General features: G+C 44.1%; 1 protein-coding gene and 1 non-coding gene across 2 annotated transcripts; both read left to right on the top strand.

Moving 5' to 3' along the window:
- Window positions 1-19,805: 19,805 nt before the first annotated feature.
- On the top strand, window positions 19,806-103,086 carry LOC103182113 (ankyrin repeat domain-containing protein 50). Its single transcript, XM_007898970.2, has 4 exons — window positions 19,806-21,046; window positions 55,926-56,155; window positions 93,081-96,661; window positions 102,672-103,086. Exons 1-3 carry the CDS (start codon window positions 20,589-20,591, stop codon window positions 96,656-96,658), a joined length of 4,266 nt encoding a protein of 1,421 aa, XP_007897161.1. The 5' UTR covers window positions 19,806-20,588; the 3' UTR covers window positions 96,659-96,661; window positions 102,672-103,086.
- Window positions 102,172-102,243, top strand: trnaa-cgc. The gene has a single exon. It is a non-coding gene; the product is annotated as a tRNA-Ala (tRNA).
- Window positions 103,087-144,179: the final 41,093 nt, after the last annotated feature.

Genomic DNA, 144,179 nt, shown 5'->3' on the forward strand with positions numbered 1-144,179 from the left:
ACCAAGGTGCTACCCCTTCCTCAGTGAGCACAGCATCAGACACATTTGTGGGTTTAGCACAAGGTTTAGAGCTGTCCCCACAACCTTGCACTTATCAAGACGGACAGGGATCAAGCTGCATGAGTCTGCCATTGAGGCTAACCACTTGACTTATCTCGGTCTCTCCGGATATTATTTTGATGGATTAACTCACAATCCAAACTCAGACTGTGCCAATGTTATCACTTCCCTACACATAACAACAGGTGCTTCCATTTGGATTCAAAGTGCCAATTTTGATGACCACAAAATATACACACACCATGCTTTACGGTATTCTGTGAAGCACTTTGAGACGTCTCGAAGACTTGATAAAGCGCTATATCAAACGCAAGGATTATTATTATATTATGATTATTATACAATCTAAAGCCCACTTCTAAGATGCAGTTAATATCCCATGGCGTCCACTTCACTTGGCCGGCTCGGGCCTTCTATGTATCCTTCAACCTCTTCACTTTACTATCGGTGGCATGTCTTCAGTCACCACACTCCAAACCTTTGGTACTCCTTGCCTCAATCTCTCCACGTTGCCCATTTTCAGCTCGCACCTTAAGATTTTCCTTTTCGATCGTGATTAAGGACACCTCCCTTTTCTTCTGGGATCAGCATCAAACTATGCCATTGTTAAGTGTTCTGAGATACTGCCCGAGTGAAGAATGTTATATGAATCCAAGTTGTTGTTGTATATCCTCTTTGACCGCTTCAAACTCAGAAATATTCTGTGTGACCTACAGCCTGCCTTCAATGGACTTATTGAAGATCTGATGTGTTATGAAAAATAATTCTATTCCCAGGCTTATTAACAGCTGCTTTTATATATCTTGGCATTGAAACATAATATTACTGCAGACATCAATACTTTATTATATTCCAACAACAGATGATTACAACACATCGGATCCAGTGAAATGCACAGATAATCGTAATCGAGTTCCTGTGGCAAGTTTCCATTTTTCTGCCTTCCTCAAGTATGAGAGAGTCTGCGACTTTTAATGGACCTGGAATTGAAAAACATTGATCCTGGAACATCAGGCAATATTAGACTTTGATCAAGTAGGGAAACAGTGCTAAGATAAGGCACTACTGTAATGATATCAGAAGCATCGTGATGAAGGCAGTGTTGCTCTTTCCCTGCCATTGGTTGGGATTTGAGAGCCAGCTGAGTTAATGCATTCCAGCTTCATTGAGCTAATAGACCCATTTGTCTTTTATGCATCATAAGGTTCTCTGAAATAGCTGCAGCTCTCTTAATGAATAAATACACCGCTATTCTGAGCTGGCAACTTCCCACGTTGGAAAGATGCCCAATGCATGATGGGCCTGAATCAGGAAAAATATTATGACATCTGGTCTCTCTTCCTAATCTGCTGGATGGCACATCAGAACACTCGCTATATTGTTTTAGTCACATGCGCCAGGGATGCAATTAATCCCACCCAAATTGGGTTCCCCACCAAGCAAAGGTACCAAATACCGCACTAATGGGCAGAAAACCAGTGGACCCCTGTACTGCTCTGATTCCCAGAATTGTCTATTTGTTCAGATGGCCATTAATGATCCTGTGACAATATTCAAAAAGAGAAGGGAGTTTTACCTGGTGTCCTGGCCAACAACCCTCGAGGTATAAATTAATCATTTTCTTCAGAGATGTTTGTGGGGCCTTGCAGTGTGCAAACGGACTGCTATGTGTGCCTACAAATAAACGATCAATTCACTTGCGAAGCAATTACTCATGAAGGGCTTTGAGACGTTTTCAATGTTACAGAGGCAATAAGAAATGCAACAATTATTATAACCAATTACTAGGATTGTAAATCATTTTATAAGGCTTCCACCCCTATCCTTATCCTTTATCACTGTCCTTCATGATTCGTCATTCATTTCTCATATTGAATGTACCTGACTATGTCAGAGACAGACACAGACCACACACCCCCCTCCCCACCTCGATGTGATTCTCAACAGCAACATGCTTGTAGTCAAATGTTTTTTTTTAGTTATCTAATTTGTACAGATGCCAGCAAGATTATGTTATATATTGCAATGCTCTTGACTCCTTTCTGCGTTATCAGGAATCACTCACATTGTGGATCAAGTTCACTTTAGGTCTGTTGCTCCAGACCAAATATGCTGTTGCTGACTGTTTACACAGCACCTTTGTCCCCGAAGCAGGAAGCTTGTTGGATTACATCAGATTACTGTCTAGCACATGCCTTGTGCTGTACATGGAAGCAAAGTAAAATAAAATCCCAGCACTGACTCCAATCAGATTGGAGTCAAGTTGTTTGTTATCTGCAGCTGCTTTAAAAGCTTTGCGTTATCCAATCATCCATTTACAGCATTTAACAAACTAAAAGCCCAAGGCAACGGTGGCTGTTGCATTGCAACTGTGTTATAACGACCATTCAGCACTCTGCAGCTCATATCTTTTCCTGCACTAGGCTCCTCAAGTCTATCATTCCCATCCTCCCTGGCTCCACTGGTTCCCCATCCTCCAGAGGATTGAGTTCAAGTCTCTGTCCTCACATTCAAAGTCCTCCATTGTCTTGCCCCACCCTACTTCTTTGACCTTCTATATCCCTATCAACACGCCCACTCCTTCCGCTTGGCCTGCTTCACGTCCCCTGCCCTGCCCGTCCCACCATCGGTGGTCAGCCTTCAGTCTTTTTTTGCTCGCATTCACCAGGAATCCCTTTGCTTCACCTCTTCATTCACTTTCTTCAAGGTCTGTCTCAAGACCTTTCTCCTTGACTGTCCCTTTGATCAACTTGACCCCTCCCCACAACCCACTTGGCCCCCACCCCTCAGGAACCCAATCCCCAGCTCGCGTGCAAACCCTCGACAATCCTGACGTGAAGGGCTCTTCAGTATAAAAATGCAATTTATTGTTGTTGTTATTTTGACTTCTCCTATCAAAGCTTCTCAAAGATACTATCACACCAATACAAGCTCAAACCTTGCTTATGTGACATAACTCTAGGGATGTGATGGGATGGCAGGGCTCAGAATTTGATTATCTTGAAATTTTTTGTTACAACGTGTTTCGTGTATGTCAGAAGGACTTTCCAAAGTGCTTCACAAGGTATTCTGTTTATATAATAATAATAATCCTTGCATTTGATATAGCGCCTTATGTCTTCAAGACACCATATATACTGTAAAGTGAATTAACTGTACATGTTGTGGGTGAAACGCGGCAGCCAATTGCGCACAGCAGTGCCTCACAAACAGCCATGGATTAAATGACCAATTTTTTTTTAAGGGATTATTACCCCCTGACAAGCAATCTACCAATCGACTAACAACTGGGATTGTATTTACTGCTGGTTGAACCGAGGCATGTGGAATAAGGAAACTTGCCCAAAGTTTTGCCCTACCCGGGAATCGAACCCTGGTCCTCTCGTTTGCGAGGCGAGTGCTCTAACCACTGAGATACAGGATTCCACTTTGTTGGCAAACTCTGGAGCGAACACCTTCAATCCACAGATTACAATTAGTCTTTATTTCTCTATTGTTGCTGATCTGTTGGATGAAGATTTTATATGTTTCTTTTTATTTCTTAGCTTTCAAAAGTGTAGGCGTAAAAATTCTGATATTCGACCATATCATTCAAAATTGTGCTTAATTTCACTGGATACTTAAGAGTGTGTCAGCATGGTGCAGTTGGTAGCACTCGCTCTCCTCTGAGTCAGAAGATTGTGGGTTCATGCCCCACATTGGGACTTGGATCTTACATAGTCTTAGATAACAATACAGTGCTGTGGGTGTGCTCCAGTGTCAGTGTTATCCTTCGAATGAGACATTAAACCAAGGCCCCATCTATCTGTTCAGGTAGACTTAAAGAGATCCCAAGGCACGATTCGAAAAGAGAAGGCAGTTTAGTCCGGTGTGCAAGCCAAAAATCCCAAATAAAATAAAGGAATCCCACATAAAATTGGTCATTCACTTCATGGCTGTTTGTCGAACATTGTTGTGCAAAAATTGGCTGCCGTGTTCGCCAACAAAACACGGTCGGTATAATTTACAGTGCAGTTCTTTGAGATGTCCTCCTGACATCCTGAAAGGCACTATACCAAATGTAAGGATTATTATTATTATAATTACTGACTGGTCTGTGTATTGGGGGAGGTATCGTCCCCATCCCCCCCTCCCTGATAATAGTTGGGTTTGAAGCTCTCACCAGTCATCAATGGAGTTCTGGCAGTGGATCATGACATTTGAATGTTGATTCCTGGATGTTGGGTTAGCTACGATTTATTTTGTTGAGTTCATCAAATTATTTTGTTTCGCCCACAAAATATACAGTCACTGCACTTTACAGTGTATTCTGTGAAGCGCTTTGAGACGTCTCGAAGACGTGATGAGGCGCTATACCATATCCAAGGATTATTATTATTATCATTATGATTATTATTAATCCGGTGTCCCAAGAGCTTCAATTCAAATACTGTGCTCCACAGCCAGCTATTGATGGTCGATATTGATTTCAAATTCAACCGCTGAGCCAAAGCTAAACGTTTGCTCTCGCGCCAAGTCTATTCACTAGCCTCAAATGCAAGTTTTTGTAATATAATTGTTGCCGGTGAGAATAATCATCTCACAACTCAGGTGTCAGCCGGGTTCAGTTGGTCACGCGCTCTCCACTGAGAAAGAAGGTTGTGGGTTAAAGCTCCTCGTCAGGACTTTGAACTCACAAAGTCCAGGCTGACACTTCGGTTCAGTGCTGGGGGTGTCTGTCTTGCATTGTTTGAGGTGCGCCCCTTTGGGTAGCGTGTTAAACCAAGGTCCTATTTGCCTGTTCAGGTGGAAGGTGAAGATCCCTTTGCACTATTCAAAAAGAGAAGGGAGTTTCTTCCGATGTTTTAGTCAACAATCTCCAGACAAAATTAATCATTCACATTATAATCCTACTGTTGGTAGGACATTACCGCACTCTGGGACTCTGCCCTGCATGAGGGGCACTATATAAATGTAATTGTTGCCATTGTCTGAAACTTAGCTACTGCGTTTGCCGAAAAAAATACACAGCCACTGCACTTTACAGTACAATCCTGTGAAGCGCTTTGAGACATCCTCCTGAAAGGCACAATCTGAAAGGCAAGGTTTTATTATAATTACTTTTAGTAATTGCTTTTAATAATAACTTTCACTCTATAGTTTTGTGTTTATCAAAATGAGGGTTGATAGTGCTGAGGAATGGTACAATTACAATATTTCCAACATTGCTAAGGTGAAGAATAACATTGCTAAGGTTAATCAGCAATGTGTCTCAACCTCACTCGCAGTAGAGTACTGACTCTCTGAAAAGAATATCAATTTATGTTTAGTTTAGGCAAGTAGAACTCATTGTGTAAACAGAAAGCATCAATGTATTTAAGGGAAAATTAATAATAATCCTTGCATTTGATAGAGCGCCTTATCATAATAATAATAATAATAATAATCCTTGCATTTGATATAGTGTTTTTCACGTCGGGAGGACGTCCCAAAGCGCTTCACAGAACACACTGTAAAGTGAATATATTTGTGGGCGAACGCAGCAGACAATTGCGCACAGCAATGTCCCACAAACAGTCGTAGATTGAAAATGACCAATTTATTATTGTTTTTGGTTTTGGAGGGATTATTATTAGGCTCTGTGTGGAGTAAGGAAACTTGCCCAAGGTTTCGCCCTCTGCCTGGAATTGAACTCAGGTCTCTCGCTTGCAAAGCGAGTGCTCTAACCACTGAGCTACAGGACTCATGTCTTGGGGATGTCTCAAAGTGCTTCATAGAATATACTATCAAGTGAATTGGCTGCATATTTTGTGGGCGAAACGTGGCAGCCAATTGCATACATTTGTGTTCCACAAACAGCCGTAGATTGAGTGACCAAATTATTATTATTATGTATTTTTTTAAGGGATTATTACCATCGGAAAAGCGATCGTCAATCGGCTACCAACCAGGTTCCTACTTACTGCTAGATAAACAGAGGCATGTGGAGTAAGGAAGCTTGGCCAACATTCTCCCTGCCGGGAATCAAACCCAGGTTCTCTCGCTTGTGAGGCGAGTGCTCTAAGCAATCATGTCTCAGAGCTGGATGTAAAGCTCTGTAGTAGGTCCTCCCGCTTGCGAGGCAGGTGTTCTAACCACTGAGCTACAGAACGTGCTGCATGAAGGAGAAGGGAATAGAGGGGTATGGGAGAGGAGAAAAGGTGAGGTGGAAGCTCTCGTGGAGTGTAAACATTGTCATGGGCCAGATGGATCGAGTGGCTGTTTCTACGCTTTAATGTTCTATGTAATTCTATGTAAAATGCTGTGCTGTGGATCTATACCCAATATGAACTGGTTTAAGATTGCTGAACTTATCTCACAGAGGATCTTTACAGCCAGGAGAATAAAGACTTACATCCATCAGCCTGATGTGGATTCAAACCCTGGTCTCAGGAGCATGCTAAACCACAACTTTTTATAGCCCCTTGTTTTATTTCCTATTTAATGCTTCACTGAATCAGAGTTTACTAAGCCAGGGGTAAAATAAATAGCAACTCCATCTGTAAAGAAATTAATCTTTAAATTACCGTTTATTTCACTTGAAGCTTCCCTAGTTTGTAATTAGGATTGAAATAACATTAGTGATTTTCAGTCCACTGCTACTTATATGCTTAACAATCTGCTAAGGAATGATTCCACCATACAATCCCTCCCCCAGCACCTGCACCCATGTCTTTTTCAGTTACTTCCCAGATTGAGGTACTAAGAATAGTCCTTGCATTTGTTATAGCATCTTTCAAGTCAAGAGGATGGCTCAAAGCACTTCACAGGATTTACTGTGAAGTGTAGTGACTGTGTATTTGCAGATAAACACAACAGCCAATTTGCGCAGAGCAAATTGAAGTGAATTTTATCTGGGAGAGTTATTGAGAGTAAATCCAATTTGCAGACAACAACAACAACAACAATAACTTGCATCTATATAGCGCCCCTCTCACAACACCTGCTTACAACAACAAGATTACATTTGTATAGCGCCTTTCACGTCGGGAGGATGTGCTTGATGCTGCATAGCCCCTTCGTAAATGGGGCATAATTTAGATATATTCTGCATAGTGCTTTTGGGTTCACCTACCAATGCACAGTCACTTCACTTAACAATATATCCTGTGAAGCGCTTTGGGACGTCTTTCCAACCTGAAAGGCGCAGTACCAAATGCAAGGATTATTATTATTATTGTTCCTGTATCTTGATTTTGTTTGAGATCAGTAAAATGCATGCATTCTGCTTAGTGGTTTACCTTTGGCAATTAAAGAGACATTGGTAAAACTAGGTTTATTGTGCATTGGTGTGTAAACGTTTAGCTTTATGTCCACAGTACTAATTTGCCGTATTCAAACATCCATGTTTCACTACATTGCACATCTATTGATGAAACTGTACATGAAAAGGCGATGCACCATCATGAGGTTGTGGACCACTAGCAGAGGCCAGGCCTAGAGCCCACTTAATTGTAGTATTGCGGGTTCACTCCCTGCATTAGGAGAAGGATTCCCCCAGAATATCCGTTTGCTCATGCACACAATCCTCGTTGCTCGATAGAAATTGATTCTTTTCTGCCTGAACTATCCAGCTTCCTGATTTGCCCTGAGCGCAGCCAATTAGCGAACTTTGACCCTCCGTGAAAGCCAGAAACGTGAGACTCGCTCTTTTCACTTCCTCTTTTTTTCTTACGTGGTTCCCTACACTTTCATTGGACAAACCAGGGATTTCTGGGCTCTGGTTTCTGCCAACAAGAACAGGATCTATGGCTGAATTTGTTCCTTTCTAGCCCAGGCTACTGGGGCAATGTCTTGCTCCTCCAACTGAGCACCTCTGATTGTGATCAGGTTATTCAGCACAGATCAGGGATTGTATCTGAATTTTACTGATCAACTGAACTCAAGCTCTCTACTGAATAGCCGGTTATCTTGGCCTTTCCTTTAACATGTGCTGCTGAGGAACAATCTTTCATTATTATCAATTTTTTGGGGGGTCAGCTGGCTGACTGACATGCCGAAACCCATCATGGTTAAGAGTAACCAAACCAAACTGAGAATTCCATGCATCCCACTGGAATACGCCCTCTCTCCCTCCCTGGAGTGGACACATCCTGCTTACCTAACTCCGGAAAGTAATATCATCAACTTATCTAACATTTTTGAAATGTCTCCGCTTCCTGTTTTTGTTCAGGGTAGGTAGTAAAATGGATCATAAATAGAAACCTCACATTTCCCAATTTGTTTGAGTAACTCTATATGGACTGCTTTGGACCTTTTATCATCGGTAGGTTAAAATAATTCTAACATAAGAACAGGCAATACGTAATGCATGCAGAAGGCCATCAATATTAAATGCCATTGTTTAAGCTCATAGACATTCACGTCAAATACCATGAAATTACAATCGGCAACAAACTGACTTTAATGCCTTTTTTGAGCGAAGAAGTTCACAGTCATTTTCACAAATCTTGAGAAAATCTGGAATTTCGAAATGAGCTATTGCTTTTATCTGTGTTTTCATTTCAAGTGGTTACTGAAGAAATAAACCCAGAGAATGTCATCTGAAAGGATTGTTGACTGGGAGTAATATACTTGTGATGGCTTTGCCAAATCCGAAAGTACTTCATTACGTTTTCTGAAATATAACTAAACATTCACTGTAAATTGCATAAAAAACAGTAGGTTTTACATCCCACATTTTTTCTTTTTATAGCTTCGAACATCGTTGGTTATGTTCTCCATTATCCCATCCTTTCTTCAGATAACTCACTCTTTCTAAGATTTGTACTTGATTTTTTTAAAAGCTATCTTGAAGCTGTCACATGATATAGTGAACCTAGACTTCTAAAAGGTTTTTGACGAAGTACTGTATCAGATCAAATTTACATTACTGGGTTTCAAGGATAAGACATTTAGATTGATTCAGAATTGGTTGAAGGGAAGGAGATAGAGTTTACGTGTTAGGAAAAATAAGTCAGAATGGCATGAAATACTAAAAGTGATGTCTGTACTGGGATCCCCTGTACTGGGATCCCCCTTGTAACAACAACAACTTACATTATATAGTCCTCCTCACACAGTGTACCGCCCCAGAGCGCTTGACAGTGGCAGAGCACGACACCGAGCTGGGGGAAGGGGGAGGTGACCAGAGGCACGGTCAAATAGGAAGGTCTTCACACACGACCTGAAGATGGAGAAGGAAGGGATAAGGTGGATGGATAGAGGAAGAGTGTTCTAGAGTTTCGGGGAGTAGTGGCTGACAGCGCAGCCACCAATGGTGGAATGGAGTGCACAAGGGACCTTCAGGAGGCTGGAACCATTCAAGTGGAGACAGCAGGTTGTGGGTTGGGGGGTTAGGCAGGTCAGAGGGGTATGGTGGGGGTTGCCAGGTCATGAAGGGATTTGAAATCAAGTGTGAGGATCTTGAAATTGATCCATTCAGCGATAGGGAGCCAGTGGAACCTGACTAGAGCTGGTGTGAATGGGGTACGGAGTATAGTACGGGTGAGAATGCAGGCGGAGGAGTTTTGGATCAGGTGGATCCTGTGCACAGAGGAACTGGGGAGACCGGCAAAGAGGGCATTTGAGAAATCGAGTCGGGAAGTGACAAACTCACCTGGTAATATGTTAATCACCTGAACTCATAGTCAAAGTATAAGGTAATTAATATTTGCAGATTGTACTGTTGGGATCAGAAGGATGGCCTGAGTGGAATTAATCTTCACTCACTTGCGAAGAAGGTGCAGCCAGAATAGACAAGCTATTCTGAATAGCCAAAGTACAGAGTTAGGAAATTGAGAACAGAGGAATCAAAGTCGTTCATTTTCTGGGCTTAACAGCTCATTTAATTACTGAGGCAGAAATATATACAGTTTTGCATCAATTTGATAAACAGGGTTAAAATAAGCAAGTTTATAATAGGCGATATTATGCTTTTATGCTCACGTATAGTATGCCGCCGTGGTGACAATATCAAGATTTGTAGGCGGAAGACAAAATTCTCTTAGTTTGAGAACGCTGATGACAGTGAGCTTTGAATCTTTTTCAGGTGTGTTATTATATCGTTGATGTCTGTTCTTCTTTCTTCTTCTGACTTTACTTGAGTCTCAGAATCTCGAGCGGGAGTTCTACCCTCCTGGATGAGAGAAAGATGCACACTCTCTCTCTCCCTGAACCATTAAAGTGTAGCTCAGCTATACTTCTTTAAATCATGGTTATGTACTTCAAGCCAATCAATCCATGTCAGCACCTTTTCACCCACCTGCTTATTTTAATCATGTGGGCCTTGGCTGACTTTGATTAAGTTACAGGTCAATACAGTTGCAGTTAATTTACAACACAACAGAATTTGCAATAACAAATTCATCTATTCTTTCTTAGCCAACTTGACTCTTCACAATACACTCACTACACATCATATCGACATCTTCTCATACCATTTTGTGCAGTATTACAGCAGCTCCCCCCTTGTCGCTTGTTACGCTTAGATAGAAGTTCTAATTAAAGTGAGCCATTAAAGTTAAAATTCACATTTTAAAACAATATTTTTTAATCAATTTTGTAGTTCTTCAAGTCACCTCAGGACCTGCTAATAAGTAAGCACTCTGCAAGTTTAAGAACTCTGGAACCTGCTCTGTGTCAGGGGCTCTAGATAAATGCAAATTGTTGTTGGTATTGTTCAGTATAAGCATCCTCTGCATAATCAAAACAATATGTTTATTATTTTTAATATTTTATTATTAATTATTATTTTACAATCAAAATTGTAATTCTGGAGTTGAGCTCGATATTAAGAAGCATAAACAGACCTAACTTAACTAAAGCAAGATTTCTAATGATTCACTTCTGATTCAATCACAGCAACAAATTGCAAAATTACAAAGTTACATTTGCATAGCGCCTCTCACGTCGGGAAGACATCCCAACACTGAGTTAAAAGGAACTATGGAATTAGAGAAGGCAGCAAAGATCTTACAAAGAGAAGTAGATAAGGCATTCATAGTACTCACTTTCAAAGGCCTCCATGGCCTCGCCCTCCCCTGCCTCTGTGACCTCCTAAACCCCTACCAACCTGCCCACTCACTCCGCTTAGCGGGCTCCGGCCTGCTTCACGTCCCCCGCCTCGCCCGCCCCACCATTAGCCATTCTGCCCCCAGTCCCTCTGCCTCGCCCCCCTCACTTGCCTCCTTCATGACCCATCTCAAAACCCTCCTTCCCCAGCTCGGGTCCGAAGCACTGATTATCCAACACCTTGGGACATCCTCCCAACATGAAAGGCTCTACACGGATATAATTTTGTTTGTTGTAGTTGTTGTCATATTGGTTGATGACGGGCAAATGAAGCTGAATACAGATATGCGCCAGGTAACGCAAATAGGAAGTCAAATAGAAAGCATGTGCACTTCATGGATGAGATTGAACTTGTCAAAGGGAAACTGCAGGAGATCTAGGGGTGTTTGTTGACTCCTGTCAAAACAGTGTCAGGCAGCAATAAACAAGGCAAACAGGATACTGAGCTATATTGCCAAATCAATTAAGTTGAGAGTAGCTGAAGCCAGGACATTGTAACGAGAGGATTGTGAGGTTCTGCTCATTTGATCCCATCTTCATCTGAATTTTTCTTGTGATTAAACCTGCCTGTTCAGGTGGATGAACATTAAAGATCCCATGAAAAGAAAAGGAAGTTTCTCCTGATTTACTGGCTGACGTTCTCCTGGATACAATTGGTTACTCACTTAATGGCTGTCTGTGGTTTATTGTTTTATGCAATTAACCTGTTGCATTCACCTTTCATCTACAGTATATAGATGTCACTGCACTTCACAGTCAAAATTCCTGTGAAGTGTTTTGGGTCGTTTTGATACAATACAATGCAAGATGACATTTGTATAGCGCCTTTCACATCAGGAGGATGTCCCAAGGCTCTGGACAGTCAGGGATTTGGACCCGAACTGGGAGTTGGGATCAGGGAGAGTGGAGGGCAAGGAGGGCATGAGGGTGGCCGAAGACTCAGTCGAAGAGGAGAGTTTTGAGATGCGCCTTGAAGGAGGCAAGGGAGGGTGCGAGGTGGAGGGAATGTGGGATGGAGTTCAATAGGGTGGGGGCAGAAAGGCTGAAGGCCCGACCGCCGATGGTGTGGCGGGCCGGGCGGAGGAGCTGGAGCAGGCTACGGCCTGCTGAGTGGAGGGAGGCGGACAGGTTGATATCATGACATGCTAAGATGTTGTTTCAAACGCAAGGTTCAGTTTCATTACAAGGATTATGAAAAGCATGTTCAAATCATCTGGGACCACATTCTTAACAATGTTGCGTTCACTTTCATCCTTGAATTCAACATTATCTTTCTGATAATTGGAAAAAATGAATTAGTGATGTAAGAATGGCAAGAGGCACTATTGGAGGCACAAACATCTTAGTTGCTCATTTACAACGTAGATAAATTATTTTAGAGGATTATATAGAAAGACAACAGCATACCATAGAATCATAGAATACTACAGCGCAGAAGGAGGCCATTCGACCCATCGTGTCTGTGCTGTCTCTTTCGAAGAGCTACCCATTCAGTCCCACTCCCCCCCGCTCTTTTCCCATACACTCGCAAATTTTTCCTCTTCAAGTACCTATCCAATTCCCTTTTGAAAGTTGTTATTGAATCTGTTTCTACCACCCTTTCAGACCATAACAACTCTCTATGTAAAAAAAAATCTCATTACCTCCCCTCTGGATCTTTTGCCAATTATCTTGAATCCATGTGCCTTGGTTACTGACCCACGTGCCAGTGGAAATCGTTTTTCCCTATCTACTCTATCAAAACCTCTCATAATTTTGAACACCTCTATTAAATCTTCCCTTAACCTTCCCTGCTTTAAGGAGAACAAACCCAGCTTCTCTAGTCTCTCCATATAAGTTAAGTCCCTTATCCATGGTACCATTCTGGTAAATCTCCTCTGCACCTCTCCAAGGCTTGATATCTTTCCTAAAATGTGGTGTCCAGAATTGGAAACAATCCTCCAGCTGAAACCTAACTAGTGACTTATAAAGTTGCTTTACGTCAATGCTTTCATATTGTCATTGGTCATCAAGTGTTTGAGGCATTCTAACTTTGCACATTCAATAGTTTGTCAGTACGCTTACATGATGGACAATTCAACCAATTGCTTTTCAGACTGTAATTTTAAAACTCTCCCATTGATATATCATTCCCATGTGAATTTACTGGATTGACACACTGCTTTGTCAATAGCTCAGGTTGTTCTACAAAACCTATTATTGTAACCTTCTCCATCTTTGGTTGTCACTGTTTATGTTTGGTTGTCAGTCACAGTTGATGGACCTAACTGTGAGGAAGCTTTACAATCACATCATATCTAAACCACTCAGGAGTGATGGTTGTCACTGTGGAAAAAAAAGGCAAAAAGTTATATCAGAATCTACCCTTGCAGCAAAAGCCTTAATGTGACTCAATTTCTTTAAACAAAAACAGTTGTTGGATTAGTGAGGAATATCAATGCTGAGAAAATGATAAGCTTTTTTCACTGACATTTGATACCCAGTGTCAGAGCCAAACGTGATACGGTTTATTTCTGTCAACTTGATACAGATGCAAATAAACATCCTTCACACAAGGGACCTTTGTTCCTTGTCAGTCTGAACGTGATATTCAGAAGAGGAGTTGCTTTGAATGAAATGTTAAACCGAGGTCCTGTCTGCCTGTCCCATGGCATTATTCAAAAAGAGAAGGGAGTTTCTCCCAGTGTCCTGGCCAACTCCTCAATGACTGTTTGTAGGACTTTGCTGTGCTCAAATTAGCTTCCTCATTTGCACACAAAACATACACTGTCACAAGACCTTACAACGTAAGTTGTGAAGTTCTTTGAGACATTTGAACAATGTGATAAGGCTCCTTATCAAATGCAAGAGTTACATTTGTAATTACATTTGCATAGCACCTTTCATGGTGGGAGGATGTCCCAAGGCACTGGACAGTCAGGCATTTGGATTGTACACTAAGACCTCAAAAGGGAGATTATATTTGGTCAGCCTGGTGTCTGACACATGCGGAAACCCATCACCATACTTAAGAGAATCCAAACCAAACTGAGATTTCCATACATCCCACCTACACATAAAAATCCCAGAGATAGATTGTTGGAATGGTATACACACTCTCTCCCTGGAGGGACACATCCTGTTTACCTAATTCCAGAAAGTATTAGACACAGATTGGTAAGGCTTGGAAACCTCAGAGTGTGCATTGGGGTAACTGCTGGAGTCTAACCAGCTAAAACTGCATAACTTGCTATTGATATTGGTGCCCGTCAAGCTTTCCCGCTGCTTGTCCAGCTAGGACCACCCTACCTGTTAGGGCTTTGACTTGCAGGGTTCACAGGAGCTGAGTTGGAAGACTACAAAAGGGAAATATGACATGCAGAAATACAAAGAGAGGGCAGGCAGAAGAGATAATTCTTCCAACACAGTTAGTTAATTCCTTAAATGAAAATTCTGAAGTCATTGTGCTAAATGCAGTACTGGAGTATGCTGACCTTCTACATTTTTTATTATTATCATTGCATTATTATTAGGAGTTGCCAAATAATAGTTGAAGTTTGTCACCACGACCTGCAGAAATTCTGCTCCAGATATAGGTTTCATTGGAGGACAGATATTGTGAGTCAGTGTGATTCACTTCCACTTACTGAGAAGAGTCACTATTTATAACTCCTATTATGAATATTGCATTTTAGACCCCACTGTTATAATTATGTGCTTCAAACCAGCATCAAAAGGACATCCCCAGAGTGCTCTGTGTGAATTTTCTTCACTGTATACCAGTAAACTGTCCGCAAGGTCAGCTACTTTGACTGAGGTTACCAATTTGTGCTGAATTATGGGCAATTTTGTCTTGAAGGTTTGTACCCTCTGGGAACTGAACTAAGATCAACCAAATTGATCTTTGTAGCCAGAATAGATAAAGGGGCCTTTTGCCATTAGTTTAGGATCAATCTCCTGAGATGAAAGGACAGTGTGCTTACCCATTTACTTTTTCCCAGGGTAACCATTTTAAGCCACACTCATTTTTATATAAAAGATAGACGTAACGCTTATTCAGGCGGTCGTCTGCTTTTTCAGGGGATTCCACTCAACTGCAGAAGATTACACCACCAACAACAAATTATATTTGTACAGCGTCTTTCACGTCGGGGGGACGTCCCAAGGCGCTGGACAGTCAGGGATTAAGATTTTACACCAAGACCTCGAAAGAGAGATGTGACATGCAGAAACACAAAGAGAAGGCGGGCAGAAGAGGTCGTTCTTCCAATAGACATGACAGAGTTAGTTGGTTTCTTAAATGGAAACGCTGATGCCATTGTACGAAATGCAGTACTGCAGTGTGATAACCTTCTAACATTTTTTTTTGCTCCGCAGCTTTGGCTCTTCACAAAAAATAATAATAATCATAATAATAATCCTTGCATTTGATATAGAGCCTTATCACTCTACATCAAATAGAGTGATATTTGATATATATATCAGAGCGCTTCACCGTAAAGTGAAAAGTGAATTGACCGTATAATTTTTTTGCGGGACGAAATGCGGCAGACAATTGCGCGACCCCCGCCGCAAACAGTCGGCCAATTTATTAGGATTATTATTTATTATAATTATTATCATGGAGTGGAGTCCTGTAGCTCAGTGGTTAGAGCACTCGCTTTGCAAGTGAGAGACCTGAGTTCAATTCCAGGCAGAGGGCGAAACCTTGGGCAAGTTTCCTTACTCCACACAGAGCCTAATAATATTCCCTCCAAAACCCAAAACAATAATAAATTGGTCATTTTCAATCTACGACTGTTTGTGGGACATTGCTGTGCGCAATTGGCTGCCGCGTTCGCCCACAAATATACAGTCAATTCACTTTACAGTGTGTTCTGTGAAGCGCTTTGGGACGTCCTCTCGACGTGAAAAGCGCTATATCAAATGCGAGGATTATTATTATTAGTAGTAGTGTCATTCGCGTACGGCGAAGCGGAAGGAGGGACAACTCGGACGCACGCGGCGGCCCCGCCCGCCCCCCGCCCTACCCCGCCCTGTCTGCAGCAGAGCCCTTCCCCTCCTGACCCCTCCCCCTCCAGTGAAGGTGGGGGGGGGCACCTTCCACACACCTCCACACACAGGTGCAAGTTTCGCGGCGCACGCCGGGAATCGTAGTCCCTCCTCCCCCCCCCCACCACCACCACCACACCCACGACTACAGCTCCCAGAGCGCCCCGCGCGGTCAGCAGCCGGTCCTCGCGGTGCGTGTCGGGGGTTGTAGTCGTCAGGCGCCGGGGAGGAGCGAGAGGGCGGCGGCGGCGCGGGGCGGAGGAGGACTACAGGTCCCGGCGTGCAGCGCGCGCCGCTGGGGCGCTGGGTGGGGGGTTCGTGGTCAGCTGCGGGGCAGAGCCGGCGCTGCACTGAGCACCACCACCAGCCGCAGCACAACACAGGCAATGCGCGGCAGTAGCTGCGGGGCAGCAGCTGCGGGGCAGCGAGCGCACACAGGAGGGAGGTTGCATGGGGTTGTGAAGCAGAAGAACCCGCCAGACAGAGCCCCACAGCCACAGCCACATAGATAGCTATAGCTCTCAGGTACAGAGAGGACTTTCTTTTTTTTGGGGGAGAGATACGATCAGCGTTGGAGAATGGACAGAAAGCAATGAGCCATATATATACATATAGAGAGAGAGAGAGAGGGAGGGAGGGAGGGATGAGGGGGGGAGAGAGAGAGAGAGAGAGATGAGGGAGGGATGAGGGAGGGAGGGAGAGATGAGGGAGGGAGGGAGGGAGAGAGGGATGAGGGAGGGAGAGAGAGAGAGAGAGAGAGATGAGGGAGGGAGGGAGAGATGAGGGAGGGAGGGAGGGAGAGGGATGAGGGAGGGAGGGAGGGAGGGAGAGAGGGATGAGGGAGGGAGGGAGAGAGGGATGAGGGAGGGAGAGAGAGATGAGGGAGGGAGGGAGAGAGGGATGAGGGAGGGAGGGAGAGAAAGCAGGAAGAGGATAACACAATAGTCTGAATGTGTGTGAGAGAGAGGGAGAGGGAGAGGTGGAAGAGGAAAAGCAACACAGAGAGAGAGAGAGGTGGAAGAGGATAACACAATGAGTCTGTGAATGTGGGAGAGGGGGAGAGAGCAGAAAGGAAAAGCAACACAGAGAAGGGGAGAGAGAGAGAGAGAGAGACAGAGAGTTGGGAGAGTCTTAAAGCCACAAACCTGAGAGAGAGAGAGAGAGTGAAAGAGCAGCTAAACAGAGAGAGAGAAAGAGAGAGAGAGAGCAATCAGCCCAGAGGAGAGAGAGAGAGAGAGTGTGTGAGAGAGAGAGAGGGAGTGTGTGAGAGAGGGAGTGTGAGAGGGAGAGAGGGAGTGTGAGAGGGAGGGAGAGTGAGAGAGAGAGGGAGTGTGAGAGCGACTGAGAGAGAGAGAGTGTGTGAGAGGGAGAGAGGGGGAGTGTGAGAGGGAGAGAGGGAGTGTGAGAGGGAGAGAGAGTGAGAGAGAGAGTGTGAGAGAGGGAGTGTGAGAGGGAGAGAGGGAGTGTGTGAGAGAGAGAGTGAGAGAGAGAGTGTGAGAGAGGGAGTGTGAGAGGGAGAGAGGGAGTGTGTGAGAGAGAGAGTGAGAGTGTGAGAGAGGGAGTGTGAGAGAGAGTGAGAGAGAGAGTGTGAGAGAGGGAGTGTGAGAGGGAGAGAGAGAGGAGGGCGATCAGAGCTGGGGAGAGAGATGGAGAGATAGAGGGAGGAGAGGAGAGGTTTAGTTAAGGATAAGTTTCAGATTCTCATTTTATTTCAAAACAAAAGAAAAAATCTCCTCACATTTTCTTTTGAAGTGTTGAATTTTTTGGTCGCGATCCAACCTCTTGCACTCCCTCTCTCCTCTCCCCCCCACTCCCCTCCCCCCCCCCCCCCTCCCTCTCCCCCCTCTCCCCCCCCCCACCCCTCTCTCCTCTCCCCCCACTCCCCCCCCACCCTCTCCCCACCCTCTCTCTTCTACCCCCCACTCCCCACCTCTCCCCCCCTCCCACTCCCCCACCTCTCTCCCCCCCCACTCCCTCTCTCCTCTCCCCCACTCCCTCTCTCCTCTCCCCCACTCCCCACCTCTCTCCTCTCCCCCCCCACTCCCTCTCTCCTCTCCCCCCCACTCCAACACACACTCCCCCTCTCTCTCTCGACTGCTAAGAGTCTGTGATGGTTAAGACCACCCATCCACCACTTTCCCCCCTTTCCCCCTTCATCCACTCACTCCAAAGCCCAGATCCCAGGGGCTCAGTCAGACTCCTGCTCCCCCCCCTCCTCCAAACGGGACGAGGGGATTCCCCCCCTGTTCTGGGGAAGGAAGGAAGGAAGAGCATTTGATTCTGGATCCCTGTGTGTGTGTGGGGGGGGTGTGTGTGGGGGGTTTGTGTGTGTGTGGGAGTGGGGGTGTGTGTGGGGCAGTGGGGGGTGTGTGGGGGGGAGTGGGGGGTGTGTGTGTGGGGGTGTGTGTGGGGGCAGTGGGGGGTGTGTGGGGGGAGTGGGGTGTGTGTGTGTGTGGGGGGGGTGTGTGTGGGGGAGTGGGGGTGTGTGTGTGGGGGGGGTGTGGGGGGAGTGTGGGGAGTGGGGGGGTGTGTGTGGGGGTGTGTGTGGGGGTGTGTGGGGGGAGTGGGGGGTGAGTGGGGAGTGGGGTGTGTGTGTGGGGGGTGTGTGGGGTGTGTGTGTGGGGTGGGTGTGTGGGGAGTGGGGTGTGTGTGGGGAGTGGGGTGGGGGGGGAGGAGGAGGATTTGGGGGTAAAGGACGTGAAGCCCCAGAGGTTGGTCCGGGCTGTGGCTGACCTGCTTGTGGATGGAGAGGACGAACAGTCTGAAACCTCTCTCTCCCTCCTTCCCTCCCTCCCTCCCTCTATCCCTCTCCCTCTCTCTCACTCCCTCCCTCCCTCCCTCTCCCTCTCTATCTCTCTCCCTCCCCTTTCCCTCCCTCCCTCCCTATCTCTCTCTCCTCCCTCCCTCCCTCTCTCTCTCTCTCCCTCCCCCTTTCCCTCCCTCCCTCCCTATCTCTCTCTCTCTCTCTCCCTCCCTCCCTCTCTCTCTCTCTCTCTCTCGACCACACGAAGACACCGCTTTTTATTGTGTGTGTGTGTGTGTGTGTGTTCAGGTTTAAGAAGCCGAGTGCTGCTGCTGCTGCTGGTGTTGCTCCTGGTGTTGCTGCTGGTGTTGCTCCTGGTGCTGGTGCTGCTCCTGGTGTTGCTGCTGGTGCTGCTCCTGGTGCTGGTGCTCCTGGTGTTGCTGCTGGTGCTGCTCCTGGTGTTGCTCCTGGTGCTGGTGCTCCTGGTGTTGCTGCTGGTGCTGCTCCTGGTGCTGCTGGTGCTGCTGCTGGTGCTGATGGTCGGGGCCCGTGCCGAGCCCTGGGCTGCCCCGGGGGTAGGTCCTGTCGAGGTGGGTTCGCTGGGAGACGGGATCCGGATGGAGCTGCGGTGAGGATGCGGGTCGCGAAGAACGAGCTCAGGGCGAGGGTTGTGGGGGTCGCCTTCAGCTCCGGATCAAGAGAATAAGAGAAGAGAGAGAGAGAGAGAAGAGAAAGAAAAGAAAGAAAGAAAGAAAGAAAGAAGAGGACGAACGAAAGAAAGAACGAAAGAGAGAGAGAGAGAGAAAGAACGAAAGAGAGAGAGAGAAAGAAGGAAGAGAGAGAGAGAAAGAAGGAAGAGAGAGAGAGAGAGAAAGAAGGAAGAGAGAGAAAGAAGGAAGAGAGAGAAAGAAAGAAGAGAGAGAAAGAAAGAAGAGAGAGAAAGAAAGAGACAGGAGTGGATACAAATCTTGTTGGGAACTGAAACACCACCAGACAAGGAAGAGGGATATTTTTTGTATCTTTTTCTATATATATATATAATATATATATATATATATATATATATCTCCCACTCACTCACTCACACTCACACACTCACAGAAAACAGCTACAATGGATGGATATTGCATCCCAGCCTCACTCGGTGAGATACATTTCATCTTGTGTCGAGATGGAGGAGAAAGAGAAGAAGGTGCGAAACACTGATCCGGATTTCGCTGTCTTTTGTGTTACTCTGTGACTTAGTTGTTGGTGGTGGTGGAGGAGGAGGAGAAGAAGGAAGGAAGAAAGAAAGGAAGGAGAGAAAAAGAGCGAAAGAGTCAGCCAGCCAGCGAATGGGTCGGAGCTTACAGATGTTCTCCTGCGGGAAAGAGAGAGTGAGTGAGAGTAAGTAAGGGAAGAGAGAGAGAGAGAGAGAGAGTGAGTGAATAGATAGATAGAAGTGAGCAGTCAGGAATCTGCTCTGCTCTGGTGGGACTTTTCCTGGAGGAAGGAGAAACACACGTTTGATTCACTCTCGCGTTGCTGTTTTTATCCTGGGATTTGTATTATTATCATTATTATTATTATCATAATTATTATTATCATCATCGAGTAATTGTCTGACTCCCTGTCCTGTCCTGTGGGCTGGCGTTTGCGGACAAGGAAACACACAGACAGACAGACAGACAGACAGACACACACCATGTCTCAGAGTTTGTTGCAGGGGAAGAGGTTTTTCTGCAGGGAGTGGGTCTTCCACAAGCTCCAGCATTGCCTACAGGAGAAGAACAGCAGCAGCAGTAAAGCGCCCTCTAACTCCAACCCCAACCCCAGTGGGAAGAGCCCGGCCGGGGGTCTGGGGGGTGTCCTGATGATCGGGGGTCCGGGCAGCGGGAAGACCGCCCTGTGCAGCGAGTTGCTGTGGCCCACCTGCCCCCAGCTGGTCCAGCGGGGTCTCCAGCGCCAGGCGCTCGCCTATCACTTCTGCCAGGCTCACGACTCGGACACGCTGTGCGTCGGTAACTTCATCCGCAGCCTGGTCTCCCAGCTCCGGGCCAGCCACCTGCTGCAGGGCTACGAGGAGCGGCTCCGGGAGGCCGCCCTGCACAGCGCCCTACAACCCGGGGAGTGCGAGAGGAACCCCGCAGAGGCCTTCAAGAGGTATGGTTCACAACCCGACACCCTAACCCAGTACCCACCCTAACCCAACTCCCACCCAATCACCACTCAACCCAACTCCCATCCTAACCCAGCACTCACTCCCCAACCCAACTCCCAATCCAACTCCCCACCCTAACCCAATCCGAAAGCCCTAACACCCACAACTCTAACCCCTAACCCCACAATCCAACACCCAATCTCAAATTCCCAATACCCAACCCTTTAACCCAACCCCATCCCTAACCACTAACCAACACCAGATGTTTGCAAAACTATCTTTTTAAACAAAACAAATAAGAATCTTAAGTATATGCGTGTGCTTGACGCCGACTTGTAGCTGTTGCTGTGGTGATTTGCATGCAAAGCTTATTACAAATCATATAGATAACAACAATTGCTCACATTGGAGATCTGTGATTTAAAAAATAAAATTTCTGGGAAATATTATTAATAATAATAATCCTTGCGTTTGCTATAGCACCTCAGCAAGTCTTTGAGACGTCTCAAAGCGCTTCACAGAACATGCTGTAAATTGACTGTGAACTGTTGCATCTGAAAGAGAAGTCTGGGTTTCTTGACAAGTTGATCTATCTTTCTCTTAAAAGAGCACATGTGAAGGAGTCTAAATTTGCAGTCTTTCTTATTAAGAAATCTGTGAGAGAGAGTGCCCTCTAGATAGTTGCGATCTCTACTCCAGCAGGAGATAGATAGTGTGTTGAAGTGGAGATCATCGTCAACCAGCCTCTGGTGATTTGCAAGGAGCCCCCATTTACATGATTCATGTTCCTTCTTCAAGAAGTCTAGTTAAGAACCCAAATTTCTATGTCATTACCCAAGTTGTTAGCCTGGTGCCTGTGCATTTACGATACTGTCCCATTTCCATCGGGGTTCTATGATATAATACATGATATAATATCATTCATTCTGTGCTGACTTGTATCTTGTACACCAAACTAAAAGCCATAGAGTATTATACGTGCAGTCCTGTAGCTCAGTGGTTGGAGTACTCGTGAGAAGACCTGGGTTCGATTCCCGGGCAGGGCGAAACACTGGGCAAGTTTCCTTACTCCACACGCCTCTGTTTACCTACCAGTAAGTTGAACCCAGTTATTAGTCGATTGGCAGATTGTTTTTCCTGGGGTAATAATCCCTTCAAAACAATAAATAAATTTAAAATAATCATAATTTGGTCACTCAATCCCCGACTGTTTGTGGGACGCTGCTGTGTACAATTGGCTGCCGCCTTTCGCCCACAAACTGCACAAGTCAATTCACTTTACATAATCTTCTGTAAAGCGCTTTGAGTTGTCTTGAGACCTGATAAGGCACTATATCAAATGCAAAGATTATTATTATACTGTCACTGAACTGCAGCAAGGATGTCCCACCTTCTAATATTTGTTGGGATTGGCTGAGTGGTTCGATTGGCAACTCAATCCAAATGGGTTTAAACAGTCTGGTTATTCCAATCCCCTGTTTGGTTAATTTAATTGGCTATCTTTAGACATTTGTGAAGACTAGTACAGTACCAGGGTTGGGGGTTAGTTTACTGTTCTGGTAATTGTGAGCTTTATTTTGCTTTTGTGGAAGAAGAGCTTATTAACAATTGGCTGCCCAAAGTAAGGGACATTACTGCCTTGTCCTTCACCCAAACCTATGCTCTTCTGAACAACACCATTGAATCTGGAACACTTACTTTGTGACACACCAGATGGCATGTCCTATGTCAAAGGTTCAGGCTGGGCTTCGAATTGACTTTTTACTAGTATGACACGCTTCAAACACAGCTGGGAAAAGTTGCTGTCTGTCTATAAACTGTTGCATACTTTTTTAAGAGGATGAAATTCTAGCCAGCTTGCTAATGGACGCAGTATATGGTAACGGTGGCAGAAAATCATTGAAACAATTAGTCATCCCAGGATCCAAGTACCTTTCTAAGTATATTTCTCATTGGTTTGTCCGGCAAACCACACAGTCACTTCACAGTATACCTCGTGAAGTGCTTTGAGACGTCCTTCTGACGTGAAAGGTGCTGTGTGAAATACAGTGCAAGTCGCTTTACAGACCCCCCCCCCCCCACCAATTCATTCGGATTCTTACGTGTAATAAACATGCCAGTTATTCCGTCCAACAATCCAGTTAATCCGGACAAAATGCCGCGCTGGTCACTGCTGAATGCACTCGCTCGCGCCTTCTGTGTCTCGAGCGGCTCCAGGATGGAGATGGGAGGAGTCAAATTGTGATTGATTGACAGTGGACTCCAGCCATTCACAAGCAGCTGGAGTTGGGCTGTCAATCAGTGAGGGGGGCGGGGGGGGGGGGGGGAGGTGGCGGATGGACGAGGAATAAACAAGGGAGGGAATGGGAGAAATCAGATTGATTGATTGATTGATTGACAGCTGTGGCTGCTTGGGATTGACTGGGATGCCCAACCGTTCACAGTCGGCTCCCAGGCTGTCAATCACCTTGGAGCCACCGTGAATTGGTCCCCGTCCAATGGGAACGGACGGACGAGGGAGGGCGAAGGGAGGGAGGGAGGGAGGGAGGGAGGAGGCTCAGCCCCCGCTCATCCGCTGGAACTTCGGGTTAACGTCGGCTGCCACTTAAGCCGGACAAAACGTCCAGCCCAAATGTGTCCGTCTTAACCGGCTTCCACTGTGTAAAGGATTATTACCGATCAGAAATGAAAACAGTAGTGGCTGAGAGCGCTCAGCAGGTCAGGCAGCATCTATGGAGAGAGGAAAGTGAGTTAACGTTTCGGGTCGATGACCGTTCGTCAGAACTGGGGGATGTTGGAGGGGAGTGCTTGCTGGTCCTTAGAATCTGTTTGGATTTCAGATTTCCCACCATCTGCAATATTTTGCCTTTTGTTTATTATTAGTATTCAGGTTGTGAGGATCTTGAGTAACTTTTTAATGCCCGAAGTGCACGTTCAGCTTCCCTGCCGTTTTACTCTCTCTCTCTCTCTCTCTCCCTTTTCACCTCCTCTTCTGAAGGCTTTCAAGGAATTATAGTTCGCAGAAGGTCACCTAGATATTATACTGACATGTGAACCTTAGAGCGAATGTTGGCAGGGCATTGAACCTCAGGACTCTGGCAGCAACCTGTTCTTGCCAATTTTGACACAATGCACCTTGAGCAAGCGCTCTGGGATGCTACCCTGAGTGAGGGGCGCTATGTAAATACAAGTTGTTGTTGTGATTGAATCAGTGAACCCAAGATGATCCTTCCCTAAAATGTCTTAATGAAGGGACGCTGAAGCTACTTGTAAGCTCTCTGCCACTGCTGGAATAAGCTAAGTTGGTTCAGACTAGCGATCCAACCTGGGCTCTTGCTGGTCCATGTTAGCCAGCTAGTCACTAATTAGATTTGCTAAGTTGTATGCGGAACTGTGCAGCTCTTAATTTGAAGCATGCAGCAAGTTTGTGTATGATATTGGATTTCTCCTTGCTGCCCACACTGGGATGATGCAACCCAGAGATTGATCTACTACTGCCTGACCAGAAATTGACATTGCATCCGTCGATCTTGAATTGAGCACCTTCCAGTCATGTGTCAAGCGTTAAATCAGTTGAAAGCTATTGGGGTAAAACAAAATCAGATGTGGGCATTCATATACTGGTTGTTATTGTCTAATTACTCTCATTTAGTCTTTTATACTTGTACTAGAAAAAGTATGTGCTGGAATAATACTACTAATTATAATCCTTACTTGATGTAGCTCCTTTCATGGCAAGAGGGTGGCCGAATGCGCTTTACAGAATTTATTGTAAAATGTAGTGACTGTGTATTTTGTAGGCGAATGCAGCAGTTACGTTGCATGCAGCAGTGTCCCACAAACTGAAGTGAATAACCAATTTTCTCCGGTAGATTGTTGGACCCAGGACACCAGGGAGAAACTTTTTTTTGGAAATAATGCCATGAAATCTTTTAACATCCACTTGAGCAGGCAAACGGGATATCAGTTTAAAGTATTGCATAAAAGGATGGCACCTTTGACAATGTGGTGCTTCCTCAGCATTATATTAGAGTGTCAGCCTGGTCTCTGAACTCTAAAGAGTCCAAACATTATAGGCTTAAGAAGAGAAAGTGCTACTGATTGGGCAAGACTGCATACATTAGAGTTTACATCAAGGACTGGTACAAACTCAAACCACGACCATGTGTCGTTAAAACCGTTTTACAAGTAACGACCAACAGGTTCCTGGAAAATCTCATCCTAGCCAACATTGTCGATTTTTTTTCTTAAGTTTTCTCGCCTAGGTTTACAATCATAAAATTTCTTTATTTTTGGTTAAAATGTAGATTCGGGGCAGTGTTTGTCGTGATTGTACTATTAACTGAGCTGAGAATTGTTGCCCTTCCTCTGAATGGCAGTATCACCTGTGTTTATAACCTTCTGTACAACCGAACTTCAAACCCTCGGCTTGAGTGACCTTTTTTTTGGACTTTGCGTGTATCTAATTGAATCGAGGTGTAAAAGATCAGCTGGCACACCGGGAGAATAGACGTTAGCTGGAGTAAGCTGTTTTGTTGTCAAAAGCGCTGTTCAGAATTCAGGCCAAAAAAAAAATCTTTTTTTCTGAATCTGAATGGGCATTATTTATATATTTTCCCTAGATTTTCCCATTTTAACTTGAGGTGTTCATTGCCCCATTCCACAGCAGCGGTGAGGGAGCTCACACTGGACAAAGCGAAAGCTACAGGAGGGAAATTCGACTCAATTTGCTGAAGTGGGCAATTCTGACTCAGGATCTGCTAATGTGTTAGCTTTGTGTTAAGCATGATAACCCGATCACTGTACACCTGCAAAATCATAACCGAATCCCCGTGCTGTCCTAATGTGGGTTGTGTTTAGTCTTGTGTGGTTAATTTGATTTCTTAACTCCTAAGCACCCACAACAGTGGGTGAAATTGCACACAGACCCAGACAACACAAAGTCTCTTTAAGTGTTGTCTGAAAGTAACACGTAACAGAAAAATAAAGCCTTCCGCCACGCAACGTTTTTAATAAAAAAAAACCTTTGATGAGCTTTGAACCTCGGCCATTGGATGGTTTCAATAGAAAGGGATTGCCATCTGGCAAACTGCGCTGCTGGAATTTTTACTGCAGAAGTAAATATTCTAGAGTACAATCGTGTCGGTACATCACCCGTTGAAATCAGTTGTAAACTAAAAATGCCATTCTAAACCTAAATTGTGAAACCAACTTTGCAGAGTAGCTGCTTGCAGCAAGGCATAGCACAACAGTCTCTTTTGCCAGCCAAAATGGCAGCGTGCCAATACTGTAGTATATTTTGGAGGAAGCTGCAACCTCTGCAGCCTGAAAACTCCCTGTCGAGGCAGTAATGATCGTTACACGTTTGGTTATGGTCCTCGGATTTAACGAAACCTATTGAAGGGCAACATGATTTTTTTTCCCCTTCTCTAAAATACTTATCTTCGAAAGAACACTCTTAACAACAAAGGATTGTAAAAGCTGATCAAAAAGCCAGTACTCTATGAGGCTAATTGAATTTCTGTGTCTGAAATAGAGTTGGCTGCGCTGTTTATGGAGAGAAAAGAAGGGTTAGGGTTAGCTTGCTTAGCCAGGTTTCCCCTTAGCCAGGTTTCCCCTTAGCCAGGTTTCCAGTCCTTATTACTGCCCAGTGACACCTGCTGGAAAGACAGCAAGTGGGGATTGGCTTGACTGTGCTATACTGTCCTGCTGAGGCTCTGTCTCGGTTCGTACTTGAAGGAAGGACACTTGACGTACCAGATGGTGCTCAGTCCCAGTGGAATTGCACCTTCCAGAATAGTGGCAGTAAGGAAGAGTCACTGCTTTTATGCCCAGTGAGAGAGAGAGAGAGAGAGAGAGAGGCGCCTATTATCTTGAGCACATCGCATCGAAGCAAGTTGTGCAGTTTTCACAGTGCAATAACATGTTTAACACGTCCAAGGTTCCAAGCGTTTGGCAAACAATCAGTTTTCAAACCCTTTTCAATGTAGATTGTGATCTTGTTAGAAGTTGTGATTCCTGTGTTTCGCTGATGAGTACGTGGGTTATATCTGCCAGCCCTGCTGTTTGAAATGTTTTGTCCAAAGAGGCTCGGCTGATACTGAATGTCGACGAGCCTCTGTGCAGGATGCATGTCCTGTGTCCGTCTCACAGAATATCGCACGGGTATTTATTTCATTCATCTTTACAGAAAACTGCTGATTCTCGAACCTAGCGTATTTACTTCTCCCCAAGAGGGTGATGTGTTTGGACTTGTTGACTGGAGGTTCCATTTCAAAGCTGCTGCAAATCAGCTGTTAGTGTCGCTTAAAGCATTCTGTTTTAAGAAGACATTTTCAGGTGTTTCGCACAAAACGTGCAGCATAATATTTGGAGGATCGCCACCAAGTGCACTCAGCCTGATTGTGGAATAAAGTCTAATTTTGTTTTTAAGTTACATCTCTGTGCTGTAGCGGAGCTTACTATGACAGGTAGGCATGGGTGGTTTGATGATGTGATGGGAAGCACAAGGTTACAGTTTAATTTGCCCTGCCCCGAGGAATCAATGAGCAAGGCAAATTAATTAATGCTGGTCAGACATAGACAGCCACTGGTGTTCTTAGGGTGATTCCCAACTCCTCTTGATTAGATAGATGGCTTAGAGTGTAATACATTGTGCGTTTGGCATAATGTACTATATTCATAATCATGGGAGCAATGTGCAGTGTTAAGTGACACAAACAGTTAATGATTTCTGTGAGAATGTCAGCAAGGATATGCAGTATGTTGATGGTCACCAACTAAAGAGTGGAGTTCAAGTGAAATCCTTTGTTTGCAATCGCATTGTACACACAATTTTACAAACGCAGGCGAGTATGAGGGAGTGATTACAAGGCTGTATAGAATTCTGCGGTTTCCAATGAACCCAAAAGATCAGGCAGCGTTGAAATCATTTGAACTTGTTGATTAGGTTACAGCTTTACAATCATTCCCAGGTTTCTATTGATCCATATGTGCAGGGGAATTGAATGTGATATTAATAGCATCTCACTCATTGTGGCAGCGAACATTTCTCGTTCTTTTCCCACTGTTTGAAGGTTGCCATAAGCTTTTTGTTATAGCATTTTCATGTTTGGACATCCCAAAGCACTTCACAGGATACCTTATCTATCTTCTATATGCTAATAAAACGACAATGTCTCTTCAAAAAGGATTTCAATGACCAATTGACGTAGATGAATGATTTATGCTTGTTCCGAAAGGGCTTGCAACTGGGAGTGACATGGGCGTATTTGTTTTCGGGTATCTCCTATCGTTCATGAATTACTTTTTAAGTTTTGCGGTTTTTGCTGCAGTTACACCTGGTGGCTGCCGAGACAAAGTGGGGCTGTGGCGTCGTGTGTCATAGAGCACCTAGGTATGTACGCATACGCACACTGCAGTTACGCCTGTTGGCCACGCTGGCTGACCGTGTCGCTGTGGCATCTTGTGTCACAGAGCACGCACATAGCCAAATGGCGGGAACCAAATAAAGAATACAGACGAAGCCAAGTCATGGCGACAACAACAAATTACATTTTTAAAGCACCGAGTCCTCCCACAGGAGTCCTCCCAGATGAGTACAGATAAAGATGAAATGTCTGTCTGTGTATCAATCTACATTCCACATTGGTTCCTGGCTGCAAGCGTAGCTGCCATGGGTACAGGAAGTATATTATAAAGTGGAGTGAATGTGTTTTGTGGGAAAACGTGGCAGCAGAGTTGTGCAAAGCAATGTTCCACAAACACCCATGAAGTGAGTGACCAATTTTACTTGGGGGATTGTTGGCCAGGACACCGGGAGATATTCCCTTCTCTTTGCGATTAGCGCTATAGGATCTTTAACGTCCAATTAAACAAGCAGACGGGACCTCGGTTTAACGTCTCATCTGAAGGACAAAGCAGTTCATTGCTGTCCACGTTAGCAGCAGGTCTAGGTTGAGTTCATTGTTTTATACTTTGACTTTGCATTGAATGGGAACTGTATCCTTTTTACATTTCTGAAGCTCATTTACAGAAGATGGTCCAGCTATGAAAAATGGGAAAATTACCAGCAAATTACCCCAGTTCTTCCCATTGGAAATCCCAGTGGCTACAAGAGAAGATTTGCATCAGTCCCATGCGGCCTATCCACTGATGCATGTCTACCCTTGATTTCAGCTGAAGAGGAAAAGCCAGTTGTTTGTGTCGGGCAGACAATTTAATGGTTCGTAGCTTGTGAATTGACTTTTGGTTGAAGAGCTTCACTGTGAACCTGGTGGGATCACATTCAAATTAGCTCACTCTGTCTGAAGCTGAATGTGATTGGCAAAGGGAATCAAAGCACATTTGGGGCATCAGTTTTACAATTAACATTTGCATCAAGTTGACAGTTAGAGTTTTCCGTTGCCTTAGCATTTGCATTTTGTCTGAGTGAGTTTTACTGCTGATTTGCATTGGGTGTGAACCAGCTTTTCTGCTGAGCTTTACGTTGGGTACGAATGAGTTACTGCCTTTCAGTTTATGATTTGTCAACTCCACAAGTACCCGTGGATTAAATGGAATATATTACTGGCCGACAGTGCTTTGCCAGCACTCTTGCACTGCGGATTTGTCAGTTAAGAATTTAGGCTCTTGTCACGAGTGAGAGAGCATCAGTAACGCACTGTCACCCAGTGATGTATTCTATTTATTCTTTGGCCATTCAAGGCTCGACACCAAGGCTTGCTTAAGTACACAATGGAGGTTTTTACGAGGGCTGCATAAGCGATCAACAACCTCTGTTTGTGAGGCCACGTTAAGTGACAGACTCAATCACTGGAATGCTCATTGCTTGAGCATGTCTGCTTATGGGGGAATTTTCTCAGCTTAAGTCAAAATGTTCAATGACTCGATAAGTGCCTGGAAAAAAAGGTAGTGGTCAGAGCTGGATGTTCAATTCTTGTTGTGCAGAATGTCACTCTGAAGATTAAAGGAGCACTAAAGAGAGCTGTGTCCTTTTGTCTTCCGGAAGGTGTTCTTTAAAAAAATAATTGTAATGACAAGCCGGTCGGTTCAACCTCCCTCTCAGTTGGATGGAGTGACGAGAGCTGATGATGTAGATGATTTTCACCTGCCGACTGAGGACGGAGATCAAACTGTCCACAAGCAGCAATGCCCTGCTCTTCTCTGTTCTGTTCTGTTACTGTGGCCACTCTGCTACCCTATATGAATTTTTAATTGGCAACATGTTGGTCAGAATATAGTTTTTCTGCTGTAAGAGACCATTTCATTTTTGAAATTTGAAAGAACTGTGCTCCATCGCTTCAAGACGCGAGCTGCCCTGTTTGAACGGTGCCTTCAATGTGGTGGCTTGGGTCCACAAACTCAGCGCAGGTTAGGAGAGGCACGTCCACTGGTCAGCACTTCTGGGGATCGTCGGGTCACTCTTGATGTCATTTCCTTTGGGAAGTGACTTCAATGGCACTTCCGGCGCGTAATATACTTGTGCGCAGGAAGTGATTTCCTCCACATATATTACGGCTGAAGGGTAATGATGTCAGTTTTATCCTTGCTATCCAAAAGGCCTTGCAATAGTTTGGATATGTGCCCTCTGTGCCATCAGTGGCCGCACTTTCAGCCACTGCGTCCTGAAACTTTGGAAAACTCTTCCTCTATGCCTTGCCCCTTCCTTCCTCATTTTCAGGTCACGCCTGAAGACCTTCTTATTCGACCGTGCCTACGGTCACCTCCCCCTCGCCCTGACTCAAAGTCATGTTCTGCCACTGTCAGGCGCTCTGGGGCACTACCCAGCGAGATGGGCGCTATATGAATGCAAGTTGTGGCTGTTGTCTATGTGGAGTGGGAGGGAGTCAACAGATGAGTTGTTCCTCTTCCTCTTCCCTCCCTCTTCCACCTCACCCTCCCCCCCCCCCCCCCCAATGTGGTCACACACTATTTCACCTTCACTGCAAGACCAGAGATTAAGTTGCACTCTTGCCCCTTCACATTGAGAAATAGAGAGTGACAGTGAAGAGCGTAAAGTGATAGCAATATACCCCATATACAGCAATTGGCTAGTAGTTCTTGCCGACAGCGAGTCTCTGCTGGTGAACTGCATAAACTTTTCTCCCGCTGACAGTAAATTGAATCAACCCATTATAATTTGCTGTCATGTGGCATCAACACTCGCAGAATAAAAGAACCTTTCTCCCACTGACAGTATATTGAGAATCACACCATTATAACTCAGTCATGTGGTATCAACACTCAAAAGAGGAAGCACTGAATATAATTTGTTAACCGCATTAAATATTTTGTTCTATTGCTTGAATTCCTTCCATATATGTGGTGGTGGAGGACCCTGATATGAGTTGGAGCCCGGTCCCAGGTTCCTTTCCTCTTAACTCCGGAGGCTTGTAGCTCAGTGGTTAGAGCACTCGTCTCGCAAGAGAGACCTGGGTTCGATTCCCGGCAGGGTGAAACTGTGGGGCAAGTTTCCTTACGCCGCGCGACTCTGCTTACCAGCAATAAGTAGGAACCCGGTTGTGAGTCGATTGGCGAATCGCTTTTCCGGGGCTAATAATTCTTTCAAACAAATAAAATAATAAATTGGTCTCTTCAATCCGCGGCTGTTTGTGGGACGCTGCTGTGCGTAATTGGCTGCTGCGTTTCGCCCGTAAAATATACAGTCAGTTCACTTTACAGTATATTCTTGTGAAGCGCTTTGAGACGTCTCAAAGTTGATAAGGCGCTATATCAAATGCAAACATTATTATTTATAGGTACGGTATCAGAATAAACCTTCTAAATAAAGAACCAACTTTAATGCAGATTGGGTCTATGAAGAGGTATTTCATTTGCGCGATTAATTTGGTGCTCTTGCCTCTGTAGCTGCTTGCCTGTGTTAGCAATGGGGCTGTAGTTCTTACCCTATACAGCGCTATTAACTACAGCCTTTGCTCATCGATAACAGAGTTTTCCACATTCAGAAACAGTGATTATACTAATCCTTACATTTGGTATAGCACCACATGCAGGGAGGATGACCCAAAGTGCTTCACAGGATATACTGTAAAGTACAGTGACTGTGTTTTGTAATCAGATACCCACAATAGTATTCCCCTTAAATACTGCATCTCTCACAAATGACAATTCCCTCTGCCATTTGCCACCATAAGTTGTACTGGGGGAGGGAGCTCTTCCGCAGCATTACCAGATTAATCTGTGTATCTAGTTTATGCTAGTTAATTCAGTGCAATCTTTGCATTTGTAAGTAAATGTCATGCTAATGTGGAGAAATTACTTCATCTGGAAGGGTAATAGCAGTAGGATTGAACAGGTGCAGGTCTGCAACGACATGAAGCAAGCCTGGGCTCATTGATCAACTGCACTTTGTTTCAACAGCCGTGACATTCTCATCAATATTTATTGTTAATTTACAAATTGCAAGCAAATTACTGTTCAAAAACCTCAGCCCACAGCTCTGTTGGTTGTTGTATATCCCCATTTATCTTTTCATTCCATATATCTTGTCTTTAGTCCTTTGAGAAATTGCAGATGTTTTATTAATTAAAACTGGGTACTTTAATTGATTGAAACTAAGTCTTGGCTATCTTTCTTCCCCCACACCCTTTCATTCTCACCAGTGATACAGTTAACTTCAAAATGCGCTAAGGTGATGCTGAATTTGTCTTGATAAAACTTTTTGTGAAAAACTTTTTTTTAGGATGAAATTATTTGCATTCAGCTTTGAATGAACTGATTCCCTGAAGTTAAATTACTGTGAAAGAATGTTTGAACAAGTTTAAATTGTCTCCTAGACTAATGCTCAATGTGCTGTAGTCTTCACACTGTTGTAGATTGTTTGGGAGAAGGGGAAAGATTGCTCTTGTTAACATAAGGATCGTGACCAATGTTGTCGGAACAATCACACTTATTATTCGTTTTATTCTTTTTGGGGGGTCACTCATTGCCATTAATCTTTTCTTCAATGAATGCGTAAGTATTCAAATCTATTTTAATGGGGTTTCAAATCTATAGAACTACATTATGAGCTTTATCTCAGCTGAATAGTTGGTGTAACTCAAGTTTGAGAAGCTAAAGCGTGTTATAACTCAGACCTGCACAAGTTGATATGTGCAGAATGTGTTTTGCAATTATGAATGGATCAGGAATTTTGCTGGTGTAATGATGGTGTTGAATGCAGTTAACCAACATGTTAATCATCCCCTCCCCACCGGTGTCCCGACTGTTTGTGGGACACCGCTGTATGCGATTGGCTGCCACGTTTCTCCCACAAAATACGCGGTCACTCCACTTTGCCGTGTATCCTGTGACGCGCTTTGAGACGTCCCAACGACGTGCTAAGGCGCAATATCAAATGCAAATGATTGCAAATATTATTATTATGTAGACATACGGCGCTTCAGCTGCACAGGAGATACTGACGTTGACTTGGTAAGAAATGGAGAGCAGATTTCTCTGACTTAAATAGAGGCACATTTTCCCACAACCCTCGATTGCACCGTTTTCCATTGTCAAAGAAGCCGCCTTGATTGTGCGGGGGGAGGCGGAGGAATGTTTGCCTGGTGTAAATTCAACAGTGTGCACCGATGGGCTAAAGTCGCGATGACCAGGAGGGTGCTTATACCAAGAGGATTTCTCTACAGAAGCCCAGGAGGCTGTTTAGTGGGACAGATTCAATAAAAGCGAAGTTGTATTTTTGTTCTTTTTTTAAAAAAAAACTAAAGACGCAAAGCTTTCACGTAATAATGGCAAGCAAGAATCGGGAATATTATAAGGAGCCAAACTGTACCACAGAGACCCTGGTTTCTGGTTGACAACCTGCTGCGTTTAAGAAGTCTGCTTCCTCCGTATCAAGTGCTGTCAGCAGACTCTTTGTACATCACCAGACAATGGTCCCAGTTGTGTGATGACAGAGGTGTACTGTTGCTTTCTGACATCTTATTAAGGATTGTTGCCCGCTCTGAGCAGTGATAACTAGAGCAGCATTCTCCTCCTCTTTTCTTTTGGGGATGGGAAGGGGATACAGGAAGTCCATTCATTTCTACTGTTATTTTAAGAAGGGGCGGGGGGGGGGAGGGAAGGGGATTTGCTTTCCAGTCGTGATGATGGTGTATCCCGGCCTTTTACGCTACTTTCTTCTTAACTGTTTAATCTGAGGATTGACATCTTGAAATTATGGAAGCTGCATAGAAACATGATGAGATTCCTGCAATTTCCATTAGAAATCCATATAAAGGACCTGTAGGGTATTTGTGTGTGTGTGTGTATATATATATATATGTTTTTAAAAGTTTGGTCAGTAGTTGTTTGACATCAACTAAGAGGAGAGCAGAAGATGAACAACAGTGAATAGATGACTTCAATGATGCCTTTAATTTGCTGCGAGTGTGTGAGGTAATAATAGTGCCTTTCCTGTTCGGAGACGGGAGTCTTTTATTGCCAAAGATGCTTGACAAGTGGACCTTTAGCAGCATTTTGTTCTATTTTCCCAAAGCGTGATGAACCTGCAACATTTATTTATAGAGGTACTGAGCTGACAACCCCATGTGACTGCCTCAGTGCATAAAATATTAATAGGGAGGAAATGTGAAGTTAATCGCAAACACGATTTTGAAACGTTACAATAGGCATTTATAGGAATTTGAAACTATGGGAGTGTGTGTATGTGGTGTATGTATGTGTGGTGTGTGTGTGTGTGTGTGTGAGAGACTGGTGGATGTGGGAGCATTCCAGTCTGCCTTGGTAGCATGTTAAAATTCTATCTATTCTGTTAAGCAGGGCAAGGGGTGGGGGGTGTGGGGGGCTTGTTGGTGGGGAGGATCATTAATCAGCTGGTATTGTAACTAGATCAGAAACAAAAGACTTCAAATTTTTGGAGACACCAAAAATTATTCTCTCTCGCGCGCACACACACACTCCCGTAGTTTCAAATTCCTACACTTGCCTATTGTAACGTTTCAAAATCATCTTTGCCATTAACTTCGCAGTTTGTAATATAATAATCCTTCCATTTGATACAGCGCCTTATCACGCCTCCGAGGCGTCTCAAAGCGCTTCGCAGACTATACTGTAAAGTGAAGTGACTGTTTTGTGGGCCCAAACGACAGCGATTGCTGCCGTTTATAGTGACTGTGTGACCTTGCACCATGCAAAATGGATGCACGTTACCTACGAAAACAAATCACTGTGAGATGAATGAACCAATTAATTTGGAGGGGTTTCGGAGTGTTGGCCAGAAGAAATTCTTCTCTTTGTGGAGTCCTGTAGCTCAGTGGTTAGAGCACTCGCTTTGCAAGTGAGAGACCTGAGTTCAATTCCAGACAGGGCGAAACCTTGGGCAAGTTTCCTTACTCCACACAGAGCCTAATAATAATCCCTCCAAAAATCCAAAAACAATAATAAATTGGTCATTTTCAATCTACGACTGTTTGTGGGACATTGCTGTGCGCAATTGGCTGCCGCGTTCGCCCACAAATATACAGTCAATTCACTTTACAGTCTATTCTGTGAAGCGCTTTGGGACGTCCTCCCGACGTGAAAAGCGCTATATCAAATGCAAGGATTATTATTATTATTATTAAATAGTCCACGGCATCCGAACAGGCTTTATCGGCACCGCGGCGGAGTGTCAGCCTGCACTCTGAGCAAGCCCAGACATTCACGACTCTGTGCCTACGGCAGGAATTGAAAGGCTCTATACAAATGTAATTTGTTGTTGTTGTTGTTGTTGGAGGGTGTTCTTGCTCTACCAAGTGCAACCTGTGAGGCTCCCAACATTGAGGGCTTTAAGAGGGCTTCTTGAGAGAAGAAAGATAAACAGGCTGTCACTGTAAAAAAATTTCCACAGCTCAACAGAAATGGTTGCGTAAAAAAGTAAATTCAAGAATGTGATTCGGGGTCAAGTTCATGTCCTCAAGGCTGACGCAGAGTTTATTGCTCAGATTGATTTAGTTGCCCCATCTGATCAATGGCACTTTTAATTCACTCATTTAAGGAAATTAACAAGAGGTGATTCATCAAGAATAGAATTATGCTGTGTTAACATTTCATTTCTTAGAGTGGTTGCCGTGCTTGCAACTCTTTGAGGTCAATTTCATTCGGTGGCTGCTGATTACATAAAAATTATTTGATCTTTTTTTTTGAGTGTGAATTGAAACCAATCTGACACGTCAAGTTGTGCTGGATGATTCTCCTTCTCGGTTTGAAGTACTTTGGAGATCCAATTATCGGCACTAATTGGGACCGGGTTCATTGTGTTTAAGGAATCAGTAGAAATAATTGGGCATCACACAAAATAATTGACTTTCTTTTTTTTTCTTTTGCACTGATTTTTTTCTTTTCCCCATTGACTTTTTCTCCACCTTGCCGACTTTTTCCGATCTCAACAACAACTTGCACTTACATAGCACCCTCCACGCAGGATAGCGTCTCAGAGCGCTTAAACCGCTGTGAGCTGAATGACCAATTGATTTGGAGGAGTCCTGGAGTGTTGGCCAGAAGAAACTCTGCTTTTTCCAAATAGTGCCACAGGATCCAAACAGACTTTATCAGCACTGCGTTGGAGTGTCAGCCTGCACTGATCTCCTCGACTTTTGCTTTCTCTATCTCTGAATTGGATACTCCCTCTGTTTCTAACTCTTATAGCTAAATCAGAATCCCTGTAACTTCACACGTCCATTCATACAACTTAATTTATTTGCTATCACAGTTCCGACTTACATTCTGCATCCAAGAGTCTTCTAAAGATAAATGGACACGCAAATAGTCAGCGTGCAGTTACACTGTATTCTACTGTCTTACGAATTGGAGCACAGTGATTTGTAACACACAAAACATTATTTGTGCTCCTTGCAACAGGAGCTGAATTCTGGGACTTAGTATTGTTTTACGACCCTTAATTCTTCATCATTGTATGGAAGATGTCTGTCTTTAAGGGGCTGTTTCTGTACTTGGACTTGCAAAGATGCATCATTACTGCATCTTTGGTGTAGTACAATATTGTAGTGTGGTTTATGAGCATTTAATGAGCATATTTTCTGCATGTGAAGGATTTTTGGTGAGAGATCCATGTCAGAGAGTTTTCAGTGTTTGTATGAAGTAATCAATTTTACATACAAATTATGGTGTGAGCAGAAATGATTAGCATGATTTAAAATCCAAATAGGCATATCTTACATGTGATGTGAAAGAGTTTGTGTTGTTTCAGATTGATTCGAATCTTAAGAGACTGAAAACTCTGGAACGCTCCCTCAATCCCTCCGCTTTGCCCCCTCTCTCCCCTCTTTCAAGTTCTGCCTAAAAACTTTCTTCTTTGACCGTGCTTAGGGCCACCTCCCACCCTCCCCACGCCTCGGAGTCAGGCTCCGCCACTGTTAAGCGCTCTGAGACGCTGCCCTGCGCCGAGGGCAAGTTGTGACTGTTGTTGAATCTGATTCTGTTCCAACTTCATCTCACACGCTCGACAGATGTTGGGCATTGTTTCACAGGCACCGACCAGCAACTCAAAAGTATCTCACTGAATGGTTCAACCTGGACAGCAACTGGCTGTTTAATCACGTGTGGGACAACCACGTTAGTGGAGGGAATAATTGGAGTCAAAATGATGTTTCAGAAGGGTCATTGATGCCAGTTGGAGCATTTTACGAGCAACAACTCACATTTCAGCACACAACAGTATTCTTGCCCCATGTTCCTTTTTTTAAAAAAAATCTTTAGTCATAGGTATATGAGTTAGATGCTGTCCTTTGGGGAGCACCTGTGTAACAAAAACTGATGCATACAGTGGCAAAGACTGTTTTTGATTGCTCGACTGCAATTCTGCTCGTTTGAATGCAGTTAGAAAGTCATCCACTCTGTTTTTTAACAGAGGTTTGTATTCTTCGGCAGATCCCTTATTTCTTTCTCTTAGTGTCTGGCATGTTTCCAGAGTGAGAGAGCTCAGCTCCTCCAGCTGCCTGCATACAATAGCAGGGTTTGTGTGTGTGTGTGTGTCTGTCTGTGGATGGGGATTGGGGCGGGCGGGGTGGTGGGGGGGGTGGGGGGAGTTGGTGGTGGTCTGGTAGCTTTTGCATTTGAAGAAGATACAGATCAGTCCAAGGGTTAAAAGGCTTAGAGGCTCGTGCAGACGTCCACAACATTTGTCAAGCATATGACATGCAGCTTAAGTAGTTTTTTTTAAATAAAGATATAATAAACTACTATTCCTCCTGGCAGCTTGATGTGTGTGTGTATGTGTGTGTGTGTAGCACTGAGCGCAGAAGACAATTTTTGTGCCAAAAACAGTGAGCCTGTTATTGTTTCTTTATTTGGGGGAGAAGAGGCTGTGTGCACCATTTTTTTTTCTTCTATTTTGTTTTTTTTTTATCTCCCCTCCCTTCCCCTCCGCTTGTGTGCAGGAAGTCTTTTTGTTCTTTGTTACTTTCTTTTCTGGGATTCTGTCAGCAAAGAGATTCAAAGAAGGAAGGAGGGAGGGAGGGAGGGAGATGGCAGGATCAAAAGAGGCTAGCGAGCTGGCCCCACCATCATCTGCTCCACAGCTGCTGAAGAAGCCTTTTAATTGCTAATTGATAGGACTGAGGAGCGGGCAAGAGGGAAAATATGACCTAATGTAACGAATGAGGAAAAAATATGAATAGCCTGCTTTTCTTTCATTTCCTTCTCCAAGGTCCTCTCTCTGTCTGTCTGTGTGTGTCTGTCTGTGTGGCGAGATAGAGGAGGAACAGTGAAGAATTGGAGCATCAGCCATCACAAGTGTCTGGCTTGGAAATGGGAAAGAAGGCAGAAAGTAGGCGTCTCTATCTTGTGCTGGGTTAATGGGGAAGAACTGGGAGCTTGTATTTTTTTTTCCACTCTCTGGAGTTATTTTTAAACTAACCGAGCCAGAGTTGCAGTGAGATTGTGGTGAGTGATTTATAATGTTGCGGTGCAGGTTTTAATCTCAGTGTCTCTGCACAACTCATCTTCCCAGTGACAAGAGGCAAGTGCTGGCCCGCTCCATGTCCTCCCCCCCCCCCCCCCCCCCCCCACTCCCTGCCAGCCCCATCATCGACGGTCAGGGCTTCAGCCTCTTAACCCCTACCCTTTGGAACTCCATCCCACAGACCCTTCAGCTTGCCCCCTCTCTTGACTCCTTCAAGGCTCATCTCAAGACCTTCCTCTGCCTTTGATCATCCTCCAGCCCCTGCCTTCAACCCCTCTTAATTCCAGGCCCTGTCTCAGGTGCAAGCTCTTGAAGGTCCAGCGCCTTGGGACATCCTCCCGACATGAAAAGCGCTATAGAAATGCAGTTTGTTGTTGCCTCGTTGCAGTGTAAAATTGGGCTTTGGCAGCGCCTTGCAGTTCCTAATCGGGGATATTGAAGACACTGGCCGGCCTATTTGCAAACAGTTGTTCGATTCTGGGACATTTGCTGCTACATATTGGTTTTTAATTTCCGAACACAGATCCTGCCCTCTCCCACAGCACAAACAGTACAGTCGGCACAGCAACAGCTGGGCCACAGCATTCGGACAGGGTTAGCATCCTCCTGTTTCCAGAGCCTTGCATTGTGTGGGCTGTTCATGCAACAGAGTCCGGTTTAAATGGCTGGCCATTCATTAAGCTTGATAAAATTGGCTATTTTTTTTTTTAAATCGCTAAATAAAAGCACAGCTTAAAACCCGGTGAATGATCCGCTTGTGCAGACTGGAACATATTGTACAGTTTAAGGGACGGGGCCCAGCTTGCGGTGAGTTTCATTCTCTTCTTCCAGATGTACTGAACCAAACGTTTAATAAATTGCTAGAGGGAAGAGGCTGCTCAGTGGAAGAGCCTGCTGGTTCTCCAGAGCCAGCTCTGGGCGCAAGGTAACGAGGTGTGGATTTGCAGTTGGAGTTTTGCCACATTGCCAAGTTCACAGTCTTCCCAAGTTTTGCCGTGGGGCTGGGGAGGAAGGTGCCAGGCAGTAGCAACAGTTCTCTTCCATCTCTCCCGGGAGCGGAAACCAGAACCTTTGAACCCATAGCTAACAAACTAGAGCCTTTGAGCAAGTCAGCTGCCTCTCATCCAGGGAGATGGATACCTACCTCATGACGACATGGGAGGACACAGTGAGAGCAGTACAATATGTGGAGAGTGGGAAAGAGGGGTTTCGCAACTAATTCTTTAGCAGAGCCAGTTGCTTTTTACTCCTCACCCATGGAGTGGAGCTTATCGCCAAGCTACTGTGCTCCGTGATAACTTTCATCTCTGTTGTGTTAAGTTCAGATTGGTGCAGCTATGATTATCTATTCTTTCCTCCTCCTCTTCTTCCACTGCTCCACACCCCCGGCTTCCTGCCAGTCACAAAACCAGGAACCTGGGGGGAAAGCACAGAGATCACTGGCAAATTGGCAAACCTGACTGCACTAACAGATATCCATGTGAAAATTACAAATACATTCTCTAAAGGGATTGCGTGCAAATGAGTACCTTCAGTTTTGGTCTTTACCTGCAAAGGAGTCACATTATGGGGTGTTTGCATGCGGTTTATGCCAATCTCTGCATTTAATAAAGCGCCATATCACGTTGTTGACAAATCTCAAAAGTGGTTCACAGGGTTTTACTGTAGAGTTTCGTGACCATGTATTTGTTGGCTAATTTATGCACAGAATGTCTCATAAACAGCCATCAAGTGATTGATCAATTCTAGAGGATTGTTGGCCGGGACATTTTTTTGAATCGTGTGGTCTTTAGTGTCCGCCTGAACAGGTAGATATATGGGAACCTCAGTTTGCCATCTCATCCAAAACATTGTGCCAATGCAGTACTTTCCCAGCATGATATTGGAGTTCAGTTGGACTATGATCTTGAAGTCCCAAGCTTCTACCTGTATTAGGATTGATGTCAAATGCAAGTAGTATTATAAAAAATGTGAAGAAATACCAGCAACTTTACTAGTCTTTTGTTTCCTCTTTTATGTTCATTTTTGTTTTAGTAATGAAGCATTTTGATTCTCTGGCAAGGAATGGCCTTGAAAGTTGCTACAGTGTCAAACAGCTGCATTAAAAGGCACCCATGACAAACCTTGGCCAATGAATTATCTGTACTGATGTAAAAGGAAGATCAAAATTGATTGCAATTCCAATTAAGACAAACTGCTCCGGGTTTCCTAGATGTGAGGTCTATTCAGGTGCCTCCTTTACTTTATAAACGTGCAAGATTTTCATGCACTGGTTAACTACCTCTTTAAATGGTATACGGCAAGCAAATGCACCCTTGGCCCGATCACAGTAAGCTTTCCGATTAACGCAGGAAAGGATTGAAAAGGAGAACAGGACTAGGTTAGTTCTTCATGAAAGAAAGACTGCTGCATTGATGGTCAGTTTTGTGTTGCTCATTCTCAGTGCTCTTTGAAGTGGACCCTTGCCAAAGGACAGGGTTACTGAAACTCTTAAGGAGCTTTGTCCAACAGTGCTGTCACACTTTGGCTGCAGTTATTTTTGTCCCCTGACTCAGCAGGCTGCAATTAGTCTTGTTTGTCAATGTGTGAGCAATATTGGCTGACAAATGTCATTTAGCAATCAAACCTTCTATGTTTGCATGCATTGATTTGGGACCCGAGGCCCCTTCAACTATTGAATGAAGCAAATGATCTCACTGACAGCAGCTTCATCAGTCCCAAATTCTCTGACTTTGTGAATTTGACTGTACTGCGGCAATTCTTCAAATCCCTGCCCAGCTCAGCAATGATTCATTTCCCTTTTCAGAATTCATGGAGACTTCAAAGGTTTATTGATTGTCAGTTTTATTATTCATCCCGGCAGAAACAAATTACCAAAACTTTTTGTTCAGTCATTTCCATCGTTAGATGTGAACAGTCACTTTGGGAAAATGTCCTAAAATCCATTGTTTGGGATCAACTCTCATTTAGCAAAAGAAAAAGCATTTCAATTAAAAAAAATACTTTGCCCTTTAGAATTGGTATTATATGCCACATGCAGAATAGTTTGATCTAACTAAAACAATTTTAATCCTGTGCATTTTAAGAAAGGATTAAGGTACCACCGTCTGGAGACTTGGTTTGTGTTACAGCTTGGCTCACTCTCGCCTCCGAGTCAGGAGGTTGTGGGTTCAAATCCCACATCGGGACTTGATCGCATAGAGTGTAAGCTGACCCACCAATGCAGTGCTGGGGGGGTGGCGGCGGAGTTTGTGTTGTTGGAGGTTCCATCCTTTGGATGAAACTGTCCGCATTGAAGTGTCTGCATAGACTAGATGCATTGCATATCCCCAAGTGGGGCTTGAGAACATACACTTTTGGCTTGGAGGCAAGAATGCTACTAACTAAGACAGGCTGACGTGAAGTCAGTGAAGAAAATAATGCTTGCCCCATTCCCCTTTGTGAGCGCTCATGATCTGCTGTCCATTCAATCTCAACCACTGAAAATCGATGCAAGGGGGTCAATTTGTGAAATGCACTGTATAAATCTGAAGAATCCTTTGTTATTCGCAGAACCCTGGCATCTCAGTGAAGAGTTGACTCCAATTCTCAGCGGAGAGATTAACCTGGAATATTACTTTTCTGCCATTGACCCTGTAATTTACTGGTATTGTACTGACTGTAATTGGTAGGAAATAATCTACTGTATTGCCTTTCGGATAAGTTGCCTGGTATGTAATTTATGGACTGGGTTAATGACATTCATCCCATGAAGACGTGTATAAAGCTGTTGAACTTGTTTTAATGTCACTTAGGAGAATTATTACAATTATTCTACAACTCTCCTGCTTTCTCCTCCCCCCCCCCCACCCCCCCCACTCCCATTCTCTCCCTGCTACGTGTCTTATTGAATTTCCACGTAACTGGGAGTGATCATGCCTTATGGCAAATTAATGCAAATGAAAAACAACAGGGAACAGGTTGTAATCAATGTTTGGGTTGTGTTTTAATCTACAACAGGAAAGAAAATCTTCTACCCCCTCCCTCCCTCCCTTCCTCTAGATCCCACCCCACTCCTCCCACAAGCGTCCAAAGTCAGGAGTGGAATTCTGCTGGGCATGTGCTTTCCATTGATTCCGTAGGCAGGTCTATAGACACGCTGGCAAAATGTGTGTAAGAATGGGCACACAAACAATGCCATTCTTGTGTACAAACTGAATGCTCCTGTTCAAACACTGCAGTGGACTTTCCCTTACTTTTCTTTGGCCACAAACGATGCTGACTAGCAAAGAGGCTTTAATAGTGTGTGGAGGGGATGTGGCTGTTTCTTTGTCCAGAGTTAGCATTCTGGTTTTTACTCCACTGAAGAAAGCCTGGCTGCCCTTTTTTTAAACCCTCTTCCACCACCGTCACCACCCCTATCTCAGTGACACTGACCACAATTGTATCACCCAAACTGCTGCCTTGGCTGAGATCAGCTAATTCAGCACAAATTGAGTTTCAAACCTAAATCTACATGGGCAACAATTGGTGCCTTTACCCACAAGGCTACTAGGGGAACTAGCAAAATAATTGGTAGACTTTAGACTGCATATCTATTCCTGCTCGGATTCCCGAATAAGGCACCAAGCCTGCACTAATACAAATACATTTCACTTTCATGAATACATATGTATTATAGACACTTGTAGACCTCAGGCCATGTAGCGTAATGTGTTTATGCGTGGATGAAATTTTGCTCCTGACATTGTATCCAGTACAAGCCTAGGGAGGAAATAAATTGGAATCCATTAGATTTCAAATGCACGCAGGATTTGTTTTGTTCCGTATGGAGTTTTCATTGAAGGGATTAAACGCTCTTTGATGTCATGGGTAAACTGTTATAACTCGAATACATTATAACTCACTTAGTATTTAAATACAGTTTATTCTGAATTTTGTGCTTGAGTTTGTTCTGGGAGGAAAACTGTATTTTTACACCTAATAGTGATAATAATAATCATAATAACAGTAATCCTTGTAGTTGATGTAGCAGGTTATCACGTTGGATTGTGTCAAAGCGCCTCACGGGGTTTTACTGTAAACTGGAATGATTGCATTTTGTATGTTAATGTGGCAGCCAATTTGCACACAGCAAAGTTCCCCAAGCAGTCACGCAGAGTATAATCAATTTTTATCTGATTGTCAGTCAGGACACCGAGAGAAACACATCTCTTTTCAAATAGTGCCACGATATCTTTAACGCCCACTCGAAGAGATGGAGCCTCTGACAGTGCAGCGCAGTGGAATGTCAGTCTGGAGCTTGGCACCACAAGATCAAGTCTAGCACACCTCAGCAGGTTTGCTCAAATTTCTGTTTTATCCAAATGCTTTACTTCGGAAGAGTGTTTCCAGTGGCGTGTTGTGTGCAGAGAGGGTCCGTGCCAACTTAAACAATTAGTTTGAGATGATCCAGGGTCATTTAACGTTGGACACTTTCAGGGGAGCAAAGAGGGCTCTAATCCTGTTAGTCTGACCTGATGTTAGACGACCCATGTTTGAGAGGTGAAAGGGCAGCGTGCTGACCAGCCTCCCAGCTCAGTCCTTGTTTATACTTTAAACACACGGTACTAGGTCCATGTGCTTCACAGTTTACCCTTGTGCCTTTGATGCTTAGTACACTAACATGGAATCCTCATGTCTTTGGAGGCTGTCTGTGATTCACAGTATCAAAATAACTTTTCTTGTTCCAAAAATCATATTTCAGCATCATTAAAATAATAATAATAATCCTTGCATATAGTAATAATCCTTACATTTGATATAGCACATTTCAGGTTGAGAGGACGGCTCAAAGTGCTTCACAGAATATACAGTAAAGTGGAGTTACTGTGTATTTTGTAGGTGAAAGTGGCAGCAATATCCCACATGAAACCAATGACCAATTTTATTTGGGAGATTGTAGGCCAGGACCATTCCTTCTCTTTTTTTGAATAATGTCCTGGGATCTTTAACGTCCATCTGAAGAGCAGGCGGGAGCTCAGTTTAACACCTCTTCTGAAGGACAGCACCTGTAGCGCATCCCCAGTATTATATTGGATGGAGTGTCAGCGTACACTATGACTTCAAAAGTCCCAAAGTAGGTCTTGAGGTACTGCCTTCTGATTCTGAAGCAAGGATACGAGCCAGGCTGAGGGTGGCATTTAAGATGGCAAAGAGAGATTCTATTGTGGAGTCCTGTAGCTCAGTGGTTAGAGCACTCGCTTTGCAAGCGAGAGACCTGAGTTCAATTCCAGGCAGAGGGCGAAACCTTGGGCAAGTTTCCTTACTCCACACAGAGCCTAATAATAATCCCTCCAAAACCCAAAACAATAATAAATTGGTCATTTTCAATCTACGACTGTTTGTGGGACATTGCTGTGCGCAATTGGCTGCCGCGTTCGCCCACAAATATACAGTCAATTCACTTTACAGTGTGTTCTGTGAAGCACTTTGGGACGTCCTCCCGACATGAAAAGTGTTATATCAAATGCAAGGATTATTATTATTATTATTATTATTACTGCTCCATCTGAGATGGACTGAAATTTAAGACTCGGCGTCTTAACATAGAGCTAGCCATTTAAACCATCTGTAGAAATCTTCATCAATGTTTAAGGCATATTTAACCTTTTCCGTCCTCTTCAGCGTCTTGAAACTCCCATCTGAAAATTATAAGATTTTGTACTCGCTGGATCCAATCGTGTCCACACACGTGGACTTAGAGGAAGTGTTGATTGATGGCTATAACTGATTTGTTTTATATATATATAATAAATATGATAATCCTTGCATTTGATATAGCACTTTTCACGTGTTCTAGACGTCTCAAAGCGTTTCACAGAATATATTGTAATGTGAATTCACTATACATTTGTGGGTGAAATACGGCAGCCAATTGCGCACGGCAGTGTCCCACAAACAGTCATGGATTGAAGTGACCAATTTTATTATCGTTTTTTTTTCTTGAGGGATTATCATCAGACATGTAGAGTAAGGAAACTTTCCCAAGGTTTTGCCGTGCCGGGAATCGAACCCAGGTCTCTCACTTGCGAGGCGAGCTCTCTAACCACAGAGCTACAGGACTCCTTTACAGCAGGTACAGAAATAAGTGGGGTCTCCTTGGAGCTGAACTGGCTCCAAGGTGATATGCCTGGCAATGGTGTGTCGGAATCGAGCCAGCCCTCTGTGGTGGTCTGGGTAGTCTGGTTTCTGAGCCAGGCCGGTCCGCAGTATCCCAGGGCACTGCTGACGACAGCACAGCCCAGCCTGGCTCATCGGCAGGACCTGGACGGGCAGATCAGTCACTGGGGGCAGGGAATCCTCCCACTCAGTTCCTGTTAACCCTGCAAGCCAAAGCCCTAATGGGTAGGGTGGTCCCAGCTGGACAAGCAGCGGGAAAGCTTGTCAAACAGTGATTAGCTGGTTAGACTCCAGCAGTTACCCCAACACACACTCTGGAGTCCACAAGCCGTGGCTTTTGCCAACCTGCGCCTAATACTTTCTGGAATTAGGTAATCAGGATGCGTTCCTCCAGGGAGAGAGTCAATCCGTCAATCAATCTCTGGGATTTCCATGTGTAGGTGGGATGCATGGAAATCTCAGCTTGGTTTGGATACTCTGAAGCATGTGTCAGACACCCGGCTGATGGGGAGGGGAGCGGTGGTGGAGTGGAGGGGAGGGGAAATAGAGCGGGAGCCCTGGGTGAAATTCCCCTTCCTCGGCCAATTGGAGCATCCTCTGTCTGAAAAGCCTATCTGATGGTAGCAAAGAATGACGATGAGCTGCAGGTGAACCCTGTTTATAGTGTTCCTCCAGTATAGAGCTGCCTCAATTTGAACGCTGGTGAAATACGGTTCCATGCAGTCTACCCGCCTTCTCGCCCTAAAACGCGGCTGCCAGGCAAGTCGTGGTTGCGTCGCTGAAGACACGTCCTGCACATGCTCGCGAAGCACTGGTAGCATCACTTCTTGCGCAGAGCGTCAGTGTCCTATACACAGGAAACACTGCTAACATTACTCTGTGAAGGAAGTGATCGTGGTTAGTAATTTTAATTGCCAAAATTTGCCGGTATGTATTTTGACCTTATAACAGGTTAAACAACGACAAAGCGAAAAGAAAGCGTTATTCAATGTCTCCGATTCGTGGGCATTGAAATGTCTTGAGCGATGAACTTTGCCCGTCAATGTGAATAGCATGTGAGCGCCCTGTTGCAGTGCAGTGATCTGATGCCAATTGCTGTGGAGTCTGGTTTTGGGGAGCGTCTGCTATCAAACCAGTGTGTAAAACACGGAGAATGTTGCACAGAGAACAGTTACCTCTTTTAATTTGGTCACTTCAATCCACGACTGTTTGTGGGACACTACTGCGAGCAAAATATACAGTCAATTCACTTTACAGTGTATTCTGTGAAGCGCTTTGAAACATCTCGAAGACGTGATATTAAAATCATTATATTAAAAGGACTGTTGATTCCGAGGGCTTGTTAGATTCCCATCTCTTCTCTATTTTCCCATTAATATCCAGAGCATTAATATCCCATTAATATCACAGAAATCGTCGACTGGCCACAGGTGTATCTACAGCGACACCGTTTTAGCCACAGGCACCAACTTTAGTAGAAAACGTCTTACATACACTCACACAATACAGCTATGTTTACATGTATATTTACTTAACAAACATCAACTTAACAAAACATCTGCCACTATTCAGGTGGGAAGCTTTGAAGTCTTCTCATTGTTTTTCTTTCGAGAGAACCCGCCAGACTCTGCCCTTTGCCAGGTCGTGCCCAGTTGAAGCTGATCATTAGTGACCGGGTTAGCTTCCATCTGCTGGCCTGGAGCGTTTATCCCCCGATTGGTCGAGTTGACCTCGATTGACGGCCCCCCTCTCCGTACGATATTGCCGGTATTTTCCACGATGCTGACATCCGGCGTTTTCACCCGCGTACACGCCGTGTTAAGCAGATAACCGAAAGTAATAACCAAGTAAGCGATCAAAAAAAAAAAACACTCATACACGCTGCTTTTTGTCCAGCCAGTTTATCAACTACGGAAATCTTCTAGAAGTCTGATCTGTATAAATCGTATAATTGCCTGTGTCGTACATCTGCCCGAATCCCGTTCAAAGGATTTATATTTCTATGCAAGTTTGACATAAGTCCTACTTTGCATAAGTCGTGTTAAATGTATGGCCCCTATGACTTATGTGAGGTTTATTGTAGTAATAATAATAAAAAAACCTTGCATTTGATACAGCCTCTTATCAGGTTGTCGAGACGTCTCAAAGCACTTCACGGGATACACTGTAAAGTGTAGTGACTGTGTTGTAGGCGAAACACGGCAGCCAATTAATGCACAAAGAGGTCAAAATACACATTCACATGCCATGCGATTATGAGTTCTGTATTGAGATCGCGTGCTCAACGACAATGTGGAGTCCTGTAGCTCAGTGGCTAGTGCACTCTCCTTGCAAGCGAGATACCTGGGTTCAACTCCAGGCAGGGCCAAACCTTGGGCAAGTTTCATTACTCTACACGCCTGATAATAATCCCTCCAAAACAAAAAAAATAATAAATTGGTAATTTTCAATCCACGGCTGTTTTTTGGGACACTGCTGTGCACAATTGGCTGCCACGTTTTGCCCACTCAATCCACGACTGTTTGTGGGACACTGCTGTGCACAATTGGCTGCTGCGTTTTGCCCAGAAAATATACAGTCAATTCATTTTACAGTATGTTCCTTGAAGCGCTTTGAGACATCTCGAAGACGTGATAAGGCGCTATATCAAATGCAAGGATTATTATTATTATTGGCCTTCGTATCCCCGAGCAAGTGAGTGCAAAAGGAGCCAGAGTGAGCTCTGGTGGGTGGAAAGTATGGGTTAACGGACATCAATTGAGGATGGGATTGTGTAATTAACTAACCTGCAATCTTCACTCTCTGGCTTCATATATGAAGAATAGCCATGTGAGTTGCTGGAGGGTTTCCTTTGCTCACAAAGGAATAGGTTACCATGGGCTTCTGCCTTCAGCGGGGAGGAAAGGGAGGTTATAGTATTATGTTTTTGGGTGTTTGTACATTTGTACTGATCTTGCGCTGGTGTGAGAGTTTCGTGTGCGCTAGTCTTAAAAGTTCGCTGTAACACAAGTAAAGTCATTAAAAAAACAGGTTCTGATGGGACTTGAGGAGCACCACAGACCTGTGGGCAATGATCAGTCATAAAAATGAATTAGTGTCAGCAACAGACGCTGGTGAGTAATGAGCAGTTTAAAGGGGTCATTCAAGATAGAACTACCAAATATTAAATGTAATTTTTTTTGAAGTGTAGGGGTGGACATCCTAAATCAATTTGTCAGTTCATACTTTGGTGCTATGCTCGGGAGGTCATTTAAGGTCAAATTCAGTATGGGCACTGATCTCATTGCACACGGACACGAGGGAAAGGCATTGTGCTCTGTTGAGAGTGCTGTTCACTCCTCTGTATTTATGTACAATATGCACTTTGAAATGGTGGCAGACAAGTACAAATGCACTTGCCATATGTGTGTGTTTTGGTCTCGTTCCTGAAGTGTGATTTTCGGAGGTACATGACCGAGAGAATAGCGAATATTGAGGTCTGAATACGAGCGGTAATCTAATAAAACCTTTCCAAGTGATGTCTTGGAACCTAAGAGCCAATTCACTGAGATTAGATTACAGAATTTTTAAACTGTGTTCAACACTGCTGTCTATCAGTATTCAATACAAATAGTATTTTACTTTATGCCACTCAAAAGTTTTTTTTTCCTGTTTTTCTATGGTATCCCCACATCAATCGGGTCTACATTGCAGCGACTCCGAATCGCAAATAGTGACAATAATTGTATTGAATACAATTTGATAGGTAGCAGAGTTGAACACAGTTTAAAAAGTGGGAGTAGGGTCTTGTGACCCGTGGGAATTCTGCTCTGGAATGACTCCAGTTACAAACCGCTGCAATTCAGACTCCAGTGATAGAGAATGTGATAATAATAATATTATTATCATAGAATGTGATGACATTTGGGCGTGCAGGATTCATTCCAGTGACCTAATTACAACAAACTCTTGGAGGGAATTTGCCATCGCTTATCAGCAAAGCTTTATAGACATGATTCCTCTCCATTCCTATTCTGAAAGCCCTGACATTTGCTGAGTGTGGTTCCATGGGTTACAAACGCCTTTGTCACGCGACAATTCTTTATGTGGAGAATTAGGAACCTATAATGCCGTAGGGAAAGTGAACGCTGAGCTTGTTCATTTACTCATCTGGCTCGCTCTCACTTGCACACTTTCCAGTTGGTTGGTAAGGATCAGGGGTGGGAATCCTGACTGGTTTCCTCTCCTGCGTTCCCCAAAGAGAAGGGTGCTGAGACCAGTTTCTCCGTGCCTCTACCGCTGACCGGCTAACTCAGCAAAAACCTGGGATTGAAGCCGGCACCCTACTGCTCTAAAGACCTTAGTTCCGCAGCTGGTAGTCACTTCACCAACCGAGCCATCAGTAAAAAGCTTTAGAAGTGGGTTATTTGACAGCTGCCTTGATCCAAGGCACACACGGGCATCAAAATGATTGCAGACTGAATGGTGAGCTGACTTTAGAGCATTATAATATCAAATTCTGCAGGGTTGAAGATGGATCTTTTTTCTTCAAAAGCTCTGATTTTGATTTTTTTAATGGAATAAAACAATTAATCCCAGCCGACTGCACTGGTAGACGAGTGAGAGAGAGAGAGAAACGAGAATAAGAGATTGAGGAGGTTAATTGAAGGATTGAACCCTCAGTCCAATTCCCCACACTGGCACAGACCGGCATAATTGACTAATATGCCATGAAAGGTCCTGCTGTTTCCCTTGGCCTTTCACAGCTCTCGAACACTGGGCGAAGCTAGCTGTACAGTCAGACGAAAGAGAGAGAAAGACTTAACTCCACGTCTTTGACAGCTAAATCCTTATCGAAAGTACAACACACGACGTTTAAACTTTAAACGTTTGAAGTGAAATGCAATTTTTGCGATCGGGGATTTGGGCTGGCATCTGATTTTCAGAATTCCACCACGCACCACACACGTGGTCACAAGATCGTGTATCCGTGTGGATTTTAAAACGCAGAGCAAATGATTGGCTGCAGCGTTTCACCTACAAACACACAGTCACTACACTTTACAGCATATTCTGCAAAGCGATTTAAGACGGCTAGAAGACGCAATGAGGAGCTACGTCAAATGCAAGGATTATTATTATAATACAGCTGCTGGAATGACGTTCGGTCCCGATAGTACAGTCGTTATCGTTCCCTTATCTCCTGGGTGTGGGCTTTGATGAAGCTGTTGTCTTGCTGTACCTCAGCACCGCACTTCATTAAAAAAAACACGTTTCTCCCCCAGGTCGTACGTGATTTGTATTCAGCTCTTGCTGTGAAATAAGGTTAATAATTTTTGACTGTTTCTCATTACGGGAGCCCACTCTGCCAGCTGGAATCCTGCTTGCCACATAAAAAAACATTTCAAATCTGCCCTTGAGGAAAATGATGAATTGTTTTCACGTTGGACACTGCGAGGATTCCCAACTGCTGTAACTGCCATTCTGCGTTTTTTTAAAAAAAAATAATGTTCCAAAGGATGCATTACTTTGTTTCTGTTTAAAAATAGGAATCTCATTTCTCCTCCTCCCCCTTCTCCTTTATAGCTCCGACTGTTTGATTTATACCTCAGGGCGTTGGGGGAGGGGAGGGAATAAAGAGTGAGCTAATCACTGGCCAGTTCTACCGGTTAAAGATCCCACTGCACTGTTCGAAAGGAGAGAGGAGTTTCTCTCTCCCTGTGTCCTGGCCAACAATCCCCCAAGTAAAATTGGTCACTCACTCCTTGGGACGCTGCTGTGCGCAATCAGCTGCCGCATTTCGCCCACAAAATGTACAGTCAATCCACCTTACAGTATATCCTGTGAAGCGCTTTGAGACGTCTCAACGATGTGATATATAAATGCAAGTTGCTGTTATTGAGTGAGAGCCCAAACAGGGTGGGACATGGACACGCAGGAGAGGACGATGTGCGAAGGTGTAACCAAGGAGAGAGGGAGTCTTTTAGACGAATGTATTGAAATCGTAAGGGGAGGCAATTAGGCAGAGGGTTTGGAAAGGAGGAATGGGTGAAGGTAAACTCATCCACCAATGGGCACAAAGACCTGAGATATAAGAACTGATGGGGTCGGGGAGTGGGGGGTTGTGCTCTGCACAGAGTGTTGTCTCCTTCCCCTCCCCGCCACCCCGTTTTGGCAGAAAGTTGGGGGGAGGCATTTAAAGTTAAGACCGAGGGTCTTAAAGATAATTCATTAGGGTTTAGGAAGCCAGTGGAACTGAGCAAGGCGATGGAGGCGAGCACGAGGAGGAAGTCGGGTCTGGAGATGACGAAGTGCGGTTGTGTTGACATTGAGATAGTGACACAGGGATGAATAAAGATGTGAATAAATCCATTGGCATTTCCAACAAAGGACTGTTGTTTGCTGCCATTAGTTTGTAGCATTCCAGCCACATTATGACTCATCGTAGGTTGGTCCGGAAATGTGTTGACAATAATAATAATCCTTGCATTTGATATAGTGCCTTATCACATCTTCGAGACGTCTCAAAGCGCTTCACAGAATATACTGTAAAGTGAATTGACTATAGTGGGCGATACGTGGCAGCCAATTGCACACAGCAGCGTCCCCACAAACAGTCACGGAAAGCTTGAATGCTAACTATTGTTTTCAGGGTTGTCAACAGCAAGCGGAATGATATCAACATTGAAATGTCGCCCTGTTTAATCCTGCTGCACAGTGTCAATACATTAGAGTCATAGAGTCCTATAGCTCAGTGGTTGGAGCACTTGCCTCGCCAGCGAGAGGAACTGATTTGATTAAAAAATAATAATAATTTGGTCACTCAATCCACGACTGTTTTGGGGATACTGCTGTGCGCAATTGGCTGCTGCGTTTAGCCCACAAAATATAGTCAATTCACTTCACAGTATATTCTGTGATGTCTCGAAAACGTGTTAAGGCATTATATCAAATGCAAGGATTATCATTATTGAATCCTGCCTCTCTCTCCGTCACCACTCTGATGACTAAAGATGCAACGCAATTTAGCGCTATTTATTGAGGACACTTTTCTAAACTACCGCAAAATACCATAAACTCTGGCGCAGTGGATGCAAAATTCCTGCCGTTTTTATGAGCTGCTCTTGTGGACGGTGGGAGTGGAAGCAGCCGATACAACTTACAGAAACAGTCAACTGATAGTCTTGAGATGAGCCTTTTGTGTAAGTGGGGCCAATCTCAGGAAGGAAACCCGGGTCCCTTGTTTGAAATAACGGATACGGACCTTTCTCTTCAGTGTCTCCTCTGCACTGGTCTCTGCTGCTTTTGAGCTCCTTCATCAAACAAAGCCATGTATTCTGAGCAGATTGATCCCAATCTCGGTGTTTACAGATCCAGTCATCCCAGAATGTAAATATTTGCTGCAGTTAAAATAGAGTTTGGATGCAACGCAGTAATGAATAGCAGCTGCGGAAAATCCAGAGTCCCCTCACCCAGATCATGGGATTCGAACAGTTACTTGCAATTGTTGAAGGTGGAGGAGGTGGGGTGGGGGGAAGATTGAAGACTCCTCTAAGCAGCTCCCAAATAAAGCTCTTGATCCCGGACCACTTGCTTGTTACCACCACGACGATTCAATGAGCCACTTTGGTTCAACACCCAACGCAGCATTGCCCATATTTATTGTGTTTTTTGGGGGAGTTTGCTTGCTTTTATTCAATATATTAGAAAGCAACAAATTATAATTTGATACTGTTTGCTATTTGCAAATATTTAGAAGCACTGCGTTAGATATCTGTTGTATTGTATTACTATTAAATGATGTTTAGACTGCTCTTGGTGTTTGGAATGGATTACAAAGCCTTTTTCACATGTGACCCCAGTTAGTGAGTCCAGACTGATTTTCTAGACTGACTTTTCTCTACCATAGAAAACTGAGAACTGTGAAATTAGAGGAGGCAACAAAATCCTTCAAAAATTAGTTTGATAGTGTATGCACGTGGGCTGATAACTGGCAAATTAAGTTTAATACAGATAAATGCAAGGTACTATATAGAGGAAGCAAGAATAGGAAATGCATGTAATCCGTGGATGGGATTGAACTTGTCAAGGGTGTACATGAAAGAGATCTAGGGCTATTAATGGATTTGTCGCTCACAATGTCAAAAGAGTGCGGAGGCAGCAATAACCAAGCCAAACAAGATGCTGAGCTATATTGCGAGATCAATTGAGTTTAGATCCCCAGCTGTAATTCTCAGCCTGTACAGTGCTCTGACCAGACTGCACCTTGAACACTGCATACAGTTCTAGACACTGACATAAGGAGCTGCCTAGAGGCGGTGCAGAAGGGAGCAACGAGGTTGATCTCCAGTGTTAAGAGGAATGACCTAGGAGGAACGACTAGACAAATTTGGATTATTCCGTTTTGAGAGAAGATACCTCAGAGGGCATCTCTTAGAGGTGTCTTATCATTTGAAATGGGATTGAAAAAGTAAACCCACAACAGCACTTTGAAAAGCACCAGGAAAGTGGAACATGAGGTACGTGGGTTTAGAGTTGTGAAGGGCATTTTCAGTACAGATACCCGGAAGTTTTTCTTTACCCCAAAGCTAATTGACAATTGGAAGTTTATAATAACAATAATAATAATCCCTGCATTTGATATAGAGCCTTATCATGTCATTGAGACGTCTGAAAGCGCTTCACGGGATATACTGCAAAGTGTATTTTGTTGGCAAAGCGCAACAGCTAGTTTGTGCACAGTGATGTCCCACAAACAGCCATGGAGTGAGTGACCAATCTTATTTGTGGGATTTGTTGGCCGGGAGACCAGGAGAAACTCCCTTCTCTTTTTGAATAGTGTCATGGCATCTTTAACAGCCACCTCAATAGGCAGATAGGACCTTGGTTTAACGTCTCATCCGAAGGACAGCAACTCCGACAATGCAACAACCACCCCCATCACTGCATTGGAGGGTCAGCTTGGACTATGTGATTCCAAATCCTGACGTGGGGCTTGACCCACAACCTTCTGACTCGGAGAGTGCTACCAGTGAGCCAGGTTCATACACAGGAACACACGGTTTGTCAGGAAGGGTTGTTGAGGCCAGGACACTGGACTCATTTAAAAAACAGCTTGATGCTGTGATGGGAGTACCTATAGGGTGGCTATTCTGGAAGGATGAGATCAGATTGGCTGAAGGGCCTTCTTCATCCAGACTAATTTTGTGATCTTGTGACAAACACCTTCATCATCTGTTTGCTGAGATCAGCAAACTCAGCATAGACCTGGTACCTTACATGTCTGTACCACACAGAGAACATGTTTTACTGACTGAGCTACAGAGGATAATCTTCTATGATGCTTTTTTTTTCCAATTTAAATGCTCGCATTCAAATTGTACATCTATTAATCATTTGATAAATCCTAATTAAATGCTAGCAGTACAATCAAATCTCAAGATGCTTGTAATTACTTTATTTCGATTATAATGATGTTGAGAAGTAAAATTACTGTGTGCACTGATTGATGCAGAGAGTGTGTGTGTGTGTGTGTGCGTGTGGAGATGCAGAGGGTTTTGTGTGTGGAGAGAAAGCGAGGAGGGTGTACATTTGAGGAGAGAGCGAGGTGTGAGTGTGTAAAGAGAGGATGTGTGTGTGGTGTGTGTGATGAGAGAAAGAGAACTGTTTGAGCAGAGGAAGAAAGTGCATGTGTGAGAGAGAGAGAGCGGAGACATATGGAGGAAAACTGTGTAATCTGAATTGATTAACGTCAGCTGCTCTTTTGTAGTTGATGGAAATCTGCTTTGGATGTTTCTGATTGCACCCAGTAAGAATGTGCCCATGTCTCTTTCCTTCAGATGTGTGCTCTTGCCACTGTTGGGAATAAAGCCACCTTCACAGAATCTCTTCCTAGTTGTGGATTCTATCGACGAGGGCTGGAACTGTACTGATGGAGAACAGAGGCAAACGGGCCTGACACAAACAATCGCCGAGATCCTCGCCAGTCATCATGAGTTCTTCCCACCGTGGCTGCTGCTGATCTGCTCTGCCAGGAAGCAGAGTAAAGCAGTGACTAAACTGTTCACAGGTGAGCGAGCAGCTTTCCCTCCAGTTCTATTCCACAGGTGCCAGCCAGCCTCGTTGCAAATGTTTGCTCTCCACTTCTCCCTTGGCTCAGCGTTTCCTTCCCATTCCTTTTGCCTCTTACCTTTGTCTGTGAAACAGGACAGTCTATCCCACAGATATGTTTACAAGCAACAGTGCCATTAAGTGTCTGACCCAAACACTTCCACGGGATGGAGGCAAGACACTCTCTCCCCTCCCCCCCATCCTCATTCAAGTCCAATCATTGCCTTATTTTCACAGGCACCCTGCCAGAGATTGAAACCGCACCTTACATTTCTATAACACATTTATATATTTATAATGTGGAGACCTGTAGCGTATTGGTTAGAGCCCTCACCTCGCAAGCAAGAGGACCCCGGTTCGATTCCCGGGCAGGCCGAAAGCTCAGGCAAGTTTCCTAACTCCACGCTCCTTTGTTTACCTAGCAGTAAGTAGGAACCCGGTTGTTAGTTGATTGACGGATTGCTTTCCACGGATAATAATCCTCGAACAAAATAATAATAATTTGGTCACTCAATCCATGACTGTTTGTGGGACACTACTGTGCACAATTGGCTGCCGCGTTTCGCCCACAAAGTAGTCAATTCACTTTACAGTATATTCTGTGAAACTCTTTAAGACGTCTCAAAGACGTGATAAGACGCTATATCAAATGTCGGGTGGCCTTTTCAACGTGCTGCACGCAGACTGGGAGCCTGAGCTGAAGAAGAAGAGGGAAGCTAACCAAAAGTGTGGTCGAAAAGATGACTCTTAGGGCAGGGATGAAGGGGGCAAGGCGGAGGTGGATGGAGTTTCAGAGAGTGGGGACAGAGTGGCTGAAAACCTGCCTACTGATGGTGACAAGGATCGGGCTGGCACATGAAAGCGGTCAGTGTTTGCTGAGCAGAGGGTCAGCTGGATCAACAGGGTTGCAAGAGGTCACAGCAGTAGGGCAGGATGGGGGCAAAAAGGTAGACAGGATTAAAAATGAGGACAAGGTTGATCTTGAATTAAATTTACTGGGGGATGGTTAGCAATGAGCAAAGGTGGGGGTGATGGGATTGCAGGGCCTGGTACGAGGAAAGGCCGGATAAGGTGTGATAGGTTAACATAGATGCGATTCAAAGCTGGAGATCGGACCGGAGTCACCGGCATTATTTTGGCCATATTTCTCAGATTGCCATTTTATTTGGCCCCCAAAATATACAGTCAAATCACTTTACAGTATATTCTGTGAGACTCTTTGAGACGTCTCGGAAGACGTGACTAGGCGCTATATGAAATGCAAGGCTTATCCTTATTTATCTTCCCATTTTTACAAGTCATCATCCATTACGAAGTTTATTCGCAGTTTTTGCACATATTGTATATATTTTGGAAGCTGTTCATTTCTCTGATGAGATCGACAGTGGAAGCTCGATGCAGAGCGTGTCTGCTGCAGGCCAAGGAAACAGCACTGGAAGAGTTTGTAGGCGGGATGAAAACATTGTGAGCTCTCATTTCAATTTGATTCTGAGGAACATAAGACTAAACCCATTTCTGCTCAGGGACCCCTCTCCGCATGTTTTGGTCCTGTTTTTTCTTTTTTGCCCAACTCTCAACGTGAGGAGAAAGATTGGAATGTGAGATGTGAAAGGAAATATTTATTAGTCAAAACATATTTCTAGAGGATATCCCAGTTAAGCTTAAAAGCTTGTTTACAATCTAGCTTCCTGCCTCATGGTAAGTAACAATCACAATGTGGGGTACAGTGCAGGAAATGATTCTCATTGCAGCACCAATGACAGTCTGTGACATCCACCATTTGTTTCATTTAGTGCTGATCACTTTGTCCATTAAACACACACAACATACTACACTCTACAGTGTATCCTGTGAACATTTTGAAACGTCTCAAAAGACGTGATAAAATATCAAATAAAATAAAATAAAATATCAAATGCAAGGATTATTATTATTATAAACTGTAAGCACCTGCACTGACCCTATAGATTGATTATGCAGTGGATCCTTGTTATAATGTGGTGGTTCAGATCCATAAAATCTCAGGCTTGTCGTTAACAAGGTTTCAGTGTATGGTTTCCCTGCGTAAGTGTGCAGTTCGGCCAGTTTGACCCCTGTGTTTTAGACGGTTCCCGTGCTTGTAAAATGACTCACTTCCGGTCATCATTGATTTTGTGCCCTGTTTCAGTTCAGCACTTAATTCTGCCCTCAAATCATCTTGCTCCAGATCAGCCGATTCCAACCTGTCCATCTTCATCTTGATGATTCAGTTTTACCAGGAGGAATCGGTTAACGAAACTCCACAAATTTCACCACATGTGTGTCAGGGCTAAAATGTACGTTTATATAATGCCATTCACATCATGCGAACATCTCAAAGCGATTAATATTATCTTAAAACGGAGGCATAGGTTTTGCTTTTGTAATTCAACAACCACAATTTGCATTTATATTGCACTCTTCCTGCGCGGTAGCGTCTCGGAGCTCTTAACAATGGTAAAGATTCACGTCGAACTGGAGAGAGAGTGGAGGTCACCCTAGGCAAGGGCAAAGTGCAAGGTCTTCAGATATGATCTCTGAAGACAGGCGAAGAAGGGAGCAAGGTGGAGAGATTGAAGCAGAGAATCCCAGAGTTTTGGGGTGAGGTGGCTGAAAGCATAAGGACAAATTGAATTTATATAGCATCTTTCAAGTTGGGAGGAGGTCCTAAAGTGCTGGACAATGAGGGTTTGAACACGAACTGACTGCGGGATGATGGAGCAGAGTGGACAAGGGATGTGTAGAAGACCAAACCAACTGGGCAAAGGGGAGGTGAGTAGTGGAGCAGGGTGCAAGAAGGTTGGAGAGATAGGAAGATGCCAGGGCATGGATTGATTTGTACGTGTGAGGATCTTGATATCAATCTGGAATAGGGAGCCTGTGGAGCCTGGCAAAGACTGGGGTGATGGGAATGCAGAGCCTGGTATGTGCGAGAATATGGGTGGTGGAGGTTTGGATCAGTTGGATTTCTGGAAGGGTGGAACTGGGGAGATCGCTAAGGAGGGCATTGGAAAAATCGAGTGGGAAATGACGAAAGTATGAATGAGGCTTTCAGCTGTGCTGGGCATAAAATCTGGTCAGAGTGATGTGGCAGAGGTGGAGGAAAGCGGTCCTGGTCAGGGACTGGATGTGGGGAAGGAAGGCCAGCTGGGGATCGAACTTGATGCCAACGATGTGAACTGGCTCAATGAGTTTGACTGTCAGGCCAGGGAGGTTAAGGGGTTCAGAGATGTGGTGAGAAGGCATTGACGGGAGCCAAGGAGTATGGCTTCTGTCTTGTCAACATTTAGCTGCAGAAAGTTGTCCTTGATGTCTGATGAGCAAGAGGACAGAACATCGGTCTGTCTGGGGTCACGGCTGGAGAAGTAAAAGTAGATGTGCGTAAATGTTGAAGTTGATCCCATGTGTGTTGGTGTCAACAAGATGGAGCATGTAAATGAGAAAAAGCATAATTGTCACAACAATAAAAATCTTTCACATAATGTAAGACATAATGCAACTTATACGCTGTACAATGCAGGGCTTAGGTGACTGGCAGCAGTCTGTTATTAAAGATAGATGCTGCCACAATACAAGTACAATACAATACAAAATTACATTTGTAAAGCGCCTTTCACGTCGGGGGGACGGCCCAGGCGCTGAACAGTCAGGGATTGGGACCAGGTGGGGTTGGGGCGGGGAATTGGGAACAGGGAGGGTGGAAGTGAGGAGGGTGGCCAAAGGCACAATGTGCCCTGAAGGAAGCAAGGGAGGGAGCGAGGTGGAGGTAATGTGGGATGGAGTTCCAGAGGGTGGAGGCAGAGAGGCTGAAGGCCTGACCGCCTACGCAATGATGCAATGAACAAACCAATCATTTTAATTCGCTGACATAGAATCAACTCCCTCTGTACACAAGTGTTAAAGTGTGGTTTACAATTGACGGAAAATAAACATGTATTTGCAAATCCTGCATAATAGTCCCCAGTGATAGTTATTCAGTGCTGAGACCGGGTTGAAACCTGCTGAGGGTATTTTGGACCTTGTGTTAATGATATGCATGACACATCATAATCCCCAGTGTTAATGGTACATTGTACAAGGCCTTTCTAGTAGGTAACCATGGAGAAAGAGAAGAGATTTCATCAGATCAATGTTGCCTTTCATCAGATGAGTATTGTACCACAAATATTCATCTACAAAAGCAGGCAATCCTGTGAGGCACTCTGAGATGTTTCAAGGAAGTGATAAGACTGTCCCAACGCCGCGGGACGTCCTCCTGACGTGAAAGGCGCTATACAAATATAATTTGTCTTGAAGCTGGAGTCCTGTACCTTAGTGGTTCAAGCAATCACCTCGCAAGCAAGAGGACGTGGGTTCAATTCCCGGGCAGGGCGAAACGTTAGGCAAGTTTCCTTGTTCCACACGTCTCTGTTTACCTAGTAGTAAGTAGGAACCCTGTTGTTAGTCAATTGGCGGATCACTTTTCCGGAGAGTTAATAATCCCTTCAAAATCCCATCACAAAATATACAGTCAATTCACTTTACACTATATTCTGTGAAGCGCTTTGAGACGCCTCGAAGACGTGATAAGGAGCTATATCAAATGCAAGGATTATTATTATTATAATTTGTCCCCCGCCCCAACCGCCCTACCATCGGTGGCCGGGCCTTCAGCCTCTCAGCCCCGAGGCTCTGGAACTCCATCCCCCAGTGCCTTCGCCGCTTCCTCCCTCTCCTCCTTCAAGGCCGGTCTCAAAACCTTTCTCTTTGACGAGCCTTCAGCTCCCCTCTCGACTCTCTTCCCCCTCCTCGCTCCCTCCCTTCCCTCCCCTCACCCTGACCATTTCCGCCCTCCTCGCTCCCTCCCTTCCCTCCCCTCACCCTGACCATTTCCCCCCCTGCTCGGGTCCTGACCCAACTGTGCAGCGCCTTGGGACGTCCTCCCGATGTGAAAGGCGCTTTATAAATGGAATCTTGTTGTTGTTGTTGTTGTATCAAATGCAAAGATTATAAAATATTGCTGTTTTATCCCGATGGGTGTGGGACAACATCTAAGATTCATTTTATCTGTGATTGATCGACTCAGGAAATATGCTGCATTTCAAGCAGGAAAGCACAACTTAAGAGATTGATCTAAGTAGGAAATTGCTTTGGTAATTGTGTACAAAAGGAGATTTAATTGTGCAGACAAATGTTTAGCGTTAACTGGCTAGCTGGGGAGCAATATCCCAAGTAAAATGTTCTGTTTCCCACATCCACAAGGGACTCAAAACTTGGAAGAGTACTAGTTAGTGGAGGAAGAAAATCTGCTTTAGTACGAGACTGAAATTGATTTTTTCTGAAAAGAAATCGAAGTCAGCTCCTTGTCGACAAGCTTGGCTTGTACGTTGATTCAATCCGATCTCTGGTCTGGAGGCACATCGCCAGATAATCAACTTGCTCCCACAACTCAAAGTTACTTGAAGCTCTTTGTTTTAACAGTGTCGATTTTAATTGCTGCCAGCCTTAGATGCCGATAGCTTTGAGAACCTGGGAAAACTAGATCTACAAGTAAAATTAGTGGTTGCTGCGATAGACTATCTGAACACAAGTGGAATATTTCTGTCATTACTTGGCAGGAATCCTAATTCAGGGGTGGGGGAGAAAAGTTCATGCCAGAGAATCATAGCAACAAATTGCCCGTTTCAGGGCTGGAATGCAAGTCTCCTAAACATGCCACAATGATTGTTGAAATATCGGAATGGTTCCCAAAGCTGATGTTTAACCGTAAGCATTCAAAGAAAGGCATAATGTGCTAATTTTTTTTTAAAGTGGAGGCAGGAGAATATTTATGGAGTGGAGTCTGGTTTGCCTCCGTTTCAATGTTCACTGTATCTAATCAGTATGTCAATACTCAGCACCTGACCTTTTGTCAGCCTGAAGCCTCGCTCTACAACAGTGAACAGAGTTTGCCTTTTCTTTGTGAGCTCGGATATTGAAAGTTGGCCAAATGTCTAGATTTCTCTCTTTATTTCGTTCTCCTCCTGGCCTGAAGGTGTAAACTCCTGCTGTGGTTCTGTGGATGCTGGCCATTTTTGAAGTGGCCAATCTTCCGTATCGGAAACCCAGCCATGAATATTGCTGAACTATTTGACCCTGTGGGAGGTTGATAACATAGCAAAGCCAGAGCTCAACATATGGTTGTGGATAGAAATCAGAATCAGGAATGCTTGCTGGCTTGTTTTCCTTTCCTAGCTCAGGGTCACTGAGGCATATGGTAGTGATCTCTCTCCTCCGTGTCTCTCACCCCCCCGCCCCACCGGCTTGGCCCTCTCACATACACACACACACACACCTTAGCTGAGATCAACGATCAACTAACTCTCAGCACAGTCTTAGATCCAGGGCTTTTCCTATCTTCATGGCTCAGTACTCAGTACTGTACTCACCGTGTGGTGTAATTACCTATTGAACCACCTCCACTTTCTCGCTCGCTATATAATGTTTCATCATAACACATGTTTGCATACATAGTAATAATCCTTGCGTTTTATATAGCTACCATCCTGTTGTTGAAACATCTCTAAAGCACTCCTGTAAAGTGAGATCTCCTGTAAAGTGACTATTTGTAGGTGAACACAGCAGTTAATTTGCACACATCAATGTCCCACAGACGGCTATAGTGTGAATGATCAGTCGTATCTGAGGGATTATTAGTTACTTTGGACACTGTGAGGAACTCCCTTCTCTTTTCATTTTGGAGCAGTGCCAAGGATCTTTGTCACCTGACAAAACAAAGAAGACTTTGTTTTTGTGTCTGACCTGAAGAATGGCACCTTTGACAATGCAACACATCCACAGCACTGCATTATAGTGTTAGCCCAGATCAGGGAGGTCCAACTGGCGGCCAGCAGAAAGACTTCGCTCCAACCCCACCCCCCCACGCCCACTTCATCTGGCCCACCTGCTCCCTCCACAACCCGTAAATTTTATGGAAAGGAAACACATAAATATTGCTTATGCGGCCAGTGGATGATTCTCAAATAGGACATTCAGCCCTCGGCAGCCAAACAATCTTACCACCCTGGCCTAGTTCATGAATCAAATGAGGCGGCAGATTTCTAGGACTCCCAATTTACTGTGTTTGGTTGATGTCTGATTGACTGTCCTATTGTGAACAGTTCACAGCATTTTCCAAGTTAATATGCCATCAGTTACCTCTTGTTTTCCTCCCCTTCCCCACACTCCAGTCAGAGTTTATACCGGTCTCAAAACCTGCGTTTGTGTAAGAAGAAGGCTTGCGTGGTGCTGGAGACTGACTTTATACCCTGCATCACATTGCAATACTTGCTCGACATTGGAGATCTGCAATAGCACAGAGTAGCTCAGATGCCTAAACTGAAGACCCACATCAGTTGAGCAGAAGACTTTTCAGATTCAAGCGGTTCCAACATTATTGTATTTTGCCCACAAAATATACAGTCAATTCACTTTACAGTATATTCTGTGAAGCGCTTTGAGACGTCTCAAAAACGTGATAAGGCGTTATATCAAATGCAAGAATTATTATTATTATTGACCAAATGGAATGACAGCAAGATGGAACTTGCCATGTTCTGGTGCTGAAGTGTAATTCTCCTTTTTTTACTTGACTTTACATTGAAATGTCTGTTTGTCATAGATGTTTTACTTGGAAATTAACCCATGCCTACTGAGCTAAATAAAAATTACCTGGCTAGCCACCAGCTGGAAGATAATAGACTTTTAATTGTAGGCTTTTGTCGACAAAGCGTAGAAATTTGCAGCATGCAAAACTGAAACCCAAAGTCACAAAATGAAACCATAGAAATGGTGTAGAATGATGGATTTGGGGTAAGAAATTCATACGGCTGCATCCTTAAAGGGGTCTTTCAATATCTTGATCTGCAGGGGTGGTGTATTCAGTCATTGGAACAAAAGGGATTGAATTGCAATCTCGTATCGCTTTCGGGCTGTTACTTGTTCAATAACTGTAAGAGATTGAAGCTTGTAAATGCCGGGAAAGATCGGCGGAGCCAGCAAAATTTCGCAGAAATGGCCCTGGAGAGATCGAGAGAGGCTATAAAATATTAACCAGTTTTGCCTGGAGAAATCAGGAGGAGCCAGGAAAAATGTAATAAAGGCGATCTGGAAGAGAGGCACACTCAGGGTAAAAATGTAGCCAGCGTCTTGTTTTACAGGTTTTTCCAATTGAACAGCTTAAAAGAAATGGGCTAATTACTTATCATAATTATAAACCTGAAGTGTAAAATGCTGAGCACCTCCGAAACATTACTTTAACTAACTTTATCACTGTGGACGATATAAAATGCGTACAGACTTTATATTACCCCCAGGCAGTAATGAGTCGAAATAAAATTGCATGTAAAATGTGAAGATTTTCTTTGAATGGTACCACAGATGACTTCTGATAAGCCTGGAGGGCCATGTGGTGTCACGAGAGACCATGTGCAAACACTGCAGCATAGCTCAGAAATTCTCAGACGTGCCTGAAAATAGCAATGATGCTATTTTCGCAAATGTACAGTCATCTAAAATTACACGTAAGAGATTGGCATGTATAGAGTAGGAGCTGAGCAGGGAACCAGCAATGTTTGTATAATGTTCAGATATTTCTTGAGCTTTGCTCTCCGTTTGGTGTCATCAGCCTTGTTACTCCTAGGAATCCTTTAACTAACATACAAACGATGCGTTCAAAACCTTAAAGGCTCCTCCTTATCTGGCCTCTTGAAAGCTTCACAAAATGTGCCTATCTATGCGGAGAAAGTACTGGAATATGTTCTAAGATAGCAGCGTAACAAACAACAGGTACCCTCAGGTGCAGAAAAAAAAAACTGTGACCCATAGGGAACTAGCCACACAACTGGGTGAAAGATCCCAAAGGGTTGAGTTCATAAATTCAAAGACCCCTGAAAAACAAGCCAAAGAGATTGCAAAATTTTGATCAGATGAAGGATATTCTCCAGAATATTGGGAGCAGAATTTTTTCTGAGTTTATTTTCTCAATCGTATTTCACATCTTGTATACCTCTGCGATTACCCTATTGAGATAATGCTAATAATAATAATAATCCTTGCATTTGATATAGCGTCTTATCACATCTTCGAGACGCCTCAAAGCACTTCACAGAATATACTGTAAAGTGAATTGACTGTATATTTTGTGAGCGAAGAGATGCTCCTCTTCAAGGCTGAAGAGTCCTAGCTTATCTGATCACTCCTTCTACTTCATTCCCTATAGCACCAGGGATCATTCTCACGGCTGTCCTCTGCATGACTATGTCATGATCACATTAAGCCCAGTGGATACCGTGACATGTTTATTTATTTGACGAAACTCATTTTGATATATGTGAAGCGCTTTGTGATGTCTCGGAGACGTGTTAAGGCATTATATCAAATGCAAGGATTATTATAATTATTATTATGGGCACCCCTTCAAACTCAGCCAGGGGCACTTGTTAAAACTCAATCACCATTAAGCTTCCCAACCTGGAATGTCCAGGAGTGTGGTGCAGTGATTGCAAAGAAAGATTTAACTTACAAAAGTAAGTGGCATTTCATAAAGTTTCCTGTGGGAGGTGTTACATTGTGCACTGAAAATACCTAAACCCTTCAAACAGTAATATTCTCCTTTTACAAAAAAAAAGTCTAATATTTTGAACAGCCTGGGCTTCATTATCAATGCAAACCTGTGTAGGGATAATGTAACATTTTCCTGCAGGTCAAAGTTTTTCTGTTTAATAAAAATAATCCTTGCATTTGATATAGCGCCTTATCATGTCTTCGAGACTTCTCAAAGCTCTTTGCAGAATAGACTGTAAACTGAATTTTGTGGGCGAAACACGGCAGCCAATTGCGCACAGCACTGTCCCACAAACAGACGTTGATTGAGTGACCGATTTTTATTATCTATTTTTTATTACTTTTTTTTAGAAGAGATTACTAACCCCAGAAAAGCGATCCGCCAATCGAGTAACAACCGGGTAACAACCTACTTACTGCTCGGTGAACAGAGGTGTGTGGAGTAAGAAAATTTGCCCAACGTTTAGACTGCAACACACACTGTGAGCGCACATGCACGCACATAAGTCCAGATAGGCCAATAATTTATAAAGGAGCTTAGGGATGTCAGCAGTGACATTACATTAAATTTACTCCTAACAGTAGAAACTGTGATCTTGGGAGCCAATCATTGAAATAGGACCCTTGGAATTATCTGATTATGCTCGAGTTTTTGAAGCCAGGCTGGGCTGTTGCTGCTGTACTGTTTCCGTCATTTAGCAGTGGAACCATTTTTCAGTCTGCCTGACCCATGGAGAAAGGAACAATCTGGAGCAATTTATTGCAGTGTTTTAGTTGTCAGATTGCCAGATCTCGCAGACTCTCTGTGAATTGTCTGTTCGCCAGAAAAAAAGGGAGGGTTGGAGGGGGTGGGGGTTGTAAAAAGAAAATAAAAATGTCAAAAATGTAGTGACCTTTGCCAAAGCACATGGATTAGGTGGGTCCTGGCAGCGACATGACAAAGCCGGTGTTGGCAGCTCTGCTGTAACTGTGGCGGGAGGTCACGAGACTATCTCTTTTTAAATTCGAGGCTAGTTTGTTTTGTCCAAATTGATTCTGCGATGTATGTATGCATCAGGAATCAATCTGTTCTGCTTACAGCACAAATGCACTGGGTAGCAGCTGATGTGCCCTGATCAACCAGGTCCTGCAATCTGTGCTGTCAAAGAGTGCACTCATTAGAACCATAGAAATCTACAGCACAGAAGGAGGCCATTTGGCCCTTCAAGCCTGCACAGGCTCTCAAAACAAGAAGATCCATTCAGTCCCGCTGCCCACCCCCCCCCCCCACCTTATCCCCGTACCCCTTCAAGCCCTCCTCATATTCAATGGAGTCCTGTAGCTTAGTGGTTAGAGCACTCGCTTCGCAAGCGAGAGGACTTGGGCCTGATTCCCAGGCAGGGCGAAACCTTAGGTAATTTTCGTTACCCCACGTGCGTGTTTCCTAGCAGTAATTGGAACCCGTTTGTTAGTCGATTGGCGGATCGCTTTTCCAGGGATAATAATTCCTTCAAAAAAATAATAATAAATTGGTCTCTTCAATCCACGACTGTTTGTGGGACGCCGCTGTGCGCAATTGGCTGCCGCGTTTCGCCCACAAAATATACAGTCAATTCGCTTTACAGTATATTTCGTGAAGCGCTTTGATACGTCTGGAAAATATGATAAGGCACAAAATCAAATGCAAGGACTATTATTATTTACATGCACTCAAAAGTACCTCCAAAATCTTTCATTATTTTACTTCAGTTTACAGGTTCTGTATCTTAATACATCAATATTAAGAAGGGGATTTCGATTTTGTAAAACTATTTCTGGAACTTTTATAAATTGGCTGCGTTAATTTGGCTAAATTCTAACAAAATACTACAGTGAGATGGCCACTGAAGACATAAATACACCCTGAGTCTATATGACATTTTGTATTTCAGCGTTTCAATGATCTCACAACTCTTTGACTGAGCTTTCAGTCGTCTTTGCACTCCTTACACTTTTCAGCTCTCACCCTTGGCTATGGTACCCAGGCAGAATTGTCAAGCTCTTTGCAACGTCCTCTTGACACGAAATGCGCTATATAATTGTAAACTATATTGTGTTGAATTGTAAACCACCTTGAACGAGTCAGGCGCCGCCACTGTTAAGCGCTCTGAGTCGCTACACTGCGTGGTGGATGCTATATAAGTGCAAGTTGTTCTTGTTGATCTGTCTTAGTCCTGAAGGTGGGATGCATGGAAATCTCAGCTTGGTTTGGATACTCTTAAGCCTGGTAATGGATTTCTGCATGTGGCAGACACCCGGCTGATCAAAATAGACAAAACAGTACAAAAGTCACACATCACTTTTATGTCGGCTTTTGTGCCCTGACTCTTATCGTCCAGTTGCTATTTTTAGTCGAAGGTTTTCCAACCCCAACTACATTTTCAAAAACAAAGTTCATTTCAAAACAAAGAGTCCACTCCCTTAGTGGTTTAGTGAGTTTATTCAGTGAAGTAGCTGAATCATACAGGAAAGGCTCCAGTTTGATCCTCGGTCTCATCTGATCTTCCCAAGAGTGATATTCAGGAGTACAATGTTTGGCCTCTGTTGCTTGGGTTAGGAAAAGAAAAACAAGTCACAGTTCCCTCTCCTGATTCCTCGTTGCTGGAGGGCCATGATGTTAGACAGGATCTGACTCTGCTGGATAATTTGCACAACTTAAATAGTCTAGTAATGCTGTTGAGGTTTGTGTGTAAATAATGCTGTGTGAGGTACAGGAGAACACCGAGTCCCAGTTGATGGAATGAGTTCAACTCCTTTGTAAGAAAGACAATTGGTGGAAACAGTGACTGTATATGATTTGATTGCCCACAAAATACAGAGTCATTGATGAGGATAATAATAATAATAATAATCCTTACATTTGATATGGCACCTTATCATGGATTCGGGACGTCTCAAAGCGCTTCACAGAAGATACTGCAAAGTGAATTGACTGTGGCTTGTGGGTGAAATTGATTGTACTTTATATCATGTGAAACACTTTAGGACATCCCCTCCTGCCCCCCCACTCCTGAACATGAAAGGCACTATTATCAAGTGTAAGGTTTTCCTATTGTTATCATCAACACTTATCATAGCATTTTAATTTGATGGTAGACATTTCGCTTGGCACATTTTAGGCTAAGTTGTTTTGCTGGCAGTGAAGATCGTATACTATTTGACACCGTATTCAGAACCGCTGAGGATTGTATTCATGACATTTAGCCGCCAATGTCAATGTGTTGAGAGCGTTAGTTTTTTTTTAAAAAGGAAGTACAGTGCATTTGAACGCACTGTCTGTGAATAAATGCTGTGGGCATAGTAACCAATTTTGACATTGGCGTATACTGATTTTGAGAGTGAATAGAAAGCTGAGAAGATTGTGAAATGTACAATCTAATCAATGCATTGAATGACATGAATTACCCCCAAGCTAATTTGTGAGGTGTGAAAAGACATGGTTATTACAGTTAGGTTTGGCTGACAGCCTTTCTTTTAGGATGTTGAAATGTTGAACTTCCTTGTCCCCGGAGATTTGGTTTGTAGCCATTTTTATATCTGTCTGAGCGAAACTACCAACATGCGCCTAAATTAAGGTACTGCAGTACTGCAGTTATAACTGCAACAAGACTGCACAAACTCATTTCACACAGAAACCTGTGAAACAAGTTGTTTGAAAAAGACATTCATCCAATTAATATGAGTGGGACTCGCATGGAGGCCTAGGAAATGGACGCATTATGCAATACATTTTAAAATATACAAAGTGAAGTGTTTTTCCTCTTCCACCTTTCCCCCCTCTCCACCAAAAAAAGTATTCACTATCCTAATCCAATGATTACTTTATTTGGAATCAATGTTATGGTTTGTTGTCCTCTTTTATCTGCCATGTCCGGAGCTTTGCTGAACCGATAGTCAATGTTGGTTCATTTCAAACCTGACAATGCAACTGGTTCTTACTTTTTAAACTGAAAATTTGAGCGTGCTCCAATAATAATAATAATAATCCTTGCATTTGATACAGCACCTCATCACGTCTTCGAGGCGTCTCAAAGCGCTTCACAAGATATACTGTAAAGTGAATTGACTGTATATTTTGTGGGCGAAATACAGCAGACAATTGCACACAGCAGCGACCCACAACAGTCGTGGATTAAGTGACCAAATTATTTATATATTTGTTGAAGGGATTATTACCCCCGGAAAAGTGATCCACCAGTGATCGATTAACAACGGGGTTTACCTACTTACTGCTAGGTAAACAGGCGTGTGGAGTAAGGAAACTTGCCAAACGTTGTGCCCTGCCTGGAATCGAACCCACTTGCGAGGCAAGTGCTCTAACCACTGAGCCATAGGACACCACAATAGACTAACTAGGTATCTTTAATGTTACTGTTTAAGTAATCCAGGTAGAAAATATCAACAACAACAACGACGACTACTTGCATTTATATAGCGCCCTTCCTATGGGGTACTGTCTTGGATCGCTGAACAGTGTGGAGCTTGATGCCAAGACAGGGAGGGAGAGGAGGTGACTATCTCACTGTTTGCACGGCGGTCGAAGACAAAGGTCTTCATATATGATCTGAAGATGGACAAGAAGGGGGCAAGGCAGGCGGAAGAATTGAGGCAAGAGAGATGTCCACGGTTTCAGGGCGTTGTAGCTGAAAGCATGGCCTCCGATGGTGGAGCGGAAGGGATGAGGGATTTGCAGGAGGCTGGAGCTAAGTGAGTGAAGGGAGTGGGTGAACCAATATGATTTAAGCAGGTTGGAGAAGTAGGGAAGTTCCAGGGCATGAAGTGATTTTTGCATGAATGTGAGGGTCTTGAAATCGATGTGTTCTGGAAGAGGGTAACCAGTAGAGCCTGCAAAGGACTGGGGGTTTGTGTCGGGCAGAGATCGGTACGGATGGGGATAACGGTGACGGAATTTTGAATGAATTGGATTTGATGAGCGGTGGAGCAGGGGGAGAACGTCGAGGAGGGCATTGGAGAAATCAAAGACAGCAGCGTGAGATCTGTTTCCCTGAATCAGGTTAGCAGCGTCTGAAAGTCGCGTTGCACCTCAGTTAGCATCAATTCAATACAGCTACTGTGCTATATTCTCCTCGTTCTACTTTTGTTGTAAAAGTACCTCATGAAAGTTCCCACTGTGATTTGAAAGGAAGTTGCTGTCATTCTTTCTCAGTTCTCCTCCAAATCAATGCAGTGCACGCTGACCCGGTGATGTTGCGTCCCACTAAGTGAACGAGTTTAATTGCATTTCGCGGCTTAAACACCATTTATTTGAGGTAACAGGAAATGGGAACTCGAGTGATTTGCTATTTTAAACCCATTACAAAAAATGGCTGAGGAACTGAAACAAGTCTCCCGTTTTTCAGAGTCTAATCCTATGATTTCCAAACGCTGGCTTTGTTTCCTTAGGGTTACAAGTTCAGAGTGATTTATTTTTGCATTTGCTTTCAATCTAAATAACTGGGAATCAGCGCACTGAATGAGGCTGAAGCGTTGATGTTATGCTGGGCTTATATAACAGTCCTGTCTTTGTCGATGGTGCTGCGGTAAAAATGAGGAGGCGCTGCCACGCGGGAAGCCTTAATCCACCTCACTTCGAGATGGGTTCTCCGCTGGAGGTGGCGCTGGCAGCTGGGCTTGTTCCTTCCACAGATAGGTTGAGCTACCTGGGTGTTCCTATCCTCCTCCTTCCACCCCCCCCTCCCCACCCCCCATTCTACTGAAACGATGATGATAGGAAAACAACAATAATAATCCTTCCATTTGATATAGCGCCTTATCACGTCTCAAAGCACTTCACAGAATATACTGTAAGTTTATATTTTTGGGGCGAGATTGTATATTTTGTGGGAGAAATTGATTGCACTTTGCAGCATATCCTATGAAGTACTTTAGGACATTTTCCACCCTCCCACACCCCCCCCCCCCTAGAATACTATTACAGTAAATACTACTGTAAATCTCAGCCTGACTTAGGTGGTAGCACTCTCACTTGCCTCTGAGTCAGACGGTTGTGAGTTCATGCCCCGCGTCAGGATTTGGAACTCGTATAGTCTTTGCTGACGCTCCAATACAGCGTTGAGTGTGCTGTATTGTCAGAGGTCCTGGCCTTTCGGGTGGACATCAATACGTCCACCACACTTTGTAGCACATCTTGTGAAGTGCTTTTGTATGTCCTGCCGACATGAAAGGCGCTATATCAGATGTAAGGATTATTATTATTATTGTTCCTATCATTTGATTTCTGTATGCTCCTGCTACATTCCCGTTTGCTGTGCTGACTCCGGAATTCAGCCGTCTTGCTCTGCCTCTGTCTCATCTTTTCTCCTCTATCCCTATTCCCCCTTTCGTTGTTGTCTGTTGAAACCTCCCGGTCCGGTTTTTGAACCCGTGATGAAGGCAATCCACGCAGGAATGTTGCTGACATGCCTCCACCTGCTCTGCGCTTCTGAATTACCTTCCAGTCAGCACTTGGTGCCCTCATTGCCGGCCACCCTTTGAAACAGTGCTGAGAAGTTAATGCCGCATTACCCGTCACTCATGCTCTGCCGCAAGAACAGCACTTCAGTATTTACAGAGATATCCATCTCTGTAAACACTGTCTGCAGCAGTGTTGCGGATGAGCAGTAAGTCGTTCACATGCTTCTGTTTGCATCCCTTGTTTTAACAGCAGGAGCAAGCGCGTTCTGTTCAATTCAAAGCAATGCAACAGTCCCAAGACACCTTTTCCCCTTCCCTTCTCTTCTGAAAGCAGTGTTTCGTACAGGAGTAAACCTCCACAAGTGTCCGCAGCCCTTTAGCATCTTTCCCGTGGTAAAAGATCTTTGTGTGCAAGCCGATTGTTAACAGGGTATTGAAGCACAAAGGGCAGCATCACAGAGCTTGACCCTGTCCTCGCTAGACACCCATGCATTGTGCACTTTGCAGCCAGGGGTCACTGAAAAGAATAGGAACTCTTGCTCTTTTCTAAACCCTCGCTAACCTTGACTCCCATCATTCCAGCTGAAGTTAGCTAACTCAGCACTGACGAGGGTTTGAGCTTGGACCTTCTGGTCTGTTTGGCTCAGTGCTTACTCAAATAACTCACTGGAACATACCCTGCTGAACATGCAACACTGAAGTTACCAAATCGATTTGGACTTTAGCACAGAACGCCTTCAAAATCAGTCCCAACAGCAAACAAAAACATTCAGTGGGTTGAAGCCTCGTTTCTCTTTGAGTAAGGATAACCTTTCGGGTGTTGGTGGATAAACCGGAAGGGCTTCACAACAATTCATTTATTTTAGATTTTTCCACTACCCACTACCCACCACCACCTCACTGGGCCTTTTGATATGAAGTTTGTGTATGCAGAGTTTTTCTTGATTATAAAACCTGTTTTTTCCTAATACATCTTTAGAATGGTTGGCTGAAGTGCCCTGCTGGTAAATGTTGGCAAAATTACCGCATCACCACAACTGGGAGGGTTTTGCAACCATCACATGTCCCTCCCTCTTGCTGGTAAAACCGGAGTAGGTAGCGATAGAGTAGATAATAATAATAATCCTTGCATTTGATATAGCGCCTTGTCGTGCTGTCGAGAAGTCTCAAAGCGCTTCACAGAATGTACCGTAAAATGAATTGACTGTATATTTTGTGGGCTTTAGATAGTTTCAACATGGGCTCAGTGTGTCTTAATGGTCTCCTTCTGTGCTGTAATTTCCATAATTATCAGATTTACCTCCATGCTTTGCCTTTGAAATAATTCATACATAACATTCCCAATCCATTAGTTATAGTTTGTTAATAATAGATGTTAAAAAGAGGTAACTGTTCCAGCCCTAAAACTCAGTTATTTCAGCTGTCTTGCATGATATAGTGGGAAGACTTGAACGGAGCTGTTTGCAATTTTGGAACATCTGTTCCCCTAGTTGCAACGTAAAATAATACGTATCCATGTGTTTGATTTGTTCTAGTGTTGAAAATCTAGGTGCTGATGATACCTAAATCCACTGAGGTACAAAATGCTCGCTCCCTTCTTATCATTGCAGTTGGCTGTCCATTACAGCTAAGGCCTTGGAAAGAAAGTTGAGCCAGTTACGAATTCGCCCCCCTCTTCGCTAGCACTGCCCGCCCACCTCCATGGAACAAAACATCTGTTCAGCATTTGAGAATGTAGCTGTTGCCTTGCTCTGCACTAGGGGTCTGGCTACATGTATGAGGGCCTGGTAACATCATTCGAATGAAATAGTAGTGAGGTATGCTCAGATCATGTTGCAGTGGGTGGAAGTGAATGAAGCTTATTACTGTAAAATCCCACATCACATGCCCCTTATTATTTGGAAGATGAATTAGCTGAGAAACATGGTATTTGTTTTGTGCGGGTTTGACATTGTGCTTTGGCGATCATTGGCAGTCATCCAGCTCTTGAAAACCCAGCAATTGTTCTGGAGTGAAGCTCAGATTGTTTGGCTGAAGTGGGGCAATGGCTGTGACAGATCTTTTCGGTGCTGGCACTTCTGATGTGGTTTACATGCTTTTCCTCTGGTTAACACGGGACAGCTGTATACTGAGTGTGCGCTGTGTGTTATATGGCATTTTATTTACAGCTCAGTCTTGTGTGTGTGTGTACATAAATATATACTCTGTGTACACTATTCTGCTTATAAGCTCAGTCATGTGTATACACTGTGTATGGTATTTTAGTTACAGCTTATTCTGATGTATACATTGTACAATATAATATTTTGGTTGCCCTAAAATATTCGGATAACACCACTTTGTTCTTTGTCTACAGTGTGTAGAATCTAGTGTCAGAGCAGAACTGTATAGCTTTTTTAGGGGTGAAGAAACACTCAATAGATTTTTTGGTATTTCAATACAATTTCACGAAAAATTGGTCACCGGTGTTAGTCAAAAGCTTTCTCTCCGTCATCGCCTGAGAACTGAAACTGCAGATGAATCCGTCTGTAAAGAGCTGTCACCTTAACTGGTTGTGAAATTATGGATGTTCAACTCAACCGAAGCAGACGTTCATTATACTGTAATTACCATAAAAAAAAGTGCACGCTCCAGTGTCTATCAGTTACAATTGTCTGGTTTCAGTCCCCTAGTGAACAGCTCAGTTACCAAATGTAGCATTGGAACGACAAAGTCTCATCTCTATGGTGTGGGCACCTTCACTATAAGGCATAGCACCACTGACTGTTGTGCTGGGTGGGATAGAATAACAACAACCACAAAATGACATTTGTATCACGCCTTTCACATCAGGAGGACGTCCCAAGGCGCTGGACAGACAGAGCTACGAACCCGAGCTGAGGTTCGGGGTGGGGGAGGAGGGAGGGCAGGGGGGAAAGCAGGGAGATCGAAAACACGGTCAAAGAGGAGGGTCTTGAGGTGGGTCTTGAAGATGGCGAGGGAGGGGGCGAGATGGATGAAGTTTCAGAGGGGGGCACAGAGTGGCGGAAGGCCCACCTGCCAATAATGGGGCGAGTGAGGTGGGGGATGTGAAGCAGGCCAGAGCCCGCTGAGTGGAGGGAGTGAGCAGGATGGTAGGGGGTTAGAAAGTCGCAGAGGTAGGGGGGAGGAGGAACGTGGAAGGCTTTGAAGGTGAGGACCAGGGTCTTGAACTGTATCCTCTGTGTGATGGGAAGCCAGTGGAGTTGGGCAAGGATGGGGTGTTAGGGTTGTGGAGTCTAGTGCGGGAGAGGACACGGGCTGCAGAGTTCTGGATGACGTTCAACTGAAGGACTTGATGTCCGACAGACATTCTGTCAGCACAGCAGTGGTCCTGGAATCAAGGGTGGAGGCAGAGAGGTAGAGTTGGGTGTCATCCGCATACATGTGGAAGTTGACCTCATGTCTGCAGATGATGTCACCAAGAGGGAGCATTTCGATGTTGAAGAGAAGGCGACCAAGGACAGAGCCCTGAGGAACGCCGCACAAAACGGTCTGGGGGCTGGAGGAGAAGCCGTTTGAGGAGATGAAGTGCAGGCGGTGTGAGAGGTACAATCTGAACCAATCAAGGACAGCATTGTGGAGATTGGGATGAGAGGAGATGTGGTGAATGAGGAGAGAGTGGTCGATGGTGTCGAAAGCAGCAGAGAATAAGTGTCATCTGGCAGCGGGAGATGTTCACCTACAAAATACACTTTACAGTATATCATGTGAAGTGCTCATGATTTGAGAGGTCCTCATGATGTCAACTGTAAGGATTATTATTATGTTTATTAGGATGATAATGCTGGACCTTTCGCAGCAACAGAACCGTACACCATCACAAACAATAACACCATGGCTATGTCACGTCCCTCACTCTCCCATCACAGGATAGCCTGGCTACGTTGACTCATTGAGTGGCCTCTCCCCACACCACACCAGTTAAGCTGTCAGATGAAGGAGAGATAATGGAGAGTTGGGGAACCATCCCTTCAATGGCTCTTCATCTCCACAGGAGCGGAGAGGAGACCTCAGATGGCAGAAAGAACAACTTAAATATAAACTGTTTTCATAAACCAAGGCAGTGTATGACCAACTAATTTCTAATCCTGTTCTGTGAACTGATTTTAACTAAAGTAATAATAATAATAATTCTTACCTTCGATATAGCCCCTTATCACGTCTTCGAGACGTCTCAAAGTGCTTCTCACAATCGACTGTAAAGTGAATTGACTATATTTTGTGGGCGATGGGTCTAAATTCCCAACTCTCTTCTGAAACGCTTGATTCCTTGACCTTAAAACATCTGAAGTGAACTTCCTGGAGCCCCAGCTATCTGATTGAGCAGCGTTTCCTCTCTTTCATTACCCGGCTCCAGGAGTCATCACAGAGCCAGCCTGCTTTTCTTTAGTTATTAGTGATCTTGGCAAAGCGTAAGCAGCACCGTTCATCATAAAGTGGGTCAGCAGCTCTTTCCAACCCAAGTGATTCAGCAGACCACACTCGCGAGAAGCAGCAGGTCTCGGAGATCAGAGGAGGCTGCTCCCGACCCGAGACAGGAGTCAAATCTCGATTGATTGACGGCTGGAGCGGAGCCACTTATGATTTGCTGGAGAGCCCAATCATTCACAAACGGCTCCAAGGCTGTCAATCACCTTGGAGCCGTCGCTAATCGGTCCCCTTCCCATCCAGTGGGAGGGCAGAGTTTCCGCCACCGCCCTTCTGCTGGGCGGGAAGATGTAATGGAACTTTGGTTAACATCGGACGCCGCTTAAGCCGGACGCAAGGGCCGGCCCCGATGTGTCGGGCTTAACGTGCTTCCACTGTACGTGTTGATTGACAAGAAATATGTACTATATGTATATTTATATTGGACAGTCACTGTTTTGAGTTTTCCTTTTGCAGTTTGTAAAGTCAGCCGAAGCCGAAGGTAGGTTTACTGATTGTAACTTCACCGAGAGGCATGTGCGCACACATACCCATGAGGGGTAAAATCTGCAGCATTTTATGAAATATTTTGTGATAATGTTACAAGGAATGTTTTCTTAGCTCTGTGGATTACTTCTCATTCTTTAATTGTCACGAGGCTTCACTCACCTGTCAGTTAACGTTCCTTAACAGTGCAATGGAAACTCGGGACGCCAGCTGGTTTCTCCCCCACACCCCAATGTCCGTCGGGGTCAAACCTGCCTTGATGGAGACAGATATTTATTTTAAAATTTGCAGGGAACTTTAATTGATTTTAGTGCATGATATTGAAACCCCACTATTTGACCCAAATATTGAGTTTTAGGGCACAAATTCCCTCTGATTCTTAGGAGCCGAGGATCACATTGAGGAAGGGGGTGAGAATCTGCCTCTATGGTTGAACATTTGAAAAGCAGCCTTGATGCTGTGATGGAAGGACGTAAGGCAGGCATTCTGGAGAGATGATGATAATAATAATAATAATAATCAGATCAAATGTGCTAAAAGGCCTTCTTCGACAACAACAACAAATGACATTTACACCATGCTTTTCATGGCAGGAAGACGTCCCAAGGCGCTGGACAGTCAGGGATTTGGATCCAAGATGATCTTGTGAATACCCTGTCAATACTCAGTAACTTAGCTCACACATGAAAAATAGCCACTTGGGCAGAGGACGAGAGGGTTACTGATGGCTGTAGGAGCCTGTCTCTGGGGAAGAAACGGGGGAGAGAACAAAGAATCAATTTATTGAGCTTAACATTCTTCTCTTCAGCACAAAAAAGGCCCGAACTTGTGAAACTTTTTAATTTTGTGCCAAGAAAACAATAAAGCTGTTTCAACCTTGAATCCGATACTTCTAAGAGATTAATTATGAAGCTGCCGATCCCAGTCTTACCAGAGCAAGAGAAAGCTGAAGTGAAAGACAGCAGAAAGTGCCTGTAGCATATACAGCAATATTCTTGAGAGAGATGCTTTGTTTGAGATTGAACTCGCCTCGCAAAAACAATGACCCAATCTGTTTTTAAATAGAGAACTCTATTTTAAGATGAACCAACTTTTCCACCCGAATTGGGGTCACTGTACACCTGTTGGCGAGGACGTTTTGAGCAGTGACATGTGAATGTGGTTCGGGAATGCGGGCAGGCTCCTTGTGCAAAACCTCCCTCCATCCTCTCCCTTTTAAGTCAAACCAATTTATAAAGCACTTTCACCTGTATGAAAATTTGTTAAAAATGCTTTACGGAATGAGAATAATTACAAATGAATTACACAGAATCTACAGCTCCGAAGCAGACCATTTAGCTCAACTAGACGTGCCGATGTTTGTACTTCACACCAGTCTCCACCCCTCCTATTCCCCTTTCCCACACCCCTGTATTCGCTTCTCCCTTATGTGTGTATCAAGTTCCCTTGAATGTATTGCGGCTTTCTGCTTTAACCACAACTTCTGACACTTGAGTCCTACATTCTCACCACGATCTGCTTAAAAAGGTTTGTCCTAAGCTCTCTCTGACATCTCCTAAGATCTTGGGACGTCCTCCTGATGTGAAAGGCGCTATACAAATGTAATTTTTTGTTGTTGTTGCTGCTGGTGGCTCGCTTACATTTCTGCCCTCTTGTTTTGAGCTCGCCAACAAGTGGGAAAAGTGAAGTGCTATTGCAATGTAGGTACACACAGCTAATTTGTGCCAGCAATATCATGCAAACTACTCAATGAGCAGTTTAATAATTAGAATTTGGGGAGGGAAATTGTAGGTGAGGGGAGGGAGTATCAGCCAGGATAATCGGAAGAGAAATGTGTGTTTTTTTAAATCGCAACATAAAGGATGGGGGGGCGAGGGAGTTCACTCTCAAGATTTTCAGATGGAGGTGAATGTTACGTCAAGATATTAAGGGATGCGGGGCAAGGGCAGGTAACTGGACTTGAGGTGTAGCTCAGTTATGATCTTTCAAATGGCGGAACAGGCTTGAGAGGCTGAATAGCCTACTCCTGTTTCTATGTCTATGTATCTAAGTAGCCCAGCATGAGTTACTGCCTTCAGGAGAATTTGGGGTTGAACAGAAGGCTGATCACCTGAGCCCTTTGTTTCTTTGTGTGTTCTGTTGCCTATTTACTGCACGAGCTGTTGTATTGCTATCGGCGTGACACTCTATGATTGAAGTGCGTGTGCAACAGATGAATTTCGAGCATATAGTGATATCCTAATGTACCACAGACAGTAACCACAGGAGTACTTGAGAGGTCCTGAACAGATGGCACAACAGGGCAGTGCATGTTGACTACTACATTCTGTGTCGAGGCCCCAAGGCACAGCTCGTGCTTCATTGCTTCAGCTGCTTCAGAATTGTGAGATTCCCCCCACTCTGCCCCTCTCACCCCCTCTAGGGTATCTCAGAGCTGCTGTGGAACTATATCTCAGCATATTTCAGCATTTTCAGAAGAAAAGAGGAGAAAATTGATCAACTTCTAATAGTTTTCCCATCAGTAATAATAATTATAATCCTTGCATTTGAGATAACGCCTTATCACATCATCGTCAAGGCGTCCTAAAGCCCTTCACAGAATATACCGCAAAGTGAATTGACTATATTTTGTGGGTCAACACCCTGCCCGGGCCAACCCTGACACATACAGCCTGTCCCTCACACCCTGACACACACAGTCTGTCCCATCAACACCTTGACATTGCGGTGCTCAGAAAGTCTACAAGACATGTTTCATTGTCCCTGCACTATGGAAGTTATGGTTGAAGTTGTAATCTGTCTTCCCCTCCACCCTCCCCACCCCGCCCCTCGAAACACCACTCAGAAAACCATTTCTGAAATGATGAATTGTACACAGATAAACCTTCCCAGTATGTGTGCGCGAACAGAGACCTGGGTTGCAGCTCCCAGCACTGACCTCTGTAGACACTGGGCATCCTTATGGCCGTGTGTAAGTACAGAGCATTAGCAAGTCGGCGGTCGGTATTAACGAAGGTTCTTTCCAAAAAAAACCTCATTTGCAAGCTTCATTTTCACTCAAAAGAATCCTGCAGGTTTGGCCAGAGATTCTCACTGTTTCAATCACTGAACCCGTTGCTGTGTGAGGACAATAGTTCGGAGCAGATAATTGCAGGTGGTGTAACCAGAGTTGGGTGCCACAGGAATGACTGAGCTTGTGCTGACTGCACGTGGAACCTGTTCAGATTTGGTTTGAATGTGCTTTTGTCGAATTCCTGACCGCTACAAAACCTGGTATTTTTGTGTGTTGCCTGCAATTTATTACAGAGGAATGCAGTGCAGAATAGCAAAGGCTGCCCAGCCCAGCCTGACAAGCTTGTTCGAACCAGCAAGCCAAGAGCCAAGAGTATTCTAATCAATGGGAGTTAGGTCAATCCAACCTTTTGTCTTCGACGAAACCAGTTTTATTAAAATCCTGATCTCTGCACTTTTCGTTGACAGTTTTTCTTTCTCCTGAAAGTGTTTGACTTGTTTTTCTCCTCAATTGGAGGGAGTGCAGTTCTACAGGTTCCAGTTACCTTGCTCAACCGGCTACAATGTGAACCTGGATAGTGAGTCTCGGCAGGTTATATGACTGACAGAAACTGTTCTTGCCCAGGTACACAGATCTCTTATCAGGGGATCAGCTGACAAAGATATGTACTGGAGACACTGATTGATTTTAGTCCATATAACCTTGAGGTACTACAGTTAATTGTAACAATTATTGTTCTAATAATAATCCTTGCATTTGATATAGCGCCTTATCACATCTTTGAAAGTGAGGACAAGGATCTGGAATTCAATCTTCTGGGGGAAGGGAAGCCAGTGGAAAACATAAAGCATTTGTGGTCTAAACCCAGATGCGATGGGAAATGATAATACTTGGGTTCTGCTCTGGCTGAATACCTGAGTATTCTGAGTATACTGAATAACTCAATCACACAGTATGTTGTTGGTTGTTCTATCAGTCAGTACATTACTCTTCATGAACCTCTTTCGACTGTAATCCCAACGGAAAATGAAGGATTTAGTGCAGAGTTTTCCTTGATTTTAACAGGGTGAAATTGAGGTCTTGAGTATTTCCACATTTTAAATTCAAATCAATTGGATTTGAAATCAAGTTGTTGAGAACTGTTGAATTTCCTGGAAAAAAATCAATAATAGATTACAGCGTTTTATAAAGCATCAATTGCCAGTAAAGAGGCCGTGAAAAGCTATATGATATTGCAACCTTTGCGCTGCCTTTACTGTGCTGTGTATCCTGGACTGAATTGGTCCCAAATTCATTTGCATTTGAATTTCCGAATTTGAATCGCAAAATAGAGAATGCAGATGGCTGGCTAGGAGTGGTTACACGAGGGAGACGCTCGCTCGTTCTCTCTCTCTCTCTCTCAGCCATGGGAGCCTAGCTCTTGTTTGCTTTATGGTTGTCATTTGAACCTCAAGATGAGATTACAGCTGACTACATCCTTTATAATGGGTGCTGTGAAATTTAGACGTTGCTTTTATTCAGTTCGGAGTCTGGTTTTGTTAGTCGGCTCTCCATGGCAGACGCCAGCAACTAGTGCACTCCGCTATCTGCTCACGATGAAGGTTTGCACTGACAGAAGTTGGATTGACAGCCGCCTCGGGTTTAGTGAATCGAAACTCACCTGTTAATAGACATGACAAACCATGTAAATTCTCAAATGCAAAATACGCTCTCTGTAATGTCACCCAAGTGTTAAAACGTGGAGGCAGGGGAAAGAATGTGACATGATAATTATCGCAAGCCAAATTCCTTCTCTCTGTTCCCTCTCCCCCTCCCTCCCTCCCTCCCTCCCTACCCCCTCTCCACCACAACTGAACTATAGTAAATTCAAGAAAGGTTTTAGACCACCATTCAGTTTATGGTGACCTCGGCCAATCTTTCCCCCCTCGGTATATAGTTGAAATACCTGGTGTGCGGCTGAGCTATACAGACGAGTGAAATTCCAGTTTGATCTGCATTCTGTGCTAAATTATCTGATATTAGCCAGGGCATCAGTGGATACTGTACAGTTGACCTCAGATGCCCCTGATTTAGACAGGACAACAATCCATGTTTCTGAATCTGATCAGAATGCTGTGGCGCAAGACACCCCTGGCTATAGTCTGCATGTCTGCGTGCGTGTGTGTGTGTGTGTGTGTGTGTGAGGTGGTGACGGCCTCAGGCTTGGCAATGTCCTGTCCCCCTGGTCGAATGGTCTGCCAGGGCTCTGTGTCTGGGCTCACACATGGACGTATGGATGCCTGGGGCCAAGGAAACCATATCCCAGGGTTAGTGACTCTTATGAAGCGAAAAGAAAATTTCGGAGCAATGCAAAACAAATCCAGTGAGACAAAGAGAGGATAAAGACAAGTGCTGCCTGGTAATTTAATTTTCTTCTTCTACTCACTGCTGGTCTGTTTCTGTCAATGAGATAACATTTCTGCTCCTGCTAGTCTATCACCCGTCTGCCTTGAGTCTTAGAACCGGTTAAATACTGTGCAGCATATGGTATCTATCAGTTAGACTACTCTACCAGATATCTTTGAACTGCACTAATTACGCTATTGTATAACTATTCGGGGGGAGAGAAGTTAACGTAAGCTGTAATTTTATACCTTTTCTCAATAAAAGATAACGTGGTGGTTGGAGGTGGGGGAGGGGGAAGGAAGTGGGGTAAGATATAGCCGGTAATTATACTGTTGTAATTGGATTTGTTCTGTGGCGAGCACAGGGAGCCAAGTCCCTGGTGGGATGTTCGCCTTGCCTTGGGACGTTCTGTGGCTGGAGACATTCCTAAAATGACCCAGGGTCCCAGTCAGAATCCAGGAAATATATTTGGATAATTATTAAGGAGAAGTATGTGAAAATTCATCAATCAAAGAAGCCAGCACACTGATCCCTTTTGAATCTAGAAATTGATGTTGGTAATGAAAAAAATCACAGCACTGATGTAGAGGGCACAGAGCTGTAAGCTACCTATGACTGTGTCTGCTCAGCTTCAGACAGCCATGGGAACTCTTCTCAAATGAATAGACGTTTTATCACAATAAAGCACNTTTTTTTCTCTCCCTTAGGCACCGTTATGCGCACTGGGTAAGGAGACATCTCCCACTTCCTGTAATAAATGGGATTGTCCGGTAATAAAGGAATGCTGTTGGTTTTGAGAGAGGGGTCTTACTCCATGTGCTGAAAGTGTACAAGAAGCCTTCTATGAAATTCAGTACGTAAACCAAGCCCAGAGGCCTGACTTTAGTGCTGCTCTGTGCTGTGCTGATCAATTGCGAAGTACATATGCAGGTTTTAGTATTGCTTGGCAAGAGGCTGCAAAATTGTTTCTCAATCTCAAATGAACGAAACCGCCTCTGCAAAGCCCTCACAATGTTAGCAACTGGGTGTTCCAAAATTGCTTTTAATCCTCAAGAAATGAGCGATTTCAAGACCGTAAACTAATCTCAGGGTTCAGGTGATGCTCATTAGCTGCTTGGGTTTTATGTCTTGGGAGAATTCGCTATCACGTGATTGCTGCTTTGTTATTAATGCTGCATTTGTCAATAGCTGTCCACAGCAGGGGAATGCATGTATCTCAGTTCTCACCGTGAGCTCTCTCCCATTCCCCCACCCCCTCCCCACCCCTCACAGGCTCTCGTGCAATTGGTTTTGTTGTTGCTGTATGTGTGAAGATTAGTGATGTCATTGCTCCTGGGTACTTGTCTCACAGAGCAATAGAGGAGATGCAATCTGTCTCTTGTTCCTGGACCACTACCTCCTCGAGGATTGTTGGCCAGGACGTCAGGAGAAACTTCCTGCTCTTTTCGAATAGTTCCTTGGGTTCTTTAAAAGTCACCTGAAGAGGCCGGTGGGACATTGGTTTAACATCTCATCCCAAAGGACAGCACCTCCGACAACACACTACACTCCCAGCACTACATTGTAGTGGCAGCCTAACTATTAGTTCCAAGTCGTGATGTGGGGTTTGAACCCACAAACTTTCGAGGTCAGGGGAAGGGATGAGGGACTGTGATTGGCAGATTGAGCTGCCATTCAGTCAGCGGGTGGGCTGTGGGCGGTTGTAAACAATCGTTTTGGGTTGACTTTGGTCGACCTCAAAGTGATTGGGGGTTGTAAAAGCCTTCCTCACTCTCCCCCCCCCCCCCACTCCTCCATTGGCTATCAAGCAAGTCAGGCTCACACCATCTGGAGGTTGACGCAGAATCCTGATAGATGTTAATATGGGACTAGACAGATATTTGAAAAAATATAAGAAAGGGCAGAGAAGTAGGACTGTATGGATTGCTCTTTCAGTGAGGTGGCATTGACACAATGGGCTGAATGGCCTTCTTCTGTTGGACATGATTCTATCTCGCCCATCCTATAGTTCTGATAGTGGTTTTATTGAAGACTCCCATTTAAAACTGCTACAGCCTCAGACTTTGTCTGAGCAGGACTCTGGGTGGCGCCCATATCTTGGCCGGGTGCAGGTGTCAGCTCTGTAATGGGAGAATTACCGTGAGTGTGGCCTGTGAAGGGTTACTGTTACTGTGAAGCTTCCTTTTAAAATGTCATCAAAGGAATGAACGAACTAGGAATCCATTTGTGGAATGCAGCTAAATGTGGTGAAGGGAACAGTATTAAGGAACAGTATATTGTGATTGTGGCTCCGGTGGGCGCTTCAAGATTTACCGCCAGCAAAAGCCGAGGGACTTAATTGTTGTAACAGTTTAGATCTCATTTACAAAGTGTATACAAATACAGCGATGCATAAATCAAGTGGACTACGGCATGCAGCGAGCTAATATTCCGCTGGTATATTCAATGGAATCTGAATGAGGACCATTTCTCAGTTACGACACAAGATAGTGCCGCAGCTGGAGTGTCGTGGTTTTGAATATCCTCGTGGCTTAACTCTTTGTTTACATGGGGTTTGCCTTGCAGTCTTTCAAGTTCCGTGCAAGCGCATGCGTTGTACAGTTGCAATACAAAATAAACGTGCTGTTATTACCGTATCTAATATTTATTTTGAAGTGCAGCTGGTGCAGTCTCAGCACCCTTTGTGACTGAATTCTCCAGGGGTAAAAAATGTACAACAACAACACAACAACTTGCGTTTATACAGAGCCCGTCTCGCGAGGTAGGGTCCCGGAGCGCTGGAATGTGGCGGAGTCTGAGGGGGAGTGCGCAGTGGGGTAGGGGTGGGGGGTGGGGGGGTAATTGTAAAGTGCAGTGAAGGGGTTGCAGATGAATGGATGGTGGTTGGCGGGAGGTAAATTTACTACAGTGTAGTGTGTGTGGTGGGAGGAGGTGAATGCACAGTGAGTGCAATGAGGGAAATGAATGGATTCCTGCAACTTCGTGGTTCGAGCGCTCGCCTCGCAAACGAGAGTCCTGGGTTCGATTCCCAGCAGGGCGAAGATGTTGGGCAAGTTTCACAGTGCAGGGTGATAGGATAAGTTTGACCTATTGAAAGATGCAGGCACAGTACACCCAGTGCAACCCGCTAATTACTTCAGTGCCATGAAAAGATATATTTATCTGTTAATGAGTCAAAATTGATGTGTGTTCCATTAAGAGGCTGCAATGCTTTGTAATCATGTGCAAGTGAGGGACTGGTATACTTTTATTGCTGAGTCTGCTTATTAAGGCATCTTAGATGCACAGTGTATTGGATTTATAAGCTCCCCCCACCATCACCACAGCTATAAAACAGGAATGAAAGGCACGATCGTAATTACTGATTGTCAGCGAGTTGGACGGCTCCAGGCAAAAGCAGAAGCAATTTGGGATGCAAAGGAATTGAGTTGCAGGCTTCATTCCTGTCTACCTATGGGGTTGTGAGGAGGTCACCACTCAAGGGCCAACTGAGGTGAAAAAGGTATTCCCTTTTGATGTGTGCGTTAATCTCCATCCCGTCTATAAACACCAGTTCATGTTGCAACGACCAGCGAAGGCCAAGTGTGGATGTGTGAGCACCGTGCCAGTCCCGACGTTTAAGTAATGTCTGTCATTATGTCCTTGAAACTGGCAGTGGAAAATTGGAGGCTTTTGTATTGCTGAGTTTCCCATCCCCCTCCATTTGCATTTGGGTTTGATCGAGCCACAAGGCAGGCACGTGCTCCTTACACTCAATTTTGAGATGCCTGGCACTGCAGAGTATCCCCGTACACTTACAGTGGGACATTCCAAAGTAAGATAAGATTGGCATTTCATGTTGATATTTTAAAGCTATCTGATCTTTAAGCTAAAAGCTCGAATGAATACTTCTAATTCAAGGCCAGGTCTCTGATTTTCCAAATTTACTGCCTTCTACAATGTGAGATCAAAACATGCATTGTAGTAAGTTGATCTCTATCAGTCACTCTCAGTATGCACTTGTATGTAAGATTGATGCGATCTCCAATTTCACTTTCAAAATGCCATTGGAGGTGAGTGGTGAACATGTAGTGAACAGCAGATCGAGGGAATATGCCATGTACTATTTACATGAATATTTTCAAACACTTTGACCCAGCGGTAGTGCACATTTCCTTATAATAGTGTTAATAATAATCCTCGTATTTGTTACAGTGCCTTATCATGTCTCAAAGGGAATGATTGTAAAGTGTAAGTACTGTGTATTTCGTAGACAAATGCAACAGCCAATTTGATATTGCGCCTTATCATGGCTTTGAGACGTCTCAAAGCGCTTCACAGAATATACTGTAAAGTGAATTGACTGTATATTTTGTAGGTGAAACGCAGCAGCCAATTACACTCAGCAGTGTCCCACAAACTGTCGTGGATTGTACCACTCTCGCCTCTGAGCCAGATGATCGTGGGTTCAAGGCCCATGTTGATGACTTTGAGCTCAGTCTTGGCTGATATTCCAATACAGTGTTTCTGCAGCTCCGAGGTCCAATCCGTCTGTTTAGGTGGACATTAAGATCCCATGGCACTTTTCGAAAAATAGAAAGGAGTCTCTCTCCATATCCTGGCCAACAATCCCCCCAAAATAATAATAAATGGTCATTCGCTGTTTACAGTACAATACAATACAAATTTACATTCATGTAGTGCCTTTCATGTCTGGAGACGTACAAAGGATGGCGTGTGACGGACCTGGCTTGGCACCCGAGCTGGGGTGGGAACCAAGTGGGTTGGAGAGGGAAAGATAACCAAAGGCAATTGAGACATTTTCAATGTTATCAGTGTAATATCATAAGCTAGGATTATTTTGAATGCGAGGACTGTGCATGAGCCTCAAAAGCAACTTCATACCTCATCGATGTGGCATTCCATTCCCCTCAGCGTCCATCCATTGACCTGCAGGAATGTGACTCCTCACTTGCACTCAGTCAAGTTTGTCCTGTGGACCACAGGAGCTATCCTAAGCTATCTAACCAAACTGATTGCGGCCATCAGTCTGAGTTGGACATGATGCAAGTGGTAAATGGACAGTATGTTAATACATTGCACTCAAGTTGTATTTTTGAGTCGAAAATGTCTTTCTCAATTTCACAAGTGCAGAGTGTATAGCTCATTTCCAGCCAGTAATTATTTTTACTCCATAGATCAATCCTTTGCACTTGTGGTATGCTATTATCTCTATTTAGGGCTGCTGCAATGACATGCCCTTGGTAAAGGTATAAAAAGCCAGTCTTACAGTGCCTCTGCATGTTTCTTCTGTTTGTGAAGTATTACAGGCCACACTTCAGCAGTGTGTTAATGAGCTCCGCTATGAACTTTACAAGTGCTTCTCTGTGTCTCTAAAGCGACTTCACTGGCTGGTGAGGAGACTGGATAAATAATTAAAATGTGAACTCCAATCCTTGGTTAAGATGGGACATTTAACTTTGATAATGGGATAAGAGCACACAATTCTGTTGACCTCTCGTAACTCCTTCCCACTCACTAAGGCAGGGTACACGTTGCTCCATTACTCTTCTTGCCTTATTGTTTTGGCAGTGGCGTGGCACTTATTTCCAAATCCTTTTCAGTTTGTCCCTATAATCCTACCTACCAAGTCTTTCTTCTCTAAACACCTCATTCTCCCCCATTCCTCTAACCTCTCCTTCAAGATCCTCCTTATCTAACGGCCTTTCAAATCTCCCTACACATTTCTTGCCAAGATTTACCTTTTTTACTTATAATAATAATTGAGTCACTCAATCCACGAATGTTTGTGGGACACTGCTGTGCGCAATTGGCTGCCGCGTTTCTCCCACAAAATACAGTCAATTCACTTTGCAACATATTGTGTGAAGCACTTTAAGACGTCTCAACAATGCGTTAAGGCGCTATATCAAAGGCAAGGATTATTATTATTGTTAGTTGATATTTTGCCTTTCATGTTACAAGTGTCAGCCTTGACCATGACACCAAACCTTCCTCCTCCTCCTCTCAGCTTCTGCTCCAATCACTGCCTCATTATAGGTGATTTCAAGCTCCACTTCACCCCTACTTGTCCCAACTCCACTCTTCTCTTAGCCTCTACATATATTACCCACATCCACAGCCATCCCCTTGATCGTGTCATCACCCAAGGTCTGTCTACCGAGATCTCCCATCTCTGACAAGACTATCTCTGACCTTTCTTCATCTCCCTCATTTCCCATATCCTTCTTCCTGCTGCCAAGAGATCCACCATCTCCTCATTCCCTCTCAACAGCTCTAAAGTGTTCTGAACTCCTCCCCCTCAGGCTTTCCACTTGTATTAACCTCACATATTTATCGAGCTGCTCAATAACTCCCTCACCTCCACACTCAATTTTCCTGCTTCTATCTAATCTCAAACTGCTTCCCATCCACTCAATTGTCCCAGGTCCAATTGAGCATTCTGAGACGCCATCCAGAGTGAAGGGCACTTCATAAATGCAAGTTGTTGTTGTTGTTGTTGTTGGTCCAATTGTCACTTCTACTTGTTAAAATCCATCGTCCATGCATCACAGCGAATGTGGCTCAATTCTTGTCTTGTAGTCCGTTACTAGATCTGCTAGACTTCCATCGAAACCTACCATCTCTCCCTATCCTCAGGCAAATCTCTCTCTATTCCAAGAACATCTTGTGGAGCAAAAGTGAGCGAGCTAGTTTCTAAAATTGCCCAAACCCACTCCGTTGCCTCTGTTTTCTCTTCCTACCCCTGCTTCCCTACCTCCACATGCTTCACAGCTTTGCCCTTCTCATCACCCTATCCTCGCCCAACTCTCGGATGAAACCCTCATCCATTTCTTTGCCAACACAGGACTTTTGACTTATCTTAACTCCTTGCTGTTCTGGCTTCCTCGCTCTACCAACCATAAGCTTGAGATTATCCAGAACTCTGTCACCAGCATTCTCTCCTGCATGAAACTGCACAAGCTCATCACACTGCCTGGCTCCCTATCCCCAAAGTGGACAGACTTTAAGATTTTCTTCCTAACCTCTGTGGTCTCTAGCGATCCTACTTGCCAGCCCACCCCCTCCGCTCCACCATTCCTCCTGTGTGTCCCCTTGCCTGCTCTGCCCCACCATCGGCAGGGGAGCTTTCAGACATGGCCCTCTGCTCCGTGGAACTCTCTTCTGAAATCTGTTCACCTTGCTCCGTCTTGCTTTGCTTTCAAAAACAACTTTAAAAACTTACCTCTTTTATTGTACCCCCATCCCCCCATATTCCTCCAACACTTCCCCCTAGGCTCAAGCTCCCATTCAAACTTTGTGAATGTTGTCCAATAATAAATGTGCAGTTTAAGTTCAAGTTGACTCTTTGGTTGTTCTAGACCCCTGTGATGAATAATCATTTTAAAATACGTTAAACTGAGGGTTTTGCCCAATGATGGGTTCGCTTGATAAAGGCACCATCCAGGGTACAAAGCTGGGTGCAAGCAGGTTCCTGGTCTGCACTCAATTAGCAAATTTCAGCAGGAGATGCTAGGAGTCCTGTAGCTCAGTGGTTAGAGCACTCACCTCGCAAGTGAGAGACCTGTGTTCGATTCCCTGCAGGGCTCAGGGTTGGCAAGTTTCCTTACTCCACACGCCTCCGTTTACCTCGCAGTAAGTAGGAACCGGTTGTTGGTCGATTGACGGATCGCTTTTCCGGAGGTAACAATTCCTTCAAAAACAAATAATAATAAATTGGTCACTTCAATTCACTACTTAATTCACGCATTAAGATGTCAGGCTCCACCATTGTTAAGTGCTGTTGAGACATTACCCTGCGTGGAGGGCGCTATATACTTGGAAGTGGTTGTTGTCTCGAAGACGTGATAGGACGCTGTATCAAATATAAGGATTATTATTATTAACTTGATCTTGTGGCTCTGAACTGGAGGTGAAAACTCAACCAGGATTCTGCCTCCAGTGGCCAAATAATCCCTGAAAACCAGACATGTCTGATGAGGACAGGATAGAGCTTGGCCACTGTGCACCTTAACAATTATGCACCACATCTAGCTTTATTCAAACACTTTCTTATGTTTGGAGAGTGCACTCGGGGGATTAAGGAGCAGCAAAAAGGAGTGGGAACAAAAGACGGAACCGCTTGTGGAAAACGTCTAATGAGCAGTTACCGGTCTTTGCGACAATATAAATGAACCGGGCAGACTCGAACCTTTCCTAGGAGACCATCTGTCTAGAAAGACAAAGTGACTGCCAGTCCCCAGGGTGGTCATTACAGACCGGTTTCACTGTATATTGATTATTAAATATGTTCCTGTCCAAGGATGGGAGGCGCTGGGGCTGAGACGACCAGAGCTTGTTGTGGTCGTTTCTGCTTAGCGGTTTGAATGGGTTGACGTTGTAGCTGCTTCAGTAGGTTTGTTTCATTTCCCCGAAGAATGGATGAAACACCTTCTTTAATAAAAGCTTCACCCCTCCCACCCCCAGCAATCAAATTGCTTGAATTTGCAATACGATTCCTTGTAAGAATGTCCAGAATCAGATCATTATCCGCTCTCCCCCCACACCCTCCCTTTCCCCTAAAGGCAACCTCTATCTGTAAGCAAATCTGCAAAATGATACTTTTCGTTTCTGTATCATCTATTTATGGCCCATTGGCACACACACCACAAAGTCTAAAAATAATTTTCTGAGACGAGAGGCAATCAGTGCACCAAGGCAGCAGGAATGTTTTGGGCTCCCTTTACAATTACAGTGCAGAAATATGCGAATGCGGCATAAACAGAACCAGCTTTTATGGTAATCGGTGTCATATCATACAAAGCGTAGAGCCTGCCCAACATTGCATTTTTTTGCCGTTGCTAGCACAGGAATGAGAGGCGAGTTCTCCCCTGCAGTACTAGCCCCACTTCAGCCCATTATATTGCTGTGTACTACACACCGCTCACATTGCACAGTTTGTCAGTACTCAAGTGCTAAAGAATGTAACATCGGCAGGAAAGCGCATTTACTGTGATGAACACTTCAGGATATAATTGCTGCTGGTCACTGTTTACAATGCACCACTCTTTTTGGGTTTGGCTGCTTGCAGTGGCTTGCTGTGCTTTTAGACCTCAGTGAATGACCGAGTGGAGCAGACTCCATGTACACTAATTGCTGATTGACATCGCAAAGCTTGCTCGGTCCAGGAAACAGCTGTCTCCAGAGCTGCCTTTTCAAGTTGGGTGGGAGGGGTGAGGGGAGTGCTTTATATTCCAAGCAGACAAAAATATAAGGCTGAAATGATATCATACAATCTCCATTACATAATTGAAAGATGCTGTGACGTTCAAGCTTTTATGACTTAGTGTCACTGAGAGCAATTGTTTGCTATCGTGACGCTTACATGGTGTGATGAATGCATTTTTATGTGACTTATTGCCTCTGAAACTCTGTGAGCCTTGCCGATGGTGTTAGTGAGCTATTCCCGGGCTCAATTCCCGAACTCAATTCTACCCTTACATGAGGTGTCAACAACTATTTGTCCAGGCACGGAATGGGTAGCTGAATGCTAAGGTGGTCTGCGTCTAGTTTGATCCTGTGTCTGAGCTGATCTGGACTAGGTAACAGCAGGACACCACAATGACAACAACAAGGTCAGCAAGCACAATCCCAAACTCAATAACCTTCATCAATGTGACTATCCAAACGATATCTGCCTTGAATTAATTTGAAGGTTGTAATCACTACTGTTGTTAACTATTCTCATTGGTTTATGGAATAAAAAATCCCTGTACCTTTTTAAAGTCGGCTGCCTGGTATTACAATGGAGTGCGCATTGTGTTAATACATTACATTTTACAAAGCCTTTTCTGTTAATGTGCTTACAGTGCAGCTCCTTTGCAGTCCAAGCGATCTGCTATTGGAGTGTAGGAGGAACAAGTTTGATGCTATAGAGCACACTCGATTTGAGCTTTTGTGCAGCCAGTATATCACTGGCACATTGAACAAAGAGCCTGTTTTTTATTATCCAGTGCCTACGGGGTTATGTTTAGAAACATGAGAATGCTGGATTTTAAAAAGAGGGATGAGAATAATGAATACAACATATGGAATTCCTTTTCTGTGACAAGTATTGTTTGATTTAAACTGCAAGATCCCCTTTGTATTTTTTACGTGTTCAAAGAGATTGGCTTATGTTTAACTTTCTAACTTCCATATCAAAAATGCAACAGGTGGAATGGTTTCACTTTACAGGTAGATATTGATGTAGCCTTGAAAAGCAGCAGTGATCAATTCAAAATGCTCATCAAATATTTCAACTTGAGCTCCGTGAATAATTGTCTTTTTTAGTTTTGAATAAGATGGTTTGAAGGACAGTGCTTTAATTGGATCCTGACTTTTCTTTGCCCAGTAATATATGAGATTGTTATTTTTAAATGCATAGATCAAGAGGAGCCAGTCTGTAACCTTTTAACTCCTTTATAAGAAATGCAAGCATTACAAAACTCCCGTTGATCACATTACCTGAGCTCATTCTTTTTTTTTCCCCTCATTGCAGGCTTCCGAAAAATTAGCTTGGATGATCTGCGCAAAGCCTACATCGTGAAAGATGTACAGCAGTATATCCTGTATCGTCTAGACCAGGAGGAGGCACTGAGGCAGCACCTGACGAAGGAAACGGCCGAGATGCTGAACCAGCTTCACATCAAAAGCAGCGGCTGCTTCCTGTATCTGGAGCGGGTGCTGGACGGGGTGGTGGAGAGTTTCATCATGCTGCGCGAGATTCGGGACATTCCCGGGACGCTGAACGGGCTCTACCTCTGGCTGTGCCAGAGGCTTTTCGTGCGAAAACAGTTTGCAAAGGTCCAGCCTATTTTGAACGTGATCCTGGCTGCTTGCAGGCCGTTGACTATCTTGGAGCTGTACCACGCAGTCTGGACGAAAAACATGAGCTTGACCATGGAGGAATTTCAAAGGAAATTGGACATCTTGTCCAAGGTTCTCAGAGATGGCCTGGGGAACACTAAAATTCTTTTCCACTACAGCTTTGCGGAGTGGTTGCTCGACGTGAAGCACTGCACCCAGAAGTACTTGTGCAACGCGGCGGAGGGGCACAGGATGCTGGCCATGAGCTACACGTGCCGGGCCAAAGAGCTCTCACCGTTGGAGGTTCAGGAATTTGCGCTGCACCTGCTCAATTCTAACCTGCAGCTGGAACCCCATCACCTGGCCCTGTGGATGGTCTGGAACAACACTCCCGTGAAGGGGGCTTTGTCTACCATGATCCCGAAAGAGCAGGAGATACTGCAGCTGCTCGTCAAAGCGGGAGCTCACGTCAACAGCGAGGACGACCGCACGTCTTGCATCGTCCGGCAGGCGCTGGAAAGGGAGGACTCCATTCGAACCCTGCTGGACAACGGCGCCTCTGTCAACCAGAGCGACTCCAATGGACGAACGCTCTTGGCGAGCGCGGCCTACAGCGGCAATTTGGACGTCGTGAACTTGCTGATATCCAGGGACGCTGACCTGGAGATTGAAGACAGTCACGGGCAGACAGCACTTACGCTTGCCTCCAGGCAGGGACACACCAAGGTCGTGAACTGCCTGATTGGACACGGCGCCAACATCAACCACAACGACCAGGACGGCTGGACGGCCCTGAGGTCGGCCGCTTGGGGGGGCCACACGGAGGTGGTGTCCGCCCTTCTCTACGCGGGGGCCAAGGTGGATTGCGCGGACGCGGACAGCCGCACCGCGCTGCGGGCCGCGGCCTGGGGGGGCCACGAGGACATCGTGCTGAACCTGCTCCAGCATGGAGCGGAGGTGAACAAGGCGGATAACGAAGGGAGGACCGCGCTCATTGCCGCGGCCTACATGGGCCACAGGGAGATCGTGGAGCACCTGGTGGACCACGGGGCGGAGATCAACCACGAGGACGTGGACGGCAGGACGGCGCTGTCGGTGGCCGCGCTCTGCGTGCCCGCCAGCAAGGGCCATGCCTCGGTGGTCAGCTTGCTGATCGACCGGGGGGCCGAGGTGGATCACTGCGACAAGGACGGGATGACCCCGCTCCTGGTGGCCGCCTACGAGGGCCACGTGGACGTCGTTGACCTGCTCCTGGAAGGAGGGGCGGACGTGGACCACACGGACAACAATGGCCGCACCCCGCTCCTGGCGGCCGCCTCCATGGGCCATGCGTCGGTGGTGAATACGCTGCTGTTCTGGGGGGCGGCCGTGGACACCATCGACAGCGAGGGCAGAACCGTGCTGAGCATAGCCTCCGCCCAGGGCAACGTGGAAGTGGTGCGCACTCTGCTGGACAGAGGCCTGGACGAGAACCACAGGGACGACGCCGGCTGGACGCCGCTGCACATGGCGGCCTTCGAGGGCCACCGGCTGGTGTGCGAGGCGCTGATCGAGCAGGGGGCCCGGACCAACGAGGTGGACAACGACGGCAGGATCCCCCTGATCCTGGCCGCCCAGGAGGGCCACTACGACTGCGTGCAGGTCGTGCTGGAGAACAAGTCCAACGTGGACCAGCGCGGCTACGACGGGAGGAACGCGCTGCGGGCGGCCTCGCTGGAGAGCCACCGCGACGTCGTGGAGCTGCTCCTGAGCCACGGGGCTGACGTCGACTGCAAGGACGCGGACGGCCGGCCCACGCTGTACATCCTGGCCCTGGAGAACCAGCTGGCCATGGCCGAGTACCTGCTGGAGAACGGGGCCGACGTGGAGAGCACCGACGCCGAGGGCCGGACGGCCCTGCATGTGTCCTGCTGGCAGGGCCACCTGGAGATGGCGCGGCTGCTGCTGAGCGACCGGGCTGACGTGAACGCCGCGGACAACGAGAGACGGTCAGCCCTGCAGAGCTCGGCTTGGCAGGGCCACGCCCGGGTGGTGCAGCTGCTGATCGACCACGCAGCCCTGGTGGATCACACGTGCAACCAAGGGGCCACGGCCCTGTGCATCGCCGCCCAAGAGGGCCACGCCGTGGTGGTGCAGACGCTCCTGGAGCACGGGGCTGACCCCAACCACGCGGACCAGTTCGGCCGCACCGCCATGCGGGTGGCGGCCAAGGGCGGCCACACCCAGATCATCAAGCTGCTGGAGAAGTACGGGGCCAGCAGCCTGAACGGGTGCAGCCCCTCCCCGGTTCACACCATGGAGCAGACCGGCCCTCAGTCCGTCGCCACGAAGACGCGCTCGCTCACCATCAAGTCCAACAGCTCAGGCAGCACGGGCGGCGGCGGCGGGGGGGACCTGCAGGCCGCCATGCGCGGGCTGACCAACGGCCCGCAGCACCCCTTCAGCTCGCCTTCCGAATCCCCGGACTCCACGGTCGACCGGCAGAAGTCCTCGCTGTCCAACAACTCGCTCAAGAGCTCCAAGAACTCTTCCCTCCGCACGACCTCGTCCACCGCCACGGCGCAAACCGTGCCGATGGACAGTTTCCACGGCATGTCCTTCACGGAGCAGATACAGCAGCACTCGCTGCCTCGCAGCCGGAGCAGGCAGTCCATCGTGTCGCCCTCGTCGACCACCCGTTCGATAGGACAGTACCCGGGCTCCCCCGGCAGTGAGTGTGAATGGGGGGTGGGGAAGCCCAATGCCAGGTCCGGTAAAGGTAGCAAAGGGGGGGTACGCAATGAGCCCAGCGAGGGCTCCAACAAAGCCGGCTCCTCTGGCAAGAGGACATCTCAGGGCAAACCGGGCAGTTCCTCTCAGCCCAAGGTTCCCGAATACGAAATGACGCAGCTGGACAAGCGCACGGCCGCCACTAAAGCCTCGCCAAATCAGCCCGCCTCGCTGAAACAAGCGTCCACCGAGTCGCAGTGTAAAATACTGATACCACACAGCCCGCAGGAAACCGTGAGGTCCCAGCAGCAATTCCTCATCCAGCAGCACGTGGAGCAAAAGAAAAGGAACGGCATCATGACCAACCCTAACTACCTGCAGGGGAATCCGGTGTACCTGGGCAGGGTAGCTGTTCCAAGGAGCGGAACAGAGCGGGGACACAACGAATGTTTGGAAGGTTATCCACTCACGGAAACAGAACTGAGCCTCAATCAAGCCCTCAAACTGCAAATTGAGGGGACAGACCCCAGCTATAACTGTAAGAAGGAGACACCATTGTAGTAGGTACGGTGACCCTTGTTTGTGCTTATTTCTGATGCGTGTTAATCCCAGTCGTGTGCAAGTTTTCTCCATGTTCACGTATATAAGACACTTCCCCTGGTTTACTTACAGTGTTGCAAGTAGGACATCCCCCCCCCCCGGTTTATCTACAGTCCTGTGCACAGGACTTTTCCCCATGTGTAAATCCAAACCATAACCTTTCACCTGGTTTTTGTGCAGCCTGAAATGGAATCTAGAATGCTTAAAACCGCCTTTGAGGTTTGAGGCGCGTGCACACCCGCCAATAACTGGAGGAAGGAAGATTTGCAAAAGTCTCTATCCCATCTATATCACTTTGAGATTGTCTTATTCCAGTTCCTGTGGAAGGTGTGCCTACCCTGATGATAATAATGTAACGATAATAATTTGATGTAGCGCCTTATCTCGTCTTCGAGACGTCTCAAAGCGCTTCACGGAAAATACTGTAAAGTGAATTGACTGTATATATTTTGTGGTCGAAACCCGCCAGCCAATTGCGCACAGCAGCGTCCCACAAACAGTCGTGGATTGAGTGACCAATTTGGATCAAATTGGTCACTCAATCCACGACTGTTTGTGGGACGCTGCTGTGCGCTATTGGCTGCCACGTTTCGCCCAAAATATATACAGTCAATTCACTTTACAGTATAGCCTGCAAAGCACTTTGAGACATTTCGAAGACGTGATAAGGCGCCGTACCAAATGCAAGGATTATTATTATTAATACACAGTAAAATATAAGGTCCACCCAGCTATCGCTGGCTGTCATGTGCTTCTTATGCCTGGTACAGTAATGTTGTGGGTCTGACATGAACTGCTCTTCATGGAAGCTCCCAGCAAATTTTGCAAGGACTACAGAGAAGAAACCAGTTTGCAGACCAAGACCCCAAAGGGCATGGGATTCCACTTCACGAACAGCCCAAGGTCTTTGTTTCAGAGGGTCCAATATCTGTTTTGTTTATTATAACAATAATGATAACAACAACAATCTTTGCTTTTGATATAGAGCCTTATTAAATCGTTGCGATGTCACGAAACACTTCATAGGATTTTGTTCTAAATTGTAATGACTGATTATTTGTAAACAAACGGGACAGACAATTTATGCACAGCAAACTCCTACAAACAAATGAAGTGAAACAAATACAATACAAATTTACTTTTGTATAGCACGTCGGCGAGGACGTCCCAAGGCACTGAATGAACAACATGAATTACCCTGCAATGTACACAGGGAATAAGGGGTCTCATCGGGGAAAACTGTTGCCGTACTCTGTTGTATCATCAACCGAAGAGAGATCAAATCGAGATACATTTTTGCATAAATTTACAGATTTCGTACAGTTTTTTGTAACCCAACACTAACATGAATAATCCTTGCATTTGATATAGCATTTTTCAAGTATTCTAGACGTCTCAAAGTGCATTACAGAATATACTGTAAAGTGAATTGACTGTACATTTGTGGGTGAAACGCGGCAATCAATTGCGCACAGCAGCGTCCCACAAACAGTCGTGGATTGAAGTGACCAATGGATTATTTTTTTTCTCGAGGGATTATTATCAGGTGTGTGGAGTAAGGAAACTTGTCCAAGGTTTCGCCCTGACCTGCCGGGAATCAAACCCAGGTCTCTCGCTTGCGAGGCGAGTGCTCTAACCACTGAGCTACAGGACTCCACATACAGCAGTTACACATCCCAGTACTGCAGCAGTTTTAAACCTTGCTTATTCTTTTGTTTAAAAGAGAAGACCTGGAGCATTTGAGGAGGTCTTATGTACGGAAAAGAATTTCTGCTGGTGAGGCGGTGGGTGGTGGGGGGAGGGAAGCTCTGGCCGATGAGTTGTTGTTCAACAAATAAAAGAACTGAGGTCAGCACCGGCGAGAAAGGCACTGATGTAGCATAGCGATGCTGCACAAGCAATCTGTGTTTCCGGAGGAATGCTGGTACTCAACGGGTCGTTTGCTGACTTCAAACCGTTTTCCGGTCTTACGATTTCCAAACTTCAGAATAAATAGTCGCCCAACTAGAAAACTGATGCGTAGGTGCGATTGGCAGGTAAGGAGAAACTATAATATTGACATCATTTCGCCCACAAAATATACAGTCGATTCACTTTACAGTATATTCTGTGAAGCGCTTTGAGACATCTCGAAGGCGTGATAAGGCCCGATATCAAATGCAAGGATTATTATTATATTTGCGTTTAATATGTTAGAGCAGCAATTCTTCTACAGTTCCCTTTTTTTGGGTGTCACAGGCTGGAAACGTTGCTGATGCAGAGTGCTCTGAATTCAGGAATAATTTTGCCCTTTCCTTGTTATTGAAATGTTTATTTTTAAAAAGAGAACCTTCAATGGAAAGAAGGTCTGTGAATAAGATACACTTTCCATTTTCTGAAGACTACAATGAAGGAATTAACAGTCAGCGCTTTGTTTCACCTCTTGCCAATTTTCTCAACACCTCCTCTACCAAAAGCACTTTAAATCTTTTTCCTTTTTACACTGATGTGCTACGGGTACCAGATTAGTCTATGAGATGTGACACTAACTTATCAAATGGCAACGATCATCATAGATAGCACAATGCTGCCCTCACTTGTGGGAGGAATTCCCACCAGACATTTGTAGACGTAATTCCTGAATTCGGACAGTAAAATAACACAGTCTGTGCTAAAATCTCAAGTTCGGTGGGTCTTTTGTTTCGCCTAAACATTGCCACGTTATTAGCATAATCAGCCCTCATTATCCGGTACGGTAGAGAGAAGTATTAGTTTACTCGGGGAGTTCTGGAATTTAACATAGTTTTAAGACCCGCTGGTGATTTACAGCTGTTATATGTTGGTAGAAGACACACCAGGCTTATGAAAAGGATCAACATGGTGTATTGGACCATGGGTACAGAGGGGACCATGTTCCTTTAAATTAACATTAGTTGACATCAGTTATAATAATATATAATAATAATAACTTGCATTTGATATAGATCCTTATCACGTCTTCGAGACGTTCCAAAGCGCTTCACAAATATACTGTAAAGTGAATTGACTGTATATTTTGTGGGCGAAACACAGCAAAAGTTGTGTTAGACAAAAGTCCGTTCACAGATGTTACACCACCTCTGATGAGATCTTCCTTTGGCCAGACATCTTTCTGCTGACACTTTCTTAACCAGCCTTCAGAAGGGATAGGTTTGGAGGAGTAACGTCTAACAGCCCTGTTGATACTATTGATGACGTTTCTGAACTCAACAAATTGTAGTTTATTCAACTGTAGGACACGAGTTCAGTTAAGTTCCGTTTTACGAAAATTTAACAATCTCGGTGGATATTTGCTCTCGCTTCAACCTCAAAGCTTCCGGTAGAGGCCATTTCTTAACGAAAGCTGCTGAGATCAGACCAGCTTGTCTGCTTCCAGGGCAGAGCCAGCTCCTCTGTTTTGACACAAAAGCAGCTCTTCGTAGAGCCTCAGCAACAGACCTCAACAAAGCAAATTTCTGAATATGCTGATCTTACTGTAAGATCTTTTAGAAAGGATGTGTGGAGTTTTTCTTCCGTCAAAATGTGTGGAGTTACTTCGCATACTTAATCCGGAGCAAACTCCGTGCATCCGTCTCACCAGTTCTGGCCCAGGCTCCACTGGCTCCTCGTGACCAAACAGATCGACTTCAAGATCCTCTCACACTCGTGTTCAAATCCCTTCACTCCCCGGCACCTTCCTCCCTCTCCGACCTTCTCACTCCCCAATCCACCACCCAGTGCCTCCGCTCGACCTGCACTGGCCTCCTGCTCAACCCTCGCACCCGCTGGACCACCATCAGAGGTCGCACTTTCAGCCACTACGGCCTGAAACTCTGGAACACTCTCCCTCAATCCCTCTGCCTTGTCCCCTCTCTCCCCTCTTTCAAGTCCCGCCTGAAAACCTTCTTTATCCACTTTGCTTACGGTCACCTTCTCAACACCATAAATAATTATTATTATTATGATGTTGTAAACATTGCAAACCCAGCGTCAAATTTGCTTTCAGGTTGTGGGGAAGACAGTGGTAGAATTAAAAGAAACGTATTGCAGTGCATTCCAGGTGGATGCATCGTAGGTAACTACTGTGACTGGCAATGTTCTGCTGATAGCTTTTTGTTTGATAGTCTGTCGCTTCTCATAAATCAAAAGGAGATCTAAAGCCGCTGTTAATTGGAAGTGCTGTGATGGAGAGAGTGCACGAAAGGAAATGATTGGGACCATTTTTCTCATGCAATTGTTAAATTCAGTGGACCCAAACATTTCTCCGAATGATACTGTTCAAATGGCTATTCCAAATCTTCGGGTTTTGTTTACCAAAGACAGCACCCGATTGATTATAAAAACAGAAGTCGCTGGAAACATTCAACAGGTCAGGCAGCATCTATGGAGAAAGGAAAGTGAGTCAACGTTTCGGGTCCACGACCCTTCGTCAGAGTCGGGACATGTTGGGAGGGAGAGGCTTTTACGGACGAACAGAGGTGGGAAGGCAGGGCAAGGAAAACAAAGGAGAAAATGGGGTAGAGGACAGGGGATGATGGGTTACTGCTTCCCCCGATGCCCTCCACCCTCCCCGACCCCCAGCTCGGGTCCGTAACTCTTAGGACGTCCAGCACCTTAGGACGTCCTCCCATCGTGAAAGACGCTTTACAAATGTAATTTGTTGTTGTTGTTGTTAAAGATGGGATGATGGTAAAAGCCTCTCCCTCCCAACACGCCCCAGTTCTGCCGAAGGGCCATGGACTCGAAACGTTGACTCACTTTCCTTTCTCCCTAGAGGATGCCTGACCTGCTGAGTGTTCCCAGCGACTTCTGTTTTTGTTTCAGATTTCCAGCATCTGCAGTAATTTTGAGTTTTGACCCGATTGATTATTATCATTTGAGTTGTACTGGACAGAGGTGAAAAGACATTTGGGTGAACTGTTGCTTGAAATGCAATTTTGGTTCATGACTTGCAAAGTCTTTAATTTTTTCAAGAAGATCATTGGGTTTGAATCTTATGCATGAGAAACCAAAGTGTCAGAATTACAACCTATTCAGGGGAAACCAATCTGATTTGTTTAAGTGGTGAGAACACTGAGTCTGTGTGCTTCACAAAGAACTGCATCTGTCGTATGGTGAGCTGTTGCAGTTGGAGCCAGTAGTCCTTTGGCACTAATTTTATTCAAATGCAGAAATGTCACAGTCGCCTATAATAACCTGCGGGTTCTACCTCTCCATTTCCCCTCACTTTCCCCTTACTGTTGGCAAAAGGAAAGTAATGCCCAGTGTTGCGCTGGAACGTTCATAACTTGGGGGTGACTTGAAACCTGCTTTGTGCTGAGCTGGCTGTTATGAAATAGCTTTTTTTTACTCTGTTAACCATCATTCATTGACTTCCGCCACACAGGCGAGGATGTTGGTCGGGTGAGAGTGGGCTTGGACTCTGCCGTGGTGGCTCACACCTTCAGTCGAGCAACCTGCTGACATTCAACACGTGGAGTCCTGTAGCTCAGTGGTTAGAGCATTCGCCTCGCAAGTGAGAGACCTGGGTTCGATTCCCAGCAGGGCTAAGGGTTGGGCAAGTTTCCTTACTCCTCACGCCTCTGTTTACCTCGCATTATGTAGGAACCCAGTTGTTAGTCAATTGGCGGATCGCTTTCCTGGGGGTAATAATTCTTTCAAAAAAATAATTGGTCACTTGAATCCACGACTGTTTGTGGGACGCTGCTGTGCACAATTGGCTGCCGCGTTTCACCCACAAAATATACAGTCAATTCACTTTACAGTGTATCCTGTGAAGCGCTTTGAGACGTCTCAAGACATGATAAGGCGCTGTATCTATTGCAAGGATTATTACTATTATAACACAGGAAAAATGTGTGCTTGAGCGAGGTACCAATGGGTCATCTGGCTCCTGTGGTGCCTTCTGTGACGGGCGGTGTGGATAAAGCTGTCTTAACGTGCATGAAATTCGAGATGTTTTTCTTTTTTCCTTCAGAGCAATGTTAAGGACCTTCGTTGAAGAAGTGCAGAATTTCATTCCCATCGTTCTTTGCTGCCAGTTCTCAGAAGGTACTGAATCCAAGGGACAGCCTCAATGGAACATGAGCCTGACTGATGGACCCCAGCCTAGACGGTGCCTCCACTCCCTGAAAATGACGGAGGGAAAGAGACTTTAACGGCTGCACACAGGTCGCATACGAAAAAAAACAGTGCCTATGTCTAAAGGCTGCCTTTCAAGTGTAACCCTCTTTTGCTTTATATATTTGTTTTGTGTACTTTGTATTTAATACACATTGTATGCACTTTTTCATAAAGACAAAACAGTATATTACAGCTCAACTGCAGTCGTTGTTGAAATAACGCAATGGGAGAGAAATCGTGTGTGTGCGCAGAATGTGAATCAGAACGCCTTAAGCTCAAGGCTCGGTCCAGATCAGCGGGAAGAATGAACTTAGCATTGTCGCAGGCAAGGAGTTACGGATGGCCTGGAGCTGAAACTGTGATCTCAAGATTGTGGCAAAATATTACTGCGGCTTTCATTAAAAGTTTTCAAAAATCCACATGTATTTGCAGAATGGGTAACGCAGTGGGTGGAGCTTTTTTCCTCCCTGCTTCGGAATAATTTTGGTGAGTTTCCAGACTGCTTTCTCTCTTTCATCTCTCCTCCACCCACTTTCCCCAGACCATATTAAAACGAAAATATTCATTTGGTTCTGAGACTTTTTCTTTCTTTTTCAGGGGAGCATTTATTCTGCCTTTTATTCGTAAAAGATCACGCACACAAAAATGCGTTTCAAAAAAAAAAACAAAAGAAACATTAAAATCGAATGTTTTTTTCCCTGCAGGGCGAGAATCGCTCGTCTTGTACTGGGGACAATTCGAGACCCACAATTTGGTGGCGTACAAGAATATGCAGCGCAGTTTTGTTTGTGTCCTTTTCTTCCATGGTGCAGGAGGGAGAGAGACCACCTGGCTGTGTAACCTCTGTGTTTGCTGTACGTTTGTGATTCTTTTATTTGTGCGTTTTTGAGAAAACTGTTGTATCATGTGTAACTTGTTGGAAGGTCTAGATGGCAGGACTGTGATGTAGTGCATGTTCATACGTAGAGAATGAGCTGATTGAAGTGCCAGATCCATTCATTGTCCCGTGTGTGAGTGTGTTAGGCTTATATCCTCTTCTTATGGGAGCAGTTGGAGAAGCATATACCATCGACTACAGTATTTTGTCCCTGTGGGACTCTTTTGTCTGTGACTGACAGATTAAGATAAAAGATCACAGTTTCTGATTTAAGAGTGTTGACTTTGCCTCTGCAGGCTTGATCATGTGGCAGTACGCCCCAGAATTCAAAAGCGAGCCCCAGGTTATAGCACAGCAGTAATAAACACGCAGAGCTCCATCATGGTCATGGTTTGTGCTTTTATGATGTGAGCAGGGATATGATTGAAGTTTTACATCTCTTTCCTCCCCCATACCCCTCTCCTCACCCCCTTCTCTACGAACTCTTGTTTAGGATCTTTTACCGAGACCTTTTCCCTTTTGGATTTTCGAACTGATCAGACAACAGTTTCGCAAGAGGCTGACATTTCCGAGGGCGGGTTCCTGCTTGAAGTGTTGTGGGAGGCAATATTTTGGTTTAAACACATGCTAGAAATGTCATTTGTTTAACATCCCTGCAGTGTAAATATTGTAAAGAGAAGACTCTCAGACCTGTGTAAGGAGCGAGTATCAGTTTCAGAGGCTACATTTCAAATCCCCCCCAGGAAGGGGAGGGGGGTGGTGAGAGAGAGATTTGGTAGTGCCGAGCAAACGGGGGAACAAAAAACACACCTCTGTTCGTGACTTGGGCCTGTTGGTTGGGGCTTGTCTGTGAATATCTGGTTTGCCTTGTTATGATTATCCCCCCACCCCCCCCCCAAAAAAAACACCAACTCTTACTTTTTAAACTGAAAATACCCAAAGTAAATCATTCGTTCAGTTGAAAGAAGAGCAAGCAAGGAAGATTGTGGGAGGTGGGCTTTTCTTCCGAGTGCAACCTCCTACCTTTATCTCCAAGCAGTATTTGAATTCCATGTGTTTCTGTTCTCCATCAGTTTATTTTTTTGCTCTGCAAATCTATTTTGTTTATTCAAATAGTCACTTATCTGCATTTCAGTTAGTTAGACTTACACTTTCAAATCATTTTGTTTCTATATTTGGTTGTAAATAGCGTTAATGTACATTGAACTTTGCATTGTAAGATTTTATTTTATTTCTTGTATTATATTGAGCAAAAATTCCTTATGTATATTAAAGTGCTTAATAAATATATTTGCTTTTCAGCAGATTGACTTTAATTGAACAAGTATTGGATCATGGCTTGAATGGCATGTGCAAATCGCTGTCAGACCAGAATGGGACTGTATTTTGGTGCATTAATACAAGTAGTCCATATCCACCTCTCCGCTCAGCAAGTTCCAGCCTGCTCCATCTCCCCAGCCCACCCCACCATCGGAGGTCAGGGCTTCAGCCTCTCTGTCCCCACCCTTTGGACCTCTATCCCACAGTCCCTTCATCTCGACCCCTCCCTTGCCTCCTTCAAGACACATCTCAAGACCCCTTCGGTCACCCTCCTACCTCCATCAGCACCCAGCTATATTGGCTTCCCATCCTCCAGTGGATCGAGTTCAAGATCCCCGTCCTAACCTTTAAATCACTCCACAGCCCCACTTCACCTTACCTCTGTGACCTCCTTAACTATACTGACTCACTTCGCTCTGAGGGCATTGGCCTGCTTCGTGTCCCCCACCCTGCTGTGGGTCTCTCAGCCGGTTTGCCTCCACTCTCTGGAACTCAATCCTGGAGTTGGTTTGACTCGGTCCCTCCCTCCCTCAGTTTTTTCAACATCCGTCTCAAGACGTACCTCTTTGACCGCGGCTTCGGTTATCTTACCCCTCCCCAACCCCTTTGGCTCCCACACTCAACGGAGGTGCCAAGTCAAGAGTATTAAGCCTAGAAATATAAAGTTGGATACAGTCACAGTCTGATTACGACTCTCCATCAGCAACCTTTTCTGATATATCTGCCAGGTCATCTGCTTTATCCACTGTTCCCTACTCGAAAGTGGACTAAGTGAGGACAGTAGCAGGATTGGGTGTGATTATCCCCAGCCACCGTCAAATATACTGGCAATGTTCACTGTCTAGATTCACAGTTGGAAGAATGGTCATTGGATAAGACAGTACAAGCCAACCGGTGGCTATATATTTTTTAAAAAGTATATTATGAGCATTTTAACAACAAGTATTTTAAAAAGCAGTATCATGCATTAAATAATAAGGTGCTTTTTTCAGCCACTGCCCAGGTCAGTGTCTCGCTGCCTCGACCCTCTCCCCCACTCAACCCCCAACCTTCAATACCCACCTCATTACCTACTTTTTTGACTGCACTTTTAGTCCCTCACCTTCTTTCCACACCGCCCCACTGCCCCCCCACCTACCACCGCCCCTCCCCCGGCTTGGGCTCTCAATCATCTTCTGTGAAGTGCATAAAAGTTAATCGTTAATTATCTCAGCAATAAATTATTTCAAAGTTAAATTCTCCCCATCTGCTGTTCCGGTGGACTAAAGATCCTATGGCGCTATTTCAAAAGAGAAGGCCAACAAGCCCCCAAATCCGTGGCTTAATGCTGTGCTCAAATGTCTGCTGCGTTTTCCCACAGAACACGTCACACCACTTTACGGCATGTCATGGCACGTGACACGCTTTGGCATGTTTTCCCGACGTGAAAGGGGTCAATAAGTGAGTCTGATTTGCTTCAGGTCAAACTGCCTCCTAAGGTTGAATCAAACGTGTTTGAAAGAAGTCACTGATCTTGGCAACAAAATGACCGAATTCTGGCACTGATAGGAAATAAATGCAGGGTGGTGTCTGGTTAACGGGCGTAGTTTTATGACTCAGAATGAGTGCATTATACTTGCCAAACAAAACCAGTAGCTCAGCGTTTTTGGAGTTCATTATTTAGAAGTCTGACTTTCACTTTCCTTCAAAGACAGCTGTGCTGAGCCAAACAGAACAGTCTGTGAATTCCCTTCCTTACACTGTTTGCTGTTTTAAGGCAATTGCATTTTCTTTGGAAATCATCCTACTGTTTACTCGAGATTTGGTTTGAAGTCCTGGGGCAGTGGCGGGGGGGGGGGGGACTGCATTTTACTTGAAAAAAAATCATGTCGCTATTCTATTCCTTTCCTGCCAGGGCAAATGGTGTTGGCGAGTCATCTTTGACTTCTCCAAAAACGTTTTTCAGTATATTTCAACTGAATAACGTGGGTTGTTTTAATACAAAACAACTGGGTTCTCCCCCATCCCACCCCACCCCCCCCACCACCACCGCCTCCGTGATATTCTGACATGATAATAATATAACATGATTCAATATATAACAATAATAATAATCTTTGCATAAGAACATAAGAATTAGGAGCAGGAGTAGGCCATTCAGCCCCTCCAGCCTGACCCGCCATTCAATAAGATCATGGCTGATCTATTCTAACTCCACCTACCCGCCTTATCCCCATATCCCTTAATCCCTTTATCCACAAGAAATCTATCAATCTCAGTCATGAACATAGCGCCTTATCACGTCTTCGAGACGTCTCAAAGCGCCTCAGAGAATTATACTGTAAAGTGAATTGACTGTATATTTTGTGGGCGAAAGTGCTGTACGAGTGCAATTGCCGTCTTTACATCCTTGTTCCGTACGGTTTTCTCTAGAGCTTTGTACACTTTTTTCCAAAATGTATCTTGCGATTCCTGATGCAGTTAGTGCACTCTTCATTCTTGGCCAAACCACCTCTTGTTTAGCTTCCAGGGTTATACATGTATTTGCTCTTAGCAACCACTGACCCACTTTGTTCAGCGTCCTTGCCGTCTTTTGTGCATGCATCTGTCGTCCTACGCATATGTGTCCAATTAATCAAGAGGCACGACTCCATTAAAACCAACAGAACAAGCTTCATCGGATAGAGCAGCTTTAAACGGTTTCACCCCAGACTTGCTCCACTACTCTGTATGTAAATGCATAACACTGTTCAGTCAAAATCTCATCATGTAATTTTGAAAGTAGCATAATGCAATTCTCTCCTGTGTTGTGTCCCAGTTAAACAGTCCTGGTGTTGCAGGTACAATCCCAGATGGCTGAGTGTGAATAATTTGCCTGTAATATATTCTGCGGGTAAAGCCAGATATTCACAGGGAAGCTCGAGTCAATGTCATACGGACCTCGAGAACCATTGAACAATTACAGCCCATTACTATTGACCAGGACATTACATGTTGTATACCTTTGTGTTGCTTCTTGACCGATTTCTAGACACGAAAGTATTACAATTTTTATGTTTATATTTTTATTGACAGGGCGGAAGAATATATTTTGATGTTCGATGTGAGCTTGGCAATCTAGAAATTCATAAATTACAAAAAAATCCTATTGAGGAGTTGGAAACAAATACTTGAATTAGACCCTAAATATGTGCTATTGTGAAATTTGGGGCTAAAGGTTCCCCCTCAGTCTTAAAGCCACTGTCCAGAGTAACACTGAACCATGCCACTCTAGTTAGGTCCCAGCCTGAGTTCTCTGATCTCAGCTACAGCAACGCTAGGACTGCTCCAATTGGCTTTGTGCCTCTTGCCTCGGGAGAAGGAGCGGTTGAATAGCTTACAGACACTTGCAATCTAGACACGTACATCAAAAATGACTACTTGGGCAAAATGCTAGAGCCGTAGAAAACACCTTCAGGATAGAAGTAATTTGGAGGGAAGTGAAGCATAAAACACTGATATCGACAATGATATTGCATTTAGCTTCCAGCACTGCAGACGTTTGTCTAATACTGTGTTCTGTGTCAGTTTATAATAATATCAAAAGCGCTATATCAAATGCAAGGGTTATTAATAATAATAATAATCCTTGCATTTGATACAGCACCTTATTACGTCTTCGAGACGTCTCAAAGCGCTTCACAGAATATACTGTGGAGCGAACTGACTGTGTATTTTTGGACAAAACATTTTGCGGATTTAAAGCAGAATGATAAAAGGAACAAAAAATGTCTAGGCAATACTGCACGGCTCCTTTCTGTAGTCTCCAAAGCTATCTCATTTATAATGCTCCTGTTGGTTTGATCTCAACCGCTTCTTTTGATCTTCTGATAACTAGGCATCTGGTGTTGGAAGATCAAAGGGCACAGTTGGTTTTCTAAGCAGGAAAGGATCTAAAGGAGATGTTATTGATCAGCAGCCCTACAGAAGAACCTGCAGCCAGGCACCAACATTATTTTATTCTTAAAAAGAAAGACTTGGGGGTATTGTGATCCAATGCAATGTACTGTAACAACAACAAATTGTGCTTATACCTTGCCTCCCACATAGGAAGACAGTCTTAAAGTGCTTCACAAAGACAGAGTGGGAGCTTGAGCTGAGAGAGACATGGGGGTGGGGTGTGGGGCCAGTTGGCTAAAGGCCAAACATAGGCCTTTAGACAGGTTTTGAAAATCGATAAGAATTGGCCAAGGAGACAGGCATTTTAGCTGCTCAAGGCTGAGGTTCTCATGCAGTGCTGGAGATGCCATCACTTTGGATAAGGCATAAGGAGGTCCCTCCTGCCTGTTCAGGTGGACTTTAAAAGTTCCAGGGCACCATTTAAAATGAGAGGCTGATGGCTCTGCCCTTCTGTATACCCACCAGCCCTGTCTTCTATATACTCACCATCCTGGAGTCAATCTACCTCACCAGTCTGGCCAGCCCTGCGTGAACTGGAAATGGAACAGAGACCAAGTGGAGACACCAGCCTTGGCATTACAATTCTATTTGAATATTTTGTCTGTTCGGTTCAATGCTAAAACAATCGACTTCATCTGCCGCAAAAAAAATCTGTATCAACTTGAACAGCTGACACATTTCATTTCTCGGTGAAATTACCAATTTAAAGTTCAATCCATATCTCCACGTCTCCATATTTCCACTGTAGTTTGAGGCAGCATAGCTTACCTGATCTGAAACTGAGCCAGACAGTTAGGAAGGAGCCAGGTTCAATCTGTTCTATCTGCTGAATTAGCTGATCTCAGGGGAACGGCGAAGCTGCAGAAATTGACTTGCATGCTCCTGGCATCGTATTGTGCTGTACCCCTCCGAAACAACAACTGATATTCACATTTTATTTTTCCTCACTGATTCCAAGCCACCGGAGTACATGAGTCAGTTGGTAAGGGGAGAAGGTTGTGAGTTCACTGGTTCTCTGAACTTACATGATCTCGGCTGATGCAGTACTGGGCCTGGGGCTGCATTGTTGGAAATGCCGTCTTTTGGATGAGACGTTAAACCATTGGTGGGCTTTCAGCCGTTCTGCCCCCACCCTCTGGAACTCCATCCCGCAGTCCCTCCGCCTCACCCCCTCCCTTGCCTCCTTCAAGACCAATCTCAAGACCCTCCTCTTCGACCGTGCTTTCGCTCACCTTGCTTCCCCCCCCACTGCTGCCCTCCATCTTCCCCAATCCCGACCCCCAGCTCGGGTCCGAAACACTGACTGTCCAGTGCCTTGGGGCGTCCTCCCGACGTGAAAGGCGTTATACAAATGTAATTTTGTTTATGTTGTTGTTATAAATCAACCTATCGATCTGCCTGGTCGGGTGGACGTTAAAGATCTCATGGCACTATTTGAAAAGAGAAGGGAGTTTCTCCCAGCATACTGACCAGCAATCGCCCCCTCTCCCTCTCCCTCGCCCCCACCACCAACAAAAAAAATGCTCATTCACTTCATGGCTGTTTGGGTGACATTGTTGTGCCCAAATTGGTTGCCGCGTTTGCCTACAAAATACATAATCACTAATACTGTGGAATGCTTTGAGTCGTCTCGAAGCCATGATAAGGCACTTTATCAACCACAAGGATTATCGTTATGATTCAGTGTCTGCCATCTTTGTGAAGCTTTTCTAACGGCTCAGACTGAATATCAGCTCAGCTCAGTGAAGCTTTGTGTTTCTTCTCTCAGCTCGCACTCTGCTGTTCTGTTCTTGCACAATCATCCATCATCATAACTGATTACTGCCATATGGGATTTTAACTTAAAAGCGCATCACTGGTACTAAAGTAAAACAGCAGTCAGCTCTTTGCAGCAGTTAAATCAAAGTGTGATTGATTAATTCGTATGTGTGAATTTCTAAATAGATGTGTGTGTGTGGGTGTGTGTGTGGGTGGGTGTGTGTGGGTGGGGGAGATCTGAACGATGAGGTAGTCTGAAAGTCGATAGGAATTGCCTCAGTTTCGAACATTACGACCCATACATATTTTAGACAGAGCTGCTCTGAGTTGGTGCTCTTGGAAAGAAATGTGATTTCGGACAGAACTGTGAAGGTGTTTTCTTCACGGCTGCCTTTTAACTTTACTGGTAATTTGCAGACCAGTTCCCCAACGTGTTCGTATCATTTCAGTACAGTGCATCACGTACAGCAAATTCACTACGCATCTCAGGTTCCTCCTCCCTAGATTCGCTGCAATTCATGTCACAGTGGAATATTGAATTTTTGATGATATTTTATCGTAAATTATTCACGGTTGCAACATGAAACAGTGACAGCAACTTACCACAAATAGCATCATAAAGCTACAAACGGTCTATGGTCTAATCCCTCCGCCTTGCCCCCCTCCCTCTCCACCTTCAAATCCTGACTAAAGACCTTCCTTTCAGATCGTGCTTACGGTCAACTCCCCCCTCCCTCTCCCCCTGGTTCGGGGTCAGACCCCGCCACTGTCAAGCGCTCCGGGACACTACCCTGCGTGAAGGGCGCCATATAAATGCAAGTTGTTGTTGCTGTGATGATGATAAATCATTTAACAGGGGAGACATTACAGCTGAGTCTGACTCTGTCTTCACCCTATATTCAAACGTGCCCAATTTCCAACAGACATTGCAGGATGGCTCTCGATTGCTTGTTTAATTTTGTCCCCTTCCCAGCCTGGAGACACTGAGGCCAATTGCTGCCAAATACTAAGTTCATCCAACTCAGCACAGACCAAGGATGGAGCCTGAGATTGCCCTGACATACATGACTTGGCGCCTGTAACTATTTATTGTTTGTATTTTCAGATAACACTTGTACAGCTGTTCTCTACTGAAAAGCCGAGAAGATGTGTTTGGCTGTTGCCCTCGAAGGACCATTTAATCCGCCCAAATGAAATTAGTTTGCACAATACGGTTAAGACCTCGAGAGCAGTTGAAATAAAAGCTTTGCTAACTAAAACAATTAGCTCTATCTGAAAGTTTGGAAGCTAAGAAATGAGAGCGATTTGTTTTCCTCACAGAGCCCAATCTTGGCCACGTGTTCAGTTATAAAATGTCACTGACTCGGTGGCATTTACTTGTGAGCCACCAAAGCCATCTCGCATGGGTTTTATTATCCAAGACTGCAGCCACTCTCTGAAATGCGATCTGAGATTCTAACCCACGTGAAGAGTTCTAAATGTAATTTGTTGGTGTTAAATATGAATAATCCTAACCTGAAATAACTCTATTGTTTTGCTCTTCTGTACCTGGCCACTTGCATCCCTGACATTCAGTTAGCAAAGCTTCACGCAAATTGTGAAATAAATGAAACATTCTTAGCAGGAACCATTAGTTGGAGGTGAGATAGATGGAATCTATCGAGGAGTTTTGGAACAGAAAAAACTGCTATTTTAATATGAAGAAAAAGGAGTAGACATTATGCAATCAAGACCCGTATTCAGGATTTGAGCTCCTCGTCTCGCTGATGTTTCAGTGTTGTGCTGGACGAGTGCTGCATTGTCAGCTGTGCCGTCCTTTGTTTGAGATTTTAAGCCAAAGTATGATCATTCTATTCAGGTGGATGTGAAGTATCCCATGGCCTATCTGAACAGGGAGAGGATTCTCTCCCACCCCGCCCCAGATTACCGTCTCATTCATCTGAAAGGTATTTGTGGAATTTCACCGGGTCTTCACCTTAAATGTTAAGATTTATGCCCAATTTTGAAAATTCTTCAATGTAATTTGGAAACCCATGTAAACCAGCTTCCAAATTGAGACTGGATTTAAGCAATTTCCAAAATGCTGCACCATCATCAATTTTAAGATGATGGTCTTAAGGCTAAGACCTGGTGAATTTCAAGGTCAAATGATGACCTGTGAAGCAATACCCCAACAAGAGACAGGACCTTCGCAAGAGTAGGAGTGAAAAGAGGGAGAGAATTGATTGCACTACCTGCTTGAAATGTTTCTGCCGTAAATGTGATTTTAAAAAAAATGTTTTGCTAAGAACTTGCATTTTTATTGTGCCTTATCACATTAAAATGTTTCACAAATGATTACTGTCGTGTGTAGATACTGTTTTGACAATCAAAGACAGTGGCTATATGTGCCAGTAAAAAGAGTAATCCTTTCAGTACGAAAAAAAATCCTTTAATAATAATCCTTGCATTTGATATAGCGCCTTATCACTTCTTTGAGATGTCTCAAAGCGTTTCACAGAATATACTGTTAAGTGAATTGACTGTATAATTTGTGGCCGAAGCTTTACTGGAAGATATGCTTGTGCAGACGTCCACGGCCTGAACTTTCACCTGCTAAGGATCATTTGACATAATGAAAAGATTACTATTTTTAACACTGTAAATTACATCCCATTATGTTTCAGTCTGTAATATGCTCTCTGCGGTTTCTTCAGAATGTATGTTTGGAGCAGCTACAATCACAGCTAAGCGAAAGGCATGGAAAGAGGTCACATCAAACAACAGTCCTGCTGGAGTCCTGTAGCTCAGTGGTTAGAGCACTCGCTTTGCAAGCGAGAGACCTTAGTTCAATTCCAGGCAGAGGGCGAAACCTTGGGCAAGTTTCCTTACTCCACACAGAGCCTAATAATAATCCCTCCAAAACCAAAAACAATAATAAATTGGTCATTTTCAATCTACGACTGTTTGTGGGACATTGCTGTGCGCAATTGGCTGCCGCGTTCGCCCACAAATATACAGTCAATTCACTTTACAGTGTGTTCTGTGAAGCGCTTTGGGACGTCCTCCCGACGTGAAAAGCGTTATATCAAATGCAAGGATTATTATTATTATTATTACTATAACAGCAAAGCAATGAGAAGCAGAGACAGTGATGTTTACTGTGATCTCGATTTGAACGGTGCCAGTGTGAAGACCTACTCTGGAAGTTGAAGGAAGAAGCAAAGATAAAGTGAAGAAAAATTAGAGAAGAGCAACAACAACTTGTAAATCATATCTTTCATGTAGGATAGCATCTCGAAACACTGTCCAGCAGGGAGAACAGATGAAGAGTCTAGATCTCTATTTATGGAGTGTTTTAGAACTTCTAGAATTTAGCAAATTCTTAAATACAGCCTTAATGTTGAAGCTGATTTTCTGTAAGTTTTTTTTTAAGAACTACAGAAAACCAAATCCAAAGTTAAGACTCAATCCAACAAGCGGCCAAATCCTGGCCATTCTGAAATGCTACGTAAATCGTGTAAATCCAAGTCCAGGTGGAAATTCTTCACAGAGTGTTCTGACCACTCAGACCCCGAAATGCTCTCAGTCAATTTTAAGAGCAATAATGAAACCCTCTGTTGGGTTTTGTCTACAAAACAAAAATGTTCTAAACTTTTACTCGTTACTCATCAATACAGTGGTGTTATTATGTTATGTTGTTTATAGAAAAACTGGACGTTATCTGACACCAAAGCAACTAGGTGACAAATTTGCTGCTTTCTGTTACTAACGTTTTGATGGGGTCATCCATTTTTGTCAAATGTTTAACGCCTGGGACAGTTTGAAAAAATCTTGAATCAGGGCTTTGGGGAGTGTGGATTTCATAATAATAATAATAATAATAATCCTTGCATTTGATATAGCTCCTTATCACGTCTTCGAGACATCTCAAAGCGCTTCACAGAATATACTGTAAAGTGAATTGACTGTACATTTTGTGGGAGAAATGCGGCAGCCAATTGCGCACAGCAGCGTCCCACAAACAGTCGTGGATTGAAGTGACCAAATTATTATTATTTTTTTAAAAAAATTTAAGGGATTATTACCTCCAGAAAAGCGATCCACCAATCGACTAACAGCCTGGTCACCCACAGAAAATGTAGATAATTCTAAAGTTATATAAGAAAATCGAAAGTTAAAAAAAAGCCATTCTTGTTGTGAGGGTTTAAAAAAACAAATCACTCAATAGGAGGTTAAAATTCAAGATAGTGGTGATCAAACCATTCGCTGGAAATCTGAGCAATGTTCAACTCATACTTTGTCATTAAATACGCAAGATCCCAGATTCTGTCCTTCTGATAAGTATTACTGGTCATAATTGTCATATCAGAAAGCAGAATTTGTTCCTCCCGCCCCCAAAGAAGAGGCAAATTATTAGTGGAGTCCTGTAGCTCAGTGGTTAAGGCACTTGCCTCGCAAGCGAGAGACCTGGGTTTGATTCCTGGCAGGGCAAAATGTTGGGCAAATTTCTTTATTCCACAAGCCTCTGTTCACCTAGTAGGAACCCAGTTGTTAGTCGATTGGCAGATCGCTAACATCTCATCCGAAGCACGGCATCTCTAACAAAGCAGCGTGTAACTTGCCCAGCACTGCACTGGAATGTCAGCCTGGAAAAAGGAGAACGTAACATCTAAGAAGCAAGTCAGATATTTCAACCAACAGATAACAACGCTTAGAAGTTCCCACAAGCAAAATGCACTAATTTACTGGTGAGTGAACCGTTCTGTTTTGTGATTCAGTATTTCTTGTATTTTTTACATTGTAAATTTTATCCGGTGGGTATTCAATATGCATGAAACGGAAATATAAAACTGGAAGTGTTCATTTTGCTAGAATATACCCCCCGGAGTTATTGTAGGTTTAGAAACATGTCTCCAGGTTTATATTGTGATGAGATGCTGAGATGAAGAGCTGTAGGGTATCATTTAAGTGGTTAAGCAGACTGACCTGATAACTTATGGATGACTGAATGAGTTATGAGACTGAGTTATTTTGGTGTCAGATATGAGGTATAAATCACAAGAAGCTACGAAAAATAATGCTAAAGAGAAATAGCAGGGGAATGGGATTTGAGTAGACAGTTCGAGTGGGGGAAGGGGGAGCAACCAGCACAGACATAATGTGCCTCCCGCCCTTAATGCGAAACATGAATGAGGGTCTCGATGGCCTGAGGGGAGAGGCAGTGGGGGAACCGGGTGATGTTGCGGAAGTGGGGAAAGGCACGGATGTAGGGTAGGAAGAGCAGTTGTGGGTCAAACACAATACCAAGGTTCCACATGGGCTTAGTGAGGTGGAGTGTGCACCCATAGATGGTGATGCTGTCAGCGTCAGGAGAGCCTCGGTCTTGCTGACCTTCAACTGTAGAAAGTTAGCTCTCATCCAGGACTTGTTTGACAGACATTCTGTCAGGACAGCAGTGGTCCTCGAGTCAAGGATGGAGGCAGAGAGATAGAGTTGGGTGTCATCCACATACATGTGGAAGTTGACCCCATGTCTGCGGATGATGTCACCAAGAGGGAGCGCATAGATGTTGAAGAGGAGGGGACCAAGAACAGAGCCCTGAGGAACGAAGCAGTGCAAGGGACTGGAAATCATCCGTTTGGGCTGGACGAGGCCTGTGGCCGGCAGGTGCTGTAAAGTATAGTGATTGTGTACTTTGTAGGCAAACGCACTGTTAATTTGAGCACAGCAATATAAATAATAATAACAATCCTTGCATTTGATGTAGCGCCTTATCAGGTCTTCGCGACGTCTCAAAACGCTTCACAGAATATACTGTGAAGTGAATTGACTGTTTATTTTGTGAGCAAATAACAGCAGCCAATTGCACACAGCAGCGTCCCACAAACAGTCGGGGATTTTTTTTTTGAAAAGGGATTATTTCTCCCGGAAAAGGGATCCGCCTAACAACTGGGTTCCTACTTACTGCCAGGTAAACAGTGGCGTGTGGATTAAGGAAACTCGCCCAACGTTTTGCCCTGCCTGGGAATCGAACCAAGGTCCTCTCGCTTGCGAGGTGAGTTGCTCTAACCACTGAGCTACAGGACTCCATTCCCATAAACAGCCAAGAAGTGAATGATCCATTTTTTAGGTTACATCTAAGCCATAGACAAGGTATTGTTAAGTGATTTCAAGATTGATGTCTGACTTCTTCCCCATACCTTCCCACCTCAAGCAGCTTCACTGATTGAGAGGATGGGTTGGAAATCTGCTTCCAGGTCTCCTCTGATGTACTTTTAGCCAATCTTGCAGGGATACATTAGAGTAACCTAAAATGAAACCTCCCTTTTTGTGGGAAAGCTGCTCTAAAAGTTCTCTTCAAGAACTAGACCAATATCTCAGTGCTATATGAGTGCTGCTGAAAGAGAGCTTTTCCTGCGCACTGAAGACTCCACACGATGAATTGGTTTCCTCAGGAGTGTGTGAAATTTCTTCCAGGGGTCTGTGACTTGCTCCCTCATGTGTTTGACAGCTTTTCGCTGGGTTTCTGAGGGAGTTGTTGGACCCGCTAATAGCCTCTCACTTCCCCTTAGCATTCCTGACTGATGAGGTGTTACTTTCTAAGGCTTCTAGGCATTCAACAGATCCCAAAGCCAAGTCTGTGGCTTATCCAAGCAGCATTTTTCAAGTGTGGGAGCAAAGTGAGCACCAGAGGCTATTGAACGATGGGGAACATTACATTTGAGTTTGATTCTACATGCACCCAACTTATATTGCGTGTGTGCAGATCTAGAGCACTCGCCTCACAAGCAAGAGACCTGGGTTCAATTCCTGGCAGGGTGAAATGTTGGACAAGTTTCCTTACTTCACACTCATCTACCTAGTAGTTCATAGCTACTAACCACCTGGTAGTTAGTGCCTCCTAACCACCTAGTAGTTAGTTCCTGGTTGTTAGTTTTCCGGGGGTAATAATTCCTTTTTTAAAAAGAATTGATCACTTCAACCCATGACTGTTTGTGGCAACTGCTTTGCGCAATTGGCTGTCCCATTTTACCCACAAAATACACATTCAATTCACTTTACAGTATATTCTGTGAGGCGCTTTGAGACGTCTCGAAGGCGTGATAAGACACTATATCAAATGCAAGGATTATTATTATTATTATCTTATCTATACTTCACTGACCATAACTGGGTTGGAATGAGTTAAAGGAAATTGAGGATTTCTGATGTCATCCTAGACTGCAGAAAGTAAAGCTGTGGCATTGCATAGTCATCAGAACATGGATTAAATGATTTATTTTGCAATCACTGCTTCCTCTATGATACAACATATGATGGAGGGTCACGTCTTGCTCTCCGAGAGAGGCTCTTGTGTATTTTCTTTATCGCCAGGCACTGTATAAATTTACTTGTTTTTGTACATTGCCAATTCTCAGCAATAATAAATTCTTTGAAACTAAAGCAGAACTGTAATGCATTTCACTCCTCCAATGCCTGTTGGTGAAGCCATTGTCTTAGAGTCAAGCTATGACACACAGAGCAGAAGGTTTCCGGTAACGTTTCAGTGGTTCACCCTCACACCCTGATGGAGATGTGTGGAGAGACGAGTATATATTAATAATAATAATAATAATCCTTGCATTTGATATAGGGCTTTTTCACATCTTCTAGACATCTCAAAGCGCTTCACAGAATATACTGTAAAGTGAATTGACCGTATATTTGTGGGCGAAACGCGGCAGCCGATTGTGCACAGCAGCGTCCCACAAACAGTCGTGGATTGAAAATGACCAATTTATTATTGTTTTGTTTTTGGAGGGATTATTATTAGGCATGTGGAGTAAGGAAACATGCCCAAGGTTTCGCCCTGCCTAATAATAATAATAATATAATAAATCTTGCATTTGGTATAGCGCCTTATCACGTCTTCGAGACGTCTCAAAGTGCTTCACAGAATATACTGTAAAGTGAATTGACCGTATATTTTGTGGGTGAAACGCAGCAGCCAATTGCACACAGCAGTGTCCCACAAACAGTCGTGGATTGAGTGACCAATAGTTTTTTTGAAAGCATTATTACCTCCGGAAAAGCGATCCGCCAATCGACTAACAACGAGGTTTCTACTTACTGCTAGGTAAACATATGGTGCAAACATGCTACACCATATGTGCAGCATGTTTGGTGATTGGACATAGGGATGGATTTTATGAAAGAGATACTCATTGGGATGAGCAACTCGATGGTTCTTCCAGGGATAATTTTGCCCTCCGTAGCGCCCTCCACCACGGACGGCGTCTCAGAGCGCTTCACAGTAACAGATCCCAGGGCTGAGCCAGGGGGAGGGGGAGGAAGGTGACCAAAGGGGTGGTCGAAAAGAAAGGTCTTCAGCCGAGACTTGAAAATAGGAAGAGAGGGAGTGAAGAAGGGAGTTCCTGAGCCTCGGGGCATAGTGGCTGAAGGCACGGCCGCCGAGGGTGGAGCGGAGGACTCGGGGGACGAGGAGGAGGCCAGACCCAGTGGAGAGAAGGCAACGGGCACTGTTGTGAGGAGAGAGGAGGTCAGAGAGGTCGGGGGGTGCAGAGGAGGGTAGCGATTTGAAGACAAGGGTGAGGTCTAGTGCAGTGCTGGGGGTGTGCTGCATTATTGGAAGGCACAGGACATTAATTGAGGCCCTCCTATCTGTTCAGGTGGATGTTAAAGATCCCATGGCACTAATTCGAAAAGAGAAGGGAATTTCTCCCCGTGTCTTGGCTAACAATCCCCCCTCCCCCACCAATAAAATTGTTCACTCACTCCATGGCTATTTGTGGGAGATTGTCGTGTGCACATAGCTGCTGTGATCACCTCACAAGGAACACTCCACTTTACAGTAAGTGCTGTGAAGCGCTTTGAAACGTCCTCCCGACATGAAAGGTGCTGTCGCAAATGTGAGGATTTTAAAAATGTGATGGTTTCAAAGCAGATTCAATGTGGTAATATCACATGGGGCCTGTTTTTTTTCACATTCAATCTGTGATGAACGTTTTTTGCATTTTTTCATCCCCCTATAAACATCGGATTCCAAAAAACACATTGTATCACAACATTGATTAGCCAGGAAAAACAAGGAAATATCTACTGATGTAGCCACTGACGATAAATAAAATATAATGAAATGCCATTTCATATTAAACTAATGCAGTGTGGAGTTCCTCATTATGTTGTGTGTTCTCACTTAGTGTTAAGTTCAGTGTTAGATCCTAATTCAACTCTCCCCTCAAAACGGATTATAACGGACTGTCCAGCAATGTGATGACTGACTAAGTTATGGGGACGGGGGAAGCTTTGCAGTGGGTCTGAAAGAGTTTTGGGTCATGTAAAATATCTGACCCAATCCCTTGGAGACGACAGAATTGTGGAAAATTCTTATATTCAGTTTTCTTTTCAGCAGTTCTTAAAAGGAACCAGATTTCGCCCACAGAATATACAGTCAATTTACTTTACATTATTCTGTGAAGCAATTTGTGACATCTCGAAGATGCAATAAGGCGCTATATCAAATGCAAGGATTATTAATAGTATTATTATTATAGATTCCAAGTAAAAACCAGATTGTAAGAATGTTCTGCAGTCCTGGCCCATCTGAAATTTTAAGACAGAATCGCCTTACAGGCTAAGACCGGGTGGAATTTCAGGCTTCGTATGGCAACAGTGCCCTTTGGAATATGTGGAGGTAAAATAAGATTGTGCTGAGAATTGTTCTCGTGCAATATTGTCTAGTCCTGTGTTTGAATTAGATCTGCTGCACGCATTGATGATGGAATGCTGCATTAAATAAGCACTGACAAAATCATGAAAATGTACTGTGATATATGGCAGCTCTGATACTGAATACCATTGTTCACAATGCGGAATAGGTGACAGGCTATTAAAAGCTCCATGAAATCCCACTGGAGGAGAGGGGCGGTCTGGGTTTGGGTGAGCGTGGACAACATAGCAATGCTAGTGATTGAAATGTAGAACGCTGTTACAAATGCCATGCCAAGCTCGGAAACCGGTTCTTACGTGAAGAATCCCCTACTGAATATAGTCCAGGATCATTCATATCGTAAAACCTTACCGTGAATATTCCTTCCCGCTGTTGCCTTTGATGTTGCACCTCTGGATTGTCCTGTGTAAACACAGCCACGGGCTGTGCTGCCGTCGAAACACACAAGTCACTACGCTTAACAGAAATTCCTTCAAAAAAACTAATAACAAAATTGGTCACTTCAAAACTAATAACAAAATTGGTCACGACTGTTTGTGGGACGCTGCTGTGCGCAATTGGCTGTCGCGTTTCGCCCACAAAATATACAGTCACTACGCTTTACAGTATATTCTGTGAAGCGCTTTGAGAAGTCTCAAAGACGTGATAAGGCGCTATATCAAATGCAAGGATTATTATTATTATTATTTCTTGACTGCGAGCTACCATTCCCTGATGCCACAGCCGGGTCTTTAAACGCTCTAGCTTAACTGGTGCAAAAGACTCATTTTGTTTCACACTCAAGTGCCCTTGACCTGACAAATCTGATTTGACCACATCCTTGGGTGAATCTCTCGAACAGGCGACCAAGAATGAGGGTGAGCTGCAGCCATCAATGCCATTCTTTGATGTGGTTGTAAGGAAGTGCATTTTAAGAGAACATTTGATACAATAGCAGATTTTCTCCTGCAGATTTGGTAGCCCACCGAAATCATTGTTAGTCTTGGCCTTGGCTTCTGGAAGGACGCAAAGGGCGTCTTGTCAACAATTGTACTTTGGCTCCTTAGCAAATGGTTGGCTCTATATTCATCTTATAGTCTGAGTTTCTATTAAAAAAGAACCAAACTTTTAATAAACAGTTGTTCCAATTCTAAACTGATATTAAAACTTGACCTATTTATACACATGTCTAAGACGTCCAGAGTAGAATAGAGTTTCATTATTGCTGCAAACTGTTCAGTTTCTTTCGGTGTCCTGGCCCAAGAATCCGCTTGATAAAATGATCATTCACTTCATGGCTGTTTGTATGGACATTGCTGTGTGTAAATTGACTGCCACGTTTGCCTACAAAATACACAATCAATATTTTATCAGTATTTTAGTGGAGTCCTGTAGCTCAGTGGTTAGAGCACCCGCTTTGCAAGCGAGAGACCTTGGTTCGATTCCTGGCAGAGGGTGAAACCTTGGACAAGTTTCCTTACTCCACACAGAGCCTAATAATAATCCCTCAAAAAACACAATGATAAATTGGTCATTTCAATCCACGACTGTTTGTGGGACACTGCTGTCCGCAATTGGCTGCCGCATTTTGCCCACAAATATACAGTCAATTCATTTTACAGTCTTTTCTATGAAGCGCTTTGAGACGTCCAGAAGATGTGAAAAGCACTATATCAAATATAAGAATTATTATTATTATTATTTACAATAAACCTGGTGAAGTCCTTTGAGATGTTTGATAAGGCGCTATAACAAATGCAGGGATTGTTTTTATGTTATTTTATACAGTCACTGCATTTTCCAGCCCAAATTGATGTTTATTTAATCTGGATTTCCCCCACCCCATTTGCTTTCCCAGTATTACAGCCAATTCAGGGCTATTCTCCGGTGTATACTGATTTCCTCACAGGAGCTAAATAATCCTAGTTATTAATGCAATGAACTTCAGAGAAAAATAATCTGATAGACAGATGAACATGTTCGGAAATTTTAGAATCTTATTTAGCGCTATCTCAATTGACAGGCCTACTTAACAAGTGCCTATTATGGGGAATAATTCGCCTGCATTGAGCAATCGAGACAAAGGAAGAAAACTGGACCACTTTGTTGACACTGAAAGTTTTCTCAGCGCATTCCAACAATGGGCATTGAGGCAATGCAAAACATTAATGCTCTGCATCATTTATTCATAGATCTTCCACCACTGAACCAGCTGCGCAATGCCTGGTAATCTCTTAATCTAAAGATCAGGACATTGCAGTGTGCATGTTGTGATCTTCAGGAGGTCCTGCTCAGCTTACTATGTTTTTTTTGCACTGCAGGCTCATCTAGCCTTAAGCAATAGCCCTCATATGGAGCACTTGACACGTCCTCCAGAAGTGAAATGTGATAAATCAAATGCAAGTTTTATTATTATTATTTTTATTATTTTTTTTATTATTATTATTATTATTATTATTATTATTATTATTATTATTATTATTATTATTATTATTATTATTATTATTATTATTATGTCAGTCCAGTATTTCCACCATTTAACCTCCCGCCTCAGAAATATAAGGCCTCAAATTCCACTTAGCCTTAGCTCGTAAGATCGTTTCGTCTTAAAATTTAAGCTTGTGAAGAACTGTGGAAAGTTATTCGATTTGATCTTAATGTAGAAGCCCTTTTTTGAGAATTGCAAAAAAAATGAAATTGAAGAATTCTCCACAATTCTGCACAATGTGGCATTTTAGGACAAAATAGTCCTTACAGGCTAAAACGAGGAGAAATTTCAGGGTAATAATCAAACTGTGCAAATTTGCTTAATCCATTTAGAGGTGTCCAGATAACTGCATTGATCCATCTATAAACTCGTGTGAGGAATACATAAAGAGATTACCAGGCAATAGACAGCTGGTTTGATGGTGGAAGATTCCATGAATAAATAATGCAGAACATTAATGTTTTTCATTGCTGACTCCATCTCTGGATTAATGTACATTACCTGAGCTGGATGTGAAAAACAATTCATCAGTATTTCATATCAGGATATTTCCTCCATGGGCCTAAAATTCAAAGATGAACTGGCCCACTGTGTAACAGGAATGACTTTGGAGGAATACCAATCATGGGTTTGAACAATTCTTCTGGTCATTACAAATTCAAATAATCAGAACGGGATAGAAGACGGATACAGACGTGTCGCTATGAGGGGATGTGGTTGTTCGCAAGGGACTATGAGTTCAGAATCTTGATTCTGCCACATTAGACGAGCACCAAACAACTCTTGTTAGAGGAGATCATACTGATTCAATTTTATGCAGCCAGGCTGAAGTGGTACATGCATAATTAATGAGTGCTTATTGAATAAGTGGGAAGTATGGTGAATTAATGAACTAAATAATTCCTAACCAGTCACAAGTCTTTTCAATGCGACCGGCCGTAAAAGATAATGAGATTTTCACTTGACATGATCCAAGAGGTGGTGGGGGGGGGGGGGGTGGGGGTTGTGGGGGTAGAATCAAGCAATGGTATATTCTACAACAGTATGTGTTAGATGTATGTTTGTGCATATGTGTATTTGAGCATTTGATTGTGTGTCTCGTTGTCCGTCTGTGTACGTGCAGCTCCTTCTTGTTCACGGTTGAGTAAGAAGCCAGGTTTAACATTAGGATACAGAGCATAATCAGGCACAGGCTGGGGGAGGGCAGCTCTGTGATTATATCACACCACCGAGCACTCCTTATTATCTGGAGACATGTTGTGGTTCAGGGTCTGGGTCAATACACACTGCACCAATACTGCTGTGACCCCTGTATAAAAGTCACAGCTGCAATAGCTTAGCGGTCCTGCACAATATAACTGCTGTGAAGGATCATAAATAATGATAATCCTTGCATTGATATAATGCCTTTCACTTGTCAGGATGTCTCAAAGTGCTTCATAGGATATACTGTAAAGTGGATTGATTGTATTTTGTGAGCAAAACATGGCAGCCATTTGCGCACAGCAATGTCCCACCAACAGCCATTGGAGTGAACGATCATTTTTATTTGGGGGATTGCTGGTCAGGACACGGAGAGAAACTCCTTTCTCTTTCCAACTAGTGCAATGGGATCTTTAATGTCCACCTGCACAGGCAGACAGAACTTTGGTTTAATATCTCATCCGAAGGCCGGCACCTCTGACAATGCAACACAACCTTAGCACTGCATTGGAGCGTCATCTTAGATTCGTGATCCAAGTCCTGATGTGGGAACTGATCCCACAACTTTTTGACTCAGATGTGATAGTGCTTCCACTGTGCCAGGCTGTCATACATACAGAAAGAACTTGCCTTTATTCTTTATAGTGTCCATAACTTTAAAACATCTCATTTCACAATACATATAACATTCACCAATGGTCCCAACCAATATAACTTTCGTAGGTCCAAATAGGAATAACACAGGGTATTGTGGCTGCGAGAACTAGATGTGGGGTGAATCTGTCTTAGGTTATATGATTATAGAGCTCAGGATTTTCCCCTCCACTGAAGCCCAGTTACAATGCCCTTGAATTACCTCTGTGCAGACCATAGATCACACCTGAAACCTCGCCGGCCAAACCAAACAATGCAGTGGCTTTAGACATTGAACAATGTCAACCTCAGTGACATGATATCATCTGGTTCCCAATGGAACTGAGTCCACAACATGAACATCTCCATTGGAGGGAATGAAACACTTGCTGAAACATGAGCAGAGCCCAGAAGAAAAAAATGAACCCAGATGGAGAACAATACCCTGATGAATGTCGGATGAGGCTTGTAGCCAGTTTTGCAACAAATAAATTGAATCTATTACAGCTGAGCAGAGGTGGTGAAGGAAAGGAGAGCAGATGGCATTTACACTACAGTATTAGTGGAGTTGGATAGATACAATATGTGTTTTGTGCACTCCGTATAATGAATTGGAATATCTTATATTGGTTTATCTTTCTCCCCTATTTCTGAAACATATTATTGTTCGTTTCCATCCTTCTATTTCCTATCCAAGAGGACAGGTAGACAACTAGATCCCAGGCAATCTGCTGCTGTGCAAACAGCTACTGTGAGCTGTTGACTAACTTGTCCTCTGAAACTTTTCTCTCTCCCCTGTAGAGGTGAATTCCATATCTTGCGCTCTGGGACACTATCCTGCATGAAGGGGTGCTATATAAAGCAAGTTGTTGTTGTAATATCTTGCCACTCCTGTGGTTCAGTCCATTAGCAGCAACAGCACCATCCCATGAGACAAGGAATGTGTTGAACTCCATTGAGCTCACAGTGCTATGTCCAGCAGCTGCTCTGACTTTGGAGCCTTTGATGTAAGAAGAATGAGATGGTCCTGTTGCTTCTGGAGGTGGTCTTCCATTTCATCCCACCTTTTGGGGGCAACAGCAAAGCAGCACACAGCCAGCTCAATGCCTGCGCCCACACTGACGTCCGCAGTCTTTTCTGCCCAGTGCTTTGGGCTGAGCGATCAGTGCCAAAGCCACAGCACTAGTCTTAATACGCCAAACTAAAGAAAACACCATAGCATGTATAATGTAATAATGTAAGGAAATTGGTAGCAATTTATCCAGCAGATAAGTGGAGTAAATAAACTAAACCAGTTTGAATAATTTCTATAATTCTGTTTTAGTGATTTTCAGTATCCTGGATATATACAATTGCACTGTTCACCCAGTGCTTAAACCGTGAAGTGTTTTTGGAAAAAACACAGCACTGGGAGAACTCGCTACTCCGGGGGTTAATGGCACATGGTAAATTGCAGCATCACGTTGAAATAAATCAGAAATGTGTCTATCTGACTTCTTCCTTCCAGCAAAGTCAGCTATGGAATATACTAGAGATTCAGGCAATAGAAATAGATTTATTGTTAGCTCTTGGCGTTTTTATTTTGTGGCCAACTCATCCTTTCTGGCTTTGTTAGGCAGCTGACATTCCATTCCCGTCCAATGCAAAACCCAGTGGTATGTTTCCAACGGATCTATTTATGGACAGCGCACTATATTATCCTGGGCCCTTCTTTGTGCTTTGAATTACCATCGGACAATCAATGTCTTTGTTTTGTCATTTAAACCCACCAACAAAAAGTGATTCTAAACTGGAAACTAACTACTCCGTAACATCCTCGGCGTATTGTTAAAGGCAATGTACATGGAAATGATTTCAAGGTTGGCACTTAACTTCTGAGTGAAGCTCTCTTGCTCTCTCTCTCTCTCTCTTAGTCTGAAGTAAACTCATCAACTAGATCTTTACAATCGATTTGTGAACAGATGGCGGTAAAATTCCACCTCGTTCTCGATTAATGTAGCATTTCAGATAGTTCAAAATTTTGACCCCTCACCTAATTAGAAGCCAGCTTGTCTTATCTGGTAACACTCAGGCCTTCGAGTCAGACAGTTGTGGGTTCAAGCCCCATGTTGGGAAATTTGAACTCACAGTCAAGACTGACAATCCAGTGCAGTGCTCGGGAGCCGTTGTTGGTGTTCAAGCTGCCGCCCTTCAGATTAAACGATGAAACACGTTTGAATCTGCTTGTCTATTCAGTTAAATGGCACGATTTGGGTGTCTGACTCCATGGCACTATTTGAAAAGAGTAGTGAGTTTTCCCGGTGTCTTGGCCGATAGATCCCCCTGATAAAATATACAGTTAATTCACTTTACAGTATATTTTGTGAAGCGCTTTGAGACTTCTCGAAGCTGTGATAAGGCGCTGTATCAAATGCAAGGTTTATTATTTATAAGTACTGGTTCTTCACTTCATGGCTCTTTATGGGATATTGCTGTCCACAAATTGGCTGCTGAATTTGCTTACAAATCCACAGTAGCTATACTTTAAAGTAAAATCCTGTGATTCTAAGAACTGAAGAACACCGGTTTCAAAGTTAAGGGCTGTCGTTAAGAATTTTCCAACACTCATCACAAGCTTACAGAATATTCAGTGAAGTTGCTTTTGAGAAGTTTTGACATTGTAGGGACTAAACAAATGCAAGGGTTATTAGTAAACATGATCATGCCTTTTAGTGATTATGCCATAGAGTTTGGGTTATAGCAGCTGTAAGATTTGGGTTCAGTGTGCTACACCTGCAGAAAGTACTTGGAAAACATTTGCACATGTGCCTTCATTTGTGTGCTGATCCCAAGCTAATAAGTGCTGAGTCACGCCAAATGTTCTGTCAGCTTGTCTGACAGACATCAAGAGCTGGATGAGCGTGCATTCCCTGCAGCTAAATGTCGACAAAACGGAAGCCATGCTCTTTGGCTCCAGTCGATGTCTTCTGTCCCACGGAACTGACCTGCTCAACCTACCCAACCTGTCCTTAAAACTCTTAGAACCCGTGCACAACTTACGAGTCAGGTTTGATCCCCAGTTGTCATTCCTCCCTCACATCCGGTCCCTGACCAGCACCGCTTTCTTCCACCTCTGCTACATTTTGTCTCCGATTATACCTCATCCCAAAAGCTGCCGAAACCCTTGTCCGTGCCTTTGTCACCTCTGGGCTGGATTACTCTAACGCCCTCCTCGCTGGTCTCCCCTGCTCCATATTCACAAAATTCAGCTCATTCAAAACTCCGCCGCCCGCATTCTCACCCGCACCAAACTCCATACCCTGATTACTCCAGTCCTTGCCAAACTCCACTGGCTCCCTGTCACAGAGCGGATTGGCTTCAAGATGGTGACCTTGCCCCTCACCCTGGCTTGGCCTCGGGCTCCGCCAGTGTTAAGCGCTCTGAGACGCCACCTGGCGTGGAGGGCGCTATATAAATGCAAGTTGTTGTTGTTGTTGAGCCTGTTTGTCCCAGTAGGAGCTCTTCAGTACAGTGGTTAGAGCACTCGCCTCGCAAGCGAGAGACCTGGGTTCGATTCCCGGCAGGACGAAACATTGGGCAAGTTTCTTTACTCCACACACCTCTGTTTACCTAGCAGTGAGTAGGAACCCGGTTGTTAGTCGATTGGCGGATTGGTTCTCTGGGAGTAATAATTCCTTCAAACAATAAATAATAATAAATTGGTCACTCAATCCGTCTGCTTATGGGACACTGCAGTATGCAATTGGCTGCCGTGTTTCACCCACAAAATGCACCTCCCCGTAAAACTCTCGGAACCCGTACGCAACCTAGGCGTCAGGTTCGACCCCCAATTATCATTCCTCCCCCACATCCGGTCTCTCACCAGCACCGCCTTCTTCCACCTCCGACGCATCGCCCGTCTCCGCCGATACCTCTCTCCGAAAACCGCTGAAACCCTGGTCCATGCCTTTGTCACCTCTCGGCTGGACTACTCTAACACCCTCCTGGCCGGTCACCCCTTCACTACCATCCATAAAATCCAGATCATTCAAAACTCTGCCGTCTGCATTCTCACCCGCACCAAACTCCGCTCACCAATCACCCCAGTCCTTGCCAGACTGCACTGGCTCCTATCCCAGAGAGGATCGACTTCAAGGTCCTCACCCTTGTCTTCAAATCCCTCCACTCCTCTGCACCCCCTGACTTCTCTGACCTCCTCTCTCCTCAAAGCAGTGCCCGTTGCCTTTGTTCCTCCGGGTCTGGCCTCCTTCTTGTCCTCCATTCCACCCTCGGTGGCCGTGCCTTCAGCCACTGCGCCCCGAGGCTCTGGAACTCCCTTCCTCACTCCCTTCACCTCGTCCCCTCTTTTCCTACTTTCAGGTCTCTGCTGAAGATCTTTCTTTACGACTGCGCCTTTGGTCACCTTCCTCCTCCTCCCCCTGGCTCAGCCCCGGGATCCGTTATTGTGAAGCGCTCTGAGACGCCGTCCGCTCTATAAATCCAAGTTGTTGTTGTTGTTGTTTATACAGTCAATTCACTTTACAGTCTATTCTTTGAAGCGCTTTGAGATGTCTCGAAGACGTGATAGGGCGCGATATCAAATGCAAGGATTATTATTATTATTTTTATTATTAAATAGCCTGGGCTTAACCAGGTCTGGAGGTTTATGTCCTATGGCCACTGTTGAAAAGAGTATATGTGGAAACACTGGGGTTAAAAATGTGCTCATCGGAAAAATGGAAAGAAATGACTCAGTGACAGGAAAAGTGCCTTGGGACATGGAGTCGGACGCCTGCTGGGAATCACAGGGACATCACACCAACTCTTTAGAACTTGGTTCTGAGTCGAATTCTACCGTGACACACTGGCAGGGATTTTACTGCCTGTCTTTGCAGCGGTGGTGCCTGATGTTAATAACATCTGCTCGGCCCAATTATTTCCATCTGCCTTCTCTTCCATTAATACATACCAGCAGTGTGGTTCAAATAGGGTCGTGGGTTCGTTTGGAAACCCTTCCGCACCCCCCACCCCATTCCAAGTATTTCTAATGATTCTAATCTCGAGTTAAAGGGCTATCCCACAGTTCTAACACCAGAGTGACTGAGCTGAAATATTCAGAGTGGATATAGGCTCAAAGGGGAGGGAAGTGGGGTATCTAATGTTTACTTATCAAATACGAACAGCGATCCCACAAGATCACAAGAGGTTTGGATGAAGAAGGTCCCTTTGGTCAGTTTGAATTCATCCTTCCACATTGCAGGGTCTGTTTCTTAACACATTGGATCTGCCGGGCATTGCAATTTTCACCCCCTTTGTGAATATTCAGGCTTGTAGGCGAGCAGCCCAGCTAGCCAGCTGCTCAGGTGCTCATTGCCCGCCCCACTGAGATGTAAGCCGACACTCTGGGACACACAGGAGCCTTCTCAACTACTCGCGTACTCATCCACACCAAACTCCACACATCCACCACCCACCACCTCAGTGCTCACAAGTCTCCACTGTCTCCCTGTCTCCCAGTGGTTTGATTTCAACCACAAATCTGTCCTCTTCCTGGCACCCTCTTATTTCTCCAATCTTCTACCCTATCTCTAATCCCTAATCCCTCCAAAACCCAAAACAATAATAAATTGGTCATTTTCAATCCACGACTGTTTGTGGGACATTGCTGTGCGCAATTGGCTGCCGCGTTCGCCCACAGGTATAGTCAATTCACTTTACAGTGTGTTCTGTGAAGCGCTTTGGGATGTCCTCCCGACGTGAAAAGCGCTATATCAAATGCAAGGATTATTATTATTATTATTATTATTACTCCTCTGCCCACCCTCACTGCTCAGCTGCCTCAGGCTTGCTGCAAATCCTCTTTCCTCTCCACACCACCATTGCTGGCCGAACCTTCAGTTCCTATGCCTCTAACCTCTGGAATTCCCTTCCTCTATCACACCATCTCTCCCCCCCGCCCACCTTTCTGTATATATCCAGCGCCTTTGTATTGCTCCTGATGTGAAAGGCGCAATACAAATGTAATCTCTTCTTGTTGTATGTGAAGGCTGCCTTTCCTGGTAACCTGTTGCAGTTGTTGTTTACATTCTACGTAAAGAATATGTTTCTGGTGTCAGTCCTGAAATTGCCCTTTATAACTCGAAACCTATTTCCTCTTCCAATGTCTTGATACATCCTCAAGTATTGATCTGGGTTTATTTTTTCAATCCCATTTAAAATTTTATTAACGTCTATATCTTGTATCCCCTATGATTCATCTTTTTGTCAAAACTGAAACAATCCCAACTTGTTGAGTTGACTCTCATAGCCTCGTACAAATTCTTGATCAGTGATTTATTATTCACATTAACATTTAAACATAACTACATAACTGCCAATTGACCCTCTGTACTTTTGCGTAAAAGTTGTCAAATACCCCGCAATTTGGGGCAAATATTTTGGCACTTTTCTATTGTCCCAACTCATAGCTCATTCCTCTAACACTGGGGATCATCCTCATTGCTCTTCTCTACGCTGTCTTTAAGGCCTGGCCCTTATGTTGTGGTGGCCAGAAATGTGTGCAGTATTCAAGGTGTGGTCTGACCGAAGCACTTTACAGTCTGCGTGTGATATTTGGGTAATCTAAATTTAAATTATTTAGCAATATAGCCCAGCATCCTTTTTACTTTGTTTATTGCTGCTTCAGCCTGTTGAATGTAGTTGGAGAGTAAGAATAAGCATAATCCTTACATTACATCTTAAACTGGTTCGTACACCATATAGCAAAGTGCAGAAATATTTTGTAGGTGAAATGCGGTGGTTAATTTGCACACAGCAATTCTCAAAGATGTGCTGTAGAAGGAATTCACCCCCTTCCAACCCACCACCATATACACACACATACACCATTCTCAATGGCAATATTCATGGTGGGATTACTGCAACTATATTTAGTAAAGGAGGCTTATAGCATTTAATTGAACTCCTTTTAAGATGCACTGCAGACACCAAATGAAATAGCCACACTCCACAGCCATCGTGTCTGGCTTTGCTGCAATATAAGTCATAACAAAATGTAACAACACTTTGCAGTATATTCTGTGGAGAGCTTTGAGATGTCTCAACAAAGTGATAAGGCGCTACATGAAATGCAAGGATTATTATTATATTATATACGCATCATGTTACATCAAAACAATGTACAGATCAGAAGATCTCCAGTGTAAGTGCAGAATGACCAGATGTTCAGACAAGATCGTTCAGATTCCTATCTCTTCGCCCTCAACATCCTCCAGTGAGATCTGCTAACTCCCTCCGGTCCCTCCACAGCACACGCATCTAGATCCACCATTTACCGAATCCCTGGGCTTGTCATCTCACACAAAGTGATCGAATTGTCAGCAGACTGGCACAGACGGGACTCCAGGATGTTGGCAACCGTCTGCGTGTCTTTTTTGGCATCTCATCAGTCACTTTAATTGCTTCACGATCCACTTCACGGGGACCCCAATGCATATTTAGCTCTGTGTTCATGGTTTTACATTTCATCAATGCAGCATTTTATGAGAGTGAACAAATACTGAGAATTGACTACATTTTTCATCGCTATAATCTCTCTGTACGCTGGAAATCCTGCATCTGCCTAACTCCTGGCAGTACACGTTTTACTGTTTCAATGTGTTTGGGTGGAGAAGAAGGAATCAGACTACTCAAAAAGAGAAGCCTGTTTCTCCCAGGGTCAAATCAACCTCTAGAACAAAATTGATCATTCACTTGAAGGCTGTTTGTAGAACATTGTTGTGCCCACACAGACTGCCACATTCAGCTCCACTTGACAGAAAATTGGGTGAAGGACTTTGAGATGTTTTGATGTGAAAAGGCATTATATCAAGTGCACACATTATTATTATTATTACAACATAACTCATCTAACACAGCCATTTATTCTCACCTTTCCAAAAGCTACTGATCTTATTAATTGTCTGTGTGTGTTGTAGTTTAACACACCATGATTCATTAAATAAGGGCTTACCATTGTAAACTCCAGTTCTATTATTACCAAGTTCATTATGCACACTGAACGTGGAATTTCACAGCAACTCATGGCATGTTTTATGAAGTAATAAACCAGGTCAGAATTATCAGTGTTCATTTACAGGATTGAGTGCACTGTCACATGAGGGTTGGCACTGACACTTGATAAAATGGACACATGAAACTAAAGCAAGATTCTATAAATTGTGGAAAAAAAGTTAAGTTCAATTTGTCTTTTTATTCAAAATTAAATTAGAAGTGTTTGCTTACAAAGTACACAGTCACTTTACAACTTTATATCTTTTGAAACACTTTAAGGCATCCTCCTGACATAGAAGCCTAAAGGTTATTATTATTAGGTCATATTATAAATGTACTGCTGTTCGGTACATTTTGCCAATTAAATATCTCAATGAATTGATTACTATGAGAGAGTGATTGCATAGTTGGGAGATTCAAGCTATCCGCTCAAGTTATTTTCCCGATTAAAAGTGAGACCTTTCACCAAATACTTGATCAAATTGAATCTGTCATGGAACGTCCCATAATTCAAAATTATAATAATAATCCATACACTTGATATAGCGCCTTATCGCATCTTCGATCAAATTGAATCTGTTATAGAACGTCCCATAATTAAAAATTATAATAATAATCCATGCATTTGATATAGCGCCTTACCGCGTCTTCGAGACGTCTCAAAGCGCTTCACAGGATATACTGTAAAGCGCTTTGAGACGTCTAGAAGATGTGAAAATCGCTATCTCAAATGCACAGCTTATTATTATTATTAAAGCGAATTAACTGTATATTTTGTGGGTGAAACAAAAATTCTGTATAACATAAAACTAGTAATACATCATTACAGATATCACCCTGGCTCAGTTTGTAACAATAACAACAGCAAATTGCATTTGTAAAGTGCCTTTCACGTCGGGAGGATGTGGAGTAGGTCGAAGCCGGCTGAGTGGAAAGCGCGGACAGGTTGATATGGGATTAACAGGTCACAGAGGTAGGAAGGAGCAAGGCCGTGGAGGGCTTTGAAGGCAAGGACGAGGATTTTGAACTTCAACGCTCTTGCTTCCGACTCAGAAGGTTGTTAGTTTAGTATGCAGAGGCCCATAGTGTAATCGTTAACGCAATTGCCTCGCAAGCAAGAGGACCTGGGTTCAATACCCAGGCAGGGCGAAACCATTGGCAAGTTTCCTTACCCCACATGTTTCTGTTTACCTAGCAGTAAGTAAGATCCCGGTTGATAGTCGATTGTTGGATCATTTTCCAGGGGTAATAATCCCTCCCCCCAACAAAATGTGGTCACTCAATCCACGACTGTTCATAGGACCCTGCTGGGCACAGTTGGGTGCCCACAAAATATACAGTCAATCCACTTTGCAATATATAATCTGTGAAGCACTTTGAGATGTCTCAATTACGTGATAAAGCACTATATCAAATGAAACAATTATTATTATTATATTATAATCTTTGTATTCTGCTCTTCCACACATTTACAACCTTCATGATGAGTGCCTAAAGGGCCTGAAATTCCATCTAGTCCTACCCTGTAAAACCATTTTGTTTGTTTTAAAATGTATTAACCTGTGGAAAATTCTTAAACTCAATCTTAATTTGGAAGGATTATTTCCACAGTTTTCAAGAAAAGAATATGGCTTCCAAATTAAAATTAAATGGAAGGAGTGTTTCTCAATCTAAAATTTGAAGTTAAAATGGTCTTATGTGCTAAGACTATGTGGAATTTCAGGCCTGTAGGGAATTCATTTAACAGTGAGCAGAGCTGTGAATATCCTCATTATCTGCTTGTTCTAGTGCCAGATGAAAGCTTGATAAAATAAATCCTTTTCATTGACTGTTAAGTACATAATTAATGGCACCCGTAATTCCTTCAGCACACGTGTTTACATGATGATTTACACACTTGGTTCACAATTCCGTCAGATATGCGGTGATTGAGTAAAGTGGTGTTGATGATGGTTCTGTGTAATTGTTGGCGCCAAATGGTCAATGGTGGAAGTTATGCTTTTTCAGTGTTAGCTTCTGGCGGAGTCAAACTCTGATGGTTGAACACAACCATTCAGAAGCTATTTTCAAAATTAGTCTTTGCAATTTGCATTTAAACACCACTTTTAACAGGAAATAGAAGCATATATCATCGTGGGCGGAGGAGAGTGGGGAAGCTGGAGGAGGAAGCATCTGATCTCTGAAGGACAAATAATAATATCAATCCTTTCATTTGATATATACCGCCTTTCACATTGGGAAGACATCTCAAAGCACTTCATAGGATTTACTGTTATATCTAGTGACTAGATTTTGAGGGCAGATGCAGCAACCAATTTGCACACAGGAATGTCCAACGGACAGCCAAGAAGTGAATAATCAATTTTATAATAATAATAATAATCCTTGCATTTGCTATAGCGCTTTTCACGTCTTCTAGACGTCTCAAAGTGCTTCACAGAATATGCTGTAAAATGAATTGACTGTATATTTGTGGGCGAAACGCGGCAGCCAATTGCATACAGCAGTGTCCCACAAACAGTCGTGGATTGGAAATGACCAATTTATTATTGTTTTGTTTTTTGGAGAGATAATTATTAGGCGTGTGGAGTATGGAAACTTGCTCAAGGTTTCGCCCTCTGCCTGGAATTGAACCCAGTTGTCTCGCTTGCAAGGCGAGTGCTCTAACCACTGAGCTACAGGACTCTACAATTTTATCTTGGGGGATTGTTGGCCAGGATGCCGGGAGAAACTCCCTTTTCTTCTCAAATAATGTCATGGGATTGTTAACATCCAGCTGAACAGACAGAGACATGACTTCAGTTTAGCATCTCATTCAAAGATGGCACTTCAAGCAATGCAGCCCACATCCCCAGTACTGTACTGGAGCATCAGCCTATACTGTGAGCTTGAAGTACCAATTTGAGATGTTTGAACTCACAACCTTCTGGTTCAGAGGCAGGAGTGCTCCTGATTGAACTTTAAATGTCATCCAAAATGAAGACCTTTTAGAGTTTTTCACCACTTTATTTTCACTATACGGCACAAAAACCTTGCGGGAATGCAGGCTATACAGTTCGTGTTTGTATCCCTATTCACGTGCCGAATTACATCAACTGTCTCAATTTACGTAAACTATCTCCAGTACATTATTTCAGGCCCCTTTGTGGGCAGAATTTTCACCTTGGGTCGAGATTGACTCATTCTGTGAAGCATTTCGAAGCATCCAGAATTTGTCAACTTCTTAAATAGTCGTAATTTTGAATCTGTGTTTCTTCTGTAAGTTCTTTGAAGAAATAACGAAAAGCACCTTCGAAGTTGAGGCTGAATTCAGCAATTTGATAAATTCTGCTCAATTTGAGCTTCTAAGAAAATAGAGGAAATCTAGACCCAGTTGAAATTTCTACCCCTACAGCGCACAATAAACCACAATAAACCTGCATCAACATATTGGTGCATAATAGATCCCAGTGACAAGCAGGTGGGATAGATATTCGAAAGTAACAACTTCCTGATTTAAATCATTACAATATGTCCTGGCAAGCAGCCGGAGTCTTATGCTGGAACTTTTATTTAATAAATTAACGAAGGTCAGATCAGAGGTGGAATAAAAGTGCCCAAGCAAATCAACTCCCAATTTTATGAGTGTTTTCATGGAATAAGGGGCCTGAGCTAATAATCCCTGTTACAAGTAGAGTTAACTCAATCAATCTGTATCTTTTATTCTCTGAATAAAATACTGCAGAATTTCCCTTTTCTTTGAAGAGTATCATGTCTTGAGTATCAACTGGCTGAGTTGGTAGCACTCTCACCTTTGAGTCAGAGGTTGTGGCTTGAACTCACAGTCGAAGCTGACACTGCAATACATTGCTACAGGTGTACTGTTGTGAGAGGTGCCGTCCTTTGGATGAGTTGTTAAACTAAGGCCCTATCTGGCTGTTGAGTTGGATGTTAAAGATCCTATGGTATAATTCGAAAAGAGTAAAGAGTTTTTCCAAACGTCCTGTCCAAAACTGGTGGAGTCCTGTAGCTCAGTGGTTAGAGCACTCGCCTTGCAAGCAAGACACCGGGGTTCAATTCCAGGCAGAGGGCGAAACCTTGGGCAAGTTTCCTTACTCCACACAGAGCCTAATAATAATCCCTCCAAAACCAAAAACAATAATAAATTGGTTATTTCCAATCCACAACTGTTTGTGGGACGTTGCTGTGCGCAATTGGCTGCCGCGTTCGCCCACAAATATACAGTCAATTCACTTTACAGTCTATTCTGTGAAGCGCTTTGAGACGTCGAGAAGACGTGACAAGCGCTATATCAAATGCAAGGATTATTATTATATATTATTATTATATTATTATAACACTTCTCCTGTTCGTCTACAAAATACAAAGTCATCATTCTTTACAGTAAATTCTGTGAAGCGCTTTAAGATGTCCTCCTGATGTGAAAGGCAGGTCACCACTTGGGCATTTTCCAATTCTACCAATTGAATTAATTAATGACGGTAAATAAGATACTGTAAATGATCCTTGCATTTGATACAGCGCCTATAAAATTGAGTAACAGATGTAAAATAACGATGTAATTAAATGATGTGAAAAAAGTAAAATAAAATAACAGAAAAGATTACCAGTTTCAAAAGATAATTTCAAAGAGCATCTCTCTTCAAAGGAAAGACACTGTCATGGGTTACTTCTGCTCTCTCTCTCTGTCTCTTGATCTATCATTCTGTGCAGACCTACCAAGCATCTGAAGTGTATGTGTTTTGTTTCCCCCTCACAATGAACCGTTTTCTCTAGACAACTGTCACGCGCTCACAATTTCTTCTCGTTCTTTGAACTGTAAAACAGAACATTCAAATTTCAGAGAAATTTATCCTTTGATCCTGAAACACGTGAACTTTGTTTAACTACAAATATTTCTGTAAGCAAACTAGTTTCCTCCACACCTTGGTGTGAACTGATACCTGGAGAGACTGACACTCTACAATTCCAGTTTGAACGGAGCCAATTGCTGTCTTTCTTTCTTTGCTTAGATTCTTTTTTTAGAAAATAGTGGATAAGATGATGCTTAAATTGTTACCGTGTTCAACAAAGGAGAGCAGGATTTAGCACATAAAGGGTAATGCATAGCTTGCACTGAATTACAAACCAATAAATCATCTAGAACGTGTGCACAAGGAAGGAAGGAAGGCAGGAAGGGAGATAACAGCTGAACTCAAAAAATTGGTGAGGGTTGGGTGTTGGATAGCAATGAGGAGAGGGAATGCCTGGCTGATTTTCCTTTCCTAACCTAAGGTGTTAGGGGCCAATTGACAACTACTGTCCAAGCTGAAATCAACTACCTCAACACAGGCCAGGATTGTAATTTGTTTTAGTCTCTGACTGCATCCTCCTAATGACTTACGCTTCTGTAACCTGTAATCATCATCATTGCTGTTTTAATCCTCTTAACACTTCAATAACCTTTTGAAGCTTCAGTACCCCAAATACCTAAGGTGCCTTTTTTTTAACTTGAGGGATAATCAAAAGGATTTGTGAATCATCAATCCTGCGGGTACGCAGATGTCTCTCAGGTCGATCCAATGGAATCTTGCTGATGTACTGCCAGACACGAAGGGCGAACAATTCTGTTCAGCTTTACTTGTGCTGCCTTTGGCAAAGTGTATAATGGGAAATGTCATCAGTGGCCAACACCGCTACAAGTGAAAGCGCGCAGCCTGAACGTGCAGTCCACATTGTTTGGGAGCTGGTTTTCCATTGATTTTAAATAAGACCCAGATTCCAAATATGATGGAATTTAAACACTTTCCAAACTTCTAAGGCAAAATGGAGCTCCATGCCAAGACTAGGTGGAATTTGGGAACTCTATAATTCCTTGCGTGGCTTCACTGGCGATCTATCGCGATCAAAGTTAACATAACCTCATTCAACTTCTAGTCAAACGACTTTGAGATGTAACCTAGTATTCAGTCAGCGTGGTTGACAAACTTAATCAAATGTTGATGATACATCGTTAGGAGATGGTAGAATTGTCATTTTTTCCCAGCAATGCAAAAGAAAACTATTCTGAGCGGAGTTGTTTTGAAGCCTACCCTGCGTGAAAGACGCTATATAAATACAAGTTGTTGTTGCTGTTGTTGTGAAGTCAAAATGCTAGATTGGAAGTTATAATTTGCAAAGCTTTGCATGTTAATAAGATGAGGCTTATCTTGCCACAGCTGTTTCACTGTATCCCAAACATTCAAAGCGATTGAATGAAAGAGAGTAATTGCTGTCCATTCCTCCATTCCTGACAGTAGATGAGTGAACACGTCATTTGTTTCCAACGACCTTCCTCCTCCACACCACTCCCATAAAGTTCAGCGGATCAAATTGATCGAGTAACAAATTAAAATAATGAACGAAACTGCTGCTATGTTATAGCAGCTTCAATTCATAGAATTGCCAGGAGTGACTTGCTCAGCAAACTCCATCCTTAACCACGACCCTAATGACTGTCAGGAAATTTCCGAGGTCTGGTGAGGGCAACCTTTTGGAACGCTGTTGAATTTTAAAAAGTAAACCCACTCAGTGACACATCACAAAGTCTCCTGAGAGTTCCACATTATGCATGACATTTTCTCTTGGTCTGGAATGGAGCGTATTGGCTGCTATGTCCTCGCACAAAATACACAATCGCTGCAATAGTGTCAGGGGATCTTTAACATCTACCTGAATGGGCAGACGGGACTTCAGTTTAACTGAATCCTGAACCCGTCCATCCAATGGATGGGCACCTCCAACATTGCACCTTGGGACGTTCTCCCGATGTGAAAGACGCTACACAAATGTAACTTTGTATTGTATTCTCTTCCTGGATGGATGCACCCTGTGTAAAGTATAAAGTGAGGGTTGGTAAAAATCTAGGCTTGAGGACGCCAGAGTTCAGGTTGTAATACTACTGGAGTTGAACCACTAAAACTGCACAGCTTCTCATTGAGAGTCTTCCTGGCAAACTTCCTGTTGCTTGGGTCAACACTATAGTCTAAGGTGGACACTCCAGTGTAATGCTGGGAGGAAGGGGGTTGCATTGTCGGAGGGGCCGTCTGTTGGATGAGACATTAATTTGAGGTCCCGTCTGCTCATTCAGGTGGACGTTAAAGATGCATTGGTACTATTCGAAAACTTGAGGTGATTGTATATTTTGTGGGAGAACACAGCAGCCAATTTGTGCATAAGTGAATAATCAATATTATTCTGGGTGTTCCACCAACAAACGATACAGTCACTTGACAGTATATTCTGTGAAGCGCTTTGAGATATCTCGAAGACGTGATAATGCGCAATATCAAATGCAAAGATTATTATTATTTTTATTATTGTTGTGCAGAAATTGGCTGCAGTATTCACCGACAAATACAGGCATTACATTTAACAGAAAGTTCTGTAAAGGACTTTGAGATGTTTTGACGTGAAAAGGTCCTAAATTAAGTGCAAGGATTATTATTATTATAACAAAACTCCATAAAATTGGATAAAATTTGTCCATTTACTCGTTGGCTGTTTGTGGGACACTGCTGTGCACAAATTGGCAGCCGTGTTTGCCTGCAAGTATGCAGTTGCTATACTTCAGAGAGGATTTGAGAAGTCTTGACCTCTGGTTTGTATCAGGATTTACTATTTGCAATTTGGAAATGCTGCTTGCGACTGTTATAAATATTGCATTTTAGATCCAAGCTTCAATTACTCCTGAGCTGTTCGTCCTGATTTATTCACTTACAAAAAAAATACCCAGTCACTACACATTACAGTAAATGCTGTGAAGTGCTTTGAGATATTTGCCTCCTGATATGAAAGGCGTTGTATCAAATGCAAGGTTTATTATTATAATGCATTGCCAGATCTTCCAATTTACTACATTTCAAGACACCTTAAGAGGTAAGTTAATATTTCCAATTGGCTGCTTGTTGAACTTGGTTGAATGGTTACCAAATGGATATCAGTCACTTGACCTACCCAAATGAACAAGAAACTGGGCAGCCATAAAAGATGAATGACGTGCGGAAAGAAAGGTCATGCAGCAGACAGTAATTTAGCGAAATGACTCTTCAAACAACAAAGATGTAGGGTTTTCAATCTTCTATTGCAAGTAATGCTCTTTTGGTGCCAAAAAGGCATGTTTGAATTTAATGGGTTAGTAAAATTCAAATGCTTTTTTTTTTGCCATCCCAGCTTTGAAAATACGTTCTAACATAAAGTAATTCTCTGAAGCTGAAACACCACCCTAATTCTGGGCTTTCGAACAAATTTTGATGCAATTGTAAGAGGCCAGAGTCAATGAGTAGCTGCACAGTGGGAGTGTGGGGGCACTGTCCTGTGATAGAGGCAAGACAGATTGTGTTCTTTCATTGCGTTGCAGGACTAATAAAGAACTGCCTGGTGCAAAGCATTGTAGGGCTTGTTCTCCGAAGCAGAGTAATTAATAAACTTGACAGGAGAGAACATCTTGCTCTCCATTTGTCTGAACGTACACATATATATCTGTATATACGTGTATATGTGGAGTTCTGTAGCTCGGTGGTAAGAACACTCACCTAGCAAGCGAGCGGACCTGGGTTTGATTCCCGGCAAGACAAAATATTGGGCAAGTTTCCTTACACCACGTGCCTCTGTTTGCTTAGCAGTAAGTAGCAACCCGGTTGTTAGTCGATGGGCAGATTGCTTATTCGGGGGTAATAATTCCTTCAAAATAAAAAATGATAAGAAAAATTGGTCATTCAATCCACGACTGTTTGTGCGCAATTGGCTGCTGTGTTTCGCCCACAAAATATGCTGCAAATTCACTTTACAGTATATGCTGTGAAGCACTTTGAGATGTCTCAGAGACGTGATAAGGCGCTGTATCAAATGCAAGGATTATTATTATCATTTGTAACTTTTAGTGGGCATTTTTATGATGGCAAAAATCCCATTAGCAGCTCCTGGAAATGAACTCGGAGTATCATCCCGCTTAAATGTTTTGGATGAGGTAAATGATTCTGTTATCTTACTTTGAAAGATCGTATTTTTTTTCAAAAGATACAGCTGTTAGGGTCATCCCTCTGCAGACCCTCTGAGGTGTTCAACGCGCTGTGGGAAGGGATACGACAAAGTGGCACAGACAATGGTATAGTCTGAAGAAAGAAAAGTGCTGGTCAGAGGTCAGAAAAGAAAGCAAAAGGGCAGTTCCCGTGGTGTAGTGGATAGAACTGCAGTTTACAAACCAGGTGTTCACTGGTTCAAATAAAGATAATAATCCTGGCATTTGATATAGCCACTTATCACGTCTTCGAGACATCTCAAAGCTTCACATAATAATAATAATAATAATAATCCTTGCATTTGATATAGCGCTTTTCACGTCGGGAGGACGTCCCAAAGCGCTTCACAGAACACACTGTAAAGTGACTTGACTGTATATTTTGTGGTTGAAACACGGCAGCCCATTGGGCACAGCAGCGTCCCACAAACAGTCGTTGATTGAGTGACCAATTTATTATTATTATTTTAATTTTTTTGAAGGAATTATTACCCCCGGAAAAGCGATCTGCCAATCAACTAGCAGCCGGGTTCTTACTTACTGCTAGGCAAAAAGAGGGGTGTGGAGTAAAGAAACTTTCCCAACGTTTCGCCCTGCCGGGAATCGAACCCAGGTCTTCTCGCTTGCGAGGCGAGCGACCTAACCACTGAACCACGGGCCTCCACAAATCCTGGTCTGCTCTGAGGTTTGGTGATCTCAGCTGGGGTTGGCTAAATTGGCCCCGATGCTGTATTGGGTAAAGGCCGTGCATATGTGTGCAGCTGGGAAGAGAGTTGCAGCCCTGCTGTGATATCCTCTGCTAACACTCTCTGACTAGGTTCACACACGAACGATGACCACTTGGGCATAGCATTGGAAGGCAACCTGCACCTGTGGAAGTCGAGCTCAGGATGAGAAGGTCAGGTCGGGCGCGCAGAGGTGGGTGTTTGCCAGAGGGGAAGAGACGTAGAAAAATAATTGGACTCATTACATTTTAAAAAAAAACTAGCAACGTAGCACGCAAACTGTCGGATTCATCTCTTCTGCTCTTTCACATGACTTCTGAGAGGATCAAGAACTTGCCCCTTTCAGCTGCTCAGATGCCCGGTAAAGGCATCCTCTTGAGCACAACCTAGTAATAATCCTTGCGTTTTGCCTTATCACGTCATTGAGACGTCTCAAAGCGCCTCACAGAATAGACTGTAAAGGGGATTGACTGTGTATTTTGTGGGCGAATTCGGCAGTCAGTTTGCACACAGCAGTGTCCCACAAATAGCCACGGAGTGAACTACAACTGCGTATGAGATGTCTGTATCTTTTTGGTTAGAGGTTGTAAATCTTGTTTATCTCACTTCAGTGTTATGCAGATGAAGAATACTTGTTTATTAATTAAACTGATCCTGGGATAGTTACAATCATTTATTGCCTCGGTTATTGTCAGCTTTAATGCATGAAAATCCAGACAATGTTTCCGGGGGTCAGTGTAGACTGTCCTGCACAGAACGTAAATGATTAATATCATAAATGATAAGAGTTCTGATGCAATAGCAAATTAAATCTCCTCGGATTTCAATGTCAATGTTTGTACATTTCTGTCAGTACATCACGAGTGAGTCATCTTGGCGTCGGAGAGAATACATTGAAGGATAACAAGATTTATGACTGGACTCAGGTATCTAAGTTGCCAGGAGAGGCTGAAGTACCTGGGAATATTCATACTGGAGAAGGCAAGACTGAGGTGGATCTTATTGAAGTGTCCAAGAAAAGTGGAGATCAATTGAACCCTAAAAATAGTATAATAATAATCCTTGCATTTGATGTAGCGCCTTATCACGTTATTGAGACATCTCAAAGCGCTTCAGGGAATATATTGTATTGACTGTATACTTTAAGGGCGAAACGCGGCAGCCAATTGCGCAAGCAGTATGTACAAAAAGTCAACAATTCTAGAGCTTAGATCAAGCCTAAAAGAGAAAAGGTGAAGAGACATTAAAATGTAATTGTGCACCTGCCTCGCTCAAGATCGGATAACCGAGCCAAACATAGAACTGATTCCAATATTTCATTGTCAGACGACACCTTGGAGTCAGCTCAGACCCAAGGGGATTATATTTATCCTCAGCGATCTTTAGAAGTGTGACAAGTTGATGTTTGAGCCCTCACTACAACCACAATAAATTAACATTTACTTTCGTCTTTCACATCTACGTCTTTCACATTCACTAGACAGGTTAGGGTTTGCCCCGATCTGGGGGTGGGAGCCAAGGTGAGGGGTGGGGCTGAGTGGGTGTAGGGGGAAGGTGACTGAAGGTTTGACCTTCAAGGAGCGAGTCAAGGGGCGAATCAGGGATTCCAGGATAAAGTTCCAGAGAGTGGGGGCAAATATAGGCGCTAAGGGTGGTCCAGGCAGTACGAGGGATGTGAAGC

Source organism: Callorhinchus milii, unplaced genomic scaffold (genome assembly GCF_018977255.1).
Source record: "Callorhinchus milii isolate IMCB2004 unplaced genomic scaffold, IMCB_Cmil_1.0 Scaffold1, whole genome shotgun sequence".
Lineage (NCBI taxonomy): Eukaryota > Metazoa > Chordata > Chondrichthyes > Chimaeriformes > Callorhinchidae > Callorhinchus > Callorhinchus milii.

Excerpts from the sequence above, each read along its gene's own strand:
- LOC103182113 (XM_007898970.2), top strand. The coding sequence starts at position 20,589 with ATGTCTCAGAGTTTGTTGCAGGGGAAGAGGTTTTTCTGCAGGGAGTGG. Across the intron at positions 21,047-55,925 it reads CCCGCAGAGGCCTTCAAGAG|ATGTGTGCTCTTGCCACTGT; the intron begins GTATGGTTCACA and ends TCTTTCCTTCAG. Across the intron at positions 56,156-93,080 it reads AGTGACTAAACTGTTCACAG|GCTTCCGAAAAATTAGCTTG; the intron begins GTGAGCGAGCAG and ends CCCTCATTGCAG.